Genomic DNA, 144,179 nt, shown 5'->3' with positions numbered 1-144,179 from the left:
GCGGTTACACCTATATTAGAAGCAAATGGGTTTTCTGTTCGGTCATTACATCAATGATTAATTTGATGGTTTTTACAATGTTGTAGCTTTCCTACTTCCCATTTTCAGTTCTACATAATGTCAGGACATTACCTATTATTGTATGACCTGATCACTTGGCATTTGTCAGTTATTTCAGGATAATTCAGACAGAAAATAGTTGTTTTAAGAGAAAAATGAAGCCATATTTAACGCTGATGCTGCCAATAGTAATTCGGCAATAAGGCTTGTCAGGTGCGTAATGTTGGCAGAGGGATTTGAATCCGCTTTTGAATATTTTGCTGCATGCCGAGCCTAAGTAGAATTTTATCCCATGTTCTGTGATGAGCAAAGGGATGAAGTTAACTTTTGGTAATAGTGCAAAACGGAGAAAATCGTTTGGAATTCAATGGAAAGGAAAGTTGGTTGGGTGCATCACGGTCTTCAGATTATATATTGCCCCCTTTAGATGATTGCCAAAAGATAAAATGACCCCAATGAAAGTCATGGTATGGAGCTCAATGAAATTCACATGGGAACTATTGAATGTCCCATGCATCTTGCCCCAAATAACGCTATAAGGACATGTGCTGGGCCCGGAATTTGTGGTCAGTGGCGAAGCAAAAGCGTTTGCCGCTGGGCCCGAATTAAGCTTCATACAAACCTCTTGCAATCTCTGTGTGGAGAGGTTAGGGTTTTCTGAAGTTTAATTCAAATCAACTCAGAATAGTGGGAAGCCCACAGTGCGAGCTGCTGTGACATCAACAGGCCGTCTAAGCAGCCATTCAAACATAGAATTCTCACAGACTGCGAACAAGGAACTGGGTACGCTCTTAAAATTCCAACGTTTAAAAATGTTAGAGAGAGCAAAACAAGATCGGTGCTCTCACATGGGAAAAAACAAACCTGCAATAAAGATGAACAAACGTTTTAAAAAGTTCTGTGCACCACACCTTAGGATAGATATATTGACCTTGGAGAGAGTGCAGCCTAGGCTTAATGATACCTGGACTACAAGGGTTAAATTATCAGGAGTAATTGCACAAAGTAGGGTTGCATTCCCTCGAATTTAGAAGGTTAACGGGTAATTTTATCGAAGTTTTAAAGTTATCAAGGGGAAGAGGTAAGGTAGAAATAGAGAAATTATTTCCGCTGCTTAGGGAGTCTAGGACTAGGGGGCATAGTTTAAAAGTTACAGCCAGACTTTCAGGAGTGAAGTTAGGAAACATTCCTACACACAAAGTGTGGTAGAAGTTTGCAAATGGCAACCGATGCAAGATCAATTGTTAATTTTAATTCAGAGATTGATAGATTTTTGTTCAGCAAAGGTATTAAGAGATATGGAGCAAAGGTGGGGAGATGGAGTTAGGTCGCAGATCAACCATGACCTCATTGAAAAGGCTCGAGAGACTAAATGGCATACTCCTTTACCTATTTGCCAATGTACCTATATATATATATATTTAAGTTTCTAATAATGCTATTTTTTATTAAAATGGATAAATTTGACATTGCATGAAATTAAAATTATTTGTTCAGGGCCATAACCTTTGTTCATCAGTCAATAGGCTTTTAAAACCCCAGTTACACGTAATCCCTTTGGGTCTAACTTTTAGTGGGGAACTTTAGAGCGTATTTATTGTGGATGAAGTTTTCATCAGATTCCATGATTAAGAGGTTTCACTGATTGCCGGCTCTGTGCCAGTTGGGGAAGGCCACAGTGCAGCCTGTAGAGGAGCAGTGAATGACAGACCACAACTTGGGGATTTCCACATTGGGCTGTGCATACCATAAATCCTGAAGTTGCAAGTCAGTTTCAAAGGTGAAATGACGGCGAACGCTGCCAGTTCGCCATCAACAGTACAGTAAATTCTGGGCAATGTTCAATAGCCCGGACTTTACGGTAAAAATAACGGTGAGGCTATCAGAGCTCAAGGTTATTGGACAGTAAATCCGACAGCAGCTCCTGGTGACCGCACATGCACAGTTAAACACGGAAATTAGGAAATTGCTGCAGGAGATGCCCTGCTCCTCCAGAAGCTTAGCTATAACAGTATTTCCCCAAGTTACACAACATTCAAATACATGGAAGTGCGTGAAGTTGCGTGATAGTTACCCATTACGAATGCTAGAAAAAGTTAGGGCTCGTCCATTCCAGAGTAAGTGAATTTCTAATGACCTCATAACTCTTAATTCCTGCCAATAAACCTTTCTGGCACTGAAAATTAACTATTGCTTCAGATGTTAATTAGTGTTGGAAATTTAAAAAAAATTAAAATATATATTTTTTTATCTTTTTCTTTATCTCCCTTTCATTGCTCTCCCTTAATCACATCTTTTTTCCCATCTCTTTATTTCGCTTTATTTACATGATTTGGCATTGAGTTTACTATTCAAATGGACACTCCTGTTTCAGACTCAAAGCGGCTCATTAAGAATTGGATTGTTTAAGGAGATATTCACAGTTGCTTGTCCTGATCACACAGGTCCAAGATCCCCTGTAGAATGTGCTGCACTCTAGTGCAAAAGTCCATAAAATATCTGTGGGCAAGTGTAAGTGTCAATCATGTCTAGCGTCAATCATGCGCCACTAACCCCAAAATATAGGCCAATATTAAGCAATGCTGGATTTTACTTAAAAGAATTAGTAGCTTTCCAATGTACTTGGGCATAAAACTGGTGTTGTGGATATTCTGCCTGATATAGAAAGCGCTCGATTTTCATCTCCAGTGATTGTAATAGCAATGAACCTATGGTGGTTTCCATGACAGGCTTAATTAATGAATCCTATAAAGAAGCAAAAGTTCTTGACAATTTCCAGAATCTAAAATTAAGTCATCTCTATTTCGCCTCCTCCAACTCTGCCCCAGGTAATGGAAAGGTAATTTTTGTGAGCTTGTATAATGGACAGCTGACCCGATATCACCCGTTTTCGGCCACCTGCCTCCTTCGGAAATGCTCCATGAAAATTCACCCCCATCATTCGCAGACCAGCAGTTCTACATTTGTTATAAGGTAAAACAGAATCCCTTTGTATGTTGACCGACTAAAATGTTTAGCTCTACTATTTAACTGAGTAGAAATCGTGTGCTGATAAGCGCAGATGCAGAAATGTCCCCCATATTACTTACGTTTTGGGACATTACTTACTGTACCACCGAAGGATTTGAGTATTATTTATATTAAAATGTTGTTCTAAGCTAAATTTAGATCAGCAATGTTTACATTCACAAAATCAGCCAAGGGCCGAAGAACATGTATTAAATTTCGGACACTGTGATCATAAAATGGTGTCTTCCAAATGCCACTTCAATTTGAGATTATGGAAGCCATTTCAACATCCCGGTGGACCAGTCAGAGTGAAAATGTCCTGTCGGCCATTCATTTGGGACAGCAGAAAGTAGTTTCGAGGAACCCCTGTGGGGATTGTTCATTCCAAGCCCTACTCGCAAATCCACAGGTATAGAAGAATGGATGAGGACTACAAGTCAAGCACTTGGTTTTTTGATACAAAGGGAAGAAAGGGCTTGGGAAAGACAAGGTGTGGGGCATATACGGGCGAAGTGCTAAAGGAAAAAATGGGGTAATGAGCATACTTTGTTTGTCATCAGTGCCAATGAAGTTCAGAGGAATTACTAGCCAATATATTCGATATTAACTGACCATCACTTAATGAATTGGAAATAAAGTGGGATTTTCGATAACTGCTGCCCTTAATGTTAATTGGCCTGACTTTCTTGAAGATTCGGGAGCCACAAACTTGACACCTGCGGGTTACAGCCCGTTGTTCACATAACAAGGGTTTTCGTAGGTGACCAACCAAGGTGCTGATTTCACATGACTAAATATTGGGCAGCAAGGTAAATGATGCAAAATATATTTATCGGAATTAAGAGTGACGTTAAACTCGAAAAATGTCCAATCCAAGCCCGCCATTTGTACAGCGGCATTTGACATTTCCTAAACATTGTGTCCTGCAGATGTAGCGCAAGTGTTAATTCCAATTCTACACATTACTAGGTTCTTAAAGAGAAGGAGAAGTTACTTAGATGTAAAAGTTTTTGCTTCTTTTGAGCAGGGGATAAAAAGAAGTTATACCCAAGATTCTGTTTTATCAAACAGGGAAGGACGAATTGAAGCAAAACAATCAATAATACTGAAGTTTTCACTGTGATTGGCAGAACTGGAAAACATAGTCACGCCATTCTGAACAAATGTGCAGCTTATAGAAAACAAAACAAGGACTACAGAGTGAGATTCCCTCTGGTGTTTACTTCTGGTAAAATCATTTAACAGTTCTGCAAGAGGTGGTTTGTGATTTCGGTGGTAATAACCATCAGCTGATATCTTCTTTTTTATAGTTGAGGTCTGGCTGAAGCAGAATTATTTAATTTACTGCTCAAAATTGCTGACAAATGCTTATTGCATCCTATGACTTCCATCTGTCTGCAGCTTTAAAGCAGACATGGCTCAAGCTGTTTAATTCAATGGTTCTCACACAGGCGTTACAATGGCAGGCAGGGAAATCTATAAAGGCATTTTCACAAGAGGGTCAGCTTAATTTCTTCAGGCTATAGTGAGTAAAAATTTCTAACCAGCAGTTTCAAACATAATGTGGTATTTGCATTTTTCTTGCTGCTGTAAAAGGATAAATGTAGATGGAATTCTGCTTTATGTTTATGTTTTTGACTTGATATTGCTCGCCTTCTGATTTCTCTATCAGTTTTCCCTCTGTTAAAAATAAATATTATTTCAATTAACTATTAACATTCACAACAGCCTTATAAACCATCGCAGAAGTAGTAATGGGGTGAAATTGGTCTTGTATGGTAGTGCAAAACGAGTGTTAAGGAATCAGCAGCCTGTTTTACACCCTGCACGATTTTTGTTTTAATGACTTCAATGCAAATGAAAATTGGTGAGGTGTAAAACAGGCTCTGGATTGTGCTATCGCCTATTTTGCACTGCCCACAAGACAACATTTACATCCATTAACTTTTGAAACAGTGTTGAGTTCATATTTTGCACATATATTACTTGACAACAACAACAACTGTTATTTATTTAGAGCCTTTAACATAGTTAAACGTCCCAAGACGCTGCACACGACTATTTTAAGAAAAAAAAATTGACACCGATCCATATAAGGATAAATTAGGGCAGCTGACCAAAAGCTTGGTCAAAGAGGCAGGCGTTAAGGAGCGCCTTAAAGGAGGAAAGAGAGGTAGCGAGGCAGACAGATTTAGGCAGGGAATTCCAGAGCTTTGGGCCTAGGCAACAGAAGGCACGGCCACCAAAGGTTGAACGATTATAATCAGGGATCCTCAAGAGGGCAGAATTAGAGGAGCGCAGATATCTCGAGGGGTTGTGGAGCTGAAGGAGATTATAGAGCTAGGAAGGGGCGAGGCCATGGAGGGATTTGAAAACAAGGATGAGGATGTACAGATCAACGTATTCTTGTAGTAGAAATTGAATCTATCAGCGTTTTTTGCATAATATGTCTTTACACTGATTGGCAGGAGGAAACTTCAAGAGTATTCATTCTTTTCTCTAACCCCATGGAAATAGCTACAAGGATCCAACTGTGGTGGATAATAACCAGGCCTGCAAAACAACCATGCAACAGGACGTATAGGCATATTGAAGCCTTCTTATGGCTCACCCATAGCTTTTAAAGATTTTTCCAATTCATCTAGATCTGTAAATTGAAAACACTCTCGATTAGTTATTTTGCAACCTGACATTGCTTCTTTTGCAAATATATAGTTAAGATTTTGTATTTAAATTTACAATTTTGAGGGAAGAGGGGAAAAATCATTCGCAAATGCTCTGTCCCCATCTGATTTGCCATCTGGAATTTTTTGATTACATTCCTGACAAGGCCCTAGAGGATTTGTGGCAAAGTTGCTCTGGCTGACAGCAAACCGGATTTCTAAACAGTTAGTTGAATGGTAGTTATTTCGTTTCTGTTTGGTGCTGCAGGTCTGCATAGTTGCTGCGATATTAATCTAGTTGCTTAATTGTTCTTGCTGTCTCAGCATAATACTTTTTTATCAGTTAGTTTTATTTTTTTCCCTTGCATTTCCTCGATTCACCCATTTCAGGTTGCATTCTATTGCCGTGTGTATGCCTGATGTGGAGCATCTTGCTACTGGTGATGGTATGCACGATGTAAGACTTTTCAAGGTAGAGATCCCAACACAGTTACATGAGAATACTTATCTATCAACTCTTCCACTTTTCAGAATACATTATGCATGCCTAAACTACGCTGTACAGTATTACCGTATTAATATTGTCGCCAATACCACTCGGGTAGCAAGAAATGATGGAAAAAGTGTAAGTTCTCAGTGCTTAAAGCATTTGTATGAAACTTCTTCCATCTGTCATTTTTGAAAGTGAGCCGTTTAACAACCAACAACAACAAAATAATGGAGAAAGTGATTTCAGAATGTTACAGAGATGTATTTGCGGAAAGGGTCTGTTACTGTATGAACAGGATAATACGGTGCTCAAATTATTTAAGTAATCACAAAGCAAGAATTCAAATTGAGTAAGTTGTGTTCTCAGTGTCTCACTGCCAACCGCTGAAGTGCATTTACTCATTATGGACTCAATTGAACTATCACAGCTGCATTATCTCTCGGAAAAATAGTTCTGTCACACTGCAATCCAGAGCTCCCAATGCAAAAACGTGAAAAGAAATCTTCACACTCAGAGTTAATTAGTAAACCTGTGCTCGATTGCTCACAGGGCTGATTACTATGTTACAATCTCCATTTAGCTACAAACCTATTTTGACTGACATGTTATTGAGAACGGAGGCAATATATATAGGTAACTATGAACCATGAAATCGGATGATAGAGCAGAACTGCAATGCTGCCTATATCAATGCGTTAGAACAGCCATTCAGATAAACAAACATATGGAAACCGTGATACAGAAAACAATATGTTGGGCTTACGGCTGGAATAATTGATTTAATGGCTTTTTGTATATAGGAAAATCCTTGAAGAATAGCTCGTCAGTTTTACCATTAATTAGAGGGAATAAAATATATTCGTAGCTTCACCCGTTGGCCGCAGGTCAGAGAGATCAAAGACTACTTACCAGAGCTATTCAGATGCAGTAGACTATTTTTTTTACATTTGGCGATGGGGGAAAATGAGTTTTACCGAGTTAGCCACTGAAAATACACCACGCTGGATTTTGTTTTCCATTAAAATCCATCGCTTAGAAATTCGTCTCAGGTGGTGGTGCACAACGGGTGGTATATGGTCAGCATATGATCAGGAAACTATAGACCAGTTAGCATAACATCTGTCATTGGGAAAATGCTGGAGTCCTTCATTAAGGAAGCAGTAGCAGGGAATTTGGAAAATCATAATGCAGTCAAGCAGAGTCAGCATAGTTTTATGAAAGGGAAATCATGTTTAACAAATTTGCTGGAGCTCTTTGAGGATGTAACCAGCAGGGTGGATAAGGGGGAGCCAGTGGATGTGGTGTATTTGGATTTTCAGAAGGCATTCGATAAAGTGCCACATAAAAGGTTACTGCATAAGATAAGATCGGACGGAGTTGGGGTAATATATTAGCATGGATAGAGAATTGGCTAACTAACAGAAAGCAGTGAGTCGGGATAAATGGGTCATTTTCCAGTTGGCAAACGGTAACTAGTGGTGTGCCACAGGGATCAGTGCTGGGGCCTCAACTATTTACAATCTATATTAATGACTTGGATGAAGGGACCAAGTGCAATATAACCAAGTTTGCGGATGATACAAAGATGGGTGGGAAAGCCAGTTGTGCAGAGGGCTCAAAGAATCTGCAAAGGGATATAGACAGGCTAAGTGAGTGGGCAAACATTTGGCAGAAAAAATAAAAAAGCGAATTATTATTTAAATGGAGAGAGATTAAATAATGCTACAGTTCAGAGGGACCTGGGGGTCCTTGTGCCTGAAACACAACCCAAAAAGTTGCATGCAGGTAAAGCAAGTAATCAAAAAGGCAAATAGAATGTTGGCATTTATTGCAAGGGGTTTGGAGTATAAAAGCAGGGAAGTCCTGCTACAACTGTACAGGGTATTGGTGAGACCATACCTTGAGCACTGCATACAGTTTTGGTCTCCTTATTTAAGGAAGGATATACTTGCATTGGAGGCAGTTCAGAGACGATTCACTCGGTTGATTCCTGAGATGAGGAGTTTCAATTATGAAGCAAGGTTGAGCAGATTGGGCCTATACTAAGTAGAATTTAGAAGAATGAGAGGTGAACTTATGGAAACGTATAAGATACTGAGGAGGCTCGACAAGGTAGATGCAGGGAGGACGTTTCCCCTCGTGGGGAAATCTAGAACTCGGAGGCATAGTTTCAGAATAAAGGGTTGCCCTTTTAGAACTGAGATGAGGAGGAAATTTTTCTCTCAGATGGTCATAAATCTGTGGAATTCTCTGCCCCAGAGAGCCGTGGAGGCTGGGTCATTAAATACATTTAAGGTGGAGATAGACAGGTTGTTGCAAGATAAGGGAGTGAAGGGTTGTGGCGAGAGGGCAGGGACGTGGCTTTGAGCCCAAGAGCAGCCATAATCTTATTGAATGGTGGAGCAGGTTCCATGGGCCAAGTTGCATATTCCTGCTCTTATTTCTTATGTTCTTATATACCCGTTATACACAGCACCTGATATTCACTTCCATTGCAGTCCATCGAACTGAATATCAGGCGTGGTGTATACCGGGCAGCCGATCCAATACCACCTGTTTTGCACCACTGCACGAGACGAATTTCTGGGCTCATGGATTTAATTTTCACTTTGGACCATCCTGTAAAATTGGCGATGTCAAAATGGCTGTCCATTGTATGCCCCTCCCATTTTCCCTTCCATTGACCATGGAAATCAAAAGCGTGTGGCGTATAAAATGATTGGACTAAATAAAGCACCCATTTGCTGCCTTGCCGCGTGAATATTCACCCTTGGTCTGGATAGCAAAAGCATAGGAAGGGAAATTTCAACATCAGAAAATAGTTAGCGGTAGGTGAACAGCGAATTAAAATATACACTTAACAAAGCAACCTGAGAAAATGTGCTGAGGCAGCAGTTGGCCAGAGCTCAAATCTTTGCTCTAAAACTGCACTCACTGCTGCTATAGTGGAATAGTAATTGCATTCCAACTTAATAAGCATATAATAGTATCCAACTATAACATTTCATGGTCGAATATTTAAATAGTTCTAATCACATCTCTGCATTACTTTCTTATGATTGTATGGTAATGATGATGATCATGATGACACTGGTAATGTTTGTATTAAAATAAGCTATAATATATTATTTGTAAACATTACTTGATAATAAAACCTTGCTTCTTCTTGTCAATTGTTCCCAAATGTTTATATTATAAATTTTTGTGCCTATAATTATAATGCGATGTAAAGGTGCCATGCTGCACTAAACCCTTCTCCCATTAGTGCCACTTTTGAAGAGAACTGTCTATGTTGCAAAAAACTCTTCTGCTCCACTTCCCAAATTTGCAATTTATTGCTGTTTAAATGTAAAGAATGGAATGATTTAAAGTGCCTCCTAAAAGTATGGACAGAATGTTGATTTCAAAATGAGGACTGCAATGCTTCAGTGCCTCATTATCCAATTATGCTCAAAGCAAGTATGTGGGCCATTTGGTGAAATGCCACTCATGTCTCCTGGAATTTCCTTGATCACCTTCGGATGTTCGAGAGAAATTTCGAAAAGTATGTTCTTTCTATATTGAAATCAGCTTTTGTTGCCTCTTCCAGGAGATTGTTTGGCTGCCGGACGGGGACAGGGCTGGTGCTGGTATCGCAGTTGTGTAGAAATTAAGTAATGTTACTATAAGACACGGCTACATGGGCTTGCTGACATTTACTTGGTCTCACTAACCATATGACATGCTTATACTCTAAATCCGCTACCCTCTAAAGCTAAATAGAGAAAATACAGCTAAAGCAATAAAACCTAGTATTGGGAGGAGCGTATAATGTGCATGTCTTGCGCTACTGCTCAAAACTAATTTCCGTTGTCCATTGATGTGATTAAGTTGTATAGAATTTTACCAAGATTAATAGAGTTGATATCTGAGGAGAGACCATAAGATTGTTCTCTTTTGACCATAACAGAGAAGGCTAAAGAATTTCAAACAGAGGTGCTGAAATGAACTCTAATTTTGACCAGCTGAACAAGGATAATATGGTTTCCAAGTTCTTAAACTGGCAAACATAAGGCATACATTTAAGCAGATCATCAAACGAACAAGAGGTTGCATTCTCTATGCAACGGTTTTTTAGCACATTCAATATTTTACTGGAGCCTCCAGTGGAAGTAAAAGCCATATATATATTGTAAATTAAAGCCGATAACTAAATGAATAAGAAAAAACAAAATGTGGATGAAGGAGGACTTGGGAGTAACTGGACTATTTTCACAGAAAAACTCCACCTTGGTTGTGATTAGCCGATAGCCTTCTGTTGTGCTACAAAATTAAATGTTTCTAACAATACTTATTAGAATATATTAATCAAATATAGACACATGCTGCCTATTGAAATTAGGTTAAATGAGTCTTGTTATTAATAGATATAATTACCTTTTCTCTCAACTACTGTAAAATTATTACAATACATGGATCAAAACTGACTTTTGGATAATACACAACATGAAATTGTATAATAAGGGAGAAAGACACGGTGCCAAAGAAGAAAAGTTAGTTTATGTGCGTGACGATGAGGGCAAATAGCTGACATTTTCTAAAACAGAGAGTATCCATTATTAATTTGATCATTTTGCATATATATCACTGCACAATCTGTGATCCAGTTCTCTTTATGTCCATTCATTCACATAAACTAAACGCTATTAGATTATAAATTCAAGGAGTAATGCTTAAATAAAACGTTATAGAGAGAGGTATGTACAAAAAATGTTACGTGTTGGCAACAAGAGGGAAATAGTAACTTTTGCGATAGTATAAAATGTAGGATCAGCTGGCCATTAATCACCTCTCACAATTATCCTTTCCAATGAGGACAATGGAAGTGGAAATCCTAAGAGAGGTGTATGTTTGTCGTTCTCGACGTGGAATTGATTGTAGCGCTCAGTAGTGGGAGTTTCCATTGAAAAGCTGCAGTGATGTCAACAACCCATCTAAGCAGCCAAAGAATATTAAAGAATTCTCACAGGCAGCAAACCAGGTAATGAAGAGTAGCTTTTATCAGGACTTATAATAAAAGTTACAGCGAACAAAATAAAGATTGGAACTTGCACATGGGGATAAGTTGGAAGCTAAAATATCATGAACAAACATTATTTTTTTTTAATTGTAATTTGTATCATCATGGAGAAATTTGACACTCCATAAGTATAAACATTGTTTTTTTAGGGGCAGAACGGTTGTTTAGCAGTCAAAAATCTGTCAAAACCTCAGCTACACCTATGCCAACAAGGATTAATATTCAATGGGATATTTAAAAGCGATATTAGTGTGAAAAAGTTTTCATCAGTTCCACTGATTTCACTGATTACACTGACTGCCGGCTAGGGGAGGGGGTGGGTCAACAGCGAAGGCTGTGTTAGCTCAGTGAACAACCAACCATAACTCCAGGATTTCCACATATAGATGGGCATGCATTAAATCCTTAAGTTGTGGTCAGTTTCACAGGGGTAATAAGAACGAACGCTGACAGTTCGCCGCCATTACCCATCGCAAAATCCAGACCATTCAATTATTACCCATTATCGACATTAAATAGTTACAAGACTTTCCAATGTGCAGTGAAATGGGTTGATACTCTTCATGGCTGGGCCAGCAGAAAATTTCTGGGGCAACTGATCCCTCTTCTCTTCTTCTTCTTAGGCAGTCCCGTGGAACCGAGGATGACTTGCTTCCACGTTAAAAATGATTTCTCAGGTGACTGATGAGTCCAATGCGGGACCTACAATCTCTGTCACAGGTGGGGCAGATGGTGATTGAAGGGGCGGATGGATGGGGTGCTTGGGTTGAAGTGCGCTCCTTGCCCTGCCTGCGCTTGGCTTCCAGTTGCTCCCGATGAAGAGGCTCGAGGTGTTCGGCGCCTTCCCGGATGGCTCTCCTTCACTTTGTGCGGTCTTGGGCCAGGGATTCCCAGGTGTCGGTGGGGATGTTACACTTTTTCAAGGAGGCTTTGTGGGTGTCCTTGAAGTGTTTCTTCTGCCCACCTGGGGCTCTCTTGCCATTGCGGAGCTCCGAGTAGAATGCTTGTTTTGGTAATCTCGTATCGGGCATGCGGATAATGTGACCCATCCATCAGAGCTGATTGAGCGTGTTCAAAGCTTCGATGCTGGGGATGTTGGCCTGAGCCAGAACACTGATGTTGGTGCACCTATCCTGCCAATGGATTTGTAGGATCTTGCAGAGGCAGCGTTGGTTGTACCTCTCCAGTGTTTTGAGGTGCCTGCTGTACATGGTGCATGTCTGAGGCATACAGCAGTGCCGGTTTCACTGCTGCTCTGTTGACCATGAGCTTAGTGCCGGGTTTGAGGTCCTGGTCTTCAAACACTCTCTTCCTCAGGTGACCAAAGGCTGCACTGGCAAACTGAAGGCGGTGTTGGACTTCGTCGTCGACATCTACCCTTGTTGACAGTAGGCTCCCGAGGTATGTCCTAACCCATCGAGCACAATGCGTGATTTAAATCACAAACGGTTAATATTGGGCAGGGTAGAAAGCCAGCATGTCACGCAATTCTGTGGGTTTCCCGCTGGGCAGATTTAGTTAAGAATTCCATCCAAGTTTCAGTACCATAGACCAGTGAATTTGGAAGGACATAGGAAAATCTTTGAAACTCTATGTGGCAGAAAGAGGCATGTGGACTATAAATTCATCTCAGGCAGTGGCGCTGAATGGGCGGTATTGGATTGGCCGCCAATTATACGCAGTGCCTGATATTCAGTGTTAGTGCAGTCAATGGAACTGAATTTCAGGTGCTGTGTATAATAGGCAACTGCTCCGATACCGCCCATTTTTTGCAACCGCCAGAGATGAATTTTTTGCACCATTGTTTTCTTTACTGTACCTAGCGCTTTTGGTTGACAGGGGTGCAGAATTAACGGATGATTCCAGCAGGAAGGAGCACTGACCAGGAAAGCAGCCCTCCGAAATTGTCCCTATTCGCTGCGTCCAGACTCTCCAAGCACAGGAGCATGTGAAGAACAGGAATATCTTTGTGTGCAATTGTGTACCGCCAGAAATAGATAAGTGCAGTAGCGCTGTGGGGGTGGGGGTGAGCAGGTAATCTTAACTTTGAGCAATCATGTCAAATGTTCAGTATCAAATTGGCCACGTGATTTACCCTCTACTTTTACTCCATCGTCCAAAGATAAAATTACCTCTGTGGAATGGAAAGTTTCCAGGCCTGGCACCATCGAAAGAACTATACATTCGGCAGGTGGGTTGTCAAAGAAAAACACTGATGCACTGCTCACAATATTCTATACATAGAAATTAACAAAAAACAAACTGGGTAATTTCCCCTTCACTGGAATGAATGAGTGAACAGAAAACTGCGATGATGTACACTGATCTTCTGACAAGCAACTGACTGACTGTCAGATTCCAAGTTGGCTGTGGACCTGTAAAAATTGCTGTATATGACACTTTCTATTAGAGGCTGTTAGATATTTGAACACGTAATTTCCAACAGGCAGTCGACAACCATGTTATATATAATGGCAAAGGTTTACACCGTTTATCCAGCTTCAATCACCATTATCAATATATCTGCAGTAATAAATTACAAAAGCCCGTTTTGTAGAATTAATCAATAAAATTAGACCGGAACAATGTAATTTTATCAATTCTAAATGGACCATATTATGTAGTGTAATCTTTTGGAACAAGACTTACCTTTCCCTTTGCCTGACAGTGATGATTCTGTAATAAGCAAAGGAGATAATAATGATTCAAATAGATACAGGTACCTTCTTCTTCTTAGGCAGTCCCTCGGAACCAAGGATGAATTGCTTCCACATTAAAAGTGAGTTCGCAGGTGACTGATGATTCCAATGTGGGACCTACAGGGGGAAAAATTCGGTTGGCTGCGCCACCTATTAGCGCCTAAAGCGGCCGAGCAGTAGGGCGTTAACCAACTCGCGCCCGGGCACAGTGAACCCTACGCCTCTTCCCATATTGTGCGGACATGTTGCACTGGCGCTAAACCTTAGCGCCCGCTCACTGGCGCACGCAGATCATGATGTCATTTCAGTGTGCAATGCATTTGGGGCACCCCGGACTGGAAATTCAATGGTGCCCCCCTGCGTTCAACCTGGCGCTAACAAGGAAAGGTTACCTGGAACGTTTCCCAGTCGCTGTCAGGCTCGGGGGGCGCTATTTAAAGGGGACTGTTCTGGATTATTCCTGGTAGCCATTTTTGGACCACAACTTCTTGGAGAGAGAGAGAGAGTTGCTCAGAGACAAACGGAGAGCCATTCCTGCAGTGAACCAGCGCTGGCAGAGGAACTTTAGCCTTCTGAACATCACTTTGCAGTTGGTGAGCATCTCAGCTGGAATAACTTTCAGTGCGCTCTTACTATGGGGGCTGCATTGGATGCGAACGTCGTGCTTCTCAATCATTCAGACAGGGCACAGAGACGCAGGGATAGAGTGGCAGGCATGGCCAGATGGAGGAGGGCCTACAGATGTCGCCCCATGAGACCTTACACTGCCAGGGTTTTCCGCCAGCAGTTTTCATATATCAACATGTCGAAGGAGCAGTGTTTCTGAAGGCTGTGCTTCAGTAAGGAGATGGTCACTGAGCTCTGCCACCTGCTTCAGCCAGATCTGCAGCCTCAACTAAACTGCAGGACATCGCTGTCGGTGGCTGTGAAGGTCACTGTGGCTCTTAACTTCTATGCAAGCGGCTACTTTCAGGCCGCTACTGGAGACATTGCCAACATCTCACAGTTCACGGTGCATTGCTGCATCTGTCAAGTGACTAATGCCTTCTTTAGAAGGAATTGGCAGTACATCTCCTTCCCAATGACCTCGGACAAGCAGCGAGAGCACGCAGAGGGCTTTGCAATGATAGCGGGCTGCCCCATGGTGCAGGGCGCCATTGACTGCATGCATGTGGCTTTGCGGGCGCCTCTAGAGAATGCGGAGGATTTCCATAACCGAAAGGGGTTCCATTCTTTGCATGTGCAGCTGGTCTGTGACCACCAACAGCTGATACTCACTGTGAATGCCCAGTTTCCAGGCAGCAGCCATGATGCCTTCATCCTGCGCCAGACTTCTGTGGCAGTCCTTTTCGCGGCCCCGGCTCACCCAGGAGTCTGGCTTCTCGGGGACAAGGGCTATCCACTGTGCCCCTGGTTAATGACCCGGTCCGTTCACCCAGTACCCCTGCTGAAGAAGGATAAAACGAGAGCCATCAAGCGACCAGGAACGTCATGGAGCACACAATCGGCGTGCTTAAGCAATGGTTCTGCTGTCTGGACCATTCCGGAGGAGCCCTTCAGTACTCACCTGAGTGAGTTTCCCACTTCGTGGTTGTGTGTTGCATGCTGCATAACCTGGCAATCCTCAGGAACCAGCCAATGCCATCAGACATTGAAGCACCAGCAGAGGAGGAGGGGGAGCAGCAGCACCAAGATGGGAGGGATGAACAAACTGCAACGGCCGTCCGTCAGAGGCTTATAGCAAGTCACTTCTAGGCCCCTTTCAGCGAATGTCAAGAACATGAATGGAACCATTCTGCTACCCCTAAGCCGGCCAAGGGCAAAATTTGTCCAAAGAACAGACATGGCCATTGTGAATAAAGAAAGTTGTTTATTGTACAAAATGTGCTTCCTTCCTTCCTGACAAAGCAATGGCAACCGAAAGCAAAACATACAGACTGCCACATAAGTGACTCTCACACCGGGGAGACTGGCCAAAACATAAGTGACTCTCACACCCTGGAGACTGTCCAAAACATAACTAACATTCAGACCAGCATCCTCTGCCTTGAATGAAACAAATAACACGATTCAGCAGCACCTTCTACTTTTTCTCCCCTCGATGGTGATCTGCTTCCCTTTCGACATTGGCCCCTTCCCACCCTGCAGCTCCTCAGTAATGGGACCCCAGTGGCTGCAACAAGGCCGGTGGAGGCCTGCTGACTGTCCGAAACCACAGATGCCCCTGAGGGACGGCCTGGACGGCCTCTGGGCTTGGAGGGCCCGGCTCCTGACTGCTCCAACTCTGCATGGGCAGAAGCAGTCTGTCCTGCAGGTGGTGGCAGCTGCAGTGTAGAAGTGCCAGTGGTGGCATCAGGAATGCTGTCATCCTGAGAGCGGACAGCAGCTCCCTGGTCAGCCGACACACTGGCACTCTGACGGGCCAGCACCGCAGCATGCGCAGCAATCGGCTGGTGCACAGATTGCTGGCCTTCTGTGGTGCTGCAAGGGCCCCGGGGAATCCTGCCCGATCCAGTGAGGGTGGCAGCAATCAGTGCTCACGTGGCCTCAATCTGCATCTGCATGAGACCAGCGAGTGACTGCCTGGCAGCACTCAGCACTTGCGTGGCAGGTGCCATTGCTTTGTTGAAGCCCTGGACAACCCTTGCCAGTGCTTTGCTGAAGTCCTGCACACTCCTTGCAAGTGCTGTGCTGAACTCCTGCACACTCGCTGCCTGTGCTGCGCTGAAGTCTTGGACATGCCTAGCCAGTGTCTAAATGGATTCGGGCATCCTTCCCACTGCAGCCATGAGCTCAGTGTGCCTGAGCCTAGCCTGGGCACTCATTTCAATGAGGGCACGCACCTCCTCTGCGTTCTGTGCAGCAGGACACGCGGCCTGACTCACCCTCCAGAGAGACGGCCCCCGAGCTTCTCTACCCCCCTCGCATTGCTGCAGGCCGCTGGTTCCTGAAGCTGGCTCCTCCTCAGAGCATTCCCCCTGCTCCCCTCCAGGGAAGGAGTTTCCCCAGTCTGGAGATGGGCTGGCTTGCCTGAGGGTTGAGCGGATGTTCCAGCTGCCTCCTCCTCATCGCCTCCGGAGTCTGTCACAGTGGCAGCTTGAGGGCCCACCTCCCGAGCTGGTGATGCAGCATCTGAAAGCTGGGAGGTTCAAGAGTGGCTTTAGCGAAAGGACAGGGTGGCAGCAAGGGATGCATGAGTGCTGCAATGCTCTGAATTGGGTTGAAAGTGAAAAAGCATGCTGGTGTGGGGAACAACTGGAAGGAGAGAGGTCAAAAAGGTCATGGCTTTACCATCACTGTCCACAATGGGATCGGCATCTCCAGAGGCGACGGGGCCAGTCATCTGGCTTGCGACGATCTGGTGGACTCGCTCCTCCAGGTCTGAAAGGGTCTGCAGGTGAGGCCGGCCTCCTCCGGTCCAAAGCTGCTGTCTGTGGTTACTCGCCAGCTTGGCCTGCAAGAGAAAGGATGGGGTGTGATGAAACATGCTGCCCTGTTCTGGCATCACATGCCTCCCATGGTCGAATAGCCCTTATATTTTGCTGCCATGATCTGGCATCACATGCCTCCCATGGTCGATTAGCCCTTACATTTTGCTGCCATGATCTGGCATCACATGCCTCCCATGGTCGAATCGCCCTTACATTATGCTGCCATGATCTGGCATCACATGCCTCCCATGGTCAAATCGCCCTCACATTATGCACTGAGCTGAATGTGCGTGTGTTTCCAGAAAAGGCCATGGGTTCTGGATGATAGCTGGCTTTGCAGACCCTCTGGCCATAAAGTGAGGTGCAGATGGAGGGAGGAAGATGATTCTGGAAAAGGCACTCACCCTGACGACCCGAGTGAGGTCGTTGAACTTCTTCCTGCATTGCACAAGAGTCCTCAGACCCATGCTGCTGGAGGTGACTCCCTCCAAGCTCTGCGGTATTCAGTTTGATGAGGCCTCCTGCCATTCTCCGGGTACAGCACAGCTCGCTGGTGCTCCACTGAGTCAACCAGAGCATCCAATGCCCCCTCGGTGAAGCGCTGTGCTCTCTCCCTGGCCCTCTCCATGTGGGTGAAGCTTTGGCCGCCATAGATAGGTTACCGCCGATTTTGAGGCCTACAAGGCGCAGAGTGTGTCTGCAGAAGAGATTCGATCTGGCCCTGTAAGAGCTGGCTGGCGCCAGCGTGTCTGGGTGAATTCGATAACTGACGGCACCTGCGCTGTGCCCGCCTGTGGAGAAATTGCATCGCACCGCCGGGTTAGCGCCTTAAGAACACACTGCAGCGCCTGATTTCGTGCCGCAATCACCTCCAGGGGTGTTGCAACCCAATATCGCTCGAAGTGGGGAGACCTTGCGCCTGGCACTAATCTTTGCGCACTGCCAGAACTAGCGCCCCAAACGGGGCGATACCGAATTTCTCCCCCATAGTCTCTGTCACAGCTGGGGCAGATGGTGGTTGAAGGGGCGGGTGGGTGGGGTGTTTGGGTTGACCTGCACTCCTTCTGCTGTTTGTGCTTGGCTTCTGCTTGCTCCCAGCAAAGAGACTCGAGGTGTTTGGCACTTTCCCGGATGCTTCTCCTCCATTTTGTGCGGTCTTGGGCCAGGAATTCCCAGGTGTCGATATGGATGTTACACATTTTCAAGGAGGTTTTGAGGGTATCCTTGAAGTGTTTCCTCTGCCCAGCTGGGGCTCTCTTGCTGTGCCGGAGCTCCGAGTAGAGCGCCTGTTTTGGGAGTCTCGTATCGGGCATGCAGACAATGTGACCTGTCGATCGGAGCTGATTGAGCGTGGTCAAAGCTTCAATGCTGGGGATGTTGGCCTAAGCAAGAACACTGACGTTGGTGCGCCTATCCTGCCAATGCATTTACAGGTCTTGCGGAGGCAGCGTTGGTGGTCCCTCTCCAGTGCTTTGAGGTGCCTGTTGTACATGGTTCATGTCTCTGCGGCATAAAGCAGGGCGGGTATCATTGCTGCTCTGTAGACCATGAGCTTAGTGCCGGGTTTGAGGTCCTGGTCGGGAAACACTCTCTTCCTCAGGCAACCGAATGCTGCACTGGCACACAATGTGTATATATAGGTATATACACATTCAGAGTTACGTTTCTCCTTAAGTTTTATAAGAGGTGCGGCTTGATGAATGAATCTCCATACCTAATACATTTCTCAGAAAACGCACATGCTGTTGTTTCAGTTGGGATAATTTTAACTAATATAAATCGACCGATATAGATTGGGGCGCCCACTATGCAACAAGCCCGATTTTCCTTTCCATTGAAGTAAATGGTAGTGAATATCAGGTGGGTGCATAATGGACGGCCAATTCAATATCGACGAATTTAAACCATCACCCATAATTGAAATAACCCCCATCAAATTTGCACATTCGCATAATTTGGGCCGAATTTTGTGGTCACCGACGAACGAACAGCTCAAGCCATTTTATACACATACACTTACTTGCCCATAGATATTCTATGGGCTTTTGCACTCGAAGTTCCTATCAGCCAACTATTCAAAAGGTGGAGCTTGCTCTACAGTGCATCTGGGACCAGGTGAGAGGTTAAAGAGAGAAAGGTAAACGTACAAAAACATATTTTTTTTATTTTTAGTTCTCCAAAGAAATAAAATTTTGTATAAATTAGACTACAAAACTTGCAAACGTTTGTTTTCAGTACAAGAAAATTTGTTTGGCATTAATCAATACTTATCATGCCTTTAAAATGGTATATACACTGGATTGGACAAGCTCTATTTTTTCTGGCGAGAATAGTCTCTATCTTTGAGGCATGTACAGGAATCTCACAGCTGTTCAATGTATTTGAATGGTAATTCAGACAGCGAGATAGCGGTGTCACGCAGCTTTTGCAGGAGATGGGGAACTTCCTGATTTTCAGGCTTAACTGCGCACTTGCAGTCAGCGGAATCTGTAGTCCGAAATCCAGGTAAAGATTCTACTGTAAAATCACGCCCAATATTTTTTAAGCATTTGTGGGGGTGAACATTCATTTTCCCCACAGGACAGTAAACAGGTGGTTTCGAAGCATCGAATTGTTTCACAATCCGGCCGAATTTTGGTTCCACTGATACCAAAGGCAAAGCAAATTGGGCGGTATACATCAGACGGTCGCAGAGCTACTGCCCGTTTTTTGCACTAAGCTAAAGGTGATTGCTCCCCATCAGATAATTTTTATATATGATATTGTCAGAGATGAAGAAATGCTAATGATTATAAACACATTAAATTTGCTCACCAGTGTCGCCCACATTATGCTTCAAAGTCTCTAGTTCTAAACAAAATCACATAATATTATTACTTGTCATTTTCAATGTTTGAGCCTGGAAATTGGTGAAGGCTGGAAAGCTGGCAATAATATTGGCGGTCAAATGTAACGGCCGCCGGCGAGAAAGCGTAGGCAGTACTGGCATTTTGGTACTCATTAACAGCAGTGTGCCAGTGATTTTCTAGTGCAACACCCATTGGTTATCTGTGTTTAACCATATGACATCCAACTGTGAGTCTTGTCATATAATACAGTCTGAATTCACCACCACAGGTAGCGAATGTATTGCGGTCATGTTTGGTGTTCAGCTTAGGCAGATGGAATTCACCTATACAATAAATGGAATAACAATAGAAGGATATTTCAGCTGAATACTTGGCTAGAGGAATGATGCCAGGGGGAGGGATTCAAGTTCCTGGGACATTGCAACCGGTTCTGGGGGAGGTGGGACCAGTTCAAACCGGATGGTTTGCACCTGCGCTGGGCTCGAACCGATGTCCTAGGGGGTGTGTTTGCTAGTGCTCTGGGGGAGGGTTTAAACTAAGATGGCAGGGGGTTGGCAACCTGAGCAAGGGGACAGAGGAAAGGGAAACAAGGATAAAAGCAAAAGAAAGGAAGGAGAAAAACAAAAGTGGCAGTCAGAGAAATCAAAGGTTTAAATCAAACATGGTCACAGTAAATAATAATTCTAATAGGTCTAAGAGCATTAAAAAAATAAGCCTGAAGGCTTTCTGTCTTAATACGAGGAGCATTCATAATAAGGTGGATGAATTGGCTGCACAAATAGAGGTAAACGAATATGATATGATTGGGATTACAGAAACGTGGCTCAAGGATGGCCAAGGCAGGGAACTCAACATCCAGGGGTATTCGATATTCAGGAAAGATAGGCAAAAGGGAAAGGAAGGTGGGGTAGCATTACTGGTTAAAGAAGGGATTAACACAATTGTAAGGAAGGATATTAGCTCTGATGATGTGGAATCTGTATGGGTAGAATTGAGAAATACCAAGGGGCAGAAAACGTTAGTGAGAGTGGTATATAGACCTCCAAACAGTAAGGCGGAGGTTGGGGATGGCATTAAAAGGGAAATTAAAGAAGCATGCAATAAGGGCACAGCAGTCATCATGGGTGACTTTAATCTACATATAGATTCAGCTAACCACATTAGTAACAATACTGTGGAGGAGGAATTCCTGGAGTGTTTACAGGATGGTTTCCTCGACCAATATGTCGAGGAACCAACCAGAGATCAGGCCATCTTAGATTGGGTATTATGTACGGAGAAAGGATTAATTAGCAATCTTGTTGTACGAGGCCCCTTGGGTCAGAGCGATCATAATATGATCGAATTCTTCATTAAGATGGAGAATGAAGTAGCTGACTCAGAGACTAGGGTCCTAAATTTAAATAAAGGAAACTATGATGGCCTGAGGCGCGAGTTGGGTAGGATTGATTGGGGAATGACACTCAAAGTTTTGACGGTGACTAGGCAATGGCAAACATTCAAAGACCGCATGGATGAACTACAGAAAATGTTCATCACAGTTTGGCACAAAAATAAAACAAAAAAGGTGACCCAACCGTGGATAACAAGGGAAATTAGGGATAGCATAAGATCCAAGGAGAGGACATAAAAATTGGTCAGGAAAAGCAATACTCCTGAGGGTTGGGAGCAATTTAGAATTCAATGAAGAAGGACAAAGGGATTAATTAAGAAAGGGAAAACAGAATATGAGAGTAAGCTTTCAGGGAACATAAAAACTGACCGTAAAAGCTTTTATACATATGTGAAGAGAAAAGGATTGGTGAAGTCAAGCATAGGTCCCTTGCAGTCAGAATCAGGGGAATTTATAATGGGGAACAAAGAAATGGCCGACTAACTAAATACATATTTTGGTTCTGTCTTCACAAAGGAGGACACAAATAACCTCCCAGAGATGCCGGGGAACATAGGTTCTGATGAAAGGGAGGAAGTGAAAGAAATCAGTATTTGTAGGGAAATGGTGTTAGGGAAATTGATGGGATTGAAGGCCGATAAATCCCCAAGGCCTGATAATCTACATCCTAGGGTACTTAAGGAAGTGGCCTTAGAAATAGTAGATGCATTGCTGATCATCTTCCAACATTCGATGGAATCTGGAACAGTACCCATGGATTGGAGGGTAGCTAATGTTACCCCACTATTCAAAAAAGGTGGTAGAGAGAAAACGGGGAAATACAGACCGGTAAGCCTGACATCGGTAGTGGGGAAAATGCTAGAGTCCATTATAAAAGATGTAACAGCAGAGCACTTGAGAAACAGTGACAGGATCGGACAAAGTCAACATGGATTCACAAAAGGTAAATCATGCTTGACTAATCTACTGGAATTTTTTGAGGATGTAACTGGCAAAATAGATAAGGGAGAACCAGTGGATGTGGTGTATCTGGACTTTCAGAAGGCTTTCGATAAGGTCCCGCATAAGAGATTAGCGTGTAAAGTTATGGCAGATGGGATTGGGGGCAAGGTATTGACTTGGATAGAGAACTGGTTGACAGACAGAAAGCAAAGAGTTGGAATAAACGGGTCCTTTTCCGAGTGGCAGGCAGTGACTAGTGGGGTACCGCAGGGATCAGTCCTTGGACCCCAGCTATTCACAATATATATTAATGATCTAGACAAGGGAACTAGATGTAATATCTCCAAATTTGCAGACGACACAAAGCTGGGTGGGCGTGTATGCTGTGAGGAGGATGTCTAGAAACTCCAGGATGATTTGGACAGGTTGAGTGATTGGGCAGAAACATGGCAGATGTAATATAACGTGGATAAATGTGAGGTAGTCCACTTGGGTGGCAAGAACAGGAAGGCAGATTATTATCTAAATGGCAATAGATTGGGAGAAGGGGAAGTGCAACGAGACCTGGGTGTCCTTGTGCACCATTCGCTGAAGGTAAGCATGCAGGTGCAGCAGGCGGTTAAGAAGGCGAATGGTATGTTGGCATTCGTAGCGAGAGGGTTTGAGTACAGGAACAAGGATGTCTTGCTGCAGTTGTACAGGGCCTTGGTGAGACCACATCTTGAGTATTGTGTGCAGTTTTGGTCGCCTTAACTGAGGAAGGTTGTTCTTGCCATGGAAGGAGTTCAGCGAAAATTAACCAGGCTGATACCTGGGATGGCAGGAATGACGTATGAGGAGAGATTGGGACGATTGGGCTTGTACTCGCTGGAGTTTAGAAGAATGCGAGGTGGTCTCATTGAAACTTATAAAATTCTGACAGGACTGGACAGTCTAGATGCAGGAAGGATTTTCCCGATGATCCAGGAGTCCAGACACAGGGGACACAGTCTAAGGATAAAGGGTAGGCCATATAGGACAGAAATAAGGAGGAAATTCTTCACCCAGAGAGTGGTGAATCTGTGGAACTCTCTACCACAGAAGGCCGTGGAGGCTGAGGAATATGTTATATATATTAAATATATTCAAGAAGGAGTTGGATATATTTTTTAAGGCTAAAGGGATCAAGGGGTATGGGGAGAAAGCAGGGACCGGATACTGAATTTGGATAACCAGCCATCATCGCATTGAATGGCGGAGCAGGCTCGAGGGCCCGAATGGCCTACTCCTGCTCCTATATTCTATGTTTCTATGTTACCAAGAACTATATCAACGGAAGTGAATTTCAATTTACGAGTCTTATTTATTCGCAGACGCTTAGGTTTATTCGTTGTGTCCAATTAATAGGGAATGGGTCTGTTTTTGTTGAGGGGTGAAATTATTTACTGACCCACAAACACTGTAGGCCTTCTGGAAAGCTCCCAGAAAATGAAACCCCGCCGCCCCCTCCCCACAACACACACACACACTGAGGGAAAAAATGAAAGTTTACAAGAAGAACCTTGGCAAAGGAGACGGTTGAAGTTCCGGCATTAATCCTCATAAGTCCTGCCAGGCTCCTCAAGGCCGTAACGCTGCTGAAATTATGTTTCCCGGCAGCCCTAGTGTCGCAGCGCAGATGGCAATGTGAGCGTTGAACTCCAAAGTGGATGAATTGACCTCAGCGTTGCACGCCATTTGACGTCACGCTCCAACTCATTAAAATGCTCTCGCGGATAGCAGGTAATCGCAATGCTTTCTAAAAGCAGTCCTGTTAGTCCTGCTCTGCGGTTCTTTCTCCATATCCCTGTAATTCTTTCCCTTCAATATTTATCGAATTATCTTTTGAAAGCTACCATTACATCTATATTCGCCACCCTATCAGACAATGCATTCCAAATCCTAACCACGCATTGTGTAAAAAATGTTTAGTATTTATGTCGCCTCTGGTTCTTTTGCCAATCAACTAGAATCTGTGCCTTCTGGTAATTGACCCATCAGCCATTCGAAAGATGTTATCTTCATTTGCTCTGTCTAAACCAATCATGATTTTAATCTGCACTGTCAAATTTACTCTTAGCTTTCGCTGCTCTAAGGAGAACAACTCCAGTGTCTCCAGTCCATCCACGTAACATGTAACCCCTCAATGCTGGTATATTTCTAGTTAAAAGCTTCTACACCCTCTCCAAATCCGTCAGGTTCTTCCTAAAGTGTGGTGCCCAGAATCGAAGAAAATACTCCAGTTGAGGTTGAAGTAGAAGTAGTGTTTTATATATGTTTAGCATAACTTTCTGTCTTTTGTACCCTACGAATCTATTTCTAAAGCCCAGGATCATATATGCTTCATTAACTGTTTTATTAATCTTCCACCTTCAGAGATTTGTGCACAATCAGCCCAGGTCTCTCTGTTCTTGCATCCCATTTAAAATGTAGAATTTAGCTTGTACTGTCTCTCCTCTTTCTTCCTACCAAAATGTAGCACTTCACACTTCTTTGCTTTGCACTTCATCTGCCACGTGTCCGCCAATTCCAACAGCCTGTCTATGTCCCCTTGAAAGCTATTACTATCTTCCTCACTGTTTCTGATATTTTCAAGTTTCGTGTCAACTGCAAATTTCGAAATTCTGCCCTATAACCCAAAGCACAATCTTTAATACATATGAAAAACAGTGTCCTAGTACTAAACTCTGGGGGACTCCGATTTATAGCACCCTCCAGCCAAAAAACAGCCATTCAACAGAACTGCCTGTTTTCTATTCCTCAGCCATTTTTGGATCCTTCTATCACACGGGCGTCAATTTTTGTCTTAAGCCTATTATGTGTTACTATCTGAAGCGCCTTTTTAATGTCCATATACAAAACATCTGCTGCGCTACACTTAGCCATTCTCTCTGCTACCTCAACAAAAAACACAGTCAAGTTGGTGTGGCATGGTAGGGCAAGGAAATGTTAGAAAAAATGTTACAAAATCAATACAGTCGGTTTGAGAATGTGAGGACATTTGCCTACTCTGAATAATGTTGTTCAATGAAAATAAAACTTTACAATTCAAAAAAGGAACTGAACACATGGCATGGGTTGCATTCTGTGTTTTTATTTATTCATTCACGGGATGTGAGCTTCGCTGGTAAGACCAGCATTTATATCCCATCCCTACTTGTCCTTGGGAAGGTGGGGTTGAGCCTTTAAAATATATGAATGGCCCCGATTTTGACGTGGTAATGACAGCAAAACTGTCAGTGTTCGTCGTCATTACACTCTGAAACTGACCATACCTTCAAGATTAACGCATGCACAGTGATTCTAGAGTTGCGGACAGTCATTGACTGCACCACCACAGGCGGAGCTGTGGGATTCCCTGTAGCCGGCAATCAGTGAAATCAATTGAAATGACGAAAAGGTCCCCTTCTCCGCCCTAATATCGCTGTTAATCACCTCATAAAACGTTAAGCCCCGTAGAAAAAGGTGTTGTGTGGTTTTAATGGCGTATTGACTGCTGAACCATCGTTCTGGCCCGGAAAAACTAGTTTTATATTTGTGGAATGTCTCATATGTGTTTTAAATCGAATATGGGATGTTGGCGTCGCTGGCAAGGCCAGCATTTATTGCCCATCCTAATTGCCTTTGAGAAGATGGTGGTGAGCCACCTTCTTGAACCGTGGCAGTCCGTGTGGTGAAGGTGCTCCCACAGTGCTGTTAGGTAGGGAGTTCCAGGATTTTGACCCAGCAACGATGAAGGATCTGCGATATACTTCTAAGTCAGTATGGTGTGTGACTTGGAGGGCACCTTGCAGGTGGTGGTGTTCCCACGCGCCTGCTGCCCTTGTCCTTCCAGTTGGAAAAAATAGCGGGTCTGGGAGCTGCTGCAGAAGAATCCATGGCAAGTTGCTGCAGTGCATCTTGTAGATGGTGCGCAATGCAGCCACGGTACGCCAGCGGTGGAGGGAGTGAATGTTTAAGGTGGTGGATGGGTGGCCAATCAAGTGGGCTGCTTTGTCCTGGATGGTTTCTTGAGTGTTGTTGGAGCTGCACTCATCCAGCCAAGTGAAGAGTATTCCACCACATTCCTTACTTGTGCCTTGTAGATGATGGAAAGGCTTTTGAGAGTCAGGTGAGAAACTCGCCACAGATTACCTAGCCTCTCACCTGCTCTTGTTGCCACGGTATTTCTGTGGCTGCTCCAGTTAAGTTTCTGGTCAATGGTGACGCCCCAGGATGTTGATAGTGGGGGATTCGGCAATGGTAATGCCGTTGAATGTCAAGCGGTGGTGGTTAGAATCTCGCTTGTTGGAGATAGTCATTGCCTGGCAATTCTGTGGCGCAAATGTTACCTGCCACTTATCAGCCCAAGCCTGAACATCGTCCACGTCTTGTTGCATGCAGGCATGGACTGCTTCATTATCTGAGGAGTTGTGAATGGCGCTGAACACTGTGCAGTCATCAGCAAACATCCCCATGTCTGACCTTATGTTGGAAGGAAGGTCATTGATGAAGCAGCTGAAGATGGTTGGGCCTAGGGCACTGCTCTGAGGAACTCCTACAGCGATGTCCTGGGGCTGTGATGATTGACCTTCAATTATCAGAACCATCTTCTTTTGTGCTCGATATGACTCCAGCCAGTGCAGCATTTTCCCCCTGAATCCGAATGACTTCAGTTTTACTAGGGTTCCTTGATGCCACACTCGGTCAAATGCTGCTGATGTCAAGGGCAGTCACTCACCTCACCTCTGGAATTCAGCTCCTTTGTCCGTGTTTGGACCAAGGCTGTAATGAGGTCGGGAGCCGAGTGGCCTTGACAGAACCCAAACTGGGCCTCAATAACTGGGTTACTGGTGAGTAAGTGCCGCTTGATAGTACGGTCTTTGCCAACTCCCATCACTTTGCTGATGATTGACAGTAGACTGATGTGGTGGTAATTGGCCAGATTGGTTTTGTCTTGCTTTTTGTGGACAGGACATACCTGGGCAGTTTTTCACATTGTCAGATAGATCATCCATCATGATTAAAATTACTAGATTTTTAAATTATATATATATATAAACACATTTAAAGTTTGTTTTTGATTTTTCAGCTGCTATATTAACTCCATGTGGGTGCCCCAATCTTTCTTTTGCTCACTGTAGGTTTTTTAAAAAGTGCATGATTAAAACTGCTTTTTTCCCCTGGATTGCTGTCTGTGAAAATTCCTTCATGCGACTCGCTGCTTCGACAGATTTTTGACATCACTGCTGCTGTACGATGGAGATCCCCTTTTGACAGCACTACAATCAAATTACGGTAGAGAAATCCAAAGTTTTCACCAAAGAGGTCACAATGGGCCATAATTTGCGACCCCTATCAGTGCGTACGAGGTGTGTACGCACCCATAGTGGCCGCGCAAGTGCCGGGTTTAGGCATGCGAAGCGCATGTGCTAAAACCCGGCACTTGCGATCTGTCAAGAATTGACAGATCGCACGCATTCCCACGAGAAGGCCCTCCACGCCAGGGCGTTGCGCTTTTGGCATAACTTCCACCCGCTGAAAGCCTTCTAAAATCTTTTGCCTGGTAAAATTTTAGAATTAATTTATAATTTTAAAATACTTTTAAGAAATGTAAGTTAATTTTTAGCCCCGTAAAAAAATATTTTTTAAAATACATTTTTATTTAAAATATTTAATTTAATGTCATTTCAATTAATTTATATGTAATTTTAAAAAATGATTTAATGTTTTTCTGTGTATTTAAGTGACCCCCTTTCATACTTTTGACAGTTCCGTGCGTACAGAACTGTCAGAAGTGTGAAAGGGAATTCCCTTCTTTGATTGATCCCCATGGCCACATGATCCCAGGGACGCTTGTGAACCGCATGTACCCCTGGGATACCAGGGCCTCTGTGCATTTCGTAGTGCAGAGGCCCAGGATCGGAAGTCTCGGGATCTACGGAACCAGCAGGTAAGTACGTAGATTTTTTCCGATCGGAGGCATCCGCCCACAAGAAGCCTGCAATCGGAAATTGAGGCTCAATACCTTCGTCGGCAGCTTACTTCAAGGTCAGTGGCGATCGCCGTCGATTGGCAGTTGACTGCAAATTCCAGCCCAATGTGTAGATAAGGTTTTCTGTCCATATGAGCAGAATGTCGACATAATGGGCTTTCATGTAAATGGTTAGCACTGTAATTACAGAGGACAAAGACATGACGACCTCAATAGTACACTCAAAAATGTGGTAACGCGCCCAGAAGTTTGAAGGTAGAACGCAATGGGTACAGCACTGATATCATTTGTAAATTAGGAGCATGTATTCCATTGGAAGGTAATCAAAAACGTCCAGTTTATGGGGGACAGAATGATGAATTTGAAAACTTTATTTTACCGATGGTAACTTTCTTAAGATAATGTGTTTTCATAACATTTACCTTGACCCTTTTCATGCAATGCTTTTTCTGTAAGGAAACACAAAGAAGGTGGAAGAGCGGTTTTTGGACAAAATTCGTTCATTCTGGAATATGTTAAATAAGATACAACAATAGTAAATCTGCTCTGCAATTATATTTTCTGAAATGTATGCAGCATCACAAATTGTAATGCGTTGGGCACTAGCCCATGTTTTGCAAATTCTTTATCGCCCATAGAAGCTACACAGTGAAATTTGCGTTTGGCTGTAGCACAGGACGGAATAGCAATTCGACAACATGTGTTACGCTCCACCCGAGTTTCATTTTCTCAAAAGTCAATGGAAATGAAAGTCGGGCAGAATGCCAAACGGACTACTGATTCGTTATCGTTCCTTTTCCACAACCGTCCAAGAGGAATTTTTGCCCACTAAATTCTGGTAGCACTCAACAAAATCCATTGACATCTGCAAACCGATGTACTGAGAAAACCACAAAACCTGAACGGCCACGTCTTCAGCGATTCCATAATGTTGCAAAAACTAGGGAAACAACCCAATGCTTAAATCAAACAAAAATCTTAGATGTAGGTACAAATCACAGAGCGTGAACTGTCAGGCAAAAACTGTGTAGTTTGCCGTATGGGCTAGGCCGTATTTTGCAGCCTTCCCAACTCAATATCGAGTTCAACAATTTCAGATCATAACCTTAGCCCCTATATATATTTCTTTTCCACCCTTTTGTTTTGGGTCTTCCCTTCCCCCCATTTCCTTTTTTCTCTCTCCCTATGGCAGCTGTTTCTCATCCTGCCAGTACACTTCACACCTAATCCGAGCTGTCTTTGTCTCCTCTGTCCTATTACAATCTCGTCTGGTTTTGAATACCTCCTAATGTCTCTTTACTTCTCTTTTGTTCTATCGCAGCCCTGCCTTCGATCTATTTTATTTCCTTTTCAGTTTTGAAAAAGGGTTCACCCGAAACGTCGACTTTTAATTTCTCTCCACGGATGTTGCCTGGCCTGCTGAGTTTTTCCAACATTTTCTGTTGTTATTTCGGATTTCCAGCATCTGCAGTATTTTGCTATCACGCCGTATTTTAGTTATAGATTCCCTTACCTGCATTGTCTAAATCTGAAAAAGGAGAAATGCTTTATCGGCCCAATTTCAAGTAATTACCATTCACTTTAGATTTTTAATCTTTTTGCTCCTTTGAGCTCGTGAAAGAAAACACAGGGGTCAATCCTCCCTAAAAATAACATAACACGATAGAATGTAACTTCCAGAAGTCGCCAAACCTCCAACCCAGGAGTCTCATTAAGACATGCTAACTATTAGCTGCCTGCCAAAAATTGTCATCCACAGGTCCTATCACGGCAGGTGAAAAATTGTGCTACGAGGTTATAGGCGGAAAAAACATTCAGCTAAGTCAGGAAGGGGTATTAAGCAAGGTTCTGTGAATAGGAAGCGGGGAGATCCGGGTAGTAGATGCATTGCCGTTCGTTGTGGGGCCAGTAAGTGCACTCCTTCTCCTCTCGGACCCAGAAGATTTTTAACTTACCTTTTGTAGCCCCCGTTGAATGTTCCTCCGCTTCTACTCGCAGGGACAATGATAGAGTTGATACGGTCGAGTAGGCTGTTCACATTCCCTTGGGGACCCTATCTAAATGTTTGGACCCCGATTGATGAATATTAACGTGGAATCAAGTGCCTGACAGGAACTGATACTGTGCGGAAAAAAACACACTTAAATTCTGTTGCTTTCTGTTTCAGCCAGCTAGATGGAGTTGGAATTCCCCCTAATATGACGATTTGAGGCGATCGTGCTCTCAGTGTTTCAAAATTATTTCTGGAATTCTTTCTTTCCAATTGACATCACTTGTCAATGCAGGTTGTTTTCGCTATCATTCTTTGCTTGATTTATAATAACTTTTGAAAATGGAATAATCGCACATCTGTCCCATTCCAGCAGCATTCAACGGAAATGCTCCGTATAATTTTAACTTTGGGAGATGGTGGAAAATACGCTTCTGGAATTATTGGTCCATTATACACCACGCCTGATTTGGTCAAAGCAAAGCAAAATCGCCTGGGTGTATAATGGACTACTTTGCCCTCATGGCTCTAATTTTCTTGGATGTGCTGGCGATTTATAAGCAGGTGGGTTATATTGATTCTTCTTCTCATTATTGTTATTATTATGTTACTTCCCGTTGGATGCTGTCTAAAGTTGTACACTGGACCTTCCCACCAGGAATTGATGGGATGGGTTCGGCCCTACTTTTGTAGAATTTTACACGCCATTGAATTTAATGGAATGGAATGTAAAATTGGATGGCGCTTAACCGGGCGGCGGATCCGAACCCGTAAATTTCTCGGCAATCCGATTTGGTTTATTTCACTTCAAACCTAACAAATGCATATTTGTCCAATAAAAGACAGTTTGAATGTTATGAGAATGCATGTAAAGGAACCGATGTAATGCACGATATGTAAATTTTTGAAAATGGTGTAAAACGTGTGATATCGGATTGGACAACCATTATACTGAAGTCCCGATTTTATTTTCCATTGATGTCATTAGACAGAACAATGGCCGGGGAGTACTCTGCGAGGCCAATTTGATATTGCCTGTTTCACTCCATTTCAGAAAGGTAAAATTGCACCCCCCTCCCCCCCCCCCCCCCCCGCCCCAGTGCAGTTCCCTATAAAATCAACTGGCGGAGCGTCATTAAAGAAGTAAATGTTACTTTCAAACAACGTTCAAGTAGAAAGAAGAAACCAAAGCCAAAACAAAAATTCTAACATAGTGTAAGAACAACATTTATTGACGTGCTAAATGTCGCCCCATGGAACGCATCCCTATGAACGTAATAACCAATAAAATAGACAAGGCTGCGTAGCTGTACTTTGTAGGATATTCGAATCTCTACTAAGTCGACAAAATTATCAAAACATACTTAAAATGTTAGACGTAATATTCTTGATGGCATTGTGCTTTAGATGACCAGTTTTGTAACGTTTGTAAACTTACAATATGTCAATGTTTACCTGTCTGCTTCTGCCTCAGTTTTTCTTCTGTTCAGACGACGGTTGCGTTTCAAAATGAATTGGGAATAAAAAATAAACTTTCTGTAACTTTATGCTGACGACCAACTGGAGGCGATGGACACATTAGGTAAGTTAGAGAACAATTAGTATTTTGATTATTTCGTATCTAGTAAATTACTACTATGGATACAGCGTCAAAATCGGACCCACTGTGTAAAATTTTCTTAGCGTTGTTTACGTAAACATGAGTTACGTTGCGCTCACCTGCATCTTTCAAATTTTTTGTGCAATCGCCTATTGCTGAAAATCAAAACAAAACCACTGAATTGTTAATTTTCAGTACAGGCACATCTGCTTTGCACTTCGTAGTACTTCAGCTCTTTGTTTTAAGTTGTGGTTCGTTTGTTTTCTTTCTGTACAGAGTTCCAGATTTAATTCTCAAACATTTAGCAGTCAGAAATATCACATGAGAATAGTGGATTGTACGCAGTTTTGTTTGTCTAACCCTTCATCGAATTACATTTACAAATGCATCCTGAGATTAGCATAAATCAAAATAACAGTTCCTTTTTAATTGAATCAAAATCAGCACAATAATACATTTTTGGGTTGCTTATGAACTAATAAAATGATTAAATTCAACTGTTAATGTGACAATTAATATAACTTTATCGACTTCCTTAATTACTCTTTAAATTCGAGCCATAGTTGTATGGGGAATTGGGGCAGTCTGTTGTAAGTTAAATGTTCTGAATGATGGCCACATTATTTATGTGGAATTCAGAAGGCTTTTCTTTTTGTTGTGAGTAACATTTCAAATTCAAATTCAGAAGGAAAGGATGTCTATTCGAATGCATGCTTGAAGCAAGTAGAAATGTCAAGTTACGTAAACAATCGTAATTATGCATGCATTTCTGGAACAACTAATTTAATGCTAATGCACTTTAGGTTTCTCTTAATTACCTCTCAATTCCGCAGTTTTTTCCACTGATAAAATGGGCGAAAATAGACCAAATAAGTAATACTAGATAATTTGTGTGTGCTCAGAATTGAACAGCTAGAAGGTATGCATAACCGTTATTCCGACTTATCTAAAAATCGTGTAGCCTTTCAGCATGCCACTCCACGTCGATCGTCTGCTTGTTATGGAAACCACACAATTTTTCATTCCAGTGAAGTGAATGGAAATTAAATTGGACTGCTTCTCTAACAGATGACTCGCTGGCGGGGAGTTGAAAATCTCCCCATGTGTTTTCTGAGTGCACCATTTTAAGTAACATTTTCTGATGTTTTGGATTTTAGTAATAGGTTTTTATATTCAACAATGAAACCACATGATTGCACAGATAATATGTGTTCTGTTCAGTGCTTTAACTAACATTGCAGCCATGTTTTTGAAAATTCTGCGAAATATATGGACAAAGATATACTTGAGATATACTATTTAATTTTGAGGCCAGAGTAAAAATAGCAATATTGGATCAGCCATCTCTTATACAATTCAATGGAAAGGAAAATCAAAAGATGTGAATAACGTGCAGCGAATCCTAAATCTTCCGTTTAACACTATCGCCAAAAGTTAAAATTACCCCCAGCGACCGGCAGAATTGTTTCTCCCGTTCGTTCCCATACCCACACCCTCCTCACACACACACACACACACGCACACAATGTCATACAATACAATTCTGCATTTAAACATTGGACAGGCCAAATCCATATTCGATTATGGTCAACGAATATGGAGTTGAATTTCCAAGCGTCTTCTGCCAATCTTTTTCCATAAGTGTGCCAAACGCCTGGAGAAATTGTATCAATGACGGACAATTGGAAAAACCAGTGGACATTTTTTGCCATAGATATTCTGAGAAATAGTAAATGAACCCCATTTCCAGGCTTCTCTGCTTCGTTCTGCCTGGTAGAATCGGATTGAGCATATATGGAAAGTGGGTGGCCAAGCCTTTGAATTTATCATCAGCAAAATTAATTGTCAGAGCATCACGGGTGTAAGTTCTCTATATGCTTTCCCTGTCCAGGGACATTAAAACAGAAACATTTGGTAAGATTTTGGTTAGGGCACTAATAGCTAAAATATTTTCCATGCAAAATCCTGGTATTTCTCTAATTATTCAAGTACAAGGGAATTGGCCAGTACGAACTCTGGTCAATACATCCAAAAAAGTTAATTGATTTCTTACCAAGTAACCTTCGCAGATTATTATTCTCTATTATTGAATGAAATGACAAGTATACATCAATATATACAAGATGAATTCTCATGTCCTTATTTTAGTGAAGTCATAAATGCAAACAATGTTTCATCACAACTTTGATAATTTAAAGAAAGGTTTTTGAATGTCTGCAGATTTTTGAAGCTACTGAAACAGTTTATATATTAAAAAATACAATAAGGGCAAATATCAAATTGAGGCTTGCTTATATATTACCTCGTTTCAGTTGTTTTACTGGAGGAAAGGAAACAAATTGTGTCATGAATAAAAAGACTTCACTTCACAGCTTGAAGTTATTGTGAATTCACAACATCCCATTTGTATCTGCAATCGTGTGGTCTGTGTATCGAAGTAGACCATGCGGTGCAAGAAGCACTGGTTTAAATATGGACGTTTTTCACTAGTATGACACCATTCTTCGCTATCTTGTTTCATTCTTTAAGAACATGTATTGCAACAGCTATGCCTATGCCTTGTATGATTGAAACGTGGAACAATCTTCAAAATATGGAGGCAGGATATCTGATTTTCAATCAATTATATTATTACTATTTTCTAAGGAAGAAGAAAATGTGAAAAATTTAAACATTTGAACGAATATTTTTGAGATTACGGGGTTCAAGAGAAGTCGGCAATTAAAACAAACGGTGAATTTTGCTAGGGGAAAAGATTAGAAGTAGCATGCATATTCCGTTATTGCCAGATTGAGTCTTCAAGGTCCTGCTGTATAAGACAAATGGTTTTGCTTAAAATGGAGGATGTGCAGGTGACGAGGGAGAGGGCTCCATTCTAATAAAAAACTAAACTAATTGGAGAAGTATTTATTGGGCCATATAGTCCGATCCCTAATGTTGTGTACGCGCTGAAAACCGGCAATTCCGATCTGTCAAGAATGCTCTTGATAGATCAGACGCCTGCCCTGGAGATGGGCCTCTGCGGACGGATAGTTCCTCTTTCTGGAGAAACTTCACCCGCAGAAAACCCTTAGAAATCTTACACCTGGTAAAAGCAGGCGCAGGGCCTGTTTTGACCAGCATAAGGTTTAAAACGTGAAGATTTTTTTTTCACTCATTTATCATTTAAAACTAGGTAAGTTTATTTTTAGCCCCGTAAAAAAACATTCATTATTTTTTTCAAATTATTGTAATTTCAACTAATTTTCAAAATGTGATTTTAAAAAATTTAATGTTTTACAATGTTTTTGGTGTGATCTCCATTCATATATTTCACAGGTCTATCTGTCAAGTGTATGAAGGGAGATTCCCTTCTTTGATTAGCTACCCATGACCCACGTGATCCCAGGGACGCTTGCGAACTGCATTCATAATACATACTCCACTATGATACCTTGCACTCTTTACGTTTCTTTCGGCCAACTGCAACACTTCAGCACCATTCCCAATTACTTTTAGTGCTATTCAACTTTACATAATTTGGTGGTGGGTGCTCTGAAAGTACATAAGGTTACCGTAGAAACGCATAGTTACCGCGTCAAAGTCTTATTTGCAACGACTGCAGTTATAATGTATTGCTTAAGATTATACGTTCTAGTATTTACCCTGACTAAGACAATTTGCGTAATTAATAGTTAACATTAAATTTGGGATCACTCTATTCTATTAAATTAATGCACCTATGTGAGGAAGGGTATGGAATATGTTCAAAGCTAGTAATGACATGCAGGCATTGCAAGAAACCAATATATTGGTATCTAATGTATTCTGCACAGGGCTCATCTGCAAGTGCAATTTTTTTAATGAGATAGTCCACAGGCTTTTGAGGGAGCAGGAATTTATGCAGTGTGGCAGTAGAAAAAGCCGAGTAGTGCAGTAACACACAGAAAGCAATGATTCCATGTGGAAGATAATGTTGTATGTTTTCGTTTGCCTTGCATTTCAAGCTAAAAATGAAACCGCATTGAACGACAGCACAACGGACTGGATAGGTGGTTGACAATTCCTGTAACAATATCTTAAAATTAAAGGGAACTAGAAAGTCACAGTTAAGAGGAAGCTATGAAGTAAAGATGCTGTTGGTGAAAATATTGCTGTTCCTTCAGCCTATCGTGTATGCACAACATTATAAATCTGTCCTACGTTGTCCAGCCTACGTGGTAAATGGTCATGTCGTTATTTCCTGCTTTAGTCATTATGGCGCCGAAAGGGCAAATGAGGTAACTTAGGCAGGGTAGTCCCTGATTTTCATTGCATTATAAGGGAAGGTATTTCATCGGTGTTGGTCGCCACCTGTTGCACTTGGGGGTAACATCGTACCTCAGTGGCAGCGCAAAACAGGCAGCAGCAGATGAACCACCTGCTATACGCCCAGCTGATTTTCACTTCCACTCCAGGCTATGAAAATTAAAACACGGCGGGGTGGAAAGAAGGCCACTAATTAATTATTACGTGTCCTCGCTGAACTATACCAGCTCCCAGTCCGGTAACGCCTCGATTTTAAAATTGTCATAATTGTTTTCAAATCCCATCGTGGCCTCGTCCCTCCCTATGTATTTAACCTCCTCCGGCCTTACAACCCTCCAAGATCTCTGCACAAGTCCAGTTCTGGCCTATTGCGTATCTCCCATCATCATCGCAGCACCATTGGCGGCTGTGCCTTCAGCTGCCTAGGACATAACTCTGGAATTCCCTCGCTAAACCTTTAAGCCTCTCTAACTCTCTCTCCTCCTTTATGATGCTCCTTAAAACCTATCTCTATGACCAAGCTATTGGTCAGCTGTCTTAACTTCTTTTTACGTGGCTCGGTGTCAAATTTGTTTGATAATGCTCCTGTGAAACTTTTGGGATATTAAAGGCGGTAAAGCAATGCATGTTTTTCTTGTTGCGTTCGGAATTAATCCCGTTGTCACATCCAGGAGATTGTCGTAAACGGAATTAATTTTACATGGTGATGGTGTAAAATGGGCTATATCGGATTATCCACCCATTATACATCCTGCCCCATTTTCATTTCCATTACGGTCAATGGAAAGAAATTCGGGCGTGGCGTATAATGGACGGCCGAAACTGCACAATCGCCCAAAGTTAAAATTATCTCCAAAAATTGTTAATTTACCAATTAAACCTGGGCTTACTACGCGCCAACAAAATTCTGAAGTTCAAGCAAAGTATATAACACTCTAAATGTAAACACAGTTTATTCTTCTGTAAGTCAAGTTTATTTTATAAAAGGTCAGTCAAAAGAAGTGTGGGACCAATAAGGGATCAAAAAGGAAACCCACTTGTGGAGGAAGAGGGCATGGCTCATGTACTAGATGAGTACTTTGCATCTGCCTTTGCTAAAAAAAAAGGATGCTGTCAATGACACTGTAAAATGGAGGGATAGAGCAATTGGATAGTGTAGGCATAAATAAAGAACAGGCGTTAAAAGGCTGGTAACGCTCAAATTAGAAACGTCTCTCGGACCATATGGCTTCATTATGGGTTTCTAAGAGAATTAAGGAAAAAGCAGCGAGGCTTTATCAACAAGATGATTGTTTTCCATTTTGTTGCTATTAGCATTTCGGTTCCCACGAGTTTTTCGGCATAATTTGATAGGGTGTCACATTTAACAGCAATATTCAAAAATCGAAGTGCACTAACTGTGGCTTTTGTTCCATTGAGATCAAAAGGCTGTGCAACATGGAATGTGCGACAACAATGTATTGCTAACCTGGAACTATTTTGAAACAGCTTAGGATCTTCCATCTTTCCGATTAATTGAGGAAATGTGTTTACTTTTTGCTACTCACCGCTGCTTGCCGAAATTTCAGGTGTGTCTGCAATAGTATTATTGTTCGGATTATTATCAGCACATCAGCTGTTCCAGCAAAGAATTATTAGAATCCAGTTAAAATGTCAACAGCTGTTCTGAAGCCATCGATTAATAGGGTCGATTAATTCCTTAAGATTCCCCACGAGGTGTCACGTATCCCATGGCGGACTGCAGTCTGCCTTTTAAACAAGAATTCCAACACAAATGTGGGTAATGAGCTCTTCCCCACTAGCTATCATGCAGTGTGGCGGCTTATATTGTTTCGGAATAGAGGTTGCTCCACCCCCAAGCCCAGAGAGTTCCCGGGGTAGTCAGGAGCCATGTAGCCACGCAGAAGGATTGCAGGCTTAAAGCTGGTGGCTCCAGGCTTGGGAGCCGAGTGGTGATGTTTTCTTGGGGGTTGGAGCGCTCTGAGGTCAGTCGGAAGCCCACAGCCGCGCAAGCAGCTTAGAAAATGTGAAATGACCACTACATGCCTGGAAACCAGGTTGTATTATTTGCCTGCCATCTTGTCATTTAATATAACACTGTAGAGCAGTTACATAAAACATAATTACTGTTCTTATATCAATGTAAATAAAGATTGCTTTTATAGAAAAACACTTGGTCATGATTCATAAGGGGCGTCATTGTCACTGGATTAACAACACTTTGTTGCGATGGTAACCACAGGGAAATCCGCCAACAGACATGTTAACATTTTGGGCCGGATTTTCTGACCCTACGGGTGAGAAAGAGTTGTGTATGCACCCGTACGGGCATCGCAAGTGCCGGGTTTAGGCATGCGAAGTGCATGCGCTAAAATCCGGCACTTGCGATCTGTCAAGAATTGACAGATCGCACGCATGCCCGGGAAAAGGGCCTCCGCTGGCAGGGAGTTACGCTTTCTGCACAACTTCTGCCCGCTGAAAATCATTAAAAATGATACGCCTGGCATAAGGCCTGCTTTTACAAGCACAAGAGTTTAAAAAAATAAAAAATAAAAAAAGTTCATTCATTTCTAATTTTAAAATTCTTTTAAAAATGAGAAGTTTATTTTTAATCCCGTTTTTTAAGTGATCCCCATTCAGACTTTTGACAGATCTATGCGTAGAGACCGGTCAATTGTGTGAAGGGGGATTCCCTTCTTTCATTGGTTCCCCATGACCCACGTGATCCCAGGGACGCTTGCAAACTGCATGCGCCCCTGGGATAGCTGCGCCTCTGCGCATTTCGTAAAGCAGAGGCCCAGCATCCCAAGCCTCGGTATCTACGGAGCCAGCAGGGAAGTGGGTACATTTTTTTCCGGTAGGAGGCACACGCCCGCAGGAAGCCTGAACTTGCGCTCATCCAAACTGCCTGAAAACTGAGTATTACTGGCTCAGAGTTGGGTTATTTGCCCAATGCCTGCCCAGCAATGGTGCACGCAACTGTTACGGCTGGTAAAAGCAGGCGCAGCACCATCTTACATCTGCGTACGCTTAAATAAAACATTAAAATCCCAAAGTTATTCACATACACTTTATTAAATGAGTCCACACAAATATTGGCCCGGAATCCAGTCCCAATAATTTTTAAAATTATATGAAGTTGGTGCAATGAAGCAACTTATGAAATAAATTGCAATTCTGTACTTTGTATAATTATTAGAATTCTTTACATTGTATAATTATTTGGGGATTCCCTCCGTTAATGATTGCAATTGCATTCTCCTATCCATTGGAGGACCATGATCCCAGCTACGCTTCCGAAACGTCTCCCTCCCTGGCACTCGTGGACCATTATGTTGCCCTTTACCTCGAGGCCTGAGATCGCAACTCGATCGCAGACTGGGCTGTCAGGATGTAATTTCGTGGGTTGGTGGTGTACTCCGGGGGGGATGCCTCCGAACATCAAAAACTATCCATTTACCTGTTGGTCCGGGAGAAACGAAGGCCTGCGGTCCTGGGCCTCTCCGAGAAGAAATGTGAAGAGGCCGACGTATCCCAGGGGCGCATGCGGTTCGCAAATGCCTCTGGAATCACGTGGGCCAGCCTAACCAATGAAAGAAGGGAATCTCCATTCATTTTTATGCGATTTCCGTATGTACGGAACTGTCATTAGTATGAATGGGGAGGACTTAAAAATACACGAACACATGAAATAAATAAATATTGCATATATAAAATTAATTAAAATGGCATTTAATTAAGTATTTTAAACACAAATTTAGTTTTTTGAAAAAAAATTATATGTTTTAACGGGGCTAAATATAACTTACTTTATTGGACAGGGTATCTAATGTATTAGTTAGTGATAGCATTTTATTTTTTGCCTTTTTAAAACTCTTAGACCTGCTTTTACCAGGCGCAAGAATTCCACGGCCTTTCAGCGGGCGGAAGTTGGGCAAATAATGCAACACTCTTCCCACAAAGACCCTTTTCCTATGGTTACGGAGTGTCTGTCAAGAAGATTATTGACAGATCGCAAGTGCCGGGTTTCAGCATATGCGCTTTGCATGTCTAAATCCATAACTTGCGCGGCCCCTACGTACATATCTCGTACGCACCAGTAAAGGTTGCAAAATACGGCCGAATAATATTGCAATCAACAGAACTAAAATCGGGGGATGTGAATAACGGGCAGCCAATTCTATATTACTCCGTTTACCATATGGCCAAAAGTTAAAATAACACCAATGGCCCGTATTTTCCGATCGCAGGCCTGCCGTGGTCAGAAGCCTGCGATCTGGAAAAATCTGCGCCCTTACCTGAGGGCTCCCGGGATGCACACGCTTCCGCTCCTGGTATTTTTAAATGATGAATCAGTGAAAAAAAAATTTGTTTGTACTATTTTGAACTCTTATTCTGGCGTAAGATTTGTAAGGGTTTTCTGTGGCGGAGGATGTCCAAAACGTGGAACTATCTGCCCGCAGTGGACCTTCTCCAGTGCAGCCGGAGGACCTGTCAAGAGGATTCTTGACAGATCGGAAATGACGGTTTTCAGCTCATGCACTGTGCATGCCTGAAACCGGCATTTCCGATATCCCTACGGGTGGGTACACAGCGCGTACCTGCCCGTAGGGATCAGAATACCTGTACCAATGTCTTTAAATAAATTAGGACTTAGTCTTCACCTTCACCATTTTTATGGTAAAGTGTGAGGTGGGTCGTCGGCTCATTATAGAACTTTGTCGTATTTAATTCCCATTGAAATCAATGGCTTGAGAGTTGAATTGCTTATACAACGAGCGGGTCGCCCTTCTGTCATTACCACCCAAACACTGAAATTGAAAATAACGCCCATAATAACTTGAAATATCTAACAAAAAAAATAACTTGAAATATCTGGAATCGACATCACAAAATGGTTTCTTCCTGCTGCTTTCTTTATGAAGGCATTGGTGTAGATTTTCAACGTGCTGGGTGGTATAAAACCCATGTTGTAGGTATGTGGTTCATCATAGAATCCGATTTTATGCTTTAACCAGTCGATTCCATTAACTTCAATGGAAATTAAAATCAGATTGTTTCTATAATGGGCGTTCCATTATACATGGCGCTGCCAAGTGAAAACCTAGTCCATTGAGATCCGGCAAAAAATTACTTTTGAGAGAATTGGATCCTATGAATTCCATCTACAACACACAGGTCTTCGAGCTGGTGTAAAACAGTCTCGAAGGAAAACGATTTGCACTCACACTTCCACCTTCTTCGTGAAAGCCACGTGAACGATGAATTGGTGCCTCATTAAAATCACGGAGTAAATTTAAGTCAACCTTTCGAGTCACTGACTCCATAACCTAGAACGTAGATTTTGAACAACGGTGCAAAGTAACTACCTGGCTGTCTTTATATGGCAATGGGAAGGAAGGAAGTTATGACCCGAGGCAAAGGAAACCACAATGTATTTTCGCCTCTATCTGGATTTTATTTTATTTAGGCAAGATTAAGGCCAATATTCACAAAGATATGTGCAGATGAATGATGTCAGTCTGCTTGTCCATCAGTGTAAACCTACATTGTAACTGTCACCAACACTAATTACGGCTTAACTGGTTCCATAACGAAATGCAACAACGGTTATTTCACCACCCTTCTAGGGCCATAAATACTCTTTCCAGATGAGACAGCGATTTAATTGTACTTCGTAGTATACTGTATACGCTGCTCACGTTGTGGTCTCTTCTATATTGGGGGAAGCAAACGCAGATTGGATGATTGCTTTACTGAATACCTCCGTTCAGTCTGCAACCGTAATCCCCAGGTTCCAGCCGCTTGCCATTTTAATTCTCCATCCCACCCTCGCTCTGACCTCTCAGTCCCGGGTCTCTTACAATCTTCCAATGAACTTCAAAGCAAGCTCATGGAACAGCATTTCCTCTTTCGATTAGGCACTTTACAGCCATCTGACCACATTATTATGTTCACAATTACAGATCATAACCACTGCTCCCATTTTCTGCGAACGGTAGGTGCTGGTAGTGGTTCACTTGCACCTCTGTTGGACCCATCTCTTGTGTCTTTACTTGTCCATTGCCACCCTCTATTGCAATGCATAATCACTCTTCCAAACACTGTATCGCTGATCTTTCCATTTGTTATTTCCTAATCCACAACTGTCCTTTATTCCTGGCTCTGCAATTACCAAAAAAAGTGTTAAATCTCTAATCTCTAATTGTTCTTACGCCGCATGACTTGTCTGGATTCCTGAGTGTTTCCAGCATATTCTGCTCTTTTTATTTCAGATATTCAGCACCCACAGTAATCTGCTATTTTAGATAAATAGGTACATGGATGTATATATAGATAGATCGAGACAATACGTAGATAGATACATCTTTAGATAGATATACAGACATATTATAGGTTTATGGATAGATAGATAGATAGGTAGACAGACAGACAGACAGATCGATAGATAGAAAGAAGACCAAAAAAGTGAAAACAGATGCAACTTAATTAATAAAAAATATATAACAAATTCTAAGGACATTAAGTGGAAAGTCCTTATCTAGCAGATATGGGAAAATATCAAAGAATAGGGAGCAGCTCAAAGTGGATGGCTAAAAATGTGCTAAATATAGTGTGCGATTTTGCTACCCATAAGATTTCACAAGGCACTAAAAATGTAACATTTCTTCATTGTAAATAAAAAAAACAACCGTTTAATCCATTCGAAATGCATTATGTATAGAAATATTGTACATGCCGCAAGCAGTTACCGTTTTCCTTCCGCTTTTGCATAATTGCAAAATAGAGGCTATATTAAAGACCTGGCCAAGTCGTTTGGTCGTATCATTAACCAAACCCCTGAAATATACATTTATGATACTGTACAGCATAGGAAATATTTTAGCAGTTTGATATTTGGACAAATGTACTAATATGCTGAAATTGTTGTGCACATTTTCAAACATTTGATATATGATTCACAGCTTGTGGGTATAAATATCTCGTTTACATAGATGTATGAATACACAGAGCAGTTCTAATAGAACAGCACCCATGTCGAGAGGTCTCTACTATCCTTAACAACCGTATAAGTTCATTAGTCTACTTATGCTGAATTATGAATTCAGTATGAAACTCAATAGATTTCCCTCACCTGAACTTGCGATCTGTTCTTTTAACTTTGCGATTTCTGAATGTAGAAGCAGTTTATATGTTTATATGTTTTACCATAAATTACCTTAAGACACCAATTGTCCCCCTGGCCCTGCGGGTGGCATGGAAATAAAGGCCCTAAATTTGCAGTGGGTAGCTTCCCGCAAGGAAATGCCTCCGATATGCAAATGAAATCCTCACCTAACTGATGGTCCGGGAGGTGTGGAGATTCACAGTCCCGGGCCTCACTGGGTAGCCGCGGGCAGAGGCCCACATATCGCAGGGGCGCAGGTGGTTCACGACTGCCCCTGCGATCACATGGGCTGGATCAACGAATGACAGACGTGGATCCCCATTCATTCTTATCGTGATTCTGTATTTACGGAGAGCACAAAAAATACCTCTACTCTTCAAATAATTAAAAAAACACATATTTAAAATTATTTTAAAAGGCATTTCATTAAAATTTAATTGAATTTTTGGAAAAATAAATTTCCATGTTTTAAAGGGGTTAAAATTAAACTTAGCTTATTTCACAGGTCTTCAAATGTATAAATTATTGAAAACATATTTTTCTGTTTTTTAGCAATCTTACACTGGTACAAGCAAGCGTAAGAATGTCACGGGCATTCGCTGGGAAGAAGTTGGGCAAATAGCCCGTGGCAGCCCTTTTCCGGTGAGGCGGATGATCTGTCAAGATATATTTTTTTAATCCTCAATAATTTCTTCACGACCTAGTTGCAATGCTTTTCAGACAAATTAAAGGCAATTCGTAGATGGGGTATTCAACCTTTATCTTCACCAGCGAGATGGAGGCAAATTTGCGCACTGGGTTTTTAGCCTTTCAGTGTTGACTGAGATGGGACTATGAAATTGCCAAGTTAATATACATGATCATCATTTAACGCACCTCCAGTGCTTTACGATCAAATGTTTTTTTGTCTTCAATGGACACCACTCAGGTATATTGCATCTAAAATATAGTCACTAATTTAACACAAAATGACAAATCAATGCTAGTTAGTAGCACTTTATGGAATGTCTAAACACAATCGAAGCAGTTGAGAAGGTGCTAAACCATCAATGTTTTAACGATGCATTTATTAACCAATTACCATCATCTTTCTGTTCGATTTCTTTCTCTGGTGAGGGGAAATAAACGAACGTATCATATGGGATCAGGAAGGGCTAGAGAAACATGTACATATGCGTACCAGCAAAATTTGTCAAACGATAGGAAAAGGGATCCAAATAAAAGTTCAGAATTACAGTAATGTCAAATTACCACTTGAATGGTATATTTTTGTGTTGGTATGACATTTTCATTGCTGGCATTTCAAAGCATGCAATGAGCGATTTAGTATGAATCCGTTAACGGCACTTTTATAAAGAAGTGCAAATTAATTTAATAATAAACTATTAACTGGTTATGTCTTACCATTGTATCATTGCACATTTAATTTCCTAACACAGTACACTGCACGATTAGTTCGAAGACTCTAAGATTCTCGGCAGATGTAAGTCGCAATGGCCCTGAATTTGCGGTCGGTGACTTCCACGCGGGGAAATGCCTCCGATCTGCAATGCCCGTGGTCCGGAAAATACGGAGGCTCACACCATCCTAAACCTCTGTGGTTACCTGCGGGTAGAAGCCCATGTATCTCAGGGGAGCACGCGGTTCCCAAGCGTTCCCAAGCACTACCAATAAAAGAAGGGAATCCCCATTCATGCATAAGGGATATCCTCTGAACGGAATTCCAATAAGTATGAATGGAAATACCTCAAAAAATACATCTAGAAACCAAACTAAAAAAATACTTACCTAATATTAATTAAAATGGCATTCAATTAAATGTTTAAAACTAAAATATAATTCGTTGAAAAATAAATGTGCATGTTTTAACGGGACTAAAATAAAATTAACTTATTCCACAATGTTTTTAATGTCTAAATGATTGATTTATTTTACTGTTATGCTGGTAAACGCAGACGTTACGCATGCGTTTACCAGGTGTAAGAATTTCATGAGCATTCTCTGGCCAGAATTTGGGCAAATAGCCCAACTCTCCGACCAAGGATTCCCTTTTCCCAGGGATGCATTGGATCTATCAAGAAAATTCTTGACAGGTCGCAAGTTCCGGATTTTCGCGCATGCGCTTCGCGCGCCAAAAGCCGGAACTTGCGCGGCCCCTACGGGCTCATTTTTAATTTAAAAATACTTTTTAAAAAGGTAAGTTTATTTTTAGCCCCGTAAAAAACTTTAATTATTTTTTTCCAAAAATTAAATGTTTGTTTAAAATATTTAAATTATTGTAATTTCGACTCATTTTAAAAATGTGATGGTTTTTCAAAATTTCTTTAATACTTTACTGTGTTTTGGGGTGATCTCCATTCATATATTTGACAGGTCTGTCTGTCAGGTGTATGAAGGGAGATTCCCTTCTCCTATTGGCTTCCCGTGGCCCACGTGATCCCAGGGACGCTTGCGAACTACATGCGCCTCTGGGATACCTGTGCCCTGTCCTTTTCGAGTTTGGAGAGGCCCAGGAGCAGGTCGGGAGCCCTTAGGCAAGTTTGTAGATTTTTTCAAGATCGGAGGCCTCCGCACGCAGGAAGACTCCTATCGGAAAATGCGGGCAAATTTGTCTTTTGAAAAATATAGGCGGAATAATAACCGTCACTAGCAAGTTCAGGTAAATGTTGTTGAACTGCATTGAGACGCTTTATGCAATTAATTTGATCACTGATATGGAAAACCAATATCTGTTGCTTCACACCTAAATCAGCTATTCGTTGCAAATTCTTTTTATTTTCTGTAACGGAAAAAAAATACTTAAACAATTCCAATCACATTAAGTGAAACATTTCCATTTCCTTCTGAGTGGTTCTACATGTTATCAGAGAAAATGATAGATAAACGGATTGACAGAAAGAGAGGGAGACAGATAGGGAGAAAGCCACACAGAGAAAGGGAAATGATTTTGCGATTATTGTCAATGTTTTGAAAGATTGAATATACATCGGACGACTTTGAATGACATTAATTCCCGAGGTATGAATTTGTAAACTAGAGCACAGCGGAGTGGAAGGTGTCAGCAGTAGGATAAACAAAATTACGACGTAATTACGAGTAAAAATAACAAAACATTTTTGCGAACAAATCTGAGAGTTTGGTGCTCAAACTTTGGCTGTGTGAATGTTTAAGTATAAGCAACTAGGAAATAATTCTGGACAGACATGTTTAATGCAGATTTAAGCATTCCTTCGCTTGTACTGCACAGCCGAATTTACAAAATTAGAGTTCAGAACAGTTTGCCTGCTGTACTGCATATAACTTTAACCTCCAATGCCTTGAAAACCTCAGCTAAAAAAAGATTATGCCGTTCAGAGGCAAGTCTCATTTCTCGATCCTCACTCAGATACACAGCCCGGTTCCTAATGTCTCATTAATACCACTGCAATACATTGGAGGGGCGGGTGGTGAAATTAAACTACGGTGTTGTACAGTTTCGTCAAAAATAATAATTGTAATATTAATCTGTGAATGGGGGAAAGCTGCGAGATATGGTAGAGCGAGGCGTTGCAGGTTGACGGTCACAAAACTTTAACATCAGAACTTTCAAAAGTACGTATGGCAGCGTCTTACGCGAAGGTGTATGGAATTTGGAAGTCCATATGTACTACTGAATCTATCGTGAGGGAATAGGCCTAGTATTGCATGCAAACTATAGCTGTTTGTTGTGACAGCGTAAAGAGAATAACGCAGAATCACACGGTTGTGGGGTGGTATTGGGAGATAAAAATACATAGAAGACCTGGAAAAATCGGAGCTTTTATCGAGGGATTAGATGAAATTAAGGGGGAGTTTGAAATCAGATTAACGGTAAGGGATGTCAGTAATTCGACGCCGATTGCTCCCCGTCACTGAAGGATCTGAAGTGAGGAGATATAGGCCCGGAATTTGCGTTAAGTAATGAGGGCGAACTCTCAGCGTCTGCCTTCATTACGACACTGAAACTGACGCATGCGTATCAAATGCAGAAATGCTGAAGTTGGGGTCAGTCATTCAGTGCTCCAACACAGGCTGCGCTGTGGAACCCCGCCACCCACCACACACCCACTCCACCCCGCACCCAATCCGCCCCGACCTCACCCCCACACGCTCAGCCGGCAATCAGTGAAAGTGACGAAAACTTTGGCTTTTCCACGCTAATATTTCTGTTAAATACCCCATCAAATGATAAGCCTTGTTGGAAGAGATGTAAGTGGGGTTTTAATAGCATATTGTCAAACAACCGTTCTGGCCCTGAAAAACTATTTTTATACTTGTGGAGTGACAATGTTCTCCTTTATAATAAAAGTTCCAAATCTTTTTAAAACTTTAATTGTTAAAAAATTGTTCATGATATTTCAGTTTCTACCTCATTCCAATGTGGAAGTCCCAATTTTAAATAGTTCAGATAAAATCTACTTTTCATTTCCTGGTTTGCTAGCTGTGAGATTTCTTCAATGTGATTGGCTGCTTATACAGCTGCTTCACGTCACTGCAGCTAATCGCTGGGAATCTCCTTTTCACAGCGCTGCAATCAATTTAACGTCGAAAAAGGCAAACTTCTCGCCGAGATCTCTGTGGGGAGGTTTCTTCGGAACCAGAGGCGAGCGCTTTTCCTTCTGCATTGACCTCAAATTACGACTCATTGATGTACGATTAACTGTAAAGTAAAGTACAAGTGGCGGAAAGTACAGTAGCAAAGTCTTTAAAAAATCGTTGGGTGGCTGCGGAATATACTTTGTGAATTGATGTGTGAAACATTCCAACATTTGAGAATAAGTTAGATAGGTGGTTGAAGCAAATGCGACAATACTGACGAAGCAACAAAAGCCCGGTTTACGTTGTTATTTCTACATAATTCTATGAAATTGTATGTAATTGATCATAATTTGCTGCTGTTATTGTTAAAATATGGAATGGAGAAACTGTGCCCCTTATCCCTTTATTATAATGGTAACCTTGTTCTCCACAGAGGACGACTTTAAAGAAAATTGTATCCTTTCACGAGCTGAAGAATGATTTTAGATTTTTTTTAGGTGAAGCATTCTTGGTATAGTCATACATAAATCAAAACAAAATTATTCAAGAAAAGTATCGGGCTGCAGAATGTAGCAGCTTTTGTTTTCTTATTTGTCATAATTTATCATGATGCTGTCCGATTGTACGATTATGTCTGCGCTCACTTTCTGCCCAATGCCTCTGAAATCTTTGTTGCCACATCTCTGTAACACCTTTCGTTTAACATTTCCCCGTGTTTTCAAGCATCCTCAGCCTCCAGTGGCGAGTGGAAAATTCAACCCGGCCTCCTGCGAAGCTTCCCACTCTCACGGAAGCCAGTCTTCAGCTAATTCGAATCACGCCACGTGACATCAAGAAACGGCTGAGTGCACAGGACAGAGCAACGTCGGAGAGCCCCGACAACATCTTGGCTGTAGTGCTGAAGACCTATGTTCCAGGTCTAGCCGCCCCCAGCTAACTGTTTCAGTATAGCTACAGCACAGGCATCTTACCGACCAGGTGGAAAATTGCCCAGTAATAGCTTGCCCATAAAAAGTAGGAAAAATCTAACCTGGCCAATAAGCGCCCTGTCAGCCTACTGCCACTCATCAGCAAAGTGATGCGAGGAATCAATAACAGTGCTCACAAGTGCCACTTGCAATAACACTCTCACCGATGCTCAATTATAGTTCCACCCGGCTTGACTCCAGACCTCATTACAGTCTTGATTTCTTTTATTTATTCGTTGATGAGATGTGGGCACTTATTGCCCATCCCCAATTGCCCTTGCCAAGATGGTGGTGAGCCATTATTTCAGAGTGCAGCTAAGAATCAACCACAGTGCTGTGGGTCTGGAATCAGATGTAGGCCAGACTGCGAAAGGACGGCAGGTTTCCTTCCCTAAAGGATATTAGTGAACCAGATAAGATTTTACGACAATCCAGTAGTTTTATGGTCACCATTACTGATACTAGCTTCTTTTAATTCCAGATTTATTTAATTAACTGAAGTTTAATTCCCCTGCTGCCGTGGTGGGATTTCAACTCCTGTCTCTGGATTAATAGTCCAGCGTCTCTGGATTTCTAATCCAGTAAGATTAGCGTTACAGTACCATTCCCTCAAAAATGGAAGCAAGATCTGAATTCCAGAAGTTAGGTGAGTGTGCCTGCCCTCGACTTCAAGGGAGCAGTAAACCCATAGTGGCTCAAGGAGCTCTTGTAAAACTGAAGTCAATGGGCATTAAGGGCGAAATTGTCCAATAGCTCAAGTCATAACTAGCACGTAAGTCCTGGTTTTTAAGCACAAGAGTTTAAATGAACATAGAAATACATTTTTTAAATTATTGAAACATAAAATAAAACCTGTAAAATAAATTCAGGTTATTTTTAGCCCCATTAAAACGTTAAAATTTATTTTTCAAAAAAGTACATTTTTATTTTAAATATTTAATTAAATTGTATTTTTATTTAATTTTAAATATGTATTTTTTAATTTGTTTAGTATGTAAATGAGTTTGTCATGTGATTCCCATTCATGCGTATGGGAATTCTGTACGTACGGAACGCCCATACGTATGAATGTGGATTCCCTTCTTTTATTGGTTTGACCGGCCCACATGATCCCAGGGATGCGTGCAAACCGCCTGTGCCCCTGGGATACGTTGTCCCCTATGTATGTCTACGTGGAGAGGCCCAGGACCACGGGTCTCCGTGGATCCCAATGCAGAAGTCAGGTGCGAACTTTATTTGTGAATCGGAGCCAGTTCCCCATGGGAAGCTTCCGACCGCAAATTTAGGGGTGCTTAAATTTGCGGTCAGAGGATTCCCGCAGCCGAACCACAGGAAAAGTACAAATTTATTGCCGAACCCTAATTGCCCAGGAGAAGGTGGTGGTGTGCCGCCTTCTTCAACCGCTGTAGTCCCCGTGGTGAAGGTAATCCTATCGTGCTGAGGGAGGAACTTCCTGGATTTTGATCCAGCAACTATGAAGGAACTGCGATATATTTTAGAGTCAGCATGGTGTGTGACGTGGAGGGGAACTTGGAGGTGATGCTGCTCTCAAGCACCTGCTGCCCTTGCCTTCTAAGTGTTAGAGGTCGCGGGTTTCGGAGGTGCTGTCGAAGAAGACTTGACTAATTGCTGCAGTGCATCTTGTAGATCGTAAACACTGCAGCCACAGTGCAGCCATGGTGGAGGGAGTGAATGACAAAGGTGGTGGATGGGGTGCCAATTAAGCGGGCTGCTTTGCCCTGGATGTTGTCGAGCTTCTTGAGTGTTGTTGGAGCTGCACTCATTCAGACAAGTGGAGAGTATTGCATCACACTCCTGACTTGAGCCTTGGAGATGATGGAAAGGATTTGGGGAGTCAGGAAGAGAGATACTCGCAGCAGAATACCCAACCTCTGACTTGCTTTTATGTGGCTGGTCCAGTTAAGTCTCTGGTCAATGGGAACCCCCAGGATGTTGATGGTGGGGGTTTCAGCAATGGTAATACAGTTCAATGTCAAGGGGCAGTTTGCCCCCTGATTTCCATTGACTTCAATTTTACTAGGGCTCCTCGATGCCGCACTAAATCAAATGCTGCCTTTTTGTCAAGGGCAGTCACTCTCACCTCATCTCTGGAATTCAGTTCTTTCGGACATGTTTGGACCAAGGCTGTAATGAGCCTTCAACTTGGTTAGATGCTTGCTTGTTGCAGATTGTCATTGCCTGGCATTTGTGCAGCGTGAATGTTACTTGCAACTTATTAACCCAAGCCTGAATGTCGTCCAGGTCTTGCTGCATGCGGGCATGGGCTACTGATGGACTGCGGGCATGGAGCTGAACACTGTGCAATCATCAGCGAACATCCCCACTTCTAATCTTACGATCTGGGGAATTTCATTGGCGGTCAGCTGAAGATGGTTTAGTCTAGGCACTGCACTGTGCAACTACTGCAGCGATGTCCTGGGGCTCTGATGATTGGCGTCCAACAAGAACAACTATATTCCTTGCAGCTAGATATGACTCCAGCCAGTGGAGATTTTTCACCATAATTCCCATTGACTTCAATTTTACTAGGGCGCCTTGATGCCACACTCGTCAAATGCTGCCTTGCTGTCAATGGCAGTCACTCTCACCTCACCTCTGGAATTCAGCTCATTCGGCCTTGTTTTGACCAAGGCTGCAATTAGGTCTGGAGCAGAGTAGTCCTGGTGGAACCCAAACTGAGCATCGGTGATCAAATTATTGGTGCCTAAGTGGTGCTTCATAGCTCTGTCAATGAAACCTTCCATCACTTTGCTGATGATTGAAAGTAGATTGATGGGGCGGTAATTGGCTGGATTGGATTTTTCCTGCTTTTAGTGGACAGGACATACCTGAGCACTTTTCCACATTGTCGGATAGATGCCAGTCTTCTAGCTGTACTGGAACAGCTTGACGAGATGTGCGGCTAGTTCTGGAGCGCAGGTCTTCAGCACAATTGCCGGGACGTTGTCAGGGCCCATAGCCTTTTTTGCCTCCAGTATGCTCAACCAATCCTGGGTATCACGTGCAGTGAATAGAATAGGTTGAAAACTTCTCAGATGGTGGTGACCTCAGGAGGAGGCCGAGATTAATCATCCACTTGGCACTTATTGCTGAAAATGGTTGCAAACAGTTCAGCCTTGTCTTCTGCACTTGCGACCTGTGCTGCTCCGTCATTGAGGATGGGAATGTTCATGGAGCCCTTACGTCCCTTTTGTTGTTTCATTGTCCACCACCATTCACGACTGAATGTGAGAGGACTGCAGAGCTTTGATCTGACCCGTTGATTGTGGGATCGCGTAGCCCTGCCTATAGCATGCTGCTTCCGCTTTTTATCATGCAAGTAGTCCTGTGTTGCAGCTTCCCCAGGATGGCACATCGTTGATTGGTACACCTGGTGCTGCTCCTGGCATGCTCTTCTACACACTCATTGAGCCAGGAAAGATAGGCAAAAAGGAAAGGGAGGTGGGGTAGCTTTGCTGGTCAAAGAAGGGATTAACACAATTGTAAGGAAGGATATTAGCTCTGATGATGTGGAATCTGTGTGGGTGGAACTGAGAAATACCAAGGGGCAGAAAACGTTAGTGGGAGTGATATGCAGACCTCCAAACAGTAATGCGGAGGTTGGGGATGGCATTAAAAGGGAAATTAGAGAAGCGTGCAACAAGGGCACAGCAGTCATCATGGGTGACTTTAATCTACATATAGATTGGGCTAACCAAATTAGTAGCAATAGTATGGAGGAGGAATTCCTGGAGTGTTTACGTGATGGTTTGCTGGACCAATATGTCGAGGAACCAACCAGAGATCAGGCCACCTTAGACTGTGTATTATGTAACGAGAAAGGATTAATTAGCAATCATGTTGTCTGAGGCCCCTTGGGTCGGAGCGATCATAATATGATCGAATTCTTCATTAAGATAGAGAATTAAGTAGTTGACTCAGAGACTAGGGTCCTGAATTTAAATAAAGGAAACTACGATGGTCTGAGGTGCGAGTTGGGTAGGATTGATTGGGGAATGTCACTCAAAGGGTTGATGGTGGATAGTCAATGGCAAACATTCAAACACCACATGGATGAACTACAGAATTTGTTCATCCCAGTTTGGCATAAAAATAAAACAAATAAGGTGAATGAACCGTGGCTAATAAGGGAAATAAGGGATAGCATAAGATCCAAGGAGAGGATATATAAATTGGCCAGTAAAAGCAGTAAACCTGAGGATTGGGAGCACTTTAGGATTCAGCAAAGGAGGACAAAGGGATTAATTAAGAAGGGGAAAATTGAATATGAGTGTATGAGAGGGCAGCACGGTGGCATAGTGGTTAGCACTGTTGTCTCACAGCGCCAGAGACCTGGGTTCGAATCTGGCCTCAGGTGACTGTCTGTGTGGAGTTTGCACATTCTCCCCGTGTTTGCGTGGGTTTTCTCCGGGTGCTCCGGTTTCCTCCCACAGTCCAAAGATGTGCGGGTTAGGTTGATTGGCTATGATAAATTGACCCTTAGTGTTAGGGGGATTAAATTCGTGGGGTTACAAGGATAGGGTGGGATATTTGTTGGTGTAGGGGTTATGGGGATCGGGTGAGATATGTGTCGGTGCAGGCTCGATGGGCCGAAATGGCCTCTATCTGTACTGTGGGGTTTCTGTGATTCTGTGATTCTGTAAGCTTGCAGGGAACATAAAAACTGACTGTAAAAGCTTTTATAGATATGTGAAGAGAAAAAGATTGGTGAAGTCAAGCGTGGGTCCCTTGCAATCAGAATCAGGGGAATTTATAATGGGGAACAAAGAAATGGCTGACCAATTAAATACATATTTTGGTTCTGCCTTCACAAAGGAGGACACAAATAACCTCCAAGAGATGTCGGGGAACATAGGGTCTGATGAAAGGGAGGAACTGAAAGAAATCAGTATTTGCAGGGAAATGGTGTTAGGGAAATTGATGGGATTGAAGGCGGATAAATCCCCAGGTCCTGATAATCTACATCATAGGGTAGTTAAGGAAGTGGCCCTAGAAATAGTAGATGCATTGCTGATCATCTTCCAACATTCGTTGGAATCTGGAACAGTTCCCATGGATTGGAGTGTAGCTAATGTTAACCCACTATTCAAAAAAGGTGGTAGAGAGAAAACGGAGAATTACAGACCGGTAAGCCTGACATCGGTAGTGGGGAAAATGCTAGAATCCATTATAAACGATGTACTAGCAGAGCAATTGGAAAACAGTGACAGGATCGGACAAAGTCAACATGGATTTACAAAAGGTAAAACGTGCTTGACTAATCTACTGGAATATTTTGAGGACGTAACTGGTAAAATAGATAAGGGAGAACCAGTGGATGTGGTGTATTTGGACTTTCAGAAGGCTTTTGATAAGGTCCCGCATAAGAGGTTAGCGTGTAAAGTTAAGACACATGGGATTGGGGGCAAGGTATTGACTTGGATAGAGAACTGGTTGGCAGACAGAAAGCAAAGAGTTGGGATAAATGGGTCTTTTTCCAAGTGGCAGGCAGTGACTAGTGGGGTACCGAAGGGATCGGTCCTTGGACCCCAGCTATTCACAATATATTTTAATGATCTAGGCAAGGGAACTAGATGTAATATCTCCAAATTTGCAGATGACACAAAGCTGGGTGGGTGTGTGTGCTGTGAGGAGGATGCCGAGAAACTCCAGGATGATTTGGACAGGTTGGGTGATTATCCAATAGCATGGCAGTTGCAATATAACGTGGATAAATGTGAGGTTATCCACTTTGGTGGCAAAAATAGGGAGGCAGTAGATTGGGAGAAGGAGAAGTGCAACGAGACCTGGGTGTCCTTGTGCACCAGTCGCTGAAGGTAAGCATGCAGGTGCAGCAGGCAGTTAAGAAGGCAAATGGTATGTTGGCCTTCGTAGCGAGAGGGTTTGAGTACAGGAACAAGGATGTCTTGCTGCAGTTGTACAGGGCCTTGGTGAGACCACATCTTGAGTATTGTGTGCAGTTTTGGTCGCCTTATCTGAAGAAGGATGTTCTTGCCATGGAAAGAGTTCAGCGAAGATTCACCAGGCTGATACCTGGGATGGCAGGAATGACGTATGAGGAGAAATCGGGACGATTGTGCTTGCACTCGCTGGAGTTTAGAATAATGAGAGGGGATCTCATCGAAACTTATAAAATTCTGACAGGATTGGACAGACTTGATGCAGGAAGGATGTTCCCGACGGTCGGGGAGTCCAGAACCAGGGGTCACAGTCTAAGAATAAGGTGTAAGCCATTTGGGACAGAAATGAGGAGGAATTTCTTCACCCAGAGAGTGGTGAACCTGTGGAATTCTCTACCAAGAAGGCAATAGAAGCCAATTCATTAAATATATTCAAGAAGGAGTTGGATATATTTCTTAAGGCTAAAGGGATCCAGGGGTATGGGGAGAAAGCAGGGACCGGGTACTGAATTTGGATGATCAGCCATGATCGCATTGAATGGTGGAGCAGGCTCGAAGGGCCGAATGGCCTACTCCTGCTCCTCTCTTCTATGTTTCTATGTTTCTATGTTGATCACCTGGCTTGATGGTAATGGTAGATTGAGGAATATGCCGGGTCATGATTTTGCAGTTTGTGTTGGAATACAATTCTGCTGAGGATGATCGCCCACAGCGCCTCATGGATGCCCAACTTTGAGCTGCTAGACATATTCTGAATCTATCCCATTTAATATGGTCGTAGTGCCACATAATGATAGTGCCATGATGGAGGGTGTCCTCAATACGAATATGGGTCAAGGACTCCACAAGGACTTTCGGTGGTCACTGCAGCAAGACTGTCATGAATAGATGAACCATATGACAGGGAAATTGGTGAGGACGAGGTCAAGTAGGTTTGTTCCTTTTTCCTCAACCGAGGGTTTCCCCTCTACTGTGGCTGACATGGCCCTTGACCGTGTCCGTTCTATTTCCCGCACTTCTGCTCTCACCCTTTCCCCTCCCTCCCGGAACCATGATAGGTTTCCCCTTGTCCTAACCTTTCACCCCACCAACCTCCACATTCAACGGTTCATCCTCCACCATTTCCGCAACGCCCAGCATGAGACCCCCACCAAACACATCTTCCCCACACCTCCCCTTTCAGCATTCCAAAGTGCTCGCTCCCTCTGCGACACGCTGATCCTCTCCTCTATCACCCGCAACACCCCTTCCACTTCATCCGGCACCATCCCCTGCAAGCGCAGGAGATGCAACACATGCTCCTTTACCTCCATCCTTCCCACTGTCCAGGGCCCCAAACAATCCTTCCAGGTGAAACAGCGATTTACTTGTACTTCTTGCAATTTAGTATACTGTATTTGCTGCTCATGATGCGGTCTCCTCTACATTGGGGAGACCAAAGACAGATTGGGTGACCACTTTGCGGAACACCTCCATTCAGTCCGTAAGGGTGACGCCGAGCTTCTGATCGCCTGTCACTTTAATTATCCGCTCCACTCCCACTCTGATCTCTCTGTCCTTGGCCGCTGACACTGTTCCAATGAAGCTCAATGTAAGCTCGAGGAACAGCACCTCATCCTTCGATTAGGCATGTTACAGTCTTCTCGACTCAACATAGAGTTCAACAATTTCAGACATAACCTCTGCCCCTTTACTTTACTTTCCATTTTTTTTTAAATTCTCTCGCCCACGTGGCAGCTGTCTTTCATTCTGCCAGTGCCATTTACACTTCATCTAGAGCCATCTTTTGTTTCTTAACTTGTCCCATTACCATATCCTTTTGCCTTGCACCATCTATTAATCTCTGTTATTGGCCCAGAAATTCGGGTCAGAGACTTCCTGCGGATGCAAGCCTCCAACCTGCACATACCTAGTGAGCTGTGGGCCCGTGTGGGATTCCGGTCCTGGGCCTGTGAAATAAAGAATAGATTTCCCTTTCTAATCTAGGCTTTATTAACTTTAAAAACCCAGTAGCACATCTTTCAACACCAGTCTCCAACAATGACTAGAGAGAACTGAATTTAAGATGGCCACCACAAATCACCTGACATCCACTACCAATGAGTTTACAACATATATCCCAAGGTAGAAACAAACAACCAATTACAATACTTCTTACTAATACAGAGAACAACCACCCCATTCACCAATCACAATACTTCTTATTAAACATAGGAAATAATCACCACATTCACCCCTCCTTTTAAAACATGCTCCGACCTAAATAACCTTTACAATTTATAATTAATTTATTTACAACTAAAATACAAATATAATATTTCAACAACTTTAAAACATTACTATCAATTTAAAAGTCCATTTTCAATCGGTCGACCGGATATCTTGTTCGTGTCGACCTTCTTAACCTTGGTGAAATTCCTTGCCCTCCCACACCCGGAGGCATCGAAGTATCTTCTGCAGACAGGCTATCCATATCCCGATTATCAACGGTTTCCGGATTGGAAATCCCATCAGGAAGTAAACTAGGACGGTCATGAACATCCATCAAAGGCTGACTAATAGAAGTATAATTATCTGCAATAGGATTGGAAACATTCGTAGTATCTATAACAACATCCACATTATCTGAATCATGACTATTATTAGTATCCTCAGAAGAGGGCTGGCCACCACAAGGAGCCAAGTCTTTAATTGAAACAGTACTTTCTTTCCCATCTTGGAATCGAATATGAGCATATTGGGAATTTGCCTCCAACAGCTCCACCTCCTCCACTAAAGGATCATATTTTGACAATCTAACATGGCGTCGAAGCAACACAGGTCCCTGCATAGTAAGCCATGAAGGTACCAAATATCCTGTAGTAGATCTCCGCGGGTAATTAAAGAGCCTTTCATGGGGGTCACATTAGTAGCCGTTGAAAGCAATGATCTAATGGAATGCAGGGCATCAGGCAGTACCATTTCCCACTGTGTATTCTTAAGATTCCGGGATGTCAAAGCCAACATAACTGCCTTCCAGATCACCCCATTGTATCATTCGCACTGTCCATTACCCTGGGGGTTATACGGGGTAGTTCTACTAGTAGAAATTCCCCGACTCTGAAGGTATTCCTTCAACTGGGAAGACATAAAAGAACTTCCTTGATCCAAATGGATATACGCCAGCATCACAAAGGTGACAAAACGTTGAGTCAGACATTTGATAACTGCAGCAGCTGAAACATCTGCGCAAGGAAAAGCAAAAGGACACCTTGAAAACTCATCCACAACAGTAAATATGTATCGATTTTGAGTCGTTGAAGGAAGAGGCCCCTTAAAATCAACGCTCAAACGTTCAAAAGGAGAAGTAGCCTTTATAAGATGAGCTCGTTGAGGCTTAAAGAAATTCGGTTTACACCGAGCACAGATAGAACATGATGAAGTCATCTGCTTGACGTCTTCAACTGAAAAGGGCAAATTCTTACTGCGTACGAAGTGTATCATCCTCGTAACCCCAGGATGACATAAAGCATTGTGAAGATTAATAAGCGCATCTCCATGAATCACAGAACAATAAGCCCTCAACAGTGCATCAGCAGCAACATTATCCTTCCCCGGACGATAAACTATATCAAAATGGTAACATGCCAACTCAATCCTCCACCTCATTATTTTATCATTTTTGATCTTTCCAAAATGTTTAACATCAAACATAAAGGACACAGATTTTTGATCGGTTACCAACGTGAAATGTCGCCCCAATAAATAATGTCTCCATTTACGCAGTGCTTCTACTATTGCATATGCCTCTTTCTCTATTGAAGAATGCCTTTTTTCACTATTGTTCAAAGTACGTGAGAAAAAGGCCACAGGTCTTCCATTTTGGTTCAGAATAGCCCCAATTGCAAAATCAGAAGCATCCGTCTCAATCACAAAGGGAACCTGCTCATCAATAGAATGCACAACTGCTCCTAGGATATCCTTTTTAAATTTATCAAAACATATCCTGGCCTCCCATGATAGAGGATATGTCATAACCCGTATAAGGGGCCGGATCTTCTGCGAAAAGTTTGCAATCCAATTAGAATAGTAAGAAAACAGTCCAACAACTCGTTGCAAAGCCTTAGAATTAGTAGGATAAGGTAAATCGATCAATGGTCGCAGACGTTCTGGATCTGGTTTAATCTTATTTCCCGAGATAATATACCCCAGTAGATTTACCTCAGTAGTCGAAAAGATACACTTCTCTTTATTAAAAGTTAAACCAACTTTTTCCGCAGCTTGAAGGAATCTTTCTAAATTAGAATCATGCTCCACCCTTGATTTACCACACACCGTGATATCATCTAAATATGAAAAGGTGTCAGAGAGAGAGTTATCACTTATAAAAGCATCCATTGCCCGTTGAAAACAAGCAACACCATTAGTAACACCAAATGGTATTCGGCAAAACTGATACAGCTTTCCACCAGCCTCAAAGGCTATATATGGTTGATCCCTCTTAACAATAGGAATCTGATGATAAGCACTCTTTAAATCAATAGTGCTAAAAAACTTATACTGAGATACTTTGTTGATAAGCTCATCAATCTTAGGCAAAGGGTACGCATCTAATTGAGTATATCTATTAATAGTTTGAGAGTAGTCTATCACCATTCGTTTCTTATGCCTCTCGTTAGTGGTGACAACAACCTGAGCCCGCCAAGGCGAACAACTAGGTGCAATGATTCCTTCCAATAAAAGATGTTGGACTTCAGAATTAATAAATTCTCTATCCTGACTGCTATACCTTCTTGACTTGGTAGCAATTGGCTTACATTCCGGCATCAAATTGGAAAAAAGTGATAATGGAGAAATGGATAAAGAAGTTAATCCACAAATGGATAAGGGTGGCTTCGTCCCTCCAAACGAAAGACTAAGACTCTCGTGTAATTTAAGCACATCATGACCAATCAAAATATCCGCACAAAGATTAGGCAAAACAGATAGGCGTATATCAGTATACGTATTACCTAGAAGAATCAATTTCACAAGGCAACAACCAGCTACTTGTGAAGTAAGGGTCGTCTGAGCCATACACACCTGATAAGTAACAGGCAAGATTTTCAAACACTTTTCCTTCACAAACTGAAGACTTATAAAGCTCTCGGTACTGCCCGTATCTATGAGAGCCTTCACTTCTAACCCATTAACTTGGGCCATAACTATAGCTTTGTTTAGGCCATGAGCAAATGCATCAGAAATTGATGCAATAAACGCCCTCGCTACAGGTTGAATAGTCGCAGAAGAGGAGGTAATTGAACCTAATGATCTACAAACACGTGCATAATGACCTCTCTTGCCGCATTTACTACATACAGCCTCCCGGGCAGGACACTTCAAACGAGGATGCCGGACGTTCCCACAAAAATAACACTTCTGAATCCTAGAGGCAACAGCCGCTGAAGTAAAAGGTGGAGCTATTGGAGTAGAAACTATTTCAGAATCTAGTAAACCACTCCCATTAAGTCCACCTAATTCCTTTTCGTCCGGAACTGCTGAAACCACAGTCACAGGCCGATTAGAAAGAGCATAAGAATCCGAACTTCTCTGAGCCATATCCAATGTAGAAGCTTGCTCAAAAGCACTCTTGAGATCCAAAGTCTTATTTTCTAACAACCGCTGATGAATTGATCTAGACGGTAGTCCATTAATAAAAGCATCCCATACCGATTCTTCCTTATATTCTTCGGCCGTCATGGTTTTATAATTACAGTTAGCACCAAGGTGCCGGAGTGCTTGTAAATAACTATCCAAAGATTCTCCCACCTGCTGCCTACGGGCAGATAGAAGGTAACGTGCAAATACCTCATTCTTTGGTTCAACAAAAATCTTCTCCAATGTAGAAATAGCCAATTCGTAAGTTTTACAGTCCAAAATATACTTATACACATCCGGAGCAATGTAGTTGATCAGCATATTCAGCTTATTCAGAGACTCTTGTTCCAACACACCCAAAAAGTTTGTAAATGTACAATACCAATGCTTCCATTTATCATCCACTCCTGCAGAATTAGGGTCAGCATTGAATCGTTCCGGTTGAAGATATCACTCCATTCTGATAAAAAGTTAATAAATTGAAATAAAGAATAGATTTGCCTTTCTAATCTAGGCTTTATTAACTTTAAAAACCCAGTAGCACATCTTTCAACACCAGTCTCCAACAATGACTAGAGAGAACTGAATTTAAGATGGCCACCACAAATCACCTGACATCCACTACCAATGAGTTTACAACATATATCTCAAGGTAGAAACAAACAACCAATTACAATACTTCTTACTAATAAAGAGAACAACCACCCCACTCACCAATCACAATACTTCTTATTAAACATAGGAAATAATCACCACAGCCTGCTCCAACTACTGGCACGCAGTGCTTGCGTATCCCAGGGGTGCAGTGAGTTCAAGCATCCCCTGGGATCACGTGGGCCATGGAGAGCCAATGGTAGCAGGGAATCTGTATTCATAGATTTGACAGGAAGACCTGTCAAATCTATGAATACAATTCAGCCCCAAAACATCACTAAAACTTCAAATCATTTTTTTTAAATCACATTTTTTAAATAACTATAAATTACATTCAATAACTATTTTAAACAATAATTTAAATTTTTGAAAAAATTAATTACCGTTTCTAATGGGGCTAAAAATAAACTTACCTTTCTTTAAAGTATTTAAAAATAATAAAACTGTGGAAAAAATGTTTTAATTTAATTTAATTCACCACTTAACTTGTTAAAGGCAGGCCTTTTGACTTCTTTTTACAAGCGTAGCTCCTGGAGACGTACCCTCCAGGAGAAACCTGCCAAAAAAAACAGAAGTTCCATGCGTATGCGCTGCCTCTCCAGCGCACGCGTTCGACCTGTGAACCCCTTCCTTAATCTCTTGCTTTCCATCCTATCACAGACGTTCCCTTTTGTTCTGTCCTCACCTCTCCCCTGCCCCAGCCCCTGCACTTACTTAAAAACCTGTTCCATCTCCAGCTTTTTCCAGTTCTGACGAAGGGTCATCAACTTGAAATGTTAACTCTGTTTCTCTCTCCACAGATGCTGCCTGACCTGCTGAGTATTTCAAGCTTTTTCTCTTTTTATTTCAGATTTCCAGCATCCGTAGTATTTTGCATTTGTAATAGTCTGTGGGACAGCTCTCCCAATTTCGCCACAAGTTTCCAGATGTTGGTGAGGAGGACTTTGCAGTGTCTGCTGGGCTGGGTGTGTCTTTGTCTTGCCTGAAGCAGGTGTCGAGGTCGATGCCGAGTGGTCCATCCGGTTTTATTCTTCTTATTGTTTACTGTAGCTGTTTGGTACAATCATGTGGCTTCCATCCATTTCAGAAGGCAATTAGGAGACAACCATATTGCTTTGTGTCTGGAGTCAGTTATAGGCCAGACCAGGTAAGGATGGCAGATTTTCTTCCCTAAAGGACATTAGTGAATGGAATGGGTTTTTACGACAATCCAGTAGTTTGCTAGTCACCATTAATAATATTAGCTTTTTGTTACAGATGTATTTAATTAACTAAATTTAAATTTCCCAGCTGCCGTGGTGTGATTTGGAATCAGGCCTCTGGATTACTAGTCCAGTAACATAACCATTATTCCACCGTTCCCAGCATAAGCTTAAAAAATCCATGCAGAAAGTGGTGGAAAGGGGAACAAAAACAAATCCTCATTGCTCGAGCCTTCCAGGATTTACTGTGCATTAGCATCTATGTTATTAATAATGAGAGACCTCTCATTGCTGATTGGAGCACCGGCCCACTATAACCCAGGTACCTTTCCACACATAGTGCGCCCCTTGGATCCGTGGGTTACTAGGCTGCCCTCTACTAAGCAGTAACTGTCAGAAGGTTCGAGAAGGAGGGTCCCCATCAGCTAAGTACACTTCCTGCTCGGATGCTGGCGGCATAATCAGTATTTCCACCGCTGACTGCAGAATCCAGGCCTTTATTTATTTAGCTTAATTAATGTGTATCTGTTGTTATGTATGTCCGTTATCTATCTATCTATCTGTCTATCTGTCTGTCTATCTTTCTATCTGTCTATCTATCTGTCTGTATGTCTGTCTGTTTCTCTGTCTATCTGTCTGCCTGCCTCTCTTTCTACCTCTCAGTCAGACAGGAGATCATTAAACTATAGACGTATGCCAATTTCACGCATTTTAATTCCATCAGAATATGTGACATTTTGACCTGCTTTAGTAGCCACGGTTTTTATAAGCTGGTCCAGTGGAGTTTCTGATCACTGGTCGTTCCCTGGATGCTGAACGTGAGAGATAAATCAATTGGATTTCAATTGGAGGTAGTTAGTTCCTATCTTGTTCGAGACTGTCATTTCATAGCAACTGCTTTGCACGAATGTCACTTGCCACTTATCAGTCCGTGCAGCAATGTTGTCTAGGTCTTGAAAATGTGGGAATGGACTACTTCCTTGTTGGTATTTATTTTAGATAAGGAATAGTAATCATAAATTCTGCTTACTGTTTGTTTCATGTGCACCACTTCACGTCCACACACACAGCACAATTACTAGAACATGTAGCATGAGACATCCAGTCCGAGCAATTCCTGCCATTCAATCAAAAGATGGGGAGCAATGGGCTCTTGAGAGATTTTATCATAATATTTGCCAGCATGGTGCCAATGCTTTAGGTAATTTTAAAAGAATAATTGTAATTTTTATCATAATGGAGAAATTTAACAATCCACAAATATAAAAATTTGTTTCTCAGGGCCAAAACGTTTGCTTAGCAGTCAATACGGTGTTAAAACTGCAGTTAAACCAATTCCAACAACGCTTAACATTTAATGAGGTACTTAACCGCGATATTAGCGTGGTAAAGAATAAGTTTTCATCAGTTCCATTGATTACACTGATTGCTGGCTATCGCGGGAGGTTTGACAGGGGTTCCACAGAGCAGCCAGTGTCTGAGCAGTCAATGTATGACCACAACTTCAGGATTTCCGCACCACATGCGCATGCACTAAATCCTGAAGTTTTGTCAGTTTCAGAGGGGTAATGGCGGAGAACGCTGACAGTTTACCGTTATTACCAACCGCAAAACCTTGTCCAAAATGTTCGACATCCAAGACATAATGGGAAATGGCAAAATTTTGGGAGGTGCTCGAAGTGGATGGCGGCAAGGTATGATTGATATTGTATCAAAGTTAAAGTCCATAGGACGATAACAAGTCGTTACAAGCATTTATACATTTGCCTCATTGAAACTGAAAAGCAATCAGTCAAACAATCCAAAATGCTTTTGATTTTGATATGTAGTACTGTCCTTAAGCATTTACCTTTTTCGATGTCACCTTCCATTTTTATATGCAAATGTATATGTAGATTTGGCATGTGTTTAACCAAGCCACTGAAATTTATATTTAAGATAATGTATAGCATAGAAAATAAATTTTGGCAGTCTGATATTTGGACAAATGTATTAGTATACCTAGGTCGTTGTGCACATTTTCAAAAATGGAATATAAGATTAACAGTTTGTTAAAATTTCTCATTTTTAAAGATACACAAATACAGCGAGTAGTTCCAATAACCTCCATTCACGTCAAAAATTAATATATTTTAATTCCATCCTTAACAACAGTTTAGATTTATTATACTATTTATACTGAATTATGAATTAATGATGAAACTCAATAGTTTTCGCTCACTGTCAGGTGCCTGATCTTTTTTCAATTCTGCTATTTCTGGAATGAAAATAAGATTTTATGTTTCACCTTCCACATTACCCAACCACATGTCACGAACCCTTAATCTGATTTGCTTTGCTTTCTTTAATAGTAAATGTTATTCTTTATTTTAATTGTGGAACTTGTAGGCATCAATTTGTCTATTAATATAAATGAAGGGAATATCACTAGCACTCCAGTTGCGATTTTCCGTTAAGCCACGGTCTGTGTGCCAGGCTCCGAGCTGCACTGAGAAATCAAAATATTCAGCCAGAGCTACGAAATTGCATGTAATTAATGAAAGGAACGACTGCTTAATTGTTTAGAAACTTGCGGATTATTGATCACGGGCTTCAAATTTCTGTTGCTATATAAATTCCAGCATAATCCTTCAGTTTTCTGCTTTTTTTTTGTTTGAACTAGGTAACTAAAGGAATTGAGTACAAGCCCACGAAAACATGCGCTTTTGACTCTTTCATGCCTTATTTCCTAGTGGCTGTTTGACTTTCTCTTTTATATTTCTTCCTTGTCCTTTTGCTTTCAACCGCCACTGTTTCCTCTTTGCGCTATTCATCTCGCTCCCACTCACCACTGTCTTCTCGCCTTCCATTTCTATACTTCTGCATTTCCTTTACATGGTTAATGCATTCAAAATTCGGCCTACTTTATGCCCGTCTGCACTTTTTATACTAACTCGCTACTTCATGTAGTGAAAAATGTGCACAGCCTTTGGTAAAGAATTTCAATAAATTCCTGCAACGAAAATTAATTATTTCAACAATTTAGATTCAGTGTAATAGGAAATTATGTTTCTCATTAAGGAACTTCAAGTAATTAATATCAGTAGAGAAAAAGTACTTGGAAAAAGTAACAGGACTAAAATCCTACAAATCCCCTGGACTTGATGGCCTACATCCTAGGGTTCTAAAAGAGGTGGCTGCAGAGATAATGGATGCTTTGGTTCTGATCTTCCAAAATTCCCTATATTCAGAAACGGTCTCAGTGGATTGGAAGGTAGAAAATGTTACCCTACCATTCAAGACAGGAGGGAGAACGAAAACAGGGAATTACAGGCCAGTTAGCCTGATGTCAGTCGCCAGGAAAATGCTGGAATCCATTATTAAGGAAGTGATAAGAGGACACTTAGAAAATCATATGATTAGGCAGAGTTAACATTGCTTTTTGAAAGCGAAATCGTGTTTGCCAAATTTATTGGCGGTTTCTGAGGAAGTAACTGACAGGGTAGATAAAGGGGAACCGTTATCTACCTATGTGGATGTAATATATTTGGATTTCCAAAATGCATTCGATAAGGTGCCTCATAAAAGGTAGCTATGCAAGATAAGGACTCATGGGGTTGGGGGTAATATATTAGCACGGATAGAGGATTGATTAACGGACAGAAAACACAGTTATAAACGGGTCATTTTCAGATTGCCAGGCTGTAACTAGTGGGGTGCTGTAACTCGTGGGGTGCTGCAAGGATCAATGCTTGGGCCTCAGCTATTTACAATCTATATTAATGACATAGGGACTGAGTGCAATGAGTCCCAGTTTGCTGACGATACAATGCTAGGTGGGAAAGTAAGCAGTGAAGATCCTGCAAAGAGATATAGACAGGTTAGGTGAGAGGGCAATAATGTGGCAGATGGAGTATAATGTGGGGAAATGTGAGGTTATTCGCTTTGGTACACAGAATGGAAAAGCAGAATTTTTGCTTCAAATGGTGAGAAACTATTACATTTTTGTGTTCAGAAGGGAGTAGGTCTCCCAGCACAGGAAGCACAGACAGTTAGCATGCAGGTACAACAAGCAATTATGAAGGCAAATGGCATGTTGGCACTTATTACTGGACAGTTGGAGTGCAAGAGTAAGGAAGTCTTGCTACAATTGTACAGGGCCTTGCTGAGACCACATCTGGAGAACTGTGCATAGTTTTGGCTTCCTTATCTAAGGAAGGATATGCCTTAGAGACAGTGCAACGAATGCTGACTAGATTAATTCCTAGGATGAAAGCATTTTCCTATGAGGAGAGTTTGAGTAGATTGTGCCTATACTCTCTGGAGTTTTGAAGAATGAGATGCGATCTCATTGAATCAAATAAGATTCTGAAGGGGATTGACAGTGTAGATGCTGGGTGATTGTTTCTCCTGGCTGGAGAGTCTAGCACTAGGTTTCATAATCTCACAATAAGGGATCGGCCTTTTAAGACTGAGATGAGGAGGAAGTTCTTGAGCCAGAGGGTTGTGAACCTTTGGAATTCTCTGACCCAAAGAGCTGTGACTTGCTCCATCGTTGAGCATATTCAAGGTTGAGATAGATAGATTTTTGGATTCTGGAGCAATCGAGGGATATGGGGACTCTGCAGGAATGCGGAGTTAAATTCGAAGATCGGCCATGATCTTATTGAATTGTGGAGCAGGCTCGAGGGTCAGCATGGAATGCGCCTGCTCCCAATTTTTATTTTGTTATCTTCTTATGTTTCAACGATTCTAAAGACATTTTGCCACGAATTTTGAATTTATAGTATGTATTCTGTTATGCTTCCTTCCAGGTGTATTGTAGTTTTCATAAAGACCAAAATAACAAACAATAGTAAAAAGTATATTCTCTCTGAAATGCTGCAGAAATGTTCAAACTCTTCTTCTAAAATATCTGAATAATTTGTCCTAAGGCAACGTGGAGTGCTTTGCATGCAAGTTTACTGAATCTCGTGGGTGCAGTTTTAGCCCATTAATGTCACTGTTGTGGCCCAAGAAAAGTTATGCACATGGTTGCATTGGATAGCACTTTCAAATATCAGGCACAGGCACGATGGGCTACATTGGCTTTTCTGTACTGTACCATTCTATGATTCTATGATTTACCTTTATCCTTCTCTGCGATTTGTTCTTCTATTGAGGGGAAATACACAAAACTATAGGCATTGGTTCAACAGGGAAACATCAACGTGTGTATATATATGGTCAATAGTTCTGATACAAAAGAGTAAAGAAGCAGTTGAAAACTCAGAATCACACTTCTCGAATGCATCATATGATTGTCGTTTATCTTGCATGATGTTGTTTTGCCCATATTTTAAAAGCACACAATGTTTGATTCACAACAAATTGGATGAGGACACCCTTAAAGCGAAGGTCAAATTATCAACTTATACAGCGTTTATGCCCCAATATTACAGAAATAATTTATTAACTCAGATCACTGCATGATTAATTTACAAACTGTAAATATTCGGCATATTTAAATAAACTAACAATTTGTTGTTGGAAAGCCAAAACACGCACACTAAATTATAGCTGGCCTAACCACTACTTCTACATTTTGGTGAACTGTATTGAAACAAAAGATTGCATTATTGCAGCAACAGATGTGCAAAACAAAATTTCAGAAGCTTTTCACACCTAAAGATTTGATAGTGTTATTCAGTTTTCCGATGGCTGAAACAGAAATACAAAATTTAAGCAATTTAAACGTTATTAAATTTAATGTATTTGTCTCGTCCTTGGAAATGAAAACTTTTTAAGAGGAAGTCAGGGCAATAGTCGTACACAATGAACGAATAAAAGGAGAGAGACGGATGGATGGATGGATGGATGAATAGATAGATAGATGGATAGATAGATAGATAGATAGATAGATAGATAGATAGATAGATAGATAGATAGATAGATAGATAGATAGATAGATAGATAGATAGATAGATAGATAGATGGAGATAGATAGACAGAGGTAGATAGACGGCGATAGTTAGATGGAGATAGATAGATGGAGATAGATAGATGGAGATAGATAGGCAGATAAACTGCAGACCCGAGTCTGGCATCATGAGGGAAAGTACGGCACAGGGTCTACAACAATGCATAGGAATGTAGAAGTAATCGGGGAGTCGATAGTCAGCGAAAAGACAGGCAGGTCAGTTACCGGCGACCTGAGACCCTTGTGATAGTTTGCCTCCTTGGTGCCAGGAATAGGGACATCACCGAGAGGGTAGAGTACTGAGGGGGGAAGGGGAAGGGCCAAAAGTCAGAATCCATGTTGGAACCAATGAAATAAGAAGGAAGAGGGTTGCAGTCCTGCAGTCAGACTGAAGGAGCTGTGGAGGACGTTAATAAGCAGGACGTTAAATGCACCTTTATAAAACACTGATTCGGCCTCAACTGGAGTATTGTGTCCAATTCTGGGCATCGCACTTTTGGAAGGATGTAAGGCCTTAGAGTGGATGCAGGAAAAATTTACAAGAATGGTTCCAGTGATGAGTGAATTCAGTTACTTGGATAGACTGGCGGAGCTATGGTTGCTCTCATTAGAGCAGAGAAAGTTGAGAGGAGATTTGATAGAGGTGTTCAAAATCATGAGGGGTCTGGACAGAGTAGATAGTGAGAAACTGTTCCCATTGGTGGAAGGGTCAAAATAGGAGGACACAGATTTAAGGTGATTGGCAAAAGAACAAAAGACAACATGAGTAAAAACTTTTTATGCTGCGAGTGGTTATGATCTGAAATGCAATGCCTGAAAGGGTGATGGAGGCAGATTCAATCGTGGCTTTCAAAGGTGAATTGGATCAGTACCTGAAGGGAAAAAATGCAGGGCTATGGGAAAAGGGCAGCGGAGTGGGACTAGCTGAAGTACTCTTGCAGAGAGCTGGTACGGGCTCAACGAGCCGAATTGGCTCCTTCCTTGCTGTAACTATCCTATGATTCTATGATTCTATGTAGGTAGTAATCGATGGATTATTCCCAATATTAGGCAGCAGTTGTAGTGATCGATAGCATGTCATTCTATAGTGGGCACTAGGTGGAGCCGTAGAGCTGTTTATAGCTGTATGTATAAGACTACACTTCTCAGCTATATATTATATTAAGACTACATTATCCATGAGGCTAGGCTACCCACAAGGCAGCAGTCAAGATGGAAGCCTCTACAAGATACTGTACAAGTCCACATGTGCTCAATAAAATAACTAGCAAAAGCTAGCTGTGTTCATAATAAGAATGTCTATTTATTAATGAACATAACATGGTACCAGGGTGGTGAAGATCTGCTGAAAATTGTGAAAAGCGACATGGAGAAATTGAAGACACCAGAGCGTTTGAAACTCACAGAAAAAATCGACTACAATTGGCAGACTTTTAAACAGCAATTCGAACTCTACATTGCAGCCATCGGATTCGGTATGAAGCCAGACGCAAGGAAGATAGTGTTGCTGCTTACGGTTGCAGGCCCACAAGCGATAGAGGTATTTAATATATTTGTATTTAATCCAGCGGAGAACAGAGTCAAATTAGACGATGTGCTACAGAAATTTGATGCACATTGTTCTCTCAAAAAGAATGAGACGTATGAAAGATACATCTTCCATTCTCAGACACAGCAACAAAATGAGACTTTTGATAGCTTTATAACTGATCTGAAACTGAAAGCACAGACATGTAATTTATCTGAGCTCAAAGCATCCATGATTCGTGACAAGATTGTGGTTGGTATTCATGATAAAAAAGTCAGGGAACGTCTGTTGAGAGAAACCGAACTGAATTTGGAAAATGCGGTGAAAGTATGCCAAGCCAGCGAGCTAGCTCGAAATCACATGAAGACTTTCAGTGAAATCAATAATGATGCGAATGTAATGAGTGATAATGCTGCTGTCGGTGCTGTGTCCTACAAGGGGAAGAAACGTGGGCAGAACAGAAATGAAAAGCAATTGGAGGATGAAATTTTTAATTGTAAACGCCGTGGTTACAAACACCAGTTAAGACAATGCACAGCGTTTGGAAAAATGTGCACAAAGTGTAATGGAAAGAATCACTTTGCCAAACAATGCTTTTCAAAAGTAAAAACGACGAAAGGGCAACGAGTTAATGTGATTGAGGACACTGATTTAAGTGAGACATTTTTTGTAGGAATGGTGTCATGTGACGATATCAAAAAAGATACAGAAAATGTGCAGCCCTCAGAAATAGACAATGCTGAACATAAAGTTAATGCAGTAAAAGAGGACAAATGGATGATCCCACTGCAGATAAATGGAGCATTATTTACATTGAAACTGGACACTGGGGCAAAAGCAAACTTAATCAGTATGAGTGATATTAACAATATGAAAGAAAAGCCCAAAATACAGAAAAAGTCAGTACTACTGAAGGACTATAATGGTCAGAAAATAGATAGCTTAGGTGTATGCAGATTTAAAGTGACAATCAAAGACAAAGTGCATCATCTCATGTTTTCTGTTGTGGCTGAAAGGCTTGATTCACTACTGGGTGACAAAGCTTGTGAGGACTTAGAACTGGTCAAAAGAGTCTACTGTATAAACTGTGCCATAAGCAGACCAGATGACTCGGTGGATTCTGCAGTGAATAATTTCCAGGATGTGTTCAAATGATTTGGAGTTCTACCATTCACTTACAAGATCCAGCTAAAGCAGGAGGCTCAGCCAGTGGTCCATGCTCCACGAAGAGTTCCAGCACCCCTACGTGACTGGCTCAAGAATGAACTGGACAGAATGACCACACTAGGAGTCATCAGGAAAGTCGAAGAGCCAACAGACTGGGTTAACTCCATGGTATGTGTAAAGAAAAAGAACAATGACCTAAGAATATGCATGGATCCAAAGGACTTAAATGCAAACATAAAACGTGAACACTACCAGATTCCCCAGCGAGAAGAAATCACCAGTGAAATGTCAGGTGCCAGATACTTTACAAAGCTCGATGCTTCACAAGGATTTTGGCAACTAAAACTGGATGAAGAGAGCACCAAATACTGTACCTTCAACACACCATTTGGCAGGTATTTTTTCCTCAGAATGCCTTTCGGGATAATATCTGCATCTGAAATCTTTCATAGAGCGATGGAACACATAACTAAAGGTCTGGAAGGAATTCGGGTCTATGTTGATGACATCATCATCTGGGGCTCCACACTGAAAGAACACAATGACAGACTGACTAAAGTGCTACAGAGCATACGCCGGAATGGACTGAAGCTCAACAAAGCCAAGTGTCAGTTTGGCGTCCAGGAAGTCACTTTCCTAGGAGATAATCTATCTGGTAAAGGAATAGAGCCAGATATGGAAAAAGTAAACGCCATACTCAAAATGCCCCGACCCACTGACAAAAAAGGAATGCTACGCATCATGGGGATGATAAACTTCATTGGAAAGTTAATTCCTAACTTGTCAGCCAAGACAGCCTGTCTGCGAGACCTGCTACATAAAACAAATGAGTTCGCATGGACAGAAAGACATGAACAAGAGTGGATAAACCTCAAAACAGTGCTGACAACCACACCTGTACTCGCCTTCTTTGACCCAACCAGGAGAATCAAAGTGTCAACGGATGCATCAAAAGATGGCCTCGGTGCGATCTTGCTACAAACAGAGGGTGAAGATTGGAAGCCTGCTGCCTATGCCTCCAGGTCTATGACTGATACTGAGTGTCGATACGCCCAGATTGAAAAGGAATGTCTAGGCTTGGTAGTTGCACTAGAAAAGTTTCATGGCTACATATATGGACTTCCCACCTTCACAGTTGAGACAGACCACAGCCCTTTGGTTGCCATCATAAATAAAAACCTGAATGAGATGTCTCCAAGGATTCAACGACTCATGATGAAGCTGCAAAGATATGACTTTGAACTGATCTACACACCAGGCAAATACATAGTGTTAGCAGATGCACTATCCCGAGCACCCACAATGAGTCATGTGAGCTCTACTGAAGAAGACGTGGATGTTCATGTGAGTATGGTCACTGCTGCGCTGCCCGTGTCAGACACAAAATCAAAGCAAATAGCAGAAGAAACAGTAAAAGATACAGTGTTACAAACAGTAATAGAGAACATTCATCATGGTTGGCCAAAAGGTTCCTGTCCAAAATATTTTCACATAAGGTCAGAATTGAGTGTCGCAAGTGGACTATTACTAAAACAGAACAGAATAGTCATTCCACAGGCTGTATGTCAAGACATGCTCAAAAGGATTCATGAGGGACACCTCGGAATTGAAAAATGCAAAAGGAGAGCAAGAGACACTGTTAATTGGCCTGGCATAAATAAGGACATTGAGAACATGATAGGCAAATGTGAGACATGTCAGAAACACCAAAACAAACAAGCAGAGGAACCAATGATAGTAGCTGACATACCAACAGCAGCATGGCAAAAGGTTGGTATGGACCTTTTTCATTTAAATGGTAAAGACTATATAATAGTGATTGACTACTATTCTAACTATCCTGAGATGGTGCTGCTCTCAAGCACCACAGCAAGCAGTGTCATAATGCATGTGAAATCCATCTTCGCCAGACATGGAATTCCCAGGATTGCCGTTAGCGACAATGGTCCGTGCTTCAACTGTAAGGAGTGACAACAGTTTGCAGCAAATTATGACTTTCAGCACATCACATCCAGTCCTTTGTATGCTCAGTCAAATGGTAAGGCAGAGAAAGGTGTTCATGTTCTCAAGCAGCTACTGAAGAAAGCGACAGAAAGCAAGTCTGATCCTTATCTCGCCCTGCTGAGCTACCGAGCCTCACCTTTAGACTGTGGTTCTTCACCTGCTGAACTACTAATGGGTCGCAAGTTGCGCACCACGCTACCCTGCTGTGCAAAAGAACAGCAAAGTGAGGAACTGAGACAGAGACTTCAACTGTTAAAGCTGAAACAGAAATCATACTATGACAAGTCATCCAAAACTCTAAAACCATTGACAAAGAATGATGTTGTCAGGATTGAGGATCCAGATGCATGGAACAGGAAAGCTACAGTTCTTGAGGAAGTAGGACGAAGGTCATACACTGTTAGAACTGAGGAAGGACAGATTCTCAGGAGGAACCGCCGTTCCCTCCTAAAAACACAAGAGTCTACTCAATACCAGATTGATGACAATGCCGCAACTGCATCTTGTCATTCACTGCCAGAACAATCTCATGAAGACGCATCAGGCTTACCCGTGTTGAGAAGATCCACACGTGAAGTAAAAGAGCCTGATAGACTTAATCTTTGAGTACAATGTAAAGCTTTGAAAATGTGTTGACTGTTTTGAAAATGTTTATGTTTATAGAGCACTAACAAAAGTGTTACTGATATTATCTTTATTGTTTTCTTGAAAGTTGATTGATATTGATTTTGTTAAACCTCAAAGAAAGGGGGATGTAGTGATCAATAGCATGTCATTCTATAGTGGGCACTAGGTGGAGCTGTAGAGCTGTATATAGCTGTATGTATAAGACTACACTTCCCAGCTATATATTATATTAAGACTACATTACCCATGAGGCTAGGCTACCCACAAGGCAGCAGTCAAGATGGAAGCCTCTACAAGATGCTGTACAAGTCCACATGTGCTCAATAAAATAACTAGCAAAAGCTAGCTGTTTTCATAATAAGAATGCCTATTTATTAATGAACATAACAGTAGTGAGAGAAGAAATAGCAAGATATGGCAGGTTAATATGTGACTACAAATATGGTGCAGGAGGGAGAGCTTCAGATTCCTTGGACATTGGGAACAGTTGCGTTGCAGGAAGGACCTGTTCAAGATGGATGTGTTGCAACTGAACAGTGGGATTTAACAGGGCGGAATATTAAGTCCCCTGCTGTTTGTGGTATATATCAATCATTTAGACTTTGCTGCTGGGGGCATGATTAAGAAGTTTGCAGATGATACAAAAATTAGCTTTGTAGTTGATAGTGAAGAAAAAAGCTGTAGACTGCAGGAAGATATCAATGGACTGGTCAGGTGGGCAGAAAATTTGCAAATTAAATTCAATCCGGAGCCGCGTGAGGTAATTCATTTGGAGAGGGCTAACAAGGCAAGGGATTATGCATTAAATGGTCGGATATTCAGAAGTGTAGAGCAAAAGAGGGGCCGTGGATTGCACGTCCACTGATCCCTGAATGTAGCAGAACAGATAGATAAGGTGGTTAAGAAAGCATGCCGGATACTTTCCTTTATTTGCCGAGGTATAGAATATAAGAGTAGGGAGGTTATGCTTGAACTGAATAAAATATTAGCTAGCCCATAGCTAGAGAACTGTGTACAGTTCTGGTCACCACATTACAGGAAAGAAGTGACTGCACTGGAGAGGGTACAAAGGAGACTTACGTGGATGTTGCCAGGACTGGAGAATTTCAGCTATGAGGAAAGATTGGGTAGGCTGGGGCTGTTTTCTTTGGAGCAGAGGAGGCTGAGGGGAAACGTAATTGTTCTTTATACAATCATGAGGGGCCTCGATAGATTAGATAGGAGTGACCTATTTCCCTCAGCAGTGAGGTCAATACCCAGTTGGCATAGATTTAACGTAATTGGTAAAAGGATTATAGGGGAGTTGAAGAGAACCTTTTTCACCCAGAGTGTGGTGGGGGTCTGGAACTCACTGCCTGAAAGGGTGGTAGAGGCAAAAACTCTCAACATATTTTAAAAGCACTTGGATATGCACTTGAAGTGCTGTAACTTACAAGGTTATGGACCCAGAGCTGCAAAGTGGGATTAGGCTGGATAGTTCTTTTTCGGCCGGCACAGACATGATGGGCTGAATGGGAACCAGATTGTATTATTAAAAAGTACAAACAAGGCAGACAGATGACTGGGAGACACAATTAGTGCTAGAAATAATACACAATTAGCTGGTATCATAGAACAAAGAAGAGGTCTAATTAGGCTTAGTGTGTATGCATGTAAATGCATGAAACGTAGTTAATAAGATTGGTGAGCTGCAGTTGCAAATAGCCAATCAGGGATTTGATGTATTGACGATAGCTGAGATCTGGCTCAAAAAGGGGTGGATTGGATGCATAATATTCTTGGGTACAGGCTATTCAGGAAAGATAGGGAATGAAAGAAAGGTGGTGGTGTAGCAGTTTCAATATTACAGTGAAAAAAAGAGTGTTCTTGAGGGACCAAAGACAGATTCTAATTGTTTGGAGTTGAAAAACAATAAAGGAGCTATTGTGCTACTTGGTGTATGTTATAGGCCAACAAGTACTAGGACGGAGATAGAGGAGCAGATTTGCAAAGAACTGATTGATAGGGGCAAGAACTATAGAGTAGTGCTAATGGGAGACTTTAACTTCCCCAATATTGCATGGAGCACTAATTGTGTTAAGGGCAGAAAAGGGGGGGAATTTCTGAAGTGCGTTCTGGAGAATTTTCCTGAACTGTATTTTTCCTGCCCAATGATGAAGGAGGCATTGCTATTTCTAGTCCTGGGAATGAATTGGGTCAATTAGAGGTTGTTACAGTTGGAGGACATCTCGGGAATAGTGTTCATAGTATCCTAATGTTTAGGTTAGTTATGGAGAAGGTTAAGGAGAAATCTAGACTAAAAACACTTAACTGGAGGTGGGCTCATTTCAGCGAATTGAGGAGGAATCTGGTCCGGGTAAAACAGAATCAAAAACTGGCAGGCAGAAATGAAATGGAGCAATAGGCGGCCTTTAAACAGGATATGGTTCAGGAACAGTCTATGTACATTACTACAAGGGGGAAAGGGAGGTCAACCAAAGCCAGAGCTTCTTGGATGACGAAGCTGTTGGAGAGCAGGATGAAGCAGAAAAAGGGGGCGTTTGGCAGATGTCAGCTTGATAATACAAGGGACAAACAGAATGAATGAAGAAGTACAAAGTAGAAGTGATAAAAGAAAATGTGAAAGAGGGGCGAAGAGACAGAACGAGAATAGATGGGCGGCTAACATAAAAGAGAATCCAAAAGTCTTCTGTAGGCATATTAACAGTAGAAGGGCTGTCAGAGGAGCGGCGAGGAAGGTTAGGGACCAAAACGAAGAACAGTTGCTGGATGCAGAAGGCATGTCTGAGGCACTAAATGAGTATTTACCAAGGAAAAGGACTTTTATCAGAACTATCATAAACGAGGAGGTTGCTGGAATTCTGGATTATATTAAATAGATAAACAAGATGTAATACAACGGCTGGTGGTAATTAAAGTGGAGAAGTCACCCGGTCCTGATGGGATGTATCCTAGGTTGCTGAGGGAAGTATGGCTAGAAATTGCATAGGTGCTGACCACTATCTTCCAATCCTCCTGAGAACGCATGGTGGTGCAAAAGGACAAGAGGATTGTAAATGTCACACCTTTGTTCAAAAAAGGGGAGAAGGATAAACCTGGCAATTACAGACCAGTTTGTTTAACGTCGGTGGTGGGGAACATTTTAGAAACAATAATCTGGGAAACATTTAACAGCCACTTGGACAAGCATGGACTTATAAGAGAGACACAGTACGGATTTGTTCAGAGAAAATCGTGTTTGACTAACACCATTGCGTTTTTGATGAGGTAACAGAGAGTGTGGATGAGGGCAGTGCAATTGATATTGTGTACATGGACTTTCAAAAGGCATTAGATAAAGTACAAGATATTAGGCTTGTTAGCAAAATTGAAGCCTATGGGATAAATTGGGCAGTAACAGCATGGATACAAAATTGCCTAATGGATAGAATACAGAGCGTTGTGGTGAATGGCTGCTTTTTGGACTGGAGGGAGGTATACAGTGGCGTCCCCTAAAGTTCAGTACTAGGACCACTGCTGTATTTGATACAGATTCATAATTTGGACTTGGGCGTACAGGGCACAATTTAGAAATCTGCAGATAACTCGAAACTTGGAAATAGAGTAAACAGTGAGGAAGGTAGTAATAGATTTCAAGAAGAATAGCCAAGCTGGTGGAAAGGGCGAAAAGATGGCAGATGAAATTCAACACAGAGAAACATGAGCTGATACATTTTGGTGGGAAGAATGAGGAGAGACCATACACAATAAATGGCACAATTTTAAAGGGGGTGCAAGAACAGAGAAACCTTGGGTGCATGTGCACAAATCTTCGATGGTGGCAGGATAGGTTAACAAAGCAGTTAATAAAGGCTATAAATACAAGTGTAGAGTACAGTGGCCAGAAAGTTATGCCAAAGCTATGTAAAATATTAGTTCGGCCCCAGCTGGAGTATTGGGTCCAATTCTGGGCACCACACTTTATGAAGGCTGTGTAGGCTGTAGATCGGGTACAGAAGAGATTTACTAGACTGGTTCCAGGGCTGAGGGATTAAGGTTACTTGGATAGACTAGAGAAGCTGGGGTTCTTCTCTCTAGAGCAGAGAAGGCTGAGAGAAGATTTGATTTAGGTGTTTAAAATTGTGAAGGATTTAGACAGAGTAAATAGAGAGCAACTGTTTCCAATGGCTGAAAGCCGAAAACGAGATGGCACAGATTTAAGGTGATTGGCAAAAGAACCAGAGGCGACATGAAGAACAACTTTTTTAGGTAATGAGTGGTTAGGATTTGGAATGCGCTGCCTGATAATGTGCTGGATATAGATTCAAGATTTGTGCACACGCACCCCAGGTTTCTCTGTTCTTGCAACCCCTCTAAAATTGTGCCATTTATTCTGTATGGTCTCTTGTCATTCTTCCCACCAAACTGTATCAGCTCATATTTCTCTGCGTTAAATTTCATCTACCATGTGTTCGTCCTTTCCACGAGCTTGGCTATGTCTTCTTGAAATCTATTACTACCTTCCTCACTGTTTACTCTACTGCCAAGTTTCGAGTTATCTGCAGATTTTTAAATTCTGCCCTTTACCGCCAAGTCCAAATTCTGAATCTGTATCAAATACAGCAGTGGTCCTTGTTCTGATCCTTAGGGGACGCCACTCTATACCTCCCTGCAGTCCAAAAAGCAGCCATTCACCACAATGCTCTGTGTTCTATCCATTAGCCAATTTTGCAACCATTATGTTACTGCCCATTTTACCCTATAGTCTTCAATTTTGCTAACCAGCCTTCAAACGGGAATTGGATAAATACTTGAAGGGGAAAAAAACTGCGGGGTTGTGGGGAAAGACTGTGGGAGTGGGACTAACTGGATTACTCTTCAAAGGTGCCAGCGCTGACTTGATGGGCCGAATAGCCTCCTCCTGTGCTGTAGTCTTCTATGAATCTATGATTCTATGCAATACTGTCCGCACAACGCAACCAGACATATTTCTTGGAAATATTTTTTCTTGATTCAAGTATCACTGTAAAAAGAATTGGTCTAGGCAATCTAAAATAATTGCTTAGCTCATGAAATAATGTCACTTTCCTCAAGTCATCTCCGTATAGTAAAACTTTACCATGATAAAAGGTACAAGTCGTTACATTTTTTTTCATGATTTGGTTCTGATATCGCCAAATTATGATCAATAACATAAAATTGTATCAAATTCAATGAAAATTTCAAGAAGGAAAAAGGCCTTGTGTCCCAAACAGTTGGTGTTGCTGTTGATCAAAATATCTAAGATCAGTATATTACTTAGAAATTTAATGTTGGTATCGTAATAAAGCTTAATGCATGGTCACATTTTCTCGCTTCCATAAAGTCACTTCAAAAGTATACTTTGTGTTAATCTCTTCTCTGAAACGCCTTGGAGCATGCACTGGCATCTTACTAAAATATTGGGCCTGAAATTATATTGGTTTTGAGAGCGTACGCACAGTGTACACTGCCGGAAGCCCTCTGAAAGGCCCCGCAAGTTCAAGGTTCCCACTTGCGCTGCACATGCATGAAAACCTAGAATTTGTGATATGTCATGCCTCAATTGACAAATTGTTTGAATCACTTTCACTGGCGCAGAGTTGCCCAACTACAGCCCAGCGAATGTCCATGAAACCCTTACTCCTGGTAAAAGCAGGCATAGCGCCTTATTTTACCAGTGCAAGGGCTAAAATAAATGTTAAAATAGATAGTTTTAATGATTAAAACATACACATACAATTAAAATTAGTTTAGGTACATTTCGTCCCGTTTTAAAATGTTTCATTTATTTTTCAAAAAATTACATTTTATTTTAAATGCTTAAATATAATGGCCCATAAATCCCGTTCCCTACGGGTGTGTACACGCTGTGCACTCACCCGTAGGGCCAACGGAAATGCTGGTTTTAGGCATGTACTGCGCATGCGCTGGAAACCGGAACTTCCGCTCTTTGAAGAAACGGCTTCAAAGGTCTAACGCATACAGCTGTAACTTTCGGTTTTTTCCACAGTTGCTTCAGTCAGGGTAAGTCTGAAACAGCTACACATAGAAAAGCAGGTGCAAGGGCTGCTTTTACCAGGCTAAAAGGTGAAGAAAGTAAAAAAAGAATTTCCACTGATTTATCATTTTAAAATAATTTAAAGAAAGGTAAGTTTACTTTTAGCCCCATTAAAAACTTAATTATTCTTTTCAAAAATTTAATTTTTTATGTCAAATAGTTAATTTATGTAATTTATAGTCATTTTAAAAATGTGATTTTTTAAAAAACAAATTATTTGAAGTTTTACTTATGTTTTGGGGCTGATCTCTATTCATAGATCTGACAGGAAAACCTGTCAGATCTATGAATGGAGATTCCCTGCTCTGATTGGCTCCCCATGGCCCACGTGATCCCAGGGACACAGCGAACTACCTGCGCCCTTGGGATATGCGTGCCCTGCACACCGGCAGTTTGAAGAAGCACAGCAACAGAATTCTGCGCCTCCCGGGAGCCCTCCGGTCCAGGCAGAGATTTTTCAAAATCGCAGCCCTTCTGGGCCAGGGTCTTTTAATTAATTTTGAACATGTGAACATTTATTTTTATTTAAGTGGTGTGAATTCTTATTTATTTGGGGATTTCTAATGGGCCACATTTTCTGATCGGATGCTTCCCGCGTGCAGAAGCCTCCCATCTGGTAAAAATCTATTCACTTACCTGAGGGCTCCCGAGGTGTGTATAGTTCCGTTGCTGGGCCTCTCCAACTCCAACTGCACAGGGGCTTCATATCCCTGGGGCGCATGCAGTTCGCAAGCGTCCCTGGGATCACGTGGGCTATTGGGAGCCAATCAAAGAAGGGAATCTCCCTTCATTCACTTGGCAGATGGATCTGTCCAATACATGAATAGAGATCAACCCAAAAACACTTTAGAACATTAAATAAATTTTAAAAAACGTCTCATTTTTAAAATTAGCTGAAATTACAATGGCCAATAAATTCCGTTCCCTACGGGTGTGAACACGCTGTGTACTCACCCGTAGGGCCAACCGAAGTGCCAGTTTTATGCATGCACTGGAAACCGGAACTTCCATTCTTCAAAGAAAGGACTTCACATGAGACACGCCTGTGCCGGATAGGCAGTGCGTAGGCTGCAACTTCCGGTTTTCACCAGTTACTTCAGTCCAGGTAAGTCTGAAACAGCTGCGCTTGGAAAAGCAGGCGCAAGGCCTGCTTTTAACAAGGTAAGAGGTGAAGAAAGTAAAATAATGTTTTTTCCACTGATTTATCATTTTAAATAATTTAAAGAAAGGTAAGTTTCTTTTTTAGCCCCGTTAAAAACTTTAATTACTTTTTTCAAAACTTAAAATTTTTGTTTAAAATAGTTAATTTATGTAATTTATAGTCATTTTAAAAATGTGATGTATTTTTTTTAATTTATTTGAAGTTTTACTTATGTTTTGGGGCTGATCTCTATTCATAGATATGACAGGTCTTCCTGTCAAATCTATGAATGGAGATTCCCTGTTCTGATTGGCTCCCCATGCTCCACGTCATCCCAGGGACACTGCGAACTAGTTGTGCCCCTGGGATACGCATGCCCTGCACACTGGCAGCTGGAGCAGGTCCCAGGATCAGAATTCCACCCGGGCCCACAGCACAACAGCAGTAAGTGCAGGTCGGGGGCTTGCGCCCGCGGGAGGCCTCCGACCCGAATTTCAGGGCCTACGTAATTTTTTGAAAAAAATAATTAAAGTTTTTTACGGGCCTAACTATAAATTTACCTTTCTTAAAGCATTTTTAAATGATAAATCAGTGAGAAAAAACATTTTGTTTTACTTTTTTCAACTCTTATCCTGGTAAAAGCAGGCCTTAACAGGCGTAAGAATTGTAAGGGTTTTTTGCGGGCAGAGGGTCTCCATAAAGCTGAACTATCCGCCCACAGAGGTCCTTTTCCAGGGCAGGTGGAGGACCTGTCAAGAGGATTCTTGACAGATCGGAAATGCCGGTTTTCAGCGCATGCGCTGAGCATGCCTGAAACTGGCAATTCTGATGTCCCGAACAGTGTCTACACAGCGCGAACACACCCATAGAGATTGGAATATCCGGCCCAATAAGTTTATGGGAATTCTGTACGAAAATGCAATCCCCATAAGCGTCATAGGAATCCCCATTTTTGATTGTTTGGCTGGATCCACGTGATCCCAGGGACACTTGCGAACCACATGCGCCCCTGAATCCGTACGCCTGCAGGCCCGAGAAGTGAGCTCTCCTTAACCATGGAGTCAGGAGATAAGTATGGAAATATTTCGCGGGTCGGAGCCGTACACAGGAGGTATGCCTCTGACCTCAAATTCAGTGCTATTATGTTTGCACCCTGTACGACAGTCTACAAGTACTTAGTTTGTTATGTCACATGTTTAGTCACTTTTATATGTGAGTTTTTTTCCTTTTAAAATTAGGTATCCCCAGTTTAATGGGTTTACCCGAGTAAACACCCAACTTAAATGTGTTTCTTCCACCTGCTGCATCATATATGTATGCTATATAAAATGTTGGGAGCTAAATAGGGACTAAGTATGCATAATTCTAAATCTTACTGATCTCACGTCTGTCCTAGTCTAATTAACCGCTGCCTTCTAATTCTCCTTCACAGGAAGACTACTGTCAGTCTTCCCTACGATTTACAATTCATGGGCCGTCAGCTGGTAAAAATATTCCCAAAATATTTTCACATTCCGAATTATATTAACACTCAGTTTAACGACCCTCAAGGGGTTCCGTTGTTCTCAGCGATGCTTCTTTCCAATAAGGGAGAACTATTTTGATTTATTGGTCTTGCTTTACTTTAGCTTCAAGCTAAACAAGAAGTTTCAAATTGCACGCCTAAAGAAGGTTCCTGGATAGTATTTTGATTTTTACGAGATTTGGGTTTTATATCTGCATTGTGATTTCTCACTTCCATTCCAAGTCTAGTGCTTGTATAGGGAGATACAGTAAGTCAAGTGCCTTTTTTGTCAGTGTAGCAGAACTGTTGTCGTAATAGTAAGTATAGTGTGCCAATATGATGCCACTGTAGGAATGACCAATCCAACATAACAGTCATAAGAAATGTGCCACTGTACCCTACACGGCTTCATTTACCTCTAAACACCAGATCAGTACCATCCACGCTGGCGGACGATATATATCGGAGCAGGAAGAGTGAAGCACAAAGCTCAGTCACCAGATGCAAAGGAAATAGATGGTAGATAAAGACTGGGGCCCTTATCTGAATGTGAAGCTGCTACCCTTCAGCTGATGTTGAAAACCATACAGTACTATCAGAGGATGCTTTAAAAGGTAGAGTACTCTCTGAGCATCAGAGTTTGCGCAATCTTTGGGGAATGTTCCTCGCAGTTTCTAACATAGCAATAATTGTGAAGGAGTTTATATGGCGAAGGTATGTTGCTCTACTGCAAGGCATTCTGAACGTGCAGACGCAATGGAGGCAATTCACCACACTGCGGTAGTCTGTGGTGCTGCCATGGGTATTTGACAGCAAGATGTCATACTTAGTATGTCTCTTACTGCTGTAGTTTGGGTAGTTTGCAGAAACGTGTCTTATGTCATTGATCGGCTCGTGGATGTGTGGGAAGAAATGGGGATGTAGATGGCAACACACTTGGGAGTGCCAATAAAGATGGTGGGTCAGTTTTCACATGGAGGAACACGAAAAGCTGCATGTCAAGTGTTTTACATCTTGCAGCACTGGAGTCGATGGAAGTGCAGTTTCAAATTGGTGGATGACACCAAATTGTGGCTATGGTATTCTGAGGAAGGCTACGACAAAATATAAGAAGCCATTAATAAACTTGAAAAATTGGCGTGCAAGTGGCCAATTAATATTAATATAGATAAATGTGAGGTGGTGCATTTTGGATTGAGGAGTAGGGAAACCACATGTTCCTTGGAAACTAAGACTTTAAACGGGGTAGACGAGCAAAGGGCTCTGCGGGTACACATTCACAAATCATTGAAATAAGCAGTGCATAACAAGGCCATAAAAATGCAAACAAAGCACTGGGAATCAAATCTAGAGCAATACAATCTAAAAGCAGGTTCTAATGTTAAAATTGTATAGAACCTTGGTTAGACCACAGTTAGTGTATTGTGTACAGTTTTGATCTTCATATTACAAAAACATACAGGGGCACTGAAGAAGGTGTAAAAAAGGATTTACAAGGATATTTTGAACTGAGAGGTTAAAACTATTAGGAAAGATTAAATAAGCTGTGGTTCTTTCCGTAGACCACAGAAGACAAAGGGGTAACTGAATAGAGGTTTTGACATTCAGAAGGGGTTTGATAGGGTAAACGTAGAGAAAATATCTTCATTTGTGGGAGAGTCCAAAAGTAGGGGCCATAATTATAAGATAGTCACAAATAAATCCAATAAAGAATTCGGGATATATGTCTTTATCCAGAGAGTGGTTAGAATGCAGAATTTGCTACCACATGGAGTAGGTACGGCGAATAGCATAAATGTCTTAAAGGGGAAGCGAGATAAGTACACGAGGAACAAAGGAATAGATGGATATGCAGATAGGTTTAGAGGAAGTAGGGTGGGAAGAGGCTCGTGTGGAGCATAAAGACCAGCAGAGACCAGTTGGGTCGGATGGCCTCTTACTGTGCAATAAAATCTATTCGATGGATAGTGGATAGATAGATAGATAGATAGATAGATAGATAGATAGATAGACGATACGCATGCAACTAAATTAAAAACAAATAGAAAAACTTTAAGGCTGATAACTTGAAATCAGAGATCTAGAACAAAAGGGAAAATGTGAATGAAGGTGGATGTGCTCAAGTCAGACGGTGGCAACATGATGTTAATATTGTGTGATTGTTTATGACAGTACACGGAAAAGAGACACCTCAAGCATTTGCAGGATAATTCCTTTGACAATGAAAAGATAGCATCCCATTCAATCTAAATGGTTATGTTTGGAAATATTTTACTTTTTTTAAGCATTTACCTTTCTCCTTTTCAACCGCTTTTTTATATGCATGGTAAAATAATAATTGCAATATTAAAGAAATCTACAAATAGACCACGCAACTGTTTGACCAAACTGCTTAGTATCTATTTATGATACTGTACAGTGTACGACATGCATATTATCAGCTTTGTATTTGGAAAATCATACTATTATACTGAGCTCATCGACCGCTTTTTCAATTAAGTATTTAAAAACTCTACAGGTTGTTGGTAGAAATTTCTCCTTTACAAAGATATAGTAGGACTCCTAGCTGTGGCATTAGAACGGCGTCCATCGTAAAAAGGAATATATTTTAATTGAATTCTTAATAGATTACTATCGTTATACTATGTATATTGAATTATGAACTCAGTGTGAATCTTTGTACTTGTCCCTCACCTGCTTCTTTGCAATCTTCGGTCAATTTTTCGACTTCTGTAAGAGAAAGAATGTTTATGTTCCTCCCTAAATATATCCAGGTCAGTAACCCTTAATCCTCATCACGTCGTTCCTTTAATTGCATCTATTAATCTTTCTTTTAATTTTGTCATTAAATTGCAAAAGGTGCACTCCTAATATAAACGAAGGGAGAATGATCAGCAAGCCAGCTGCAAATTTCAGTTTAGCCGTTGCCTGCATCCCTGGCACCGTGGGTAGAGTTCGATAAAACAATGAGGCTCAAGTTGGGAAGTAGCTTGTGGTTATGCCACGAAACAAAAGTATGCAGCTACAATAAAGTACTGTGGTAATCAGATTGTGATTATGCGTGATTCTGGTAAAGTGTTATAAAGTTGCAGAATGAAATTCGAAATAAGACATTACGATTTTCCAAAAGGGGGCCATGATAAAGCTTAAAAAGCTCCATCTTCCAGACAGAGGTTATGAGCTACAGTGCATTAATAAGCAGCACTGGTTACTGAACTCTAAGAAAACACCGCTCTGTGAAGCACTTTGAAATGTTTCATGGAAGGAATATACTGCAATCTGAATGTAACTGTCAACTTTCTGCAAGAATGTGGGTGTAATGTGGTTTCAACTGTTTATCCAAAACATCCGAGTTGGAGACAATGAAAATATTCGTTAACGGTTTTTTCTGCCCTCCTCTGTTGTCTGCAGGATTTTCTCTTCTCATTTGCCCCTGGTCTTTCTTCATTCCATTCGCTTGTGCTCCATCCATATCATAATCTCGCTTCCCTCTCACAAGTGCAGTCCCTCTTCCCATTTGCATTTTTACGTTCTGTTCTGTACTTAATTTACAATTTTACAATCACTCGGATTTCGACCCATTATACGGACGACCCCATCCAATCTTCCCGCCTCTCGACGTCATGTTTTGCTGACACTGCCATGGAGGAGGCTCGAGTTGGACAGAAGCCATTTTCGCCTCAAAATATTTCAATATCCAGACAATTTATTAAAATACTTGCCATGCAATTCGCAACCATTGAAAAGTAAAAAACAGTTGAACATTACTTTTACGTTGAGTGGAAAAAGGAAAGGTCGCTGGCATTGCCTTCAAGGTTGTACATTAAGCTGACTGGGCTGTCGACGCCAATGTTGTCTTGTTCTGCCTGGTAAAGTTCCACGAACTACCAGAAGGCTATGCATTCGCTCCTGCGAAGTAATTTAGAGTTCATATTGCGTTCATTTTAACTAAACAAATGAGCGAATATACAGACAGATAAAAGGTAAATAAATAGATACATAGATAGAAAGATGACAGACAGTCGGACGGACGGATGGACGGACGGACTGACGGACGGAGGAATAGACAGACGGAGAAATAGACAGACAGAGAACTAGACAGACGGAGAAATAGACAGACGGAGAAATAGATAGACAGACAGATAGGTAGAAAGATAGTTAGATGGATAACAGATAGCAAGATCGTAAGCAACACCTTGTCCCGTCAGAGAGACAAGTACAGGGCTTCATGGCCGCATCCTCACTCGAAGCACTGGCATCTGCTGGACTGCATCATCATCTGAGCGAGGGACCGCAAGGATGTCTTCATCACCCGCGCCATGAAAGGAGCTGATGACTGCTGGACAGACCACCATCTAATCCACTCTGTCATCCCCATCAATGTAACACCAAAACAGCGGCTGTAACAGAAACAATGCCGCTGGAGCACCCAAAGACCCAGCTAAGAAAGCCCTATTCGGCCTGCAACTCACAAACAACCTGATGACACCCAGTGATGCAGAGACACAGAGTATCCACAGCACCTGGTCTGCACTCAAGGCCTCCATAAGCAGCACCTGTGAAGATACGCTCGGTCACTCGACCAGGAAACACCAATACTGGTTCACGTGAATGACCAAGAGATCCAGGAGCTAATCTGCTGCAAGCGCAAGGCATTCCTGATCTGGAAACAGCAACACAACTCGAGAGCAAGAAAGCAGCTCTACAGACACCTGAAGGCCGAGGTCCAACAAAAAATTCGTGACCTAAAGAACAGATGGTGGATAGAGAAAGCGCAGGAGATCCAGTAGCTAGCTGACAACCATGACTTGCGTGGCTTCTTTAGGGCAGTCAAGACTACCTACGGCCCAAGCACCCAACGTCCTACCCCACTGTGAGCCAGGAATGGAGAGGTATTCATCAAGGATAGGGAGGCCATCAGTCCCCACTGGAAGGAGCACTTCGAAGATCTCCTTAACCAAAATTCTGTCTTCGATGCGAGTGTCCTCAACTCCATCCCACAGCATCCTACCCGCCACCACCTCAGCACAACCCCAGCCCAGCATGAGGTTGAAAAGGCCATCTGACAACTGAGGAACAACAAGGCCACGGGAGCCGATGGAATCCCTGTCGAGGCACTAAAACATGACAGAGAAGCACTACTGGTGCAAATTCATGAACTCATTTCTCTTATTTCGAGGAAGGAGAGCATGTCACGGGATCACAGAGATGCTGTAATTGAGACAATCTTAAAGAAAGGTGTCCGATTGCGATAATTACAGAGGAGTTTCCGTGCTGTCTGCCACAGGGAAAGTCATCACAAGGATCTTCCTCAATCGCCTTCTCCCAGTGGCTGAAGAGTACCTCGCAGAGGTGCAATGAGGATTCTGCACACTAAAGGGCACAATGGACATGATCTTCCACACGCGTCAATTACAAGAGAAATGCAGAGAACAGCACCAACCGCTGTACATGGCCATCTTTGACCTCACAAATGCCTTTGAAACTGTGGACCGTGAGGGATTATGGAGTGTCCACCTCAAGTTCGGCTGCCCTCATAAGTTTGTCACCATCCTCCGCCTGCTTCATGACAACATGCAAGACATGATCCAGACCAACAGTTTTACCAAAGACCCAATTTACGTATGGACCGGGGTCAAGCAAGGTTGTGTCATCGCACCAACACTCTTCTCGATCTTCCTTGCTGCAATGCTCCATTTCACCCTCAGTAAGCTCCCCGCTGGAGTGGAGCTAATTTACAGAACAAGCGGGAAGCTGTTCAACCTTGGTCGCCCCCAGTCCAGATCCTAGGATGTCCCATCCTCTGTCGTCGAATTACAGTATGCAGACGACGCTTGCGTCTGCACACACTCTGAGCTGGAACTCCAAAACTTCGTGAACACCTTTACCGAAGTGTATGAGAGCATGGACCTTACATTAAACATTCGTAAGACAAATGTCCTCTACCAACCTGACCCTACCGCACAGAACTGCCCCATGATTATCAAAATCCATGACAAGGCCTTGGGCAACGGGGACCACTTTCCATACATCGGGAGCTTACTGTCAACATGGGCAGAAGTCGATGACGCAGCCCAACACTGCCTTCAGTGTGCCAGTGCAACCTTCGGTCGGCTGAGGAAGAGAGTGTTTGTAGACCAGGACCTCAAACACGGCACCAAGCTCATGGTCTACAGCGCAGTAGTGATACCCGCCCTCTTGTATGCCTCAGAGACATGGACCATGTACAGCAGGCACCTCAAAGCACTGGAGAGGTACCACCAACGCTGCCTCCGCAAGATCCTGCAAATCCAATGGCAGGATAGGTGCACCAACGAGAGTGTTCTCGCTCAGGCCAACATCCCCAGCATCGAAGCTTTGACCACACTCGATCAGCTCCGATGGATGGGTCACATTGTCCGCATGCCCGATATGAGATCCCAAACAAGCACTCTACTCGAAGCATGGACACGGCAAGAGAGCCCCAGGTGTGCAGAAGAAAGGCTTCAAGGACACCCTCAAAGCCTACTTGAAAAAGTGCAACATCCCCACTGACACCTGGGAATCCCCGGCCCAAGACCACACAAAGTGAAGGAGAAGCACCGAAGACCTCAAGTCTCTTTGCCTGGAGCAAGCGGAAGCCAAGCGCAGGCAGCGCAAGGAGCATATGTCAACCCAAGAACCCCGCTCACCCGCCCGTTCAACAACCATCTGTCCCACCTGTGACAGAGACTGTAGGTCCAGCATTGGAATCATCTGTCACCTAAGAACTCATTTTTAATGTGGAAGCAAGTCATCCTCGGTTACGAGGGACAGCATAAGAAGAAGATATATGCAGAGTTTGCAGCTAAATTAAAAAACGGGTAGAGAATAAAGCGGGTAACTTCAAATGAGAGTTCTAGAACATAAGGGAAAATGTGAATGAAGGAAGATGTCCTCCAATCGCATGGTGACAACATGATGTTAATATGGCATGATTGCATATGCCCTATGCAATATCAAGGCACCACAAGCCTTTGCAAGATAATTTCTTTGAAAATGAAAAGCAATCATCCCTTTCAAACGAAATGTTTATGTTTGGAAATATTTTACTTTCTTTAAGCATTTACCTTTCTCCTTTTCCTCAGCTGTTGTTATATGCATGTAAAAATAATAATTGCAATATTATGGAAATCTCCAAATAGACTGGGTACCTATTTGACCAAACACCTTAATATCTATTTATGATACTGTACAGTATACGACTTCTTTATCAGCACCTTTGCATTTGGAGTTCATTGTGCGCTTTTTCAATTAAGAATTTAAAAAATGCCACATGTTGTTGGTAGAAATTTCTCCTTTACAAAGATACATGAGGATGTCCAGCTGTGGCATTGGAATGGCATCCATGTTAAAATGGAACACATTTTTATTAAATTCTGCATAGTTTAATTTCGTTAGTCTACGTATACTCAATTATGAACTTAGCGTGAATTTCTATAATTCTCCCTCACCTGCAGTTTTGCAATCCTTTTTCAATTTTTCGGTTTCTGGAAGAAAAAGGTTTCATGTTTCACCCTCAATATTGTCCAAAGCCGTGCCACTAAACTTTAATCCTAATTGCCTCGTTTTCTTTAACTGCCTCTATTAACCTTTCTTTTAATATTGTCGATAAAGAGCAAAAGGAGTACTTTTAATATAAACGAAGGGTGTGTCATCAGCAAGCCAGCCGCGAATTTCCGTTTAGCCATCACCTGCGTCCCAGGCTCAGTGGGTGGATGTAGATAAAACAATGAGGCCCAACTTGGAAAGAAACTTGTAGTTATGACATGAAACATAACTATGTAGCTACAATATAGAACTGCGGGAGCCAGCTTGGGATTATGCTTGATTCTGATAAAGCATCATGAAGATGTAATGCAAAATTCGATAAAAGACTCTTCCCAATAAAGATCGCGATGAGGCTTATAAATGTGTTAAGGTCCACACAGAGGTTAGGAATCTACAGGAATAAGCAGCACTGGTTGCTGAATTCCAAGAAAACACCGCTCTGTGAAGCACTTTGAAATGTTTCATGGAAGGAATATGCTGCAATATAAAGGCGAGGTTCAACTTTCTGCAAAATTTGTGGGCGGGTTGTCCTTTCAACTATTTAAGCAAAACATCTGAATTGCAGTCATAAATATTCGCTAACGGTTTTTTCTGCCCTCATCTGTTGTCTGTAAGACTTTCTCTTCTCATTTGCCCCTGGTCTCCCTTCTTTCCGCTCGCTTGTGTAACTTCCATGTCATAATCTTGCTTCCCACTCACTACTGCATTCCCTCTTCCAATTTACATTTTGCGTTGTCTTCTGTGCTTCATTTATACTTTTACACGCAATCGAATTTCGGCCCGTTATTCCGAGACCCCGCCCATTCTTCCCAACACTCGACTTCATGTTTTGCTGATGCTGACATGGAGGAGACTCCGGTTAATGGAAGCCACTTCACCCTCAAATTATTTCAATATCCAGACAATGTATTAAAATACTTGCCTTGAAAATCGCAAGCATTGAAAAGCAGAAAACAGCTGTCCGTTACTTTTAAGTTGAGAGGAAACAACGAAAAATAGCTGGAATTGCATTCAAGGTTTTATATTAAGCTGCCGGTGCTGTCGACGCCAATGTTATCGTATTGTGCCTGGTAAAGTTCCATCAAATGCCCGAGCACTATGCATAAGCTCCTGAGAAGTAATTTAGAAATTATATTGCGATTATTCTAACTCAACAAACGAGAGAACAAATTTAGATAGATGATAGATAGATAGATAGATAGATAGATAGATAGATAGATAGATAGATAGATAGATAGATAGATAGATAGATAGATAGATACAGACAGAGAGACAGAGAGACAGACAGAGAGTTAGAGAGAGAGAGAAATAGAGAGATAGATAGATGGATAGATAGATAGTGAGAGGTAGACAGACAGACAGACCATAATATATATGCTGGGTTTACAACTAATTTAAAAAAGGTAGAAAATAAATTGGGTAACTTGAAATCAGAGATCTAGAACATAAGGGAAAATTTGCTCCAATCGGATGGTGACAACATGATGTTAATATGTTGGGATTGATTATGACCTATGTGATATCAAGGCACCACACGCCTTTGCAAGATAATTCCTTTGAAAATGAAAAGCAGTCATCCCAATTAATCCATATATTTATGTTAGGAAATATTTTACTTTCTTGAAGCATTTACCTTTCTCCTTTTCTTCAACTGGTTATATGCATGTACAAATAATAATTGCAATATTACAGAAATCTCCAAATAGACCGGGTACGTATTTGACTAAGCACCTTAATATCTATTGATGATACTGTACAGTATATGACTTCTTTATCAGCAGCTTTGCATTTCGAAAATCATTCTATCATAATGAGATCATTGTGCGCGTTTTCAATTAAGTATTTAAAAAACTCCACATGTTGTTGGTAGAAATTTTTCCTTTACAAAGATACCGTAAGACGCCCACCTGTGGCATTGGAATGGCGTCCAAGTTTAAATGGAACACATTTTAATTAAATTCAAATTAGTTTACTTTCGTTAGTCTACATATAATCCACAATGAACTCAGTGTGAATTTCTGTAGTTCTCCCTCACCTGCAGCTTTGCAATCTTGTTTCAATTGTTCGTTTTCTGGAAGAAAAAGATGGAATCATGTTCCACCCTCAATATTGTCCAAAGCTTTGCCACTAACCAATAATCCTAATCGCCTCGTTTTCTTTATGCCAACTATTAATCTTTCTTTTTAATTTTGTCGTTAAAGAGCAAACGGTGTAGTGCTAATATAAACGAAGGGAAAATCATCAGCAAGCCAGCTGCAAATTTCCATTTAGCTGTCGACTGCATCCCAGGCTCAGTGGGTAGAGTAACATAAAACAATAAGCCCCAAGTTGGGAAGTAGCTTGTAGATATGACACTAAACAAAAGTATGTAGCTACAATATAAAACTGTGGTAACCAGCTTGAGATTATGCTTTAATCCGGTAAAGCATTATGAAGATGTATAACAAAATTCGACAAGAAACATTACGACTCTTCCAAAGAAGGCCATGATGAGGCTTAAAAATGTTTTAAGTTCCACATAGAGGTTGATAAAGTACAGTGCATCAATAAGCAGCACTGGTTACTGAACTCCAATAAAACACCACTCTGTGAAGTACGTTGAAATGTTTCCTGGAAGGAATATGCTGCAACGTTTTGCAAAATTTGTGGGCGGGTTGATGTTTCAACTATTTAAACAAAACATCTTAGTTGTAGACAATGAAAATATTCGTTAACTGTTTTTTCTGCACTCATTTGTTGTCTGTATGATTTTCTCTTCTCATTTGGCCCTGGTCTCCCTTCTTTCCACTCGCTTGTGTTACTTCCCTGTCAAAATCTCGCTTCCAACACATTCCCTCTTCCCATTTACATGTTACGTTGTTTTCTGGGCTCCATTTACACTTTCAGACTTAATCGAATTTCGACCTATTATTCGGACGACCCCGCCCATTCTTCCCACTGTTTTGCTGAAGCTGACATGGAGGACATTCCGGTTGGACGGAAGCCACTACCCCTTAAAATTATTTCAATATCCAGACAAAGTTTTAAAATACTTGCCATGAAAATCGCAAGCATTGCAAAGTAGAAAACAGTTGAACATTACTTTTAAGTTGAGAGGAAACAACGAAAACTCGCTATCATTGCATTTAACGTTTTACATTAGGCTTCCTGTGCTGTTGACGCCAATGTTGTCTTGTTGTGCCTAGTAAAATTCCATTAACTACCCGAGCGCTATGCATCCACTCCTGAGAAGTAATTCAGAAAACCTAGTGCGATCATTCTAACTAAACAAACGAGCGAGCATATAGATAGATAGATAGATAGATAGATAGATAGATAGATAGATAGTGTTCTGTACTTCATTTACAATTTTACAATCATTCGGATTTGGACCAATTATTCGGACGACCCCGCCCAATCTTCCCGCCTCTCGACGTCATGTTTTGCTGACTCTGCCATGGAGGAGGCTCAAGTTGGACAGAAGCCATTTTCGCCTCAAAATATTTCAATATCCAGACAATTTATTAAAATACTTGCCATGCAATTCGTAAACATTGAAAAGTAGAAAACAGTTTAACATTACTTTTACATTGAGTGGAAACAACGAAAGGTCGCTGGCATTGCATTCAAGGTTGTACATTAAGCTGACTGGGCTGTCGACGCCAATGTTATCTTGTTCTGCCTCGCAAAGTTCCATTAACAACCGGAAGGCTATGCATCCGCTCCTGCGAAGTAATTTAGAGTTCATATTGCGTTCATATTAACTAAACAAACGAGCAACATACAAATAGATAGAAGGTAAATAAATCGATACATAGATAGATAGACAGACAGAGAGACAGACAGGTAGACAGACAGATAGACAGATAGACAGACAGATAGACAGATAGATAGATAGGTAGATAGATAGAGAGATAGGTAGAAAGATAGTTACATGGATAACAGATAGCAAGATCGTAGGATATATAATGATTTTGCAACTAAATTAAAAAAAGGTAGAGAATAAAGCGAGTAACTTCATATCAGAGATTTAGGACATAAGGGAAAATGTGAATGAAGGAAGATGTGCTCCAAACGGATGATTACAACATAATGTTAATATTGTGTGATTGCTTATGCCCTACATGACATCAAGGCACCATGAGCCTTTGAAAGATACTTCCTTTGAAAATGAAAAGCAATCATCCCATTCAATCTAAATGTTTATTTTTGGAAATATTTTACTGTCTTTAAGCATTTACCTTTCTCCTTTTCTTCAGCTGTTTTTATAAGCATGTAAAATTAATAATTGCATTATTATAGAAAGTTCCAAATAGACCAGGTACCTATTTGACGAAACACCTTAATATCTATTTACGATACTGTACAGCATACAACTTCTTTATCGGCAGCTTTCCATTTGGAAAATTATACTATTATACCGAGTTCACTGCGCACATTTTCAATAAGTATTTAAAAAACTCCACATGTTGTTGGTAGAAATGTCTCCTTTACAAAGATAAAGTAGGACGCCCAGCTGGAGCATTAGAACGGCGCCAATGCTAAAAAGTAATACGTTTTAATTACATTCTTAACATTTAGTTTAATTGGACTATGCATACTGAATTATGAACTCAGTGTGAACCTCTGTAGTTCCCCATCACCTGCAGTTTTGCAATCTTCGATTTCTGGAAGAAAAAGAAGGTTTCATGTTGCACCCTAAATATAATGCAAAGCCGTGCTACTAACCTTTAATCCTTATCACCTCGTTTTCTTTAATTGCAACTATTAATCTTTCTTTTAATTTTGTCATTAAAGAGAAAAAGGTGCACTGCTAATACAAACGAAGGGAGAATCATCAGCAAGCCAGCTGCAAATTGATCTTTAGCCGTCGACTGCATCCCAGGCTCAGTGGGTAGAGATAGATAAAACAATGAGGCCCAAGTTGGGAAGAAGCTTGTAGTTATGACAGGAAGCGAAAGTATGTACAGATAATAGAGAACCATGGTACCCAGCTTGAGATTACGCTTGATTCTGGTAAAGCATTATGAAGATTTATAACAAAATTTGGTAAGAGACGTGATGACCCTTCCCAAAGGAAGTCATGATGAGGCTTAAAAAGGTTTTAAGTTCCAGAAAGAGGTTAGGAAACTACAGTGCATCAATAAGCAGCACTGGTTACAGAACTCCAAGAAAACACCACTCTTTGAAGCGCTTGGAAATGTTTCATGGAAGGAATATAGTGGAATATAAAGGCATTGGTCAACTTTTTGCAAAATGTGTGGGAGGGTTGTGGTTTCACCTACTTAATCAAAACATCTGAGTTGCAGACAATGAAAATATTCGTTAACGGTTTTTCTGCCCTTATCTGTTGTCTGTATGACTTTCTCTTCTCATTTGCCCCTGGCCACCCTTCTTTCCGCTTGCTTGTGTTACTTCCATGTCATAATCTCGCTTCCCCCTCACTACTGCATTCGCTCTCCATTTCCATTTTACGATGTCTGCTGTGCTTCAATTACACTTTTACACGCAATCGAATTTCGACCTATTATTCGGACGACCCCGCCCATTCTTCCCACCACTCGACTTCATGTTTTGCTAATGCTGCCAAGGAGGAGATTCCGGTTGGATGGAAGCTACTTCACCTTCAAATTATTTCAGTATCCAGACAATGTATTAAAGCATTTGCCTTGAAAATCGCAAGCATTGAAAAGTAGAAAACAATTGAACATTTCCATTATTAAGGAAGCAGTAACAGGACATTTGGATAAGCATAATTTAATCGGACAGAGTCAGCATGGTTTTATGAAGGGGAAGTCATGTTTGACAAATTTGCTCGAATTCATTGAGAACTTAACAAACAGGGTGGATAAAGGGGAACCAGTGGATGTGGTGTATTTGGACTTCCAAAAGGCATTTGACAAGGTGCCACACAAAAGATTACTGCACAAGATAAAAAATCACGGGATTGGGGTTAATATACTGGCATGGGTGGAAGATTGGCTATCTAACAGAAAACAGAGAGTTGGGATAAATGGTTCATTCTCGGGTTGGCAATCTGTGACTAGTGGTGTTCTGCAGGGGTCAGTGCTGGGACCCCAACTCTTTACAATCTATATTAACGATTTGGAGGAAGGGACCGAGTGCAACATATCCAAGTTTGCCGATGATACAAGGATGGGAGGGAAAGCAGTGAGTGAGGAGGACATAAAAACCTGCAAAAGGATATAGACAGGCTGAGTGAGTGGGCAGAAATTTGGCAGATGGAATATAATGTTGGAAAGTGCGAGGTTATGCACTTTGGCAGAAAAAATCAAAGAGCAAGTTATTATCTAAATGGAGAGAAACTGCAAAGTGCTACCGTACAAAGCGATCTGGGGGTCCTGGTGCATGAAACACAGAAGGTTAGTATGCAGGTACAGCAGGTGATCAGGAAGGCCAATGGAATCTTGGCTTTTATTGCAAAAGGGATGGAGTATAAAAGCAGGGACGTCTTGCTTCAGTTATACAGGGTACTGGTGAGGCCACACCTGGAATACTGCGTACCGTTTTAGTTTCCATATTTAAGAAAAGATATACTTGCTCTCGAGGCAGTTCAGAGAAGGTTCACTAGGTTGATTCCAGAGATTAGGGGGTTGACTTATGAGGAAAGGTTGAGTAGGTTGGGCCTCTACTCATTGGAATTCAGAAGAATGAGAGGCGATCTAATCGAAACATAAAAGATTGTGAGGGGGCTTGATCGGGTGGATGCGGGGAGGATGTTTCCACTGATGGATGAGACTAGAACTAGGGGGCATAATCTTAGAATAAGGGGCTGCCCTTTCAAAACTGAGATGAGGAGAAACTCCTTCACTCAGAGGGTAGTAAATCTATGGAATTTGCTACCTCAGAGAGCTATGGAAGCTGCGACATTAAATAAATTTAAAATGGAGATAGACAGTTTCCTAGCTGATAAGGGAATTAGGGGTTACGGGGAGTGGGCAGGGAAGTGGACGTGAGTCTAGGTTCAGATCACCCATGATCCTATTGAATGGCGGAGCAGGCCCGAGGGGCCATATGGCCTACTCCTGCTCTTACTTCTTATGTTCTTATGTTCATTACATTGAAGGTGAGAGGAAATAACGAAAACTCGTGGGATTGCATTCAAGGATTTACATTAAGTTGCCTTTGCTGTCGATGACAATATTGTCGTGTTGTACCTGTTCCACCAACTACCCGAGCAATAACCATCTGCTCCTGAGAACTAATTTAGAAATATTACTGCGATAATACTATCTAAACAAACGAGTGAACATATAGTTGGATAGATAGATGGATGGATAGATAGATAGATAGGTAGGTAGATAGGTAGGTAGATAGATAGGTAGATAGATAGGTAGATAGATAGGTAGATAGATAGGTACGTAGATAGATAGGTAGATAGATAGGTAGATAGATAGGTAGATAGGTAGAAAGATAGATAGATGGATAACAGATAGCAAGGTCATAAGATATATGCTGGCTTTGCAACTAAATTAAAAAGTTAGAAAATAAAGTGGGTAACTTGATTTCAGAGATCTGAAACATAAGGGAAAATGTGAAATAAGGAAGATGTGCTCCAATCGGATGATGACAACGGGATCTTAATATTGTGTGATTGCTTATGCCCTAAGTGATATCAAGGCGCCACAAGCCTTTGCAAGATAATTCCATTGAAATTGAAAAGCAACCATCCCATTCAATACAAATGTTTATGTTTGAAAATATTTTACTTTCTTTAAGCATTTACCTTTCTCCTTTTCTTCAGCTGTTTTTATATGCATGTACAAATAATAATTGCAATATTATAGAAATCTCCAAATACAGCTGGTACCAATTTGACCAAACACCTTAATATCTATTTATGATACTCTAAAGTATACAACTTCTTTATCGGGAGCTTTGCATTTGGAAAATTATTGTATTATACAGAGTTCATTGTGCGCTTTTCCATTAAGTATTTAAAAAACTCAACATGATGTTGCTGGAATTTCTCTTTCTCAAAGATAAAGAAGGAGGCCTGGCTGTGTCATTAGAATGGCGTCCATGTTTAAAAGGAATATATTTTAATTATATCTTTAATGTTTAGGTTAATTAGACTATGCACAAGTAAGGAGTGTGATGAAATACTCTCCACTTGCCTCGATGATTGCAGCTCCAACAACACTCAAGAAGATCGACACCATCCAGGACAAACCAGCCCGCTTGATTGCTGCACCCATTACCAACTTAAACATTCACTCCCTCCACCGCAGGCGTACTGTGGCAGCAGTGATAACGATTTACAAGATGCACTGCAGCAACTCGCCAAGGCATCATCCGCAGCACCTCCCAAACTCGCGACCTCTTACACCTAGAAGGACAAGGGCAGCAGACACATGGGAACAACACCACCACCAAGTTCCCCTCCAAGTCACACATCATCCTGACTTAGAAGTATTTAGCCGATCCTCCATCATCACTGTGTCAAAAGCCTGGAACTCCCGACCTAACAGCACTGTGGGAGTACCTTCAGCACACGGACTGCAGCGGTTCAAGAATGTGCCTCAGCACCACCTGCTGAAGGGCAATTAGGGATGGGCAATAAATGATGGCCTTGCCAGCGATGCCCACATCTCATAATAATGAATTTATAAATCTATTCCTACTGAATTATGAACTCAGTGTGAATCTCAACAGTTCTCTCTCACCTGCAGTTTTGCAATCCTCTTTCAGTTTTGCGATTTCTGGAAGAAGAATAAAGGTTAATGCTCCACCCTAAATATTGCCCAAAGCCGCGCCACTACACTTTAATCCTAATCGCCTCGTTTCCTTTAATTGCAACTATTAATCTTTCTTGTAATTTTGTCATTAAGAGCAAAAGGTGCACTGCTAATATAAACGAAGGGAGATTCATCTGCACACCAGCTGCAATTTTTGGTGTAGCCATCGACTGCGACCCAGGCTCGGTGGGTAGAGGTAGATGAAACACAGAGGCCCAAGTTGGGAAGTGGCTTGTAGTTATGACACGAAACAAAAGTATATAGCTACAATATAGAACTGTGGTAACCAGCTTCAGATTACGCTTGATTCTGGTAATGCATTATGAAGGTTTATAACAAAATTCGATAAGAGGCATGGTGACTCTTCCCAACGGAGGTCATGATGAGGCTTAAAAAGGTTTTAAGTTCCACACAGAGGTTAGAAAACTACAGTGCATCAATAATCAATACTGGTTACCGAATTCCAAGAAAACATCACACTGTGAAGCGCTTTGAAATGTTTCCTGAAAGCAATATAATGCAATATATAGGCGAAGGTCAACTTGCTGCAAAATTTGTGGGAGGGCTGTGGTTTCAACTATTTAACCAAAACATTTGAGTTGCAGTCAATGAAAATATTCGTTAACGGTTTTTTCTGCCCTCGTCTGTTGTCTGCATGACTTTCTCTTCTCATTTGCTCCTGGTCCTATTTCTTTCCGCTCGCTTGTTTTTCCTGCATGTCATAATCTCGCTTCCCCCTCACTACTGCATTCACGCTTCTCATTTCCATTGTAACATTTTCTTCTGTATTTCAGTTACACTTTTAAGCTTGTTCGAATTTCGACCAAATATTCGGACGGCCCTGCCCATTCTTCCCCGCCCCTCTCCCCTTCATTTGTTGCTAACACTGCTATGGTGGAGGCTCCAGTTGGGCAGTAGCCACTTTCACCTCAAAATCTTTCAATTCCAACACAATTGACTAAATAATTGCCATGCAAATCGCAAGCATTGAAATGTGGAAAGCAGTTGAACATTACATTTAAGTAGACAGGAAACGACGAAACCAGCAGGCATTGCATTCAAGGTTTTACATTAAGCTGCCTGGACTGTCGATCCAATGTTGTCGTGTTGTGCCTGGTAAAGTGCCACTAACTGCCCGAACGCTATGCACCACTCCTGAAATGCAAGTTCGATAGTTTATTGCGATCAATTTAAACAAACAAAAGAGCGAATATACAGATAGATAAACAACAAAATAGATAGATAGCTGAATACAGAGATAGATAGATAGATAGATGGATAGACAGACAGATAGATAGATGGATAGATAGATAGATAGATAGATAGATAGATAGATAGATAGATAGATAGATAGATAGGTAGATAGGTAGAAAGATAGATCGATGGATAACAGAAAGCAAGATCGTAAGATATATGCTGACTTTGCAACTAAATTAAAAAGTTAGTAAATAAAGTGGGTAACTTGATTTCAGAGATCTGAAACATAAGGGAAAATGTGAATGAAGGAAGATGTGCTCCAATCAGATGATGACAACGGGATGTTAATATTGTGCGATATCAAGTTGCCACAAGCCTATGCAAGATAATTCCATTGAAATTGAAAAGCAATCATCCCATTCAATACAAATGTTTATGTTTGAAAATATTTACCTTTCTCCTTTTCTTCAGCTGTTTTTATATGCATGTACAAATAATAATTGCAATATTATAGAAATCTCCAAATACAGCTGGTACCAATTTAACCAAACACCTTAATATCTATTTATGATACTCTAAAGTATACGACTTCTTTATCGGCAACTGTGCATTTGGAAAATTATTGTATTATACAGAGTTCATTGTGCTCTTTTTCAATTAAGTATTTAAAAACTCCACATGTTGTTGTTAGAAATTTCTCTTTCTCAAAGATACAGAAGGAGCCATGGCTGTGTCATTAGAATGGCGTCCATGTTTAAAAGGAATACATTTTAATTATATTCTTAATGTTTAGGTTAATTAGACTATGCACAAGTAATGAGTGTGATGAAATACTCTCCACTTGCCTGGATCATTGCAGCTCCAACAACACTCAAGAAGCTCGACACCATCCAGGACAAAACAGCCTGCTTGATTGATACCCCCTTTAACATTCAATCCCTCTACCGCAGGCGTACTGTGGCAGCAGTGATTACCATCTACAAGAAGCACTGCAGCAACTCGCCAAGGCTTCTTCGGCAGCACCTCCCAAACCCGCGACCTCTTCCACCTAGAAGGACAAGGGTAGCAGACACATGGGAACACCACCACCTCCACGTTCCCCGCCAAGTCACACAGCATCCTGACTGAGAAGTATTTTGCCGATCCTTCACCATCGCTGCGTCAAAATCCTGGAAATCCCTACCCAACAGCACATGTGGGAGTACCTTCAGCACATGGACTACAGCGGTTCAAGAAGGCGCCTCAGCACCACCTGCTGAAGGGCAATTAGGGATGGGCAATAAATAATGGCCTTGCCAGCGATGCCCACATCTCACAAAAATGAATTTAAAAATCTATTCCTGTTGAATTATGAACTCAGTGTTAATCTCAACAATTCTCTCACCAGCAGTTTTGCAATTCTCTTTCAGTTTTGCGATTTCTGGAAGAAGAATAAAGTTTAATGCTCCACCCTAAATATTGCCCAAATCCATGCCACTACCCTTCAATCCTAATCGCCTCATTTTCTTTAATTGCAACTTTTAATCTTTCTTCTAATTTTGTCATTAAAAGCAAAAGGTGCACTGCTAATATAAACGAAGGGAGATTCATCTGCAAGCCAGCTGCAAATTTTTGTGTTGCCGTCGACTGCATCCCAGGCACAGTGGGTAAAGGTAGATAAACCAAAGAGGTCCAAGGTGGGAAGTAGCTTGTAGTTATGACACAAAACAAAAGTATGTAGCGACAATATAGAACTGTGGTAACCAGCTGGAGATTACGCTTGATTCTGGTAATGCATTATGAAGGTGTATAACAAAATTCGATAAGAGACATGGTGACTCTTCCTAAAGGAGGTCATGATGAGGCTTAAAAAGGTTGTAAGTTCCACACAGAGGTTAGGAAGCTACAGTGCATCAATAAGCAGCACTGGTTACTGAACTCCAAGAATACATCACTCTGTGAAGCGCTTTGAAATGTTTCCTGGAAGCAATATAATGCAATATATAGGCGAAGGTCAAATTTCTGCAAAATTTGTGGGATTGCTGTGGTTTCAACTATTTAACCAAAACATTTGAGTTGCAGTCAATGAAAATATTTGGTAACGGTTTTTTCTGCCCTCGTCTATTGTCTGCATGACTTCGATAGTGTATTGCGATCAATTTAAACAAACAAAAGAGCGAATACACAGATAGATAAACAACAAAATAGATAGATAGCTGAATACATAGATAGAGAGATAGATAGATAGATAGATGGATAGATAGAGAGATAGATAGATAGATAGATAGATAGATAGATAGATAGGTAGATAGGTAGATAGGTAGAAAGAGAGATCGATGGATAACAGATAGCAAGATCATAAGATATATGCTGACTTTGCAACTAAGTTAAAAAGTTAGTAAATAAAGTGGGTAACTTGATTTCAGAGATCTGAAACATAAGAGAAAATGTGAATGAAGGAAGATGTGCTCCAATCAGATGATGACAACGGGATGTTAATATTGTGCGATATCAAGTTGCCACAAGCCTATGCAAGATAATTCCATTGAAATTGAAAAGCAATCATCCCATTCAATACAAATGTTTATGTTTGGAAATATTTACCTTTCTCCTTTTCTTCAGCTGTTTTTATATGCATGTACAAATAATAATTGCAGTATTATAGAAATCTCCAAATACACCTGGTACCAATTTAACCAAACACCTTAATATCTATTTATGGTACTCTAAAGTATATGACTTCTTTATCAGCAACTGTGCATTTGGAAAATTATTGTATTATACGGAGTTCATTGTGTGCTTTTTCAATTAAGTATTTAAAAACTCCACATGTTGTTGTTAGAAATTTCTTTTTCTCAAAGATACAGAAGGAGCCATGGCTGTGTCATTAGAATGGCGTCCATGTTTAAAAGGAATACATTTTAATTATATTCTTAATGTTTAGGTTAATTAGACTATGCACAAGTAATGAGTGTGATGAAATATTCTCCACTTGCCTGGATCATTGCAGCTCCAACAACACTCAAGACGCTCGACACCATCCAGGACAAAAGAGCCTGCTTGATTGATACCCCCTTTAACATTCAATCCCTCTACCGCAGGCGTACTGTGGCAGCAGTGATTACCATCTACAAGAAGCACTGCAGCAACTCGCCAAGGCTTCTTCGGCAGCACCTCCCAAACCCACGACTTCTTCCACCTAGAAGGACAAGGGTAGCAGACACATGGGAACACCACCACCTCCACGTTCCCCACCAAGTCACACAGCATCCTGACTGAGAAGTATTTTGCCGATCCTTCACCATCGCTGGGTCAAAATCCTGGAAATCCCTACCCAACAGCACTTGTGGGAGTACCTTCAGAACATGGACTACAGCGGTTCACGAAGGTACCTCAGCACCACCTGCTGAAGGGCAATTAGGGATGGGCAATAAATAATGGCCTTGCCAGCGATGCCCACATCTCACAAAAATGAATTTAAAAATCTATTCCTATTGAATTATGAACTCAGTGAGAATCTCAACAGTTCTCTCACCAGCAGTTTTGCAATTCTCTTTCAGTTTTGCGATTTCTGGAAGAAGAATAAAGTTTAATGCTCCACCCTAAATATTGCCCAAATCCATGCCACTACCCTTCAATCCTAATCGCCTCATTTTCTTTAATTGCAACTATTAATCTTTCTTCTAATTTTATCATTAAAAGCAAAAGGTGCACTGCTAATATAAACGAAGGGAGCTTCATCTGCAAGCCAGCTGCAAATTTTTGTGTAGCCGTCGACTGCATCCCAGGCACAGTGGGTAAAGGTAGATAAACCAAAGAGGCCCAAGGTGGGAAGTAGCTTGTAGTTATGACACGAAACAAAAGTATGTAGCTACAATATAGAACTGTGGTAACCAGCTGGAGATTACGCTTGATTCTGGTAATGCATTATGAAGGTGTATAACAAAATTCGATAAGAGACATGGTGACTCTTCCTAAAGGAGGTCATGATGAGGCTTAAAAAGGTTGTAAGTTCCACACAGAGGTTAGGAAACTACAGTGCATCAATAAGCAGCACTGGTTACTGAACTCCAAGAATACATCACTCTGTGAAGCGCTTTGAAATGTTTCCGGGAAGCAATATAATGCAATATATAGGCGAAGGTCAAATTTCTGCAAAATTTGTGGGAGTGCTGTGGTTTCAACTATTTAACCAAAGCATTTGAGTTGCAGTCAATGAAAATATTTGTTAACGGTTTTTTCTGCCCTCGTCTATTGTCTGCATGACTTTCTCTGCTCATTTGCCCCTGGTGCTATTTCTTTCCGCTCGCTTGTTTTCCCTCCATGTCATAATCTCGCTTCCCCCTCACTACTGCATTCCCGCTTCTCATTTCCATTGTTCCATTTTCTTCTGTATTTCAGTTACACTTTTAAGCTTGTTCGAATTTCGACCAAATATTCGGACGACCCTGCCCATTCTTCCCCGCCCCTCTCCCCTTCATTTGTTGCTAACGCTGCTATGGTGGAGGCTCCAGTTGGACAGGAGCCACTTTCACCTCAAAATCTTTCAATTCCAACACAATTGACTAAATAATTGCCATGCAAATCGCAAGCATTGAAGTGTGGAAAGCAATTGAACATTACATTTAAGTAGACAGGAAACGACGAAATCAGCAGGCATTGCATTCAAGGTTTTACATTAAGCTGCCTGGACTGCCGATCCAATGTTGTCGTGTTGTGCCCGGTAAAGTGCCACTAACTGCCCGAACGCTATGCACCACTCCTGAAATGTAAGTTCGATAGTGTATTGCGATCAATTTAAACAAACAAAAGAGCGAATACACAGATAGATAAACAACAAAATAGATAGATAGCTGAATACATAGATAGAGAGATAGATAGATAGATAGATAGATAGATAGATAGATAGATAGATAGATAGATAGATAGATAGATAGATAGATAGGTAGATAGGTAGAAAGAGAGATCGATGGATAACACATAGCAAAGTCATAAGATATATGCTGACTTTGCAACTAAGTTAAAAAGTTAGTAAATAAAGTGGGTAACTTGATTTCAGAGGTCTGAAACATAAGAGAAAATGTGAATGAAGGAAGATGTGCTCCAATCAGATGATGACAACGGGATGTTAATATTGTGCGATATCAAGTTGCCACAAGCCTATGCAAGATAATTCCATTGAAATTGAAAAGCAATCATCCCATTCAATACAAATGTTTATGTTTGGAAATATTTACCTTTCTCCTTTTCTTCAGCTGTTTTTATATGCATGTACAAATAATAATTGCAGTATTATAGAAATCTCCAAATACACCTGGTACCAATTTAACCAAACACCTTAATATCTATTTATGGTTCTCTAAAGTATACGACTTCTTTATCAGCAACTGTGCATTTGGAAAATTATTGTATTATACAGAGTTCATTGTGTGCTTTTTCAATTAAGTGTTTAAAAACTCCACATGTTGTTGTTAGAAATTTCTCTTTCTCAAAGATACAGAAGGAGCCATGGCTGTGTCATTAGAATGGCGTCCATGTTTAAAAGGAATACATTTTAATTATATTCTTAATGTTTAGGTTAATTAGACTATGCACAAGTAATGAGTGTGATGAAATATTCTCCACTTGCCTGGATGATTGCAGCTCCAACAACACTCAAGACGCTCGACACCATCCAGGACAAAACAGCCTGCTTGATTGATACCCCCTTTAACATTCAATCCCTCTACCGCAGGCGTACTGTGGCAGCAGTGATTACCATCTACAAGAAGCACTGCAGCAACTCGCCAAGGCTTCTTCGGTAGCACCTCCCAAACCCGCGACCTCTTCCACCTAGAAGGACAAGGGTAGCAGACACATGGGAACACCACCACCTCCACGTTCCCCGCCAAGTCACACAGCATCCTGACTGAGAAGTATTTTGCCGATCCTTCACCATCGCTGGGTCAAAATCCTGGAAATCCCTACCCAACAGCACTTGTGGGAGTACCTTCAGCACATGGACTACAGCGGTTCAAGAAGGTACCTCAGCACCACCTGCTGAAGGGCAATTAGGGATGGGCAATAAATAATGGCCTTGCCAGCGATGCCCACATCTCACAAAAATGAATTTAAAAATCTATTCCTATTGAATTATGAACTCAGTGTGAATCTCAACAGTTCTCTCACCAGCAGTTTTGCAATTCTCTTTCAGTTTTGCGATTTCTGGAAGAAGAATAAAGTTTAATGCTCCACCCTAAATATTGCCCAAATCCATGCCACTACCCTTCAATCCTAATCGCCTCATTTCCTTTAATTGCAACTAGTAATCTTTCTTCTAATTTTTCATTAAAAGCAAAAGGTGCACTGCTAATATAAACGAAGGGAGCTTCATCTGCAAGCCAGCTGCAAATTTTTGTGTAGCCGTCGACTGCATCCCAGGCACAGTGGGTAAAGGTAGATAAACCAAAGAGGCCCAAGGTGGGAAGTAGCTTGTAGTTATGACACGAAACAAAAGTATGTAGCTACAATATAGAACTGTGGTAACCAGCTGGAGATTACGCTTGATTCTGGTAATGCATTATGAAGGTGTATAACAAAATTCGATAGAGACATGGTGACTCTTCCTAAAGGAGGTCATGATGAGGCTTAAAAAGGTTGTAAGTTCCACACAGAGGTTGGAAGCTACAGTGCATCAATAAGCAGCACTGGTTACTGAACTCCAAGAATACATCACTCTGTGAAGCGCTTTGAAATGTTTCCGGGAAGCAATATAATGCAACATATAGGCGAAGGTCAAATTTCTGCAAAATTTGTGGGAGTGCTATGGTTTCAACTATTTAACCAAAGCATTTGAGTTGCATTCAATGAAAATATTTGTTAACGGTTTTTTCTGCCCTCGTCTATTGTCTGCATGACTTTCTCTGCTCATTTGCCCCTGGTGCTATTTCTTTCCGCTCGCTTGTTTTTCCTCCATGTCATAATCTCGCTTCCCCCTCACTACTGTATTCCCGCTTCTCATTTCCATTGTTACATTTTCTTCTGTATTTCAGTTACACTTTTAAGCTTGTTCGAATTTCGACCAAATATTCGGACGACCCTGCCCATTCTTCCCCGCCCCTCTCCCCTTCATTTGTTGCTAACGCTGCTATGGTGGAGCCTCCAGTTGGACAGTAGCCACTTTCATCTCAAAATCTTTCAATTCCAACACAATTGACTAAATAATTGCCATGCAAATCGCAAGCATTGAAATGTGGAAAGCAGTTGAACATTACATTTAAGTAGACAGGAAATGACGAAACCAGCAGGCATTGCATTCAAGGTTTTACATTAAGCTGCCTGGACTGTCGATCCAATGTTGTCGTGTTGTGCCTGGTAAAGTGCCACTAACTGCCCGAACGCTATGCACCACTCCTGAAATGCAAGTTCGAGAGTTTATTGCGATCAATTTAAACAAACAAAAGAGTGAATACACAGATAGATAAACAACAAAATAGATAGATAGCTGAATACATAGATAGAAAGATGGATAGACAGTTAGATAGATAGATAGATAGATAGATAGATAGATAGATAGGTAGATAGGTAGAAAGATAGATCGATGGATAACAGATAGCAAGATCGTAAGATATATGCTGACTTTGCAGCTAAATTAAAAAGTTAGTAAATAAAGTGGGTAACTTGATTTCAGAGATCTGAAACATAAGGGAAAATGTGAATGAAGGAAGATGTGCTCCAATCAGATGATGACAACGGGATGTTAATATTGTGCGATATCAAGTTGCCACAAGCCTATGCAAGATAATTCCATTGAAATTGAAAAGCAATCATCCCATTCAATACAAATGTTTATGTTTGAAAATATTTACCTTTCTCCTTTTCTTCAGCTGTTTTTATATGCATGTACAAATAATAATTGCAGTATTATAGAAATCTCCAAATACACCTGGTACCAATTTAACCAAACACCTTAATATCTATTTATGGTACTCTAAAGTATACGACTTCTTTATCAGCAACTGTGCATTTGGAAAATTATTGTATTATACAGAGTTCAATGTGTGCTTTTTCAATTAAGTATTTAAAAACTCCACATGTTGTTGTTAGAAATTTCTCTTTCTCAAAGATACAGAAGGAGCCATGGCTGTGTCATTAGAATGGCGTCCATGTTTAAAAGGAATACATTTTAATTATATTCTTAATGTTTAGGTTAATTAGACTATGCACAAGTAATGAGTGTGATGAAATATTCTCCACTTGCCTGGATGATTGCAGCTCCAACAACACTCAAGACGCTCGACACCATCCAGGACAAAACAGCCTGCTTGATTGATACCCCCTTTAACATTCAATCCCTCTACCGCAGGCGTACTGTGGCAGCAGTGATTACCATCTACAAGAAGCACTGCAGCAACTCGCCAAGGCTTCTTCGGCAGCACCTCCCAAACCCACGACCTCTTCCACCTAGAAGGACAAGGGTAGCAGACACATGGGAACACCACCACCTCCACGTTCCCCGCCAAGTCACACAGCATCCTGACTGAGAAGTATTTTGCCGATCCTTCACCATCGCTGTGTCAAAATCCTGGAAATCCCTACCCAACAGCACTTGTGGGAGTACCTTCAGCACATGGACTACAGCGGTTCAAGAAGGTACCTCAGCACCACCTGCTGAAGGGCAATTAGGGATGGGCAATAAATAATGGCCTTGCCAGCGATGCCCACATCTCACAAAAATGAATTTAAAAATCTATTCCTATTGAATTATGAACTCAGTGTGAATCTCAACAGTTCTCTCACCAGCAGTTTTGCAATTCTCTTTCAGTTTTGCGATTTCTGGAAGAAGAATAAAGTTTAATGCTCCACCCTAAATATTGCCCAAATCCATGCCACTACCCTTCAATCCTAATCGCCTCATTTTCTTTAATTGCAACTATTAATCTTTCTTCTAATTTTGTCATTAAAAGCAAAAGGTGCACTGCTAATATAAACGAAGGGAGCTTCATCTGCAAGCCAGCTGCAAATTTTTGTGTAGCCGTCGACTGCATCCCAGGCACAGTGGGTAAAGGTAGATAAACCAAAGAGGCCCAAGGTGGGAAGTAGCTTGTAGTTATGACACGAAACAAAAGTATGTAGCTACAATATAGAACTGTGGTAACCAGCTGGAGATTACGCTTGATTCTGGTAATGCATTATGAAGGTGTACAACAAAATTCGATAAGAGACATGGTGACTCTTCCTAAAGGAGGTCATGATGAGGCTTAAAAAGGTTGTAAGTTCCACACAGAGGTTAGGAAACTACAGTGCATCAATAAGCAGCACTGGTTACTGAACTCCAAGAATACATCACTCTGTGAAGCGCTTTGAAATGTTTCCGGGAAGCAATATAATGCAATATATAGGCGAAGGTCAAATTTCTGCAAAATTTGTGGGAGTGCTGTGGTTTCAACTATTTAACCAAAGCATTTGAGTTGCAGTCAATGAAAATATTTGTTAACGGTTTTTTCTGCCCTCGTCTATTGTCTGCATGACTTTCTCTGCTCATTTGCCCCTGGTGCTATTTCTTTCCGCTCGCTTGTTTTTCCTCCATGTCATAATCTCGCTTCCCCCTCACTACTGCATTCCCGCTTCTCATTTCCATTGTTCCATTTTCTTCTGTATTTCAGTTACACTTTTAAGCTTGTTCGAATTTCGACCAAATATTCGGACGACCCTGCCCATACTTCCCCGCCCCTCTCCCCTTCATTTGTTGCTAACGCTGCTATGGTGGAGGCTCCAGTTGGACAGGAGCCACTTTCACCTCAAAATCTTTCAATTCCAACACAATTGACTAAATAATTGCCATGCAAATCGCAAGCATTGAAGTGTGGAAAGCAATTGAACATTACATTTAAGTAGACAGGAAACGACGAAATCAGCAGGCATTGCATTCAAGGTTTTACATTAAGCTGCCTGGACTGCCGATCCAATGTTGTCGTGTTGTGCCCGGTAAAGTGCCACTAACTGCCCGAACGCTATGCACCACTCCTGAAATGTAAGTTCGATAGTGTATTGCGATCAATTTAAACAAACAAAAGAGCGAATACACAGATAGATAAACAACAAAATAGATAGATAGCTGAATACATAGATAGAGAGAGAGATAGATAGATAGATAGATAGATAGATAGATAGATAGGTAGATAGGTAGAAAGAGAGATCGATGGATAACACATAGCAAGATCATAAGATATATGCTGACTTTGCAACTAAGTTAAAAAGTTAGTAAATAAAGTGGGTAACTTGATTTCAGAGGTCTGAAACATAAGAGAAAATGTGAATGAAGGAAGATGTGCTCCAATCAGATGATGACAACGGGATGTTAATATTGTGCGATATCAAGTTGCCACAAGCCTATGCAAGATAATTCCATTGAAATTGAAAAGCAATCATCCCATTCAATACAAATGTTTATGTTTGGAAATATTTACCTTTCTCCTTTTCTTCAGCTGTTTTTATATGCATGTACAAATAATAATTGCAGTATTATAGAAATCTCCAAATACACCTGGTACCAATTTAACCAAACACCTTAATATCTATTTATGGTACTCTAAAGTATACGACTTCTTTATCGGCAACTGTGCATTTGGAAAATTATTGTATTATACAGAGTTCATTGTGTGCTTTTTCAATTAAGTATTTAAAAACTCCACATGCTGTTGTTACAAATTTCTCTTTCTCAAAGATACAGAAGGAGCCATGGCTGTGTCATTAGAATGGCGTCCATGTTTAAAAGGAATACATTTTAATTATATTCTTAATGTTTAGGATAATTAGACTATGCACAAGTAATGAGTGTGATGAAATATTCTCCATTTGCCTGGATGATTGCAGCTCCAACAACACTCAAGACGCTCGACACCATCCAGGACAAAACAGCCTGCTTCATTGATACCCCCTTTAACATTCAATCCCTCTACCACAGGCGTACTGTGGCAGCAGTGATTACCATCTACAAGAAGCACTGCAGCAACTCGCCAAGGCTTCTTCGGCAGCACCTCCCAAACCCGCGACCTCTTCCACCTAGAAGGACAAGGGTAGCAGACACATGGGAACACCACCACCTCCACGTTCCCCGCCAAGTCACACAGCATCCTGACTGAGAAGTATTTTGCCGATCCTTCACCATCGCTGGGTCAAAATCCTGGAAATCCCTACCCAACAGCACTTGTGGGAGTACCTTCAGCACATGGACTACAGCGGTTCAAGAAGGTACCTCAGCACCACCTGCTGAAGGGCAATTAGGAATGGGCAATAAATAATGGCCTTGCCAGCGATGCCCACATCTCACAAAAATGAATTTAAAAATCTATTCCTATTGAATTATGAACTCAGTGTGAATCTCAACAGTTCTCTCACCAGCAGTTTTGCAATTCTCTTTCAGTTTTGCGATTTCTGGAAGAAGAATAAAGTTTAATGCTCCACCCTAAATATTGCCCAAATCCATGCCACTACCCTTCAATCCTAATCGCCTCATTTTCTTTAATTGCAACTATTAATCTTTCTTCTAATTGTGTCATTAAAAGCCAAAGGTGCACTGCTAATATAAACGAAGGGAGCTTCATCTGCAAGCCAGCTGCAAATTTTTGTGTAGCCGTCGACTGCATCCCAGGCACAGTGGGTAAAGGTAGATAAACCAAAGAGGCCGAAGGTGGGAACTAGCTTGTAGTTATGACACGAAACAAAAGTATGTAGCTACAATATAGAACTGTGGTAACCAGCTGGAGATTACGCTTGATTCTGGTAATGCATTATGAAGGTGTATAACAAAATTCCATAAGAGACATGGTGACACTTCCTAAAGGAGGCCATGATGAGGCTTAAAAATGTTGTAAGTTCCACACAGAGGTTAGGAAGCTACAGTGCATCAATAAGCAGCACTGGTTACTGAACTCCAAGAATACATCACTCTGTGAAGCGCTTTGAAATGTTTCCTGGAAGCAATATAATGCAATATATAGGCGAAGGTCAAATTTCTGCAAAATTTGTGGGAGTGCTGTGGTTTCAACTATTTAACCAAAACATTTGAGTTGCAGTCAATGAAAATATTTGTTAACGGTTTTTTCTGCCCTCGTCTATTGTCTGCATGACTTTCTCTGCTCATTTGCCCCTGGTCCTATTTCTTTCTGCTCGCTTGTTTTCCTCCATGTCATAATCTCGCTTCCCCCTCACTACTGCATTCCCGCTTCTCATTTCCATTGATACATTTTCTTCTGTATTTCAGTTACACTTTTAAGCTTGTTCGAATTTCGACCAAATATTCGGACGACCCTGCCCATTCTTCCCCGCCCCTCTCCCCTTCATTTGTTGCTAACGCTGCTATGGTGGAGGCTCCAGTTGGACAGTAGCCACTTTCACCTCAAAATCTTTCAATTCCAACACAATTGACTAAATAATTGCCATGCAAATCGCAAGCATTGAAGTGTGGAAAGCAATTGAACATTACATTTAAGTCGACAGGAAACGATGAAATCAGCAGGCATTGCATTCAAGGTTTTACATTAAGCTGCCTGGACTGTCGATCCAATGTTGTCGTGTTGTGCCCGGTAAAGTGCCACTAACTGCCCGAACGCTATGCACCACTCCTGAAATGTAAGTTCGATAGTGTATTGCGATCAATTTAAACAAACAAAAGAGCGAATACACAGATAGATAAACAACAAAATAGATAGATAGCTGAATACATAGATAGATAGATGGATAGATAGAGAGATAGATAGATAGATAGATAGATAGATAGATAGATAGATAGGTAGATAGGTAGAAAGAGAGATCGATGGATAACAGATAGCAAGATCATAAGATATATGCTGACTTTGCAACTAAGTTAAAAAGTTAATAAATAAAGTGGGTAACTTGATTCAGAGATCTGAAACATAAGAGAAAATGTGAATGAAGGAAGATGTGCTCCAATCAGATGATGACAACGGGATGTTAATATTGTGCGATATCAAGTTGCCACAAGCCTATGCAAGATAATTCCATTGAAATTGAAAAGCAATCATCCCATTCAATACAAATGTTTATGTTTGGAAATATTTACCTTTCTCCTTTTCTTCAGCTGTTTTTATATGCATGTACAAATAATAATTGCAGTATTATAGAAATCTCCAAATACACCTGGTACCAATTTAACCAAACACCTTAATATCTATTTATGGTACTCTAAAGTATATGACTTCTTTATCGGCAACTGTGCATTTGGAAAATTATTGTATTATACAGAGTTCATTGTGTGCTTTTTCAATTAAGTATTTAGAAACTCCACATGCTGTTGTTACAAATTTCTCTTTCTCAAAGATACAGAAGGAGCCATGGCTGTGTCATTAGAATGGCGTCCATGTTTAAAAGGAATACATTTTAATTATATTCTTAATGTTTAGGTTAATTAGACTATGCACAAGTAATGAGTGTGATGAAATATTCTCCATTTGCCTGGATGATTGCAGCTCCAACAACACTCAAGACGCTCGACACCATCCAGGACAAAACAGCCTGCTTCATTGATACCCCCTTTAACATTCAATCCCTCTACCACAGGCGTACTGTGGCAGCAGTGATTACCATCTACAAGAAGCACTGCAGCAACTCGCCAAGGCTTCTTCGGCAGCACCTCCCAAACCCGCGACCTCTTCCACCTAGAAGGATAAGGGTAGCAGACACATGGGAACACCACCACCTCCACGTTCCCCGCCAAGTCACACAGCATCCTGACTGAGAAGTATTTGGCCGATCCTTCACCATCGCTAGGTCAAAATCCTGGAAATCCCTACCCAACAGCACTTGTGGGAGTACCTTCAGCACATGGACTACAGCGGTTCAAGAAGGTACCTCAGCACCACCTGCTGAAGGGCAATTAGGGATGGGCAATAAATAATGGCCTTGCCAGCGATGCCCACATCTCAAAAAAATGAATTTAAAAATCTATTCCTATTGAATTATGAACTCAGTGTGAATCTCAACAGTTCTCTCACCAGCAGTTTTGCAATTCTCTTTCAGTTTTGCGATTTCTGGAAGAAGAAAAAAGTTTAATGCTCCACCCTAAATATTGCCCAAATCCATGCCACTACCCTTCAATCCTAATCGCCTCATTTTCTTTAATTGCAACTATTAATCTTTCTTCTAATTGTGTCATTAAAAGCAAAAGGTGCACTGCTAATATAAACGAAGGGAGCTTCAGCTGCAAGCCAGCTGCAAATTTTTCTGTAGCCGTCGACTGCATCCCAGGCACAGTGGGTAAAGGTAGATAAACCAAAGAGGCCCAAGGTGGGAAGTAGCTTGTAGTTATGACACGAAACAAAAGTATGTAGCTACAATATAGAACTGTGGTAACCAGCTGGAGATTACGCTTGATTCTGGTAATGCATTATGATGGTGTATAACAAAATTCCATAAGAGACATGGTGACACTTCCTAAAGGAGGCCATGATGAGGCTTAAAAATGTTGTAAGTTCCACACAGAGGTTAGGAAACTACAGTGCATCAATAAGCAGCACTGGTTACTGAACTCCAAGAATACATCACTCTGTGAAGCGCTTTGAAATGTTTCCGGGAAGCAATATAATGCAATATATAGGCGAAGGTCAAATTTCTGCAAAATTTGTGGGAGTGCTGTGGTTTCAACTATTTAACCAAAGCATTTGAGTTGCATTTAATGAAAATATGTGTTAACGGTTTTTTTCTGCCCTCGTCTATTGTCTGCATGACTTTCTCTGCTCATTTGCCCCTGGTGCTATTTCTTTCCGCTCGCTTGTTTTTCCTCCATGTCATAATCTCGCTTCCCCCTCACTACTGCATTCCCGCTTCTCATTTCCATTCTTACATTTTCTTCTGTATTTCAGTTACACTTTTAAGCTTGTTCGAATTTCGACCAAATATTCGGACGACCCTGCCCATTCTTCCCCGCCCCTCTCCCCTTCATTTGTTGCTAACGCTGCTATGGTGGAGCCTCCAGTTGGACAGTAGCCACTTTCACCTCAAAATCTTTCAATTCCAACGCAATTGACTAAATAATTGCCATGCAAATAGCAAGCATTGAAGTGCGGAAAGCAATTGAACATTACATTTAAGTAGACAGGAAATGACGAAATCAGCAGGCATTGCATTCAAGGTTTTACATTAAGCTGCCTGGACTGTCGATCCAATGTTGCCGTGTTGTGCCTGGTAAAGTGCCACTAACTGCCCAAACACTATTCACCACTCCTGAAATGTAAGTTAGATAGCGTATTGTGACCATTTTAACAAACAAACGAGCGAATATACAGATAGACAATCAACAAAATAGATAGATAGCTGAATACATAGATAGATAGATAGATAGAGAGATAGATAGAGCATGTACCTTGCTCCTTCTCATCCGCTGTTTTTAAAAGCAAGCAAAAATAATAATTGTAATATTAAAGAAATCTCCAAATAGACCAGGAACCTATTTGATCAAATGCCTGAATGGCCCGTAATAATAATTCTTAATAGATTACGTTCAGTAGACTATGTATACTGAATTATGAACTCAGTGTGAATCTCTGTCGTTCTCCCTCACCTGCAGCTTTGCAATCTTCGTTCAATTTTTTGATTTCTGGAAGAAAAAGAGGGTTTCATGTTCCACCCTAAATATTGCCCAATTCTGTGCCACTAACCCTTAATCCTAATCGCCTCGATTTCATTAACAGCAACTACTAATCTTTCTTTTAATGTTGTCATTAAAGTGCAAAATGTGTACTGCTAATAGAAACGAATGGAGAATCATCAGCAAGCCAGCTGCAAATTTCCATTTATCTGTCACCTGCATCCCAGGTGCAGTGGGTAGAGATAGTTGGAACAATGAGGCTCAATTTGGGAAGTAGCTTGTAGTTATGGCACAAAGCAGGAGTATGTAGTTACTGTGAATGGTAGCATAGTGGTTATGTTACTATATTTGTAATCCAGAGGCCTGGATGATCTGAAGATGTGAGTTGAAATCCCACCACGTCAGCTGGGGAATTTCAAATCAGTTTATTAAATAAACCTGAAATGAAAAGCTGGTATCAATAATGCTGACCATGAAACTATCGGAATTTTGTAAAAACCATTCTGGTTCACTAATGACAGTTAGGGAAGAAAACGTGCCGCCCTTATGTGACTCCAGATCCACAGCAATCTGATTGACTCGTAACTGCCCTCTTAAGTGGCCTAGCAAGTCACGCAGTTGTCCAAAACGGTAAGGATAAAACCGTATTTGACGACCTCGACATCAGCTATGGACAGGACAATGGGTTGCAGAACCTGGTCAAACATGTGCAATGAAACCTCCTGCAGATTACCACGTACTGCCCTCCCTCAGCTGAAGAATCAGCAATTCTCCATGTTTAACACCACTTGGAAGAAGCACTGAGTAGCAAGGACACAGAATTTACTCTGGGTGGGGGACTTCATTGTCCATCACCAAGAGTGGCTCGGTAGCACCACTACTGACCGAGCTGCCCGTGTCCTGATGAGCATAGCTGCCAGTCTGGGCCTGCGACAGGTGCTGAGAGAAGCAAAACGAGGGAAATACTTACTTGACCTCGTCCTCAGCAATCTACTTGTCGCAGATGCATCTGTCCATTACAGCATTGGTAGCAGTGACCACCGCACAGTTATTGTGGTGACGAAGTCCCATCTTCAAACTGAGGACACCCTCCATCGTGTTGTGTGGCACTACCACCGTGCTAAATGGGATAGATTCAGAACAGATATAGCAGCTCAAAACTGGGCATCCATGAGGTGCTGTGGGCCATCAGCAGCAACAGAATTGTATTCCACCACAATCTGTAACCTCATGGCCCGGCATATCCCTCACTCTATCATTACCACCAAGCCAGGGGAACAACACCGGTTCAATAAGGAGTACAGAAGAGCATGCCAGGTGCAGGACCAGGCATACCTAAAAATGTGGTGCCAACCTGGGGAAACTGCAACACATGACTACGTACATGCTAAAAATCGGCAGCAGCATGCTATAGACAGAGCTAAGCGATCCCACAATCAACGGATCATATCAATGCTCTGCAGTCCTGCCACATCCACTCGTGAATGTTGGTGGACCATTAAACAACTAATGGGAGGTGGAGGCTCCATGAATGTCCCCATCCTCAATGATGGTGGAGGCCAGCACGTGAGTGCGAAAGGCAAAGCTGGAGCGATTGCAACCATCTTCAGCCAGAAGTGCCGAGTGAATGTGGGGTGGGGACCTTGTTTCAACTATTTAACCAAAACAGTTGGGTAATTACCAAGAAAATATGCGTTAACGTTTGTTTTTTCCCTTACCTTTTGTCCATATGATTCTCTCTTTTCATCTGTGCCTTTTCATCTCATCTTTCTGCCATCCGCGAGATTTTTATCCTCAGTTTCATATTAATCCCGCTTCACCCTCCTTGCTGCATTAAATCTTCAATTTTCCCTTTTTACCTTGTCTTCTGTATTTCATTTACACTTTTACACTCGTTCGAATTTCGACCAAGTTTTCGGACGATCACGCCCATGCTTTACCCATTCTGGACTCCCTGTAGTACTGACACTACCATGCAGGAGGCTTCAGTTGGGCAGAAGACATATTCTCCTAAAAATATTTCAATATCCATACAATCGTTTAAAATAAATGCCATGCAATTCGCAAGCTTAGAAATGTAGAATACAGTTACAAACTATATTTAAGTTAACATTTAACATAAAATTCTCCGGCATTATATTCACGTTTTTGCCATAAGCTGTCTGTACCGTGAGGCCTTAGTTGTCGTGTTGCACCTGGTAAAATCCCATCAACTACCCTAACGTTAAGCTTACCCTCATGAGTTTACATTTAGAATTCATTTTTCGTTCATCTTAACCACCAAATGAACGAACTTACAATTGCATAAAGCGCGTGAAACCACAGCAACAGCAGATTAAAGGAATGGCGCCAGCAATTCGATGATTAGGAGGATAGATTGCATCATTTTGCAGCCAGCATCGAGAGTCCTAAATGGTATTTTGCCTATTTGTTGCCACATTAGAGTCATAGATTCATAGAGTTATACAGCACAGAAAGATGCTCTTCGGCCATCGTGTCTGCGCTGGTCATCAAGCCCTGTCTATTCTAATCCCATTTTCCAGCACTTGGTCCATAGCCTTGTATACTATGGCGTTTCAAGTACTGATCTAAATGCTTCTCAAATGTTGTGAGGGTTCCTGCCTCTACCACCCTTTGAGGCAGTGAGTCCCAGATTCCAACCACCCTCTGGATGAAAAAGTTTTTCCTCAAATCCCCTCTAAATCTCCTGCCCCTCACCTTGAAACTATGCCCCCTGGTTATTGACCCCTCTACTAAGGGGAAAAGTTCCTTTCTATCTACACTATCTATGCCACTCATAATTTTGTACACTGCAATCAGGTCCCCCCTCAGCCTTCTCTGCTCTAAGGAAAACAACCCCAGCCTGTCCAGTCTCTCTTCATAGCTGAAACTCTCCAGCCCAAGTAACATCCTGGTAAATCTCCTCTGCACCATCTCTAATGCAATCCCATCCTTCCTATAGTGTGGTGACCAGAACTGCACATAGTATTCTAGCTGTGGCCTAAATAACGTTTTGTACAGCTCCATCATAACCTCCCTACACTTATATTCTATGCCTCGGCTAATGAAGGCAAGTATCCCATATGAATTCTTGACCACCTTATCAAGCTGTCCTGCTGCATTCGGGGATATATGTACCTGCACACCAAGGTCCCTCTGATCCTCTGTCCTTCCTAGGGTCCTACCATTCATTGTTTATTCCTTTGCCTTGTTAGTCCTCCCAAAATGAATCACCTCAAACTTTTCAGGGTTAAATTCCATTTACCTCTGTTCTGCCCATCTGACCAACCCGTCGATATCGTCCTGTAGCCTGAGGCTTCCCTCCTCGCTATTTACCACTCCACCAATGTTCGTGTCATCTGCAAACTTACTGAACATACCTCCTACATTCATATCTAAATCATTATGGTAAACTACACACAGCACGTGACTCAGCACTGGTCCCTGCGGTTAATCACTGGACACTGGCTTCCAGTCACAAAAACAGTCTTCGGCCATCACTCTCTGCCTCCTGCCACTAAGCCAATTTTGGATCCAATGTGACAAATTGCCCTGCATCCCATGGGCTCTTACCTTCTTGACCATTCTCCCATGCAGGACTTTGTCAAAAGCCTTACTGAAGTCCATGCAGACTACATTAACTGCACTACCCTCATGCACACACCTAGTCACCCCCTCGAAAAATTGAATCGAATTGGTTAGACATGATCTCCCCTTGACAAAGCCATGCTGACTACCCTTGACTAATCCTTACCTCTCCAAGTGGAGACTGTTTCTGTCCCTCAGAATCGTTTCCAATAATTTCCCTACCACTGATGTTAGGCTCACTAGCCATTAAGTCCCTGGTTTATTCCTACTAACCTTCTTCAATAATGGCACTACGTTAGCTGTCCTCCAGTCCTCTGGCACCTCCCCCGTGGCCAGAGAGGTTCTGAAAATTTGTGTCAGAGCCCCTGCAATCTCGTACCTTGCTTCACACAGCAACCTGGGATATATCTCGCCTGGGCATTGGAAGTTAACCAATTTTAAGCCCGCTGAAACCGCTAGTACCTCCTCCCTCTCAATGCTAATTTGTTCAAGTATATCACAATCCCCCTGCCTGATTTCTATGCCTACATCGTCCTTCTCCATAGTCAACACAGATGCAAAATATTCATTTAAAACCTCACCTACATCTTTCAGCTCTATGCACAGATTGCAACTTTGATCCCTAATGGGCCCTACTCTTTCCCTGGTTATCCTCTTGCCCTTAATATACTTATAAAACACGTTGGGATTTTCCTTTATTTTGCACACCAGTGTTTTTTCATGCCCCTTCTTCGCTCTCCTGATTTCCTTTTTAAGTACCCACTGCACTTTCTATACTCCTCTCGGGCTTCCACTGTTTTTAGTCCTTTGTATCTGCCAAAAGCCTCCCTTTTGTTCCTAATCCATTCTTGAATATTCCTTGACATCCAGGGTTCCCTGGACTTATTGGTCCCACCCTTTACCTTTACGGGAACATGTTGGCACTGTACTCTCTCTATTTCCTTTCTGAATGACTCCCACTGCTCTGATGTGGATTTTCCTACAAGTAGCTGATCCCAGTCCACTTTGGCCAGATCCTGACATCATATTAAATTCGGCCTTCCCCCAATTTAGACCCTTTATTTCTGACCCATCTTTGTCCTTTTCAACGACTACCTTAACTCTCACCGAATTATAGTCACTGTCACCAAAATGCTCTCCCACTGACACTTCTACCACTTGCCCGGCTACATTCCCTAGAATTAGGTCCAGTACCACCCCCATCTCTTGTAAGACTTTCTACATGCTGGCTCAAAAAGCTCTCCTGGATGCACTTCAAGAATTCTGCACCCTCTAAGCCTTTCACAAGCTGAGTATCCCAGCTAATATTGGGGAAGTTGAAATCCCCTACGATTATTACATTATTATTTCTACACTTCTCTGAGATTTGCCTACATATCTGTTCTTCTATCTCCCCCTGACTGGGGGCCTAGTTCACTCCCAGCAAAGTGCTTGCCCCTTTTTGTTTTTAGGTTTTACCCATATGGCCTCATTAGAGGAACCTGCTAAGATATCATCCCTCCTACTGCAGTAATTGACTCCTTGATTAATATTGAGACGCCACCTCCTCTTTTACACCACCCTCTGTCTCGCCTGAAGATTCTATACCCCAGAATATTGAGCTGCCAGTCCTGCCCTTCCCTCAACCATGCCTCTGTGCTGGCAACAATATCATACTCCCATGTGTTCACCAACACCCTCAATTCATCTGCCTTACTCGTAAGACTCCTTGCATTAAATAAATGCCATCCAGCCTTGCCATACTCCCTTGTGCCATTACATATTTGCTCTGCCTTCCAGGCTGACTTGTTTTTCCTCTATATTTGGCTGTGCATCACCCCCTACTATAGCACCACCCCGTACCCCATCCCCCTGCCAAGTTAGTTTAACCCCCCGACCCACCCCCAGCATCACTAGCAATCCTCCCTGCAAGGATGTTGGTCCCGTTCCGGTTCAGGTGCAACCCGTCCGACTTCAACAGGTCCCAGCTTACCCAGAAACTGACCCAGTGATCCAGGAAACTAAAGCCATCCCACCTGCACCAACTCTTTAGCCACGCATTCATCTGCTCTATCCTCCTATTCCTATACTCCCTAGCACGTGGCACCAGGAGTAGTCCAGAGATTACAACCTTTGAGGTCCTGCTTTTTAATCTGCTACCTAGCTCCCTAAATTCTTGTTGCAGGACCTCATCCCTCTTTCTTCCTATGTCGTTGGTACCAATGTGAACCACGACCTCCCCCTTCAGAATGACATCCCGAAGAGGGCATCCCGAAGCAACAGAAAGGTTTTTGCAAAAGGAGTGGGAGGATCAGTTTGCCATGGGCCATGTTGGAGCCAAAGACATTCGAATGATTAGGTAGGATTCCCTGCAAAGTCAATATCAGGAGTTGGAACTAAATTAAAAAGCTAGAACTCAAGGTTGGTAATCGCAGGATGATGACACAATCGACATGCAAATTGTCAAAGGGACAAACAAATCAGGAAGTGAACATTTGACTAAAGGATTGGTGAGGGATTACGTGAGGCATTGCCTAGTGCGACAGGAGGGCGTTGTACCATTGGGTTGGCATCATCTGAACCGGGCTGGGACCAAGGTGCCAGAAAAACGAGAAATAGTGTGGTAAAATGGATGTTAAACGGTAAATGGGGGGAAATAGCTCAATCACTAATAAGATTAAAAAAATTGGGTTAAAGCAGAGATCAGCTCACAAAGATTGATGTAGATACACCAGGTGAAAGGAATAGTATTATATCTAAAGTAGTTGCGTAGTGACAAACAGATCAGGGAGGTGAATACTTGGGTAAAGGATTGGGGTGGAATGGAGGGGTTCCATTTCATGGGACATTGGCTAGTGTGACACGAGAGTGCTTTTACGTTCAGATGGCTGCATCTAGTTGGGATCAAGTTGCCAGCAAAATGATAAATAGTGCAGTAAAATGGACTTTAAACTATCAAATGGGGGAAGGCCTCAATCACTGGCAAGATTTTTTAAAAGGCAAAGGAGCAGATTTCAGGTGGCAAACTGTGATACACCAGGGTGAAGGGAATACTAAAGTAAATAAAGTAGTTGCAGCAGGAGTGACAATGAAAAAACGTGTTAAGTTAAATGGGCTCAATCACTAAAAATATTTTTTAAAGGGATATGAGCAGAGTTCAGATCACAAACACTGATATAGATACACCAGGTGAAGGAAACACAAACTAAGGTAGTTGCAACTGGAGCGACAAATAGGAAAGTGTCAAGAATAAATGGTGTGAGAAAGGCAGCATCAGGGCAGAAGCACAGGCTATGCTCCCTTGCTCAAATAAGAGTCAAGATGGCGGCCGAGACTGTCAGGTGCTAAGGGTGCTCTCCCTGCTTTGGGCGGCCCATTCTCACCGCTCGCTCCCGCAACCAGAGCGAAGTGTTCGGCGAGTCGGGCGGAGGCAGCGCAGCGCGGTGAGCTGCAACAGCAGCTACGATGACCCACTGGAGCACATCAGCCGGCAGCTCCTCGGCGGGAAGGCATTCTGACTGGGAGGAGGGGAGCCGAGCATGGCGGCCAGAGGCCAGACCATGAGTGGGAGAAGCAGGCCCCAGGCCGTCAGACCATGGAGCCGGCGACGGTGAGGAGGAAGCCGCAGCGACCGGAGCATGTACATCCTGACGATGTGTTTGGCGAGTTGGATGGAGGCTGCGCAGTGCAACGGGCAGCAGCAGCAGTCATGATGACCCGCTGCAGCACGTCGGCTGGCAGCTCCATGGCGGGAAGCTCGTAGTCCGACTGGGAGGAGGGGAGCCGGGCATGGCGGCCAGAGGTTGGATCGTGAGCGGGAGAAGCAGGCCACCACATGTGGAGCTGGCAACAGTGAGGAGGACGCCGCAGTGATGAGGAGGATGGAGCAGCTGAGGGACATCGTGCTCCCACTGCCACTGGATGCCATTGAATTGACTTTCTGAACATGGCGCTGTAAGAATAGCTGATGTGTCCCTATGGGGAGTAAGCATTCCATTGTACTTGTACTTGTACTGGTTACATATGGCAAATAAAACTGAATTGTATATACTAATGCACGGAGTATAAAGAATAAATTGAATGAATAAGTGGCTCAACTACAACTTGCAGGATATGACATGGTGGCCATTATTGAGACATGGCTTCAATCTGGTTATGTTTGGGAGTTAAATGCTCCAGGTTATAATGTCTGGGAAATGATAGCGAAACTTGAAGAGGATGAGGTATATCATCATTGATTAAAGTTAATATTACAACGTGAGTAAGACTGGACAGTGGTGTGGGAAAGTAATCAGCGGACACCTGATCGTTAAAATTGTGTAGTAAGGGGGGACAGAAAACTGTAATGGGAGTTTTGTACAAACTCTTGATAACAACAATGAAGTGGCAGAATGTACTAATCCAGATATTAGAGAGGCTTGTAGCGAAAGTAGAGTGGGTGTAATGGGAGACTATAGTTTTCATGTAACTTGGGAAGTGCAGAGTAGCTCAACTCAGAAAAATAGTGAATATCTCGAGTGTATTTAAGTCCGTTTTCTTAAGTAATATACGCTAGACCCAACAAGAGGGCAGACTATGCTAAGCAATGAGTAAGGAGGCAAACTTAGTTAACAATTTAAGAGTAAGGGAACATTAATTTAAGGGTGATCATATTGGCCCGGATTTTGCTCTCAGCAGCGAAAGAACTGCACTCGCAATTCACCTCACTGACAACTGCCCACAGATTTTTGCGGGTTTGTCAGCGGAGATTTTAACTTATCAGTTTCAGTGCAGCGCCCTCTACAGGGGACCTGTGGCGTATGTGAACAGCTCAGGAAACAGCAAGGCTGTGAAACCAATCAGATTGAAGAATCTTCACTGAGACAAGCATTGACCAAACCAAGAACTATGAAACAGGAAATATAAATTAGATTTAAATCATGTGCAAGAAGCGAAAGAATGATGGGACATACAGATGGGATGAAGGGAGAGAGATAAAAGAGACAGACAAAAAATATTAGATATATGGAAAAAAATTTAAATCGCCAACATTAATTTCCTTCTGAGAGAATGACACTCCACATTCCTAAAATGATTTGTTCAGGGCCAGAGAGGTTGTTCAGCAGTAATTATCATTTATTACACTGTTAAAGCATCACTCACTGCTTAATACTACAGCCTAACATGTTCAGCCTTTAAAAGTGTGTAACTATTGGACAAGCCAAGTTTACGCCGTTGCAGTCATTTCAATACCGTGTGTATCGGCGACCACTGCAACAGCTTACCCTGTGGAGGAGTAGGGAATCTCTGACAGTAACTTCTGAATTTCTGCATTTTACTGCACATGAGCAGATGCCAGAAGTTGCTGTCAGGTTTACCGTGTAATAAAGATGAGCGCTAATAGCCTCGCCGTTTAAATTATAGCAAAATCCGGGTCATTTTGATCGAATTCAATGCTAGGTTTTAAAAGGAGAAACGTAACATAGTTTCTCAGGTTCTAGATCTTGGTCCGGCCAATTTTACCTGAATGCGACAAAGACTGACGTCAGCAAACTAGTCAAAACAGTTATCGAGTAAAATTACAGATGAACAGTGGAAGGTGTTCACAAAACGAATTAGCTTCACATTCGACCAGTATACACTCGTAAGGGGAAGAGCTCTAATAACCAAATAAAATAACTATGGTCGGCAAAAGACGTGAAACATAACGCAGGAATAAAAGGAGACAACATACAAAAGTGCAAAGAATATTGTAAATCCAGGGAACAAGGAGAGATATAAATAACAGCAAAGAAAGACACAAGGGATAGTAAGAGCTTCAAAACGAGAATACTTGCAAGAGATATCAAGATTAACACAAACTTTGTTTTACAATTATGTTAGAAGCAAAATGGTAGTCAAAAGTACTGCGAGCCCTTTGAAACAGATGCTGCTAATACTGCAAATGAAAATAAGGAATTGATAAACTTTTTGACTAATTACTTTGAGTCAAACGTCACAGTAGAAAAAGAGGATAATATGCCTGACATTCCAGGCAAACCAGTAATGAATCAAGGGCTGATTCTCGCTAAAATAAGTAAGAAACAGTATTAGAGAAATAATTGCACTAAATACTGTCAAATCACCAGGACCTGAAGGTTTCAACCTTAGGCTTTTAAAGGAAGAAGGTGAGGAAATTAGAGAGGCTTTTTGGCATTAACCTTCCAAAATTCTCTCAATTCAGGACTTTTCCCTTTAGATTGGAAAATTGCAAAAAGAACTCCATTATTTAAGAAAGGTGAGAGAGAATCCGGGAAATTATAGACCTGTTAGTCTACTATCCATTGTAGGACTCCATTGCAATATAAAAATAAGGACAAAGTGACTGCGCACTTAGAGAAATTTGAATTGCTTAGAAAGATCCAACGAGGGTTTTTTACGGGTTGCTCATGTCTAACGAAAATAAATCAATTATTTGAGAAAGTAACTAACGTAGTGGAAAGGGGGATATATATGGACGTAATATATATGGACTTCCAGAAGGCAGTCAATAAGATTCCACATAAAAGACTGTCAGATAAACTTGAAGGCAAATTATTTGTAAGGAGATTAGTTAAGTGGTAGAATGCAGGCAGTAGGATAATGGATATGTACTCGAATTAGAAGGAATTCATAGAGTCATAACGTCACAGAAGGAGGCCATTCGGCCCACTGAGTCCGTGCCAGCTCTCGGTAGAGTGACTGGTGGTATCCCACAATGATCTGCGCTGGGCTCTCAAATATTCACTATACTGTATTTACTAATGAAATAGACAACACAATACAGAACCATATATCGAAATATACTGCTGACATCAATATAGGTGGCATAATAAGTATTGTGGATGGGAGCATACAAATACAAATAGATATTGCTAAATTACGTGGGTATGTAATACTGTGGCAGATGGATGCAAATGCAGGAAAATGTAAGGTCATCGATTTTTGACCAAAAAAGGATAGATCCGTGTATTCTTAAATGGTGAAAAGGTAGGAACGGTGGAGCTCCAAAGAGCATTAGGGGTCCCTGTACAAAGATCACTAAATTGTAGTGGCCAGGTGCAGAAATAGTCAAAAAGACTAATGGAATGTTAGCCTACATAATTAGAGGGCTAAAATATAAATGGGAGAATGGTTTACTCCAGCTACACAAAGCTCTGGTTAGACCACATCTGGAGTACTGTGTATAGTTCTGGGCAATGCACTTTAGAAAGCATATATTGGCAATTAAGGAGTGAAGCACAGATTCATCAGGTAGTAACCAGGGTTCCAGGAGGTAAACTATGAGTAGAGATAGCATAAACTGAACTTGTGTTCCAGGGAATATAGAAGTTTAAGAGATGACGACATTGAGGGTATTCGGATTTTGCAAGGAATTGACAGGGTAGATAGAGAGAAAAGATTTTCGCTGGTGGTTGGGTCTATGACAAGGGGACTATGGCCCCGATTTTGCTGTACTATTAACGGCGAGGCTATAAGCAATCTCCATCACAATGGGGTGACACTGAAAGCAAATTGCTGCGTCCACACATGCACAGTAAAATGCAGAAATCCAGAATTTGCTGTCAGTGATAACCCACTTTTTCACAGGCTGCGCTGTTGCAGTCTTCGTCAATGGAATTTGTACAGAGTTCAATGTCATGGCGATAACTTAGGCCAAATACTCACTATCCTCGTTCTAAAACGGCTGAAAAATTTAGGGCTTGTTCAATCAATAGTAATTGTGTTTCAACAGCGTACTAAAAGATAAGTCATGCTGAACAACTTCTCTGGCCATTTAAAAATAATTTGACAAGTGTGAAGGCTTATTCCCTCAGAAGAAAACTAATGTCACTGATTTTTATAAAATCTATTTTTTTATACTTGTATTTATTTCCCTTAACCCCATGTGTATGTCCCAATCTTTTGTTCACTTCCATTACAATGATTTAAATGTAATTGATATGTCCTTTTTTTATACTTCCAGCTTTGCTGTCTGCGTGTGCCAGTGCGGATTATTCGATCTTATTGGTTGAGACGCTTCCATGCTGCTTTGCCTGCTGACAGAGGCCACAGATCCCCTGTAGATGGTGCTGAATTCAATCGGACACCGAATGAATAGAAATATCAGCTAAAAAGGCCATTAAAAGACTGTGGGCAACTGTATGCAAGGTTTCGGCGAAAGCAGTTCCTGCGCTGCTCACAGCAAAATCCAGGCCAATGTTTTCCTATTTTCTTTAGTAATGATACCTGTTTAACAGAGTACACTGGAGAGATTATCGGATAGCGAGAAATAGAGAATGAGAGAAATAGAGAGAGGGAGAGAATTAGAAAGGCCGGTGGATTGTGTGATTATTGTTAGCATTTTGAAAAGATCGAAAATACATCAGACGATCTTGAATTACCACTGACTGCTCTGATCTGGATTTGTGACCTCATGGGAAGCAGGGTTTCACAAACTTGATAAACAAAAGTGCAGAATTTTAACAGGAGCAAACTTGGCAATCATTCTGGTGAACAAATTCAGCGCGTAGGATTCTGATACTTACACTGTGTGGTTTTAGGTACAAACCCCAGTGTCGAAATTCTGGACAGACATATATCATACCAAAATGTCCTTGTTGTGTTACGCTCAACTTTCAAGCTAACATTTCAGAACAGCTAAGATATGTTACTGAAAATAACTTGAAACTCCTAGGTCGTCACAAGCTGCGCTAAAACTTTATGCAGCTCACCTGCTATACTAATCTAATTTTGCATTCAGATAGACATCTCAGTTCCTGCTAAATCATTTATATCGCTGTAGTGCTTTTTGTATAGAAAGGGGAGAGGGAATTGAATATTATTAAATGAGATGATTGCCGAGAATGTGCGGTCCTGATGACGGCGAACTGGCAGTGTTCTTCCTCATTTCTTCTTTAAAATTGATAGCAATTTCAGGATTTAGCACATCCGCAGCCTAGTGTGTAAATCTTGAAGTTGCAGTCTGTCATTCACTGCTCCTCTACAGGCTGCGCTGTGTCACTCACCTTCCCATGCTCCCCCCAATCCCCTGCCCCCTACCTCCAAAGAACGGCAAATAGTGTTAACTCTCAAAATATGGAAAGTAACGAGAAACTCGGCTCATCCACGGTAATTACGTTGCAAAATATCCCGTCAAAAGCTATACGATTTAGGACCTGGTGTAACTGGGGTTTTAACTGTGTATTGACTGCTAACCAAAGACTTTGCCCTGAAAAGCTAATTTTAAATTCGGTAAGTGTCAAATATAACTGTTTCAATAAAAATTTAAATGTTTAAGACAATTTAAAATATATATATGGCCCGTAGTCTGCGATCTCTACAGGTATGTATGAGCTGTGTACAAACCCGTAGGGACCTCGCAAGTGCCGGTTTCAGGCATGCAAAGTGCATGTACTGAAAACTGGCATTTCCGATCTGTCAAGAATCCTCTTGACAAATCACACGCCTGTCCTGGAGAAGTGCCACTGCGGACAGGGAGCTTCGCTTTCTGCAGAACCTCCACCTGCTGAAATCCCTTAAAAACCTTATGCCTGGTAAAAGCAGCCATAAGGCTTACTTTTAACAGCATAAGAGTTTAAAAACGTTTAAAAAAATATTCCACTCATTTATAGTTTTAAAATACTTTTTTAAAAGGTTAGTTTATTTCCAGTCACGTGAAAAACGTTAATTTTTTTTTCAACAGTTAAATTTTTGTTTAAAGTATTTAATTTAATGTAATTTTAAAAGATTTAAAAAAAAGTTATTTAATGTTTTGTTGTGTTTTTGGAATAATCTCCATTCATACTTTTGACAGGTCTAAGCTGTCAAAAGTATGAAGGGAGATTCTCTTCTTCCATTGGTTCCCCATGGCCCACGTGATCCTAGGAACACTTGTGAACCATATGCACCCATGGGATACCTGGACCCTGCGCATTTCGCAGAGCAGAGGCCCAGGAACACAAATGGCAGGACCACTGGAGCCCTCAGGTAAGGGCGTAGATTTTTTCCAGATCGGAGACCTCCGCACGCAGGAAGCCTCCAATCAGAAAATACAGACCATAGATATTTTAATGTTACTTCAACTTTATTTCAGATTTGCCTTTGCCACATGTGGGAGCTCCACTCTTCCTTTTGCTCTCAGGAACATTTTCAAAATGTTAGTAAATAACGAGCGTACACACATCCTGGTTCGCCTTAGGTGAAAAATCTGCATTCTGATTGGCTGCTTAGACAGCTTGTTGCCACCACAGCAGTTAATCTGTGGGAGTGCCGATTAACATATGATAGATAGAGATAGAGAGATGGAGGGATGGATTGAGGGAGGGAGGGAGGGATGGATGGATGGAGGGAGGGAGGGAGGGAGGGAGGGATGGATGGATGGATGGATGAATTCCCAGACTGTTACATGAAGCAAAAGAGGAAATATCAGAGGCCTGTCCATCATTTTTCAATCCTCTCTGGCTTCAGGTGTGGTGCCGGAGGACTGTACGACTGCTAATGTAGTACCCTTGTTTAAAAAGTGAGAAAAGGATAGGCCGAGGAATTACAGGCCAGTCAGCCTAACCTTGGTGGTGGGAAAATTATTGGAAAGAATTTTGAAGGACAGGATAAATCTTCATTTAGAAAAACACAGATTAATCAAGGATAGTTAGCACGGATTTGTTAAGGGAAGATCGTGTCTGACAAACTTGATTGAATTTTTTGAGGAGGTTACAAGGAGGGTAGATGAGGGTAGTGCATTTTATGTAGTGTATATGGACTTTAGCTAGGCTTTTGATAAGTTTCCACATGGCAGACTGGTCATGAAGTTAAAAGCCAATGGGATCCGGGGCAAAGTGTCAAGTTGGATTGAAAGCTAGCTCGGAGCCAGGAAGCAGAGGGTAAAGGTTGATGGGTGCTTTTGTGATTGGAATGCTGTTTCCAGTGGGGTTCCGCAGGGCTCAGTACTAGGTCCCTTGTTTTTTGTGGTATATATCAACGATCTTGACTTGAATATAAGGGGTATGATTAAGAAGTTTGCAGCTGACACTAAAATCGGCTGTGTGGTTGATACTGAAGAAGGAAGCTGTAGACTGCAGGAAGATATCAATAAATTTGTTAGGTGGGCAGAACAGTAGCAAATGGAAGTCAATCCGTAGAAGTGTGAGGTAATACATCTGGGGAGGGCTAAAAAGGAAAGGAAATACGCATCAAATGGTAGGACACTGTGTAGTGTAAAGGATCAAAGGGACCTTGGAGTGCATGTCCACAGATCCCTGAAGGTAGCAGGCCAAGTAGATAAGGTGGTTAAGAAGGCATACGGAATGCTTGCCTTCATTAGCCGTGGCATAGAATATAAGAGCAGGGGGGTCATGTTTCAACTGCATAAAACACTAGTTAGACATCAGCTAGAGTACTGCGTGCAATTCTGGTCACCACATTACAGGAACGATGTGACTGTGCTAGAGAGGGTTCGGAGGAGATTTACAAGGGTGTTGCTGGGAGTAGAGAATCTTAGCTATGAGGAAAGACTGGATAGGCTGGATTTGTTTTCCTTGGAACAGAGGAGGCTGAGGGGAGACCTAACACAGGTGTATAAAATTATGACAGGCATTGCTAAAGTGGATACAGAGGACTTATTTCCCTTAGCAGAGTGGTCAAGAACCAAAGGGCACAGACTTAACGTAATTGGGGGAAGGTTTAGAGGGGATTTGAGGGGAAATGTCCTCACCCAGAGAGATGTGGGGGTCTGGAACTCACAGTCTGAAAGAGGCAGGAGCCGTAACCACATTTAAAAATTAGTTGGATGTTCACTTGGGATGCTGTAACCTGCAGGGCTATGCACCAAGAGCTGCGAAGTGGGATCGGCTGGATAGCTCTTTGTTGGCTGGTGCAGACACGATGGGCCGAAATGGCCAACTTCCATCCTGTAACTTTTTATGATTCTACGGACGGACGGAACGTTATTTACATGAATGATAGACAAACAGCTAAAGCAATGACAAATAGACAAACTTAAAGGCAAGTAACTTGAAATCAGATATATAGGATATAAGGAACATTTCACAGAAGTGAGATGTGCTCAAATCGGATTGTGACAACATTCTGTTAATATTGTGTGATTACTTAATTCTACTGGACTATAACAAGGAGCCACAAGCCTTTGCAAGATATTCCCTTTGAAAATGAAAAGCAACCTTTCCAGTCAATTAAATGTATACACTTGGAAATATTTCACTTTCTTTAAGCATTTACCTTCCTCCTTTTCCTCGACTGTTTTTATATGCATGTAAAATAATAATAATTGCAATATTAAAGAAATCTCCAAATTAGACTGGGTACAGATTTGACCAAACCGCTTAGTAGCAATCTAAGGTACTGTGCAGCATACCAAATGTTTATTGGCAGCTTTTACTTTGGACACTGATACTAGTGAGCTGAGTGGTTTTAATGTATTTTCAGGGAAATATTAAAAATCTGCACAGGTTGTTGGTCACAATAGCTCATTTACAAAGCTATCGTAAGATGCCTAGCTGTTGCATTAGATCGGCATCCATGTCAAAAAGCAAAATATTTTAAGTAAATCCTTAACAATTTACGTTAACTAGACTGCTTATACTGAAGTATGAGCTCAGTATGGAAATCTGTAGATTTTACTCACTTGCAGCTGTGTGATCTGCCTTCAATTTTGCGATTTCTGGAAGTAGAAGAAGGTTTTATGTAACATCCTAAATATATCCCAAATCCGTGACTATAACCCTCAATCTGAATCATCGCTTTTATAGTAACTATTAATCTTTATTTTAATTTTGTCCTTAAAGGGCAAAATTGAAACTGTGACTATTAATGAACGGAGAATCGCCAGCAAGGCAGCTCTGATCTCCCTTTAGCCATCGCCTGCATCCCAGGCACAGTGGGTAGAGATAAATAGAAAATGAGGCCTAAGTTGGGAAGTAGCTTTTAGTTATTACAGGAAACTAAAGTCTGCAACTAAATTACATAACTGAGTTTAACGGCTTGAGATTACCCTACCTTCTCGTAAAGCGCTACAAAGAGTTAGAACAAAATTAAGGGCAATAAACTTTGACTCTTCCCAAAGCAGCACATGAGAAGGCATACAAAGGTTTGACTTCCAGGCAGAGATTACGACACTGCAGTACATTAACAAGCAACATTGGTCACTGAACCTCAAGAAAACACCACTCTGTGAAGCACTTTGAATTATTTGCTGGAAGGAATATGCTACAATATATGTATGAATATCAACTTTCTGTACTATTGCGGCATGGGGATGTTGTTTCAACTATTTAACCAAAACAGTTGAGAACTAGACCAAGAACATATTCGTTAACGTTGCCTACTTCCTTTTTCTTTTTAGCTGTATGACTCTCTCTTCTCATCTGTGCCTCATCTTTCTGCCTTCTGCTGCTTCTATTTCCTCTATTTCATATTAATCTCGCTTACACTCCTTACTGCATTACATGTTCCCATTTCAATGTTTACCCACTCTTCTCTATTTCATTTATACTTTTAAACTTTTCCGAATTATGACCCATTTTTCGTACGAACCCCACTCCCATTCTTTACACCCTCTGGAGTATCTACAGCATTGACACTACTATGGAGGAGGCTTCAGTTGTGTAGAAGCCACTTTCAACTGAACATGTACCAATATCTAGACCATTGTTGCCATGCAAACCGCAAGCTTTGCAATGCAAAATACAGATGCAAACTACATTAAGGTAACATGAAACAACAAAATCCCTTGCATTTAATTCAAAGTTTTACTATAATTTGGGCTGGCCTGTGGAGGCCATGGTTGTTGTGCTGCGCCTGGTAAAATATCATTAAATACCCTAACGTTATGCCTACCCTCAACGGATTTCTCTTAGAATTCTTAACCCCCAAACCAGCGAACATACATTTGTTAAAAGCACGTGATACCAGAAAGCAACAGCTTGAAATGTGGCCGCAATGGTTCAATGATTAGGATAGCTAGCAACATTTTACAGTCAGGGTTGAGAGTCCTAAATTGTGCATTACCTACTTGATGCTAAAGTAGGGTACATGCCGAAACGGTTGGAAACGTTTCTGAGGAGGGAGCGAGAGGATCCATTTGTCATGGGCCAATGTGGAGCCAAAGACATAGGAACGAGTAGGTAAGAGGTGCTTCAAAGGCAATATCAGCAGTTGGATCGATAGTAACATGGCAGAACTCAAGGATGGCAATCGCACGATTATTACACAATCGACTTGCAAATTGACCTACGGGCCAATAGATCAGGAATGTAAACACGTGGCTAAAGAACTTATGTGGGATGGAGAGATTCTCTTTCATGGGACATTGGTTAGTGTGACAGGAGGGCGCTGTACCATTGGGATGGCTGCACCTGAACCGGCTGGGACCAAAGTGCAAGAGAAAAAGGATAAATAATGTGGTAAAACGGGCTTTAAACTAATAAATGGGGGATGTGCTCAATCACTAACAAGATCAAAAAAAAGTTTAGAACAGAGTTCAGGTCACAAACAGCGATAGAGATCAACCAGGTGAAGCAAACACAGACGAAAGCAGCTGCAGCAGGAGCGAGTAATAACTAACATGTTAAGTTAAATTGTGTCAGAAAGACAACATCAGTGCAAAAGCACGGGTTATGTTCTCTTGCCCAAATAAGAGTATTATATACTAACACATGTAATATAAAGAATAAATTGAATGAATTAGTGGCTCAAAAACAGCTTTGCAGGCATGACCTGGCGGCCATTATTGAGACATATCTTCAATCTGGTCATGAGTGGGAGTTAAATGCTTTAGGTTATAATGTTTTCATAATGGATAGCGAACCTTTTAGAGGGTGAGGGATAGCATTATTGATTAAAGTTAATATTACAAAGTGAGTAAGACCGATAGTGATATTCAAAAGCAATCAGTGGATACTTGATGGTTAAAATTGTGTAGTAAGACAAGACGTGAAACTGTAATGGGAGTTTTGTACAGACCGCCAGATAACAGCAATGCAATGGGCGAATGTATTAATTCAGATATTAGAGAGACTTGTAGCAAAAGTAGAGTAGCTTTAAGGGGAGACTTTAATTATCATTTAGCTTGGGAAATGCAGAGTAGTTGAAGTCAGAAAAGTAGTGAATGGGCCGGATATTCCGACCCCCACGGATGTGTATGGACCCGTAAGGGCCTCACAATTGCTGGTTTCAGACATGTGAAGAGCATGCGCTAAAACCCGGCACATCCGATCTGTCAAGAATCTGCTCTACAGCAGATGGCGCAACCTCGAAACCGAGATGGAGTCCATGTTCTCAGCCTGTGCTCAAGATGCAGCAGACCAGCTACGAGACACCGCCAAGCAAACAAGGCAACGGAACTACGCTACCTACATGCACACCAAGAACAGGAAGCTTGAGAAACTTGGCATCACCAGCAGCAGCAACCAAGCCTCCCCCGGTACCACGGTTGAAACCACAGGGAAATCCATCGTCAACCTGTCCGACCACACCCTTCAACCAGACGAAATTGAAGTTCTCAGCCGAGGGCTCAATTTCTGCCCCACCACCAAAATGGACCCCATCGGTCTCGCGGCAGACACAGAGGAATTCATCAGGAGAATGAGGCTCCGGGAATTCTTCCACAAATCCCAAGATGTCAGCAGCAAACCCAATGAGACAATCAATGATCCGGAACAGCAGACAGAGGGATCCGCAGTGCAGCAACCAAAGAAGAAAGAGTCAAATTGGACCCCTCCGGAGGGTCACTGCCCTAAGCTTGACATGTATGCTCAAGCTGTCAGGAGATGCATCAACGCCAGATTCATCAGCCGCACTCACAAGACAGTCCAGAATGTCACCCGAGCACAACGCAACGCCATCCACGCTCTCAAGACCAACCACAACATCGTCATCAAACCAGCAGACAAAGGAGGTGCCATCGTCATACAGAACAGAACGGACTATTGCAAAGAAGTATACCGACAACTGGACAACCAGGAACACTACAGACAGTTACCCACAGATCCGACCAAAGAACACACCCGCCAACTCAAAAGACTGAACAAAACCTTCGATCCAGACCTTCAAAGCATCCTACATGCTCTCATCCCACGTACTCCCCGCGTGGGAGACTTCTACTGCCTCCCAAAGATACACAAAGCCAACACACCTGGACGTCCTATCGCATCAGGCAACGGAACCCTGTGTGAGAACCTCTCTGGATATGTCGAGGGCATCCTGAAACCCATCGTACAGGGAACCCCCAGCTTCTGTCGCGACACTACTGACTTCTTACAGAAGCTCAGCACCCACGGACCAGTTGAACCAGGAACACTCCTCGCCACGATGGACGTCTCGGCACTCTACACCAGTATCCCCCACGATGACGGCATCGCTGCGACAGCCTCAGTACTCAACACCGACAACAGCCAATCTCCAGACGCCATCCTACAACTCATCTGCTTCATCCTTGACCACAATGTCTTCACCTTCGACAACCAGTTCTTTACCCAAACACACGGAACAGCCATGGGGACCAAATTCGCACCCCAATACGCAAACATCTTCATGCACAAGTTCGAGCAAGACTTCTTCACTGCACAGGATCTCCAACCAACGCTATACACCAGATACATCGACGACATTTTCTTCCTATGGACCCATGGCGAAGAATCACTGAAAAGACTACACGATAACATCAACAAGTTCCATCCCACCATCAAACTCACCATGGACTACTCCTCAGAATCAGTCTCATTCCTGGACACACGAATCTCCATCAAAGACGGACACCTCAGCACTTCACTTTACTGCAAGCCCACGGACAACCTCACGATGCTTCACTTCTCCAGCTTCCACCCTAACCACGTTAAAGAAGCCATCCCCTATGGACAAGCCCTGCGAATACACAGGATCTGTTCAGACGAGGAGGAACGCGATGGACACCTACAGACACTGAAAGATGCCTGTGATAAAAATGATAACATCCGGGAAGTTATGTCATCACTTCCTGTGAACTATGAACTATGAACTATGAACTGTGTACATACCTCACTTCCTGTCATATGTCACTTCCTGTTGGACTGGTATAAATACTGGTCTGTTCAGTATTGTAAGAGGCTTCTACCAGAGGCATGGTAAAGACCTCTCTTGTATATAGTGTGTTTATAAGTTACTTAAAGCTTACTTTAAAGTTACTTGATGGTAAGTCTCCTTTTTCTTACATCAATTTAAGTAACTTAGTATTTACACTGACAAATACTAGACCTTCAGACAAACTCGGAAGTTAAGGATCCAGGGAACCACCCATCATGGAGAAAATCCTTAGACCTATTCGTCTGGACTTGGACCCGAATACACCAGCAGCTGGCAGGGTATGGAAGCATTGGTATCGTACTTTTGAGAATTTTCTGGATGAATGTAAAGTGGATGCTCCTGCTAAATTGAAGATACTTGTCAATTATGTGACCCCAAAAGTGTTCGAATATGTTGATGACTGGGATAGTTACGAAGAGGTGATTCGGGCACTTAAGAAACTGTATGCGAAGACCCCAAATGAGGTCTATGCTAGACATCTACTGGCCACAGCCCGACAAGGGCCAGGGGAATCAATTGACGAATTCCTGCAAGAACTTCGCAGGCTCAGCGTAGATTGTAACTTTCAGGCAGCCTCAGCTGAGCTGTACCGCCAAGAAATGATTCGTGATGCTTTCATCTGCGGGATTGCCTCTCCATTTATACGCCAGCGTCTACTAGAAAGTAAAACACTTGAGCTACAAAAAGCTTTTGACCTAGCTTGTTCACTGGATTTGGCAAAGAGAAATGCAGACCTCTATCAGCTGCCCAGATCTCGATCTGCTGCTGTAGCTGCAACCAGACAATTCAAGCGGTCTCAGGTGAACCCTATCATGGGGGAATCTAATTCTGATAATTCTGATGAAGAAGAGGAGGACGACCCCACTTTAGCAGCCTCTTGGCAATCTAGGAAGGAATGCTTCTTTTGTGGAGATGCTTTTCACCCTAGGAAAACCTGCCCTGCTCGCAATGCAATCTGCAGTTATTGCAGGAAAAAAGGACACTTTGCTAAAGTTTGCCTATCAAGGGCCTCTACGAGGGCCAATCCAGCTAAGGCCTACCGAACTGCCCCAATTAGGGCCTATCAAGATGCTCCAGCTAGGACCTATCAAGCTTCCTCTCGAGCTCTCTCCCGAAGAAGCACACCGAGAGTTTTAGCCACTCTCTGTGCAACGACACCAATTACAGCTGCTTGCCCACAGAACCTGTCTCAGGCAGCCACAAAAATTTCAATTAAAGGGCATACCTTAGATGCCTTAATTGACTCAGGAAGTACTGATAGTTTCATTAAGGAACAGGTTGTTGCGAAATTGAAACTACATGTCTTCCCATCGGACCAGGCAATTGCGATGGCCCAGTCATCACTTAATACCAGAATCTCCGGCTTTTGTGTTGTTGATATGACACTTCATGGTCGTATGTATCCCTCCACCCGACTTTCGGTGCTCAAAGACTTATGTAGTGATCTCCTCTTAGGGCTGGACTTCCAAAAACAGCATAAGAAACTCACCATTGAGTTTGGTGGATCCAAACCCGGACTTACTATTTCTAATATACCATCTAAATTACCATTTTGTGCATTATCAGCAGCTTCACTTAATGAACCCTCATTATTTGCCAGTATTCCGCCTCAATGCCAACCGATAATAACGAAATCGCGGCGCTTTAATCAGGAAGACCAATCTTTTATTGCGGCTGAAATCTCTCGACTTCTAGCAGAGGATATCATTGAACCATGTTCGTCGCCCTGGCGGGCTCAAGTCGTCATTGTCAAGAACCCTCTAAAACCTCACAAACAGCGACTATGCATCGATTATTCGCAAACCATCAATCAATATACCGACTTGGACGCCTACCCATTGCCACGCATTGATGATATGGTTAATAAACTGGCCGAATACAAAGTGTTCTCAACTTACGATTTAAAAAGTGCCTATCATCAGTTACCCTTGAAGGTCTCAGATAAGCAGTACACAGCCTTTGAGGCTAATGGACGGCTGTACCAATTTCGTCGCCTCCCATTCGGGGTTACTAATGGAGTGGCTGTCTTTCAACGGGCAATGGATGGCCTGGTTAAGCAGGAAAACCTAAGGGACACTTTTCCCTATCTTGATAACATTACCATTGCAGGTCACGCTCAACAGGAACATGACTCCAACCTCCAAAAATTTCGGGATGCCCTCCATCGCCGTAATTTGACCCTGAATGAATCCAAATCTGTTGAGTCGCAACCGACCATCAACATCCTTGGCTACTGCATAGGCAATGGTATCATTAAGCCAGACCCAGAAAGACTTCGCCCGCTCCAAGAGCTCCCGTCACCTAAGAATCCGGCTTCTTTACGTCGGGCTCTCGGTCTGTTTGCATACTACGCTAAATGGATTCCTCATTTTTCGGACGAAATCCAACCCTTGCTGCATGCTAGATCATTTCCACTGGGAACAGCGGCTGTTGCAGCCTTTAACCTTCTCAAAAAACAGTTGGAGAAAGCGGCTCTTCACTCCATTGATGAGAATCTCCCTTTCGTGGTTGAATGTGATGCCTCGGAGGTGGCGATCTCGGCTACTCTGAATCAGGAAGGTCGTCCTGTAGCATTTATGTCCAGGACCTTACAAGGTGCCGAGCTACATTATCCTCCGGTTGAGAAAGAAGCCACAGCCATCATAGAGGCAGTACGGAAGTGGAATCATTTTCTAGCTCGCCAGCACTTTACATTGATCACGGACCAACGATCAGTCGCCTTCATGCTCGATAATCGAAAACGAACCAAAATTAAGAATAATAAAATACAACTTTGGAGGATGGAACTGGCCTCTTTTGGTTATACCATTCTCTATCGGCCTGGCAAGGAGAATGTGGCCCCGGACACCCTCACACGGGCATTCTGCTCCACTATATCATCCTCCACTCTCATGGATGTCCACAATGGTTTGTGTCATCCTGGCGTTACGCGCATGCTACATTTCGTACGATCACGGAATCTCCCTTTTTCCACTGGAGATGTAAAGAAAATATGCTCAGAATGCCGGCTTTGTGCGGAATTAAAACCTCAGTTCTTCCGCCCCTCAGATGGTATACTCATACATGCAACCCAACCGATGCAACGACTTAGCATCGATTTTAAGGGCCCAGTGCCCTCTTCAACTCGGAACACATATTTGCTCACCATGATCGACGAATATTCACGTTTTCCGTTTGCCTTCCCCTGCTCCAATATGCTGGCGTCCACAGTAATCTGCTGCCTTGAGCAGGTATTTTCTCTCTGTGGCATGCCGGCTTATATTCACTCAGATCGGGGTCCATCCTTTATGTCAAGGGAACTCAAGGACTACCTCTCAGAACGGGGAATTGCTACAAGCAAAACAACACCATACCATCCCATCGGAAATGGGCAGGTAGAGAGGTATAACGGTATCATCTGGAATTCCGTACGTCTCGCTTTAAGATCTCGGGGCCTACCAGACCAGCAATGGGAAACAGTGCTTCCGGATGCATTGCACTCTATACGGTCCCTGCTTTCTACAGCCACAAATACTACACCTCATGAGCGGTTCTTTGGATTCCAGCGTCGCTCATCTCATGGGACATCACTCCCGTCATGGCTAACTACTCCTGGACCTGTATTACTCCGAAGATACGTTCGGACGTCTAAAAATGACCCTCTTGTAGATGAGGTCGAACTAACCGATGCCAACCCCACCTATGCAAACATACGATATTCCGACGGCCGAGAATCTACCGTATCATTACGGGATCTGGCTCCCTGCCCACCAGGACCTAGTGGGACATCGGGTGATGGCATTTCACCAGGAAACTCTTGGGACCTATCGGGTACCCCTCTCCAGGATCCTGATCGGACACCAACTAGCTTGGTGCCGGTAGAACCCCGTGCTCAAGTTTGCGACCCTCCCAGAACCGTGCATGAAAGTACTGATCCGCCACAGACCAGCTCTGCACCTCCCTCTGAACAGAGGCAGTCCGACTTTGAACCTATTGGGGCTCGTACTCGAAGCCATGATCTCCCCGACCCTTCACAGGGCAATCCAGGCCACACAGACTCTGACCAATGGCCAACCGCATGTAAGCGGACCAGCGACCCTCTACGACGGGAATCCAAACGGGTGCGACTCTTCCTTGTTCGGCGGCTGCGGACCAAAAGGTAGACCACAGCCTCCTAATCCTGCAGGAGGGAAGAATGTGATAAAAATGATAACATCCGGGAAGTTATGTCATCACTTCCTGTGAACTATGAACTATGAACTATGAACTGTGTACATACCTCACTTCCTGTCATATGTCACTTCCTGTTGGACTGGTATAAATACTGGTCTGTTCAGTATTGTAAGAGGCTTCTACCAGAGGCATGGTAAAGACCTCTCTTGTATATAGTGTGTTTATAAGTTACTTAAAGCTTACTTTAAAGTTACTTGATGGTAAGTCTCCTTTTTCTTACATCAATGCCCTTGTAAGAACGGGATATGACGCTCGACTCGTCGATCGACAGTTCCGACGGGCCACAGCGAAAAATCGCATAGACCTCCTCAGAAGACAAACACGGGACACAACCAACAGAGTGCCCTTCGTCGTCCAGTACTTCCCCGGAGCGGAGAAACTACGCCATGTTCTTCGCAGCCTTCAACATGTCATCGATGACGATGAACACCTCGCTAAGGCCATCCCCACGCCTCCACTACTCGCTTTCAAACAGCCGCCTAACCTCAAACAGACCATCGTTCGCAGCAAATTACCCAGCTTTCAGGAGAACAGCGACCACGACACCACACAACCCTGCCACAGCAACCTCTGCAAGACATGCCAGATCATCAACACAGATACCATCATCACACGTGAGGACACCACCCACCAGGTACATGGTACATACTCATGTGACTCGGCCAACGTTGTCTACCTCATACGTTGCAGGAAAGGATGCCCCGGAGCATGGTACATCGGCGAGACCATGCAGACACTGCGACAACGGATGAACGGACACCACGCAACAATCACCAGGCAGGAGTGTTCCCTCCCAGTCGGGGAACACTTCAGCAGTTAAGGACATTCAGCCTCCGATCTTCGGGTAAGCATTCTTCAAGATGGCCTTCGAGACACACGACAACGCAAAATCGTCGAGCAGAAACTGATAGCCAAGTTCCGCACCCATGAGGACGGCCTCAACCGAGATCTTGGGCTCATGTCACGCTACATGTAACCCCACCTGATGCAGGGTCATCCAGACTCGAGTCGACATTGGCTTGTTCTCTCTACACAGATGCGGCCGGACCTGCTGTGATTTCCAGCCAAAAAAAATGTTTTTTGTCTGTTTTTTTGTTTTTCATACAGACCCCAGCATCTGCAATATTTGACCCCTTGTGACCCCACCTCATTGTTCTTTGATGTAATGTTTCCCTAACTGACCTGTTTGGACACCATTCACACCTTTGACTGCTGTGATTATCTCTCTGCCGAGGTGTGATAAATGGCAGTTGGAAAGGTTACCTGTAAACATCTGACATGATTCTCTGACTATATAAGCTGTGTCTTTATGCATTTCTCCACTTCACCTGAAGAAGGAGCAGCGCTCCGAAAGCTTGTGATTTCAAATAAAGCTGTTGGACTATAACCTGGTGTTGTGTGACTTCTTACAAGAATCTGCCTGCCCAGGAACAGGGCCTCTGCGGACAGAGATTTCCACTTTCTACACAAACTCCGCCCACTGAAAACCTTTACAAATCTCACGCCTGGTAAAAGCAGGCTATGTTCTGCTTTTACCGGCATAAGATTGTAAAAAAAATAAAAAAAACTTTTTTTTCATTCATTTATAATTTAAGAACACTTTTAAAAAAGGTAAGTTTATTTTTAGCAAAGCAAAAACTGTTTTTATTTAATTAAATTTTTGTTTATTTTAATGTATATATTTCCTGTCTATATTTAAGGTAACTTTAACTTATTTTAAAAACGTGATTTTTAAAAATGTATTTAATATTTTGATGTGTTTTTGGAGTGATTCCCATTCATACTTTTTACAGGTCTAACTGTTCAAAGTATGAAGGGAAATTCCCTTCTCCCATTGGCGCTGCATGGTCCACGTGATCCCTGGGATATGTAGGCACTGCACATTTCGTTGTGGCTCGGCTCCTCCGCGGCAGTTAAGTTGTTAATTACCCAATTAAAAGTTGGAACTTTAGGATTAGGTGTAACGAATTTAATGGTGTATTGACAGCTAACCAATATTTATGGCCCTGAAAACCTAATTTTATATTTAAGTGTCAAATTTATCCATTTATTTAAAAAAATTAAGTATATATATATATATAGTAACGTTAGTTCATTATTATTTCAGGTTTGCCTTTCCCCCATGTGCGAGCTCCAATTTTCCTTTTGCTCTCGCTAACAGTTTAAAAGCATTAGTATAAAAGGGGCTTACCCGCTCCTTGTTTCGCTGTCTGTGAAAGTTCTCTGATTTGATTGACTGCTAAGACACCTTGCTGGTGTCACAGCAGCTCTTCGTTGGGAATCCCCATCAACATCCGATAGATAGACAGACAGACAGACAGACAGATAGATAGATAGATAGCAGATAAAATGTTATTTACATGAATGATAGACAAACAGCTAATACAAAGAAAAATAGACAAACATTAATGCAAGCAACTTGAAATCAAAGATATAGGATATAAGGGAAAATTTCCCAGATATAAGATGTGCTCAAATCGGATTGTGACAACATACTCTTAATATTGTGTGATTATTTATGTCTACTGGGCTATAACAAGGAGCCACAAGCCTTTGCAAGATTTCCCTTTGAAAATGAAAAGCAAGCATTCCAGTCAATTAAATGTTTATATTTGGAAATATTTCACTTTCTTTAAGCATTTACCTTTGTCCTTTTCCTCGACTGTTTTATATGCATGTAAAACAATAATAATTGCAATATTAAAGAAATCTCCAAATTAGACTGGGTACAGATTTGACCAAACCGCTTAATATCTATCTGAGATACTGTACAGCATACCAAAAGTTCATTGGCAGCTTTTCGTTTGGGCACTGATACTAGTGAGCTGAGTGGTTTTAATGCATTTTCAGTGAAATATTTAAAATCTGCATAGGTTGTTGGTCGCAATTTCTCGTTTAAAAAGATAATGACCCAGAAATTCGGGTCTCCACGGGTGAGTACGCACGGGGTACTCACCCGTAGGCCTAATGGAAGTGCCAGTTTCCTGCATGCACTGCGCATGCACGGGAAACCGGCACTTCCGTTTCCCCTGAAAGAAGGGGTTCAGAGTTCGAACGCATGCGTGGGAGAGGCTGCGTGTGCGCATTGAACTTCGGTTATTTTTACAGGTTTTCCCGGGAGGGTAAGTCTGCAGAAATTACACATTTAAAAAGCAGGCGTAAGGCCTGCTTATTACAAGGTAAGTGGTGAATTAATTAAAATTAAAACATTTTTTCCACAGGTTTATTATTTTTAAATACTCTAAAACAAGGTAAGATTATTTTTAGCCCCGTTAGAAAATAAATAATTTTTTTCAAAAATTTAAATTATTGTTTAAAATAGTTATTTCATCTAATTTATAGTTTATTTAAAAAATGTGATGTTTTTAAACATTTATTTGAAGGTTTAGTGCTGTTTTGGGGCCGTAGTATTTATAAGTTTTGACAGCTCTTCCTGTCAATCTTATGAATGGAGCATTCCCTGCTCCGATTGGATCCCCATGGTCCATGTGATCCCAGGGGATGCATCGAACTAACTGCGCCCCTGGGATACGCAAGCACAGCGCGCCGGCAGCTGGACCAGGGTCAGGATCGGAATTCCACGGGGGCCCAATGCTCAAAGGCCGGCACGCAAGGTAAGTGCAGTTCGGGGGGTTACACCCACGGGAAGCCCCCGACCCGAATTTCTGGGCCATTGTAAGATGCCTAGCTGTTGCATTAGAGAGGCGTCCATGTCAAAAAGCAAAATATTATAATTAGATCCTTAACAATTTACGTTAAATA

Source organism: Somniosus microcephalus, unplaced genomic scaffold, assembly GCF_052327205.1.
Source record: "Somniosus microcephalus isolate GS21.2 unplaced genomic scaffold, FLI_Smic_1.0 unresolved_chr1, whole genome shotgun sequence".
Taxonomy (NCBI): domain Eukaryota; kingdom Metazoa; phylum Chordata; class Chondrichthyes; order Squaliformes; family Somniosidae; genus Somniosus; species Somniosus microcephalus.
This window is presented reverse-complemented; position numbering follows the sequence as displayed.